Source organism: Sphaerodactylus townsendi, linkage group LG06, assembly GCF_021028975.2.
Source record: "Sphaerodactylus townsendi isolate TG3544 linkage group LG06, MPM_Stown_v2.3, whole genome shotgun sequence".
NCBI lineage: Eukaryota > Metazoa > Chordata > Lepidosauria > Squamata > Sphaerodactylidae > Sphaerodactylus > Sphaerodactylus townsendi.
Genome location: NC_059430.1, coordinates 43,737,900 through 43,882,078, shown reverse-complemented (window position 1 = coordinate 43,882,078; position 144,179 = coordinate 43,737,900). Strand labels below are relative to the sequence as shown.

General features: G+C 42.8%; 4 protein-coding genes across 7 annotated transcripts in view; 1 reads left to right on the top strand and 3 right to left on the bottom strand.

The window, feature by feature from the left end:
• LOC125435355 (retinoic acid-induced protein 3-like) overlaps positions 1-6,206 on the bottom strand; it is a 37,508-nt gene extending 31,302 nt beyond the window's left edge. Inside the window, exons 1-3 of the mRNA XM_048501544.1 lie at positions 5,294-6,206; positions 4,154-4,221; positions 2,925-3,077 (exon numbers count right to left, since the gene is read on the bottom strand). Of these exons, the coding sequence (XP_048357501.1) occupies positions 2,925-3,077; positions 4,154-4,221; positions 5,294-6,206 (1,134 nt within the window). The remainder of the gene's footprint in view (positions 1-2,924; positions 3,078-4,153; positions 4,222-5,293) is intronic.
• Positions 6,207-23,256: 17,050 nt separating this feature from the next.
• Positions 23,257-31,498, bottom strand: HEBP1 (heme binding protein 1). The gene is made up of 4 exons (XM_048499142.1): positions 31,344-31,498; positions 26,796-26,934; positions 26,384-26,564; positions 23,257-23,559 (listed from the first exon to the last, which is right to left on the bottom strand). The coding sequence occupies exons 1-4, from the start codon at positions 31,419-31,421 to the stop codon at positions 23,388-23,390; spliced, it is 570 nt and encodes a 189-aa protein (XP_048355099.1). The 5' UTR covers positions 31,422-31,498; the 3' UTR covers positions 23,257-23,387.
• A 46,008-nt stretch (positions 31,499-77,506) lies between these two features.
• FAM234B (family with sequence similarity 234 member B) lies at positions 77,507-109,821 on the top strand. Its single transcript, XM_048499400.1, has 13 exons — positions 77,507-77,630; positions 85,729-86,127; positions 89,460-89,558; positions 92,838-93,026; positions 95,494-95,624; positions 96,779-96,926; positions 98,550-98,691; positions 99,937-100,080; positions 101,757-101,841; positions 102,357-102,512; positions 103,603-103,705; positions 106,700-106,923; positions 109,502-109,821. The coding sequence occupies exons 1-13, from the start codon at positions 77,594-77,596 to the stop codon at positions 109,505-109,507; spliced, it is 1,863 nt and encodes a 620-aa protein (XP_048355357.1). The 5' UTR covers positions 77,507-77,593; the 3' UTR covers positions 109,508-109,821.
• Positions 109,783-133,822, bottom strand: GSG1 (germ cell associated 1). Of its 4 annotated transcripts, none has more exons than XM_048499402.1 (8): positions 133,661-133,822; positions 130,944-131,268; positions 127,968-128,015; positions 124,727-124,879; positions 123,088-123,199; positions 116,780-117,026; positions 113,435-113,469; positions 109,783-110,004 (listed from the first exon to the last, which is right to left on the bottom strand). In XM_048499402.1, exons 2-8 carry the CDS (start codon positions 131,266-131,268, stop codon positions 109,995-109,997), a joined length of 930 nt encoding a protein of 309 aa, XP_048355359.1. In that variant the 5' UTR covers positions 133,661-133,822; the 3' UTR covers positions 109,783-109,994. The 4 variants fall into 4 exon arrangements, with proteins under 4 accessions (XP_048355359.1, XP_048355360.1, XP_048355362.1 ...); XM_048499403.1 differs by having other exon boundaries at positions 113,435-113,465; XM_048499401.1 differs by lacking the exons at positions 109,783-110,004; positions 113,435-113,469 and having other exon boundaries at positions 115,718-117,026.
• Positions 133,823-144,179: the final 10,357 nt, after the last annotated feature.

The window sequence follows — 144,179 nt, the reverse complement described above, 5'->3', positions numbered from 1 at the left end:
ACATTGAGAATTCAGAATTTTATGATAAAAATTTGGATAGCAAAATGATTCAGACTCTCTGTATCTCTCTCTCACACACATACACACAAAGGTCTGTTATACTGAGTCAACCCATTGGTCTATCACGGCCAGTCTCGTGTAGTGGAAGCACCTGTCTATGACCTCAGGAAGAGGTTTTTCATGTCACCTTCTAGTATGATGAAGCCAGCAGCTAAATCTAGAACTGTCTAGGTAAAAACAGAAGCACTAAACAAGGCTCCATCCGAATGCAAATATTCACTTCACCTTTAACAGAAATGTAGCCATGTATTGCATAAACTTCTAAAATATCAAGGATATCAGAATAATTATTTTGAGAAACTGTACAAAAGTTTTAAGTCCAGACCAACAAGAAAGTCTGTTTATATATGTGTATATGGGCACAACTAAGAAACATCTTGACTGTTAGCTCTGCCAGCAAGACTCTCCATAATTACAAAGAAGTAGCTTCAAAGATTTTTTAGGGTCAAAATCACACAATCATGCCCAGAACACAGGAAAAGACCAAGGAAGGATCCTAGGATAGGTCTGGAAGGTGTTTATGAAGTTCTCATTTAGAAACCTCTGCGTGAACACAAACAAAATGGAGTCTTGTGGCACTTTGAATACTCACCAATTTATGGTGTCCTAACTGGGGTCCACTGCAACAGAGCCAAGTACATCTAATGAAGAAGCCACAAAAGTTTCTGCCCAAATAAATCCATGGATCTCTCATGTGCCACAAGACTCCTCTTTGTTTTTGCTGCACAGACTCACACTCTCTGCAATTTGCTGAGCAGCACGCCACAAAGATAAACTGGAGAAGAACAAAGGAACCATGATCATGCAACGTGAAATGGTGGCCATTTCTTTCTGCATATTTTTTATATCGAAGTATGAGTGCCTTTGGCCAGTCTCTTGGCTTCACAGTGCACCATCGTTCCCTGTTTGTATGTAGGGTGTAGCATTGCCCGGGGAATTGAGAAACATGGTTTGGTTTCAGGGTTCTGAAAAGGAAAAAGGATTTGCCTTCAGTAATTTTGAATCTGGAAAAAGGAATGAGGTACTTTAACTAAATCTTTCCTCGGTGGCAATCCACCTGTTATTTCTAGTGCATCAAATTCCAAACCAAATGCTTGACCACACTAAGGAAGCTGAGGTGGGTCTTGAAAATCAGAGCATCATGCTGAATGAACACACCACTTAATATTCACTAGAGAGAAAGATGCTCTAAGCACCAGTGATATATAAGCAGCAACCTAACCCATTCTGGATACATTGGAAGCATTCCCCATTGCATGCCATGTTGCAGCTAAAAGTCACAGGGAAGTTCCAGAAGCAACATTACTCAGGCAATACTTGCAGACCCCCATCAACTTCATCCTAGACCAGTGATGGCGAACCTTTTTGAGACCGAGTGCCCAAATTGCAACCCAAACCGCACTTGTTTATTGCAAAGTGCCAACCCAGCAATTTAACTGGAATGCTGAGGTTTTAGTTTAGAGAAAAACGGTTGGCTCCCTCTTCCTCCGCCCCACCTGCTTGAGAAGGGGCCAGCCTGCTCAAGCCTCCAGCAAGTCCCGTGCGCACTGCTCTGTGCCTCTCTAGCATCTCTGCCTCCTCTACACCCCCACCTCGGGCAGGAGCACAGGCACCAGGTCCGCCAGCCGAGTCCTCCCTGCTCACTGCAGTGCGCGCACGTTGTGCTCAGTGGCCCAGGCCAGCCTAGATGTGTGTGTATGTGTGTGTGTGTGGGGGTGATTTTATTTATTTTTATTGAGGGGAAGTATTCCAAAGCCTGGTGGCAATCACAGAAAAAGCCCTTCCATGCGCTTCAGTCCCCTGAATCTCAGTGGAGGGGTACCACAAGGACAGCCTCCCTCTGTGACCTTAGTGCCCAAGCAGGTATATATGGGCTCAGACATTATTTTAGGCAGGCAGGTGCCAAGCTGTTTAGGGCTTTGTATGTTAATGTCAATACCTTGAATTGGGGCTGGAAGCAAATTGGAAAATGTGCTTCTTTGAGGACCACTGTGATGTGTGTCTGGCCAGATGTACAAGATTTATCTTTTCCTTTTGTCCCCATGCTGTATATGCCTGAATCTGAATCTACGAGCAAGCAGCATAGCTGCAGTATGCTATACCAGCTCCAGCCTCAAAATCATCTTCAAGGGTAGTCCCACACAGAGCACATTACAGTAATCCAATTGGGAGGTTACCAGAGCATGTAACACTGTGGCCAGGTTCCCTTTGTCCAAAAACAGGAGGAGCTGGTAAACCAGATGGAGCTGCTAGAAGGCTCTTCCGGCCACTGCTGCCACCTGAGCTTCAAGGGACAGCAATGAATCCAGAAGCAGTTCCAGGTCTTGCACCCATCTTTCTGGGGCAATACAACCCCATCCAAAACTTTCTGGGGCTAAAACTGGGTGCCCCTGATCTCATGGACTTGGAACCAGGAACACAGACAACCTCCATCTGGATTCAGCTTCAGTTTATTGGTCCCATAAGTTTTATTGGTCCCAACCCATAACTGCTTCCAGGCAATGGTCCACACATGGAGTGCCTCTCCTGAGTCAGTTGAAATGGAGAGAGAGCTGAGTGTCATCCACATATTGATGACACCCAACTCCAAATCCTCTGTTGACCTCACCCAGTGACTTCACATGGATGTTAAACAGCATCGGAGACAGAACTGAGCCCTGGTGAATTCAAGGATTGTGAGCACCTGTCACCCAATGCTATCTTCTGGAACCCTGGAGATAGGAGGAGAACCACTGTAGTACAATATACTCCCCAACCATATTCCCCAGAGTTGGTCCAGCAAGATACCATGGTTTAGGTCAGATATCAAAAACCATTGAGAGACCCAGGAGAATCAACAGAGTGACATTCCCTCTGTTTCTCACCCAGTACAGGCCATCCAACAGAGCAATCAAGGCTGTTTTTGTGCCATGACAGAAACTGAATTGACTTGGGTCCGGTTTCTTTTTAATTGGTCCTGTACTCCTGCAGAGGGGGAGTTGTATCTGAAGCCCAAATTTCATTCGACAGTGATCTGTCTGGGACAAGGGACAAATATTAAGTCCCCCCAACTAATCATAGATCACCCTCCAACCTCGTCCCCCCATTGGGAGGTGCCCTTGTGTCTCCAACCCCCAAGTCAGCAAACTTCTTTTGGAGTTGAAGCCTGTAAAGCGCAACTGTTTCCCATCACAGGTGGGTGTGGTGAGGTGGTCCCGTGGGTGGCCAGGGGTCTTCCCAGCATGGGGCCATGGACAACTGCCTCTGTTGCTCATTAACTAAGACCACCCTTGCATTCAAACATCATAAAAAACCCTAGTGGCTTCAAATAGAGCTTCCCTGATATCCTTGCTTAATTATTTCCAGAGAGTCCCTGAAATACAGATGCCCTAACTTCCCAGAAAGGCTGAAAATGGCTATAAACTGTCTGCTCCCTTCCTTTTCTTCTAGTTCCCAGCACACTTCAGGGAGTCATAACAACTGCTGTTTTGCTGAAGAGTATTCTCACTTGCTGAATGGTGGTAAACTTGTGGATTTTTTTGTTGCAGATTATGTCCTCTCCCCTGAAAAGCAGGAAGCAAGGAAATGTAGGAACTGATAAACATTTCAAGATGTAGTGATGGTGATGTCAGGGAGGGTACAGGCTACTGTTTATTAGCTTTTCCCCCAAGGTTTGTCTCTGCCCCAAACCACAGCAACCAGCATGCCTTTCCTGCTCAGAATTCACAAACTGCACCATCTCCAGACTTGGGTTACCAACTTCCAGGTGGAGTCTGACAATCTCCCAGAATTACACCTAATCTCCAGATGACAGAGATCCATTCCACTGGAGAAAATGGCTGCATTGGAAGGTGGAGTCTATGTCATTATATCTTACTGAGATCCTACTCCTCCTCAAACCCTACTCTGCAGGCTCTACTTCCAGGAATTTCCCAACCTGAAGTTGGACACCCGACTTCAGACATAAATGGAATTATGGTAGTCTTACTTCATGACCTTGCCTTCCCTGCACAAGAATCCTCAGTTTTATTTAAACCTTCTTAATTTCAGCCAAAAGGCATACTTAATACTATGTCTAAATCATGCCTGCCCCAGTGAGATGCAAATGATTTACCTTTGGTTGGGAGCCAGTTCCATTTGGGGGGAACAAAACATCTTCTTCAGCTCCTTCTTTATCTGGAGCTAACAAATGGAGGAGAAATAACCAAAGAATTAGTGCCATAGAACTAATTAAAAATCTCATTTGCCCCAAATGTCCCTAGGGAGATTGAACTTATTACCTAGGACAGCAGTTCCTAAGTGGTAACTCAGAACTTGAAGATGAAACAGGAAAACAATTTTTGCAATACTTTTATAGTGAGTTACTGCCATAAAACTGCTCCCTCAACATGGCCGACTCCCCTGGTGCATCAGCAACATCAATGTTTTTAAAATGTAAATAACAGTGATCTGAAGAATATTGCCTATGACATTGGTCTTGGCCTCAGAAGGGTAGCAACACCGGTATAGATCTAAGAGGCTCAAAAGGAATCAAGAAGTCCTAGGTAGGGATGGAATCAACCTGGAGTTACACACCACGGACTTAGTTTGAAACATGCCTTTCCAACATTTTAGCCTTTACTGAATAATCCTGTAACTCCAAATCCCAAAGCTGTCAAGCAATAACTCAGTGCACATGTGATGAAGGACAGCTTTGCTGCAGGATTAGCTGTGGATGGTAGCCATGTCCATGCTGCTGATTCCCCTCCCCCCCCACTTAAGTAGTAGAATGAGGTGCATTTCACCATAAATGGCAAGAGTTCTCAGCCTGACAAGGGTGTGACAAAACACCTTAGACTATCTGTTAATTTTAAAAAATTGCCCATTAAGTTAGGTTTGTATGCAGGCATTCCTCAAAAAGGTTATTGAAGATAATTAACAATTTATTAGTGTTTTATTTTACTATATGCTCACTTATTTTAATTGTTTCCAAGAGAAAATGTTGATGTGTGCATTAAACAGAAACATACCAAACATGCAGACCTGTTAACTTTCCAATTTATAAATCAAAGCAACACGTTTCATTTTTATAATATAGTTTTCTTTCCTGGAAGGTGGAGTATAAATGTTTTAATAAAATTAATAAATAAAGCTGTAGCCTCTCACCTTTGCTCCCTGAATTTCTCATTTCTTCAATCTCTTGTTCACTTTAGCAAACTCTCTGTTGCTAACTGCATATGATCTTCTACTCTGTTACCCCAGAAAAGCCACATACCTTGAGTACTTGCTGCTTCAACACTCTGTTGTCTGCCTGTAGACTTCCAGGGAATCTCTTCTGAAGGGTAATCTTCAGGCTGGTGTGGGATAGCAAGGAAGCAGATCTCAGGTACTGTATACATCATGAGAAAGACCCATCCATTGACCACCAAAGCAACACTAAGAATGGGGTCATCCCACTGGCTTTGATTCCCATCAGAAGAGATGCCACTCAAGAGCAACATGCTGATCCATGAACTCCAAATGGCTATGGAGAAAAGGAGAGTGATACAGATGTGCATCCCATGTCTCTTCCAGCCCTTGTATGGTCCACAGGAAGTGAACATGGAGACAATGAAGGAGAAGACCATTAGCACAAACACATAGCTCAGGAGCATGACAAAGTCCTTGTTGCGCTGTTCTCTCCGCATTTTGGCCACATCTATGCCATCTCTTCCTACTGTGATAACGGTGTATTTCACAGCTATGATAATCTGAATGAATGTGAGGCCAATGGCATATATCAGCATTGATAGCTTGGAGAGGGGCGACCTTCCTCTCACCAGTTTGGTGAGGTTGGATGCATGGGTCAGAAGGCAGGAGAAGCAAAGGGCAAAGAGGACTCCATATGAGTTGAAACGTATGGGGCCAGTTTTCTCATTGAGTCGAATGATGAAAGCAAATGTGAGGCTAAAGATTCCCAGGGTGCCCAGGATGAAGAGAAACTGGATAGGAATCATGTTTTTCTTGTTTTCATCTTTGACCATCCAGCTAAGAACAAAGAATGCCATCAGAAGGACCAGGGAGGCCAGAATGCCTGCAGCAGCCAGAGTTTCCAAGCCGATGCCCCAGGCTGCACAAACATCACAGAGGAAATAGTAGTCAGGGTCAATGTTGCCACAGCCTGGAGGAGGTGCTATGGTGGAAGCCATCACAAGTCCTAATTGAAGGAAGCAACATCAAAGGGGGAGGGAAGAATTGTGATAAAATATCCTCACATAGGTACAAGTACAGTTCATTGTCTATGACCAAAGGCTGTTACAATTACATGGTCACAATCACTGACAATAAAATCAAATATTAACTTTAAAACAAATAAACTTAGATACAAAATGTTTAAAAATCAAATGCAGGTATTCCTGAGGTTAGATACAGTTCTTGCTTGAATTTTTTTAAGCTGCCAGGACAAAAAGTGACATTTTGTAAGAAACAAGAGGATTGTTATCAGAAAGAAGAACAAAGGAAAGCTCCAAATCTCTGAAAAAATTATTATTTGTTAAAAGGCAACAAATATTCTCACATGTTAATTAAGAGATACTAAGAACTCAGAATTGATGATGGTGTCTAGTGATGTTTTCAGGCTGATAAATGAATCTTAATTTTACTCAGAGGCGAAGCTACCAGGGGACCAGGGGGTGCGCATTGCCATGGGCGCCCCCTTGTGGGGGGCCCCACAAAAATCACAGGTTCATTTGTGGTTTTTTGGTATTTTTAGTGTTTTTTCAGTTTGTGGCCTGCAGGGGGTCCAATTTTTAGGCTAGCAGCAGCAAAATTTCAGAGATTTTTCGGGAGACTCTCTTGAAGATACCACCCAAGTTAGGTGAGATTTGGTTCAGGGGGTCCAAAGTTATGGACTCCCAAAGGAGGTGCCCTGTCCCCCATTGTTTCCAATGGGAGCTAATAGGAGATGTGGGCTATACATTTGAGGGTCCATAACTTTCGATTCCCTGAACTAAACTTCACCAAACCTGGTTGGTATCATCAGGAGAGTCTCCTAAAGATACCCTGAAATTTTGGTGCTGCTAGCTTAACAATTGCATGCCTGACAGCAGGCACCCTCCAAATTCCCCCAGATTCCCCTTTTAAATCCATCCCCTTCAGCATCTGAGGTCCCCAGTTTAAACATTGAAAGTGAGGTCCCCCATTTAAACATTGAAAGTGATGCTGGTTCAGGGTGGGGGAGAATCCACCCCAAAACAGCATCACTTTCAATGTTGTTTTAACTGGGGACCTCAGATTCTCTCTTTAAGGTGGATTTAAAAGGAGAATCTGAGCTCCCTAGCTTAAACACCATTGAAAGTGATGCTGTTTGGGGGTGGATTTCAGCATCACAGCGGCTGCCCATGGGGGGGGTGTGTGCAAAGATTTTGCACTGGGTTCCATTTTCCCTAGCTACGCCTCTGATTTTACTTGTAGGCTAATATTAAGGACATCAATGCCAAAATTCAACAGTGGAAAAAATTGTCAGATTTTCCCCCTCACTCTTCTGCTTTGCTTTTGTTATAGAAGATCTTTGGCGCAGTGAGTTTCTCTTTCTTCCCTCAGTGTAAAATCATCATGCCAGTCAAGGATGATCCCTGACCACTTGCTGCTTGAGGAAAAAACTTTAAAGATGACCCCTTCAATGATGCCTCAACCTGTTTCTTAAACGGGTAGTCCTAGGTTCACTTGTTAATTTTATTGTATTTACCTTTATTCTTACATTCTATTATGGAAAATTCCTTGTCACATTTATGCTTCATACCACTTCACCCAACCATTCATGGTTTCATATACTTGTAATAGCCCCCACCCTGAAATATCTGTTTGCAGTAACTGTTCTCATTGACAAATACAGAGACATAGCTCAGTGGTTGAACACAAAGCGGGATCCTGAAGAAATTAGCATTTTTTTGCTGATTCCCTCTTCCTGTTGCAGATCCCCCGCTCATGACACCCCTCAGGAGCAACTTTTTGTGGAGATCAAAGGGCTGCTGTGTGTAAAAGAAGGTGAGAAAGTTCCATTCTGCCATTGTCTGAATCCAACCCATTTCTAGGTTCAATCTCTGATATATCTCAGGGAAAGGATCTCAAATTGCCAGTGCTGGGAAAGATCCGAGAGCTTGAAGAACCACTGCCAGTCAGGGCAGACAATGGACCAGTGGGTTTATTTCATACATTTATAAAACAGTCCTTTTAACACCAGGGCTACCACATTTTAACCTTGCAAATTATGCATTTAATTAATTGTTTATTTGCTTTATTGAAAGCAGAATGTATGGCATCACAGGCCTTTTGATGAATGTATCAATAATACATTTATCATGTCACTAGTGCCGGATGAGGAAGCCTAGAGTTCAAATTCTTACTTAACTATGAAGCTTGAATGGGTAGCTCTGAGCAAGCTCCTTTCTCTTGGTCTTAACCTATTTCACAATGTTGTTAAATGGATTACAAAGGATGATGTATATGTGCTATCCTGAGTCCTTGAAGGAATGGAAATATTTGTTTAATAATGAAAAATAAATTAGAATCTATTATTTTCCTACATAACACATTTCAGTTATGAGCCAAAAAAGAAAAGAGTAATAAAAGAATAATACAAAATGTATTTCTACAAAATAGTGTGCCCTCATTTTAATGTATAGTTTCAGAAGCACATATTTTTGGAACTGAAGCTAGCATGAAGTGGTGGTGGTCCATTTGCATGGTTCTGTCCTCATGCCATCCAGAGTATACATACATTTTCCAATTATTCTGAACAGAATTTCCCAAACATGAATAGCCCATAAAGATTCTGAAAGGGGGTACCCATGTCCAACCCACTTCTACCACATTTAAGCAGAGAAACCCTCTGCCATTGGTTCCAATAATATTACTTACCTTTGCTGGATGGAAAACCAGGGTTTGTGACTTAAATTCTTGTAGCCCTCAAACAGGCAGGAAGAAACTAATCTCAGTACCACTTGATTATGTCCGTCCCAACAGATGCTATGAGTCTGCCTCAACGGCACTTGGAGTGGGAAAGTTCTGCAGAAGCACTAAAATTATGAGTATTTTTACTTTTTCCTTGAACAACTGGGTCTCCCAGGGCAGCTAAAATTTTTTAAAAAGTCACACCTATTCTGGTTTAACCACAAGCTTGTTCATTGATAGGTAATGTAATTTTTCTTAGCAGATCACCCAACCTTTTTGTTCTTATGTGATTTTTTAAATTTATCATTACAAAACTACCTTTCAACAATTTGCAGTTTGCCAAATGCATTTGGTTAACTATTTTAAAACAAGCTAGTGAGGCTATGAAAATCTTCCTCTTGTGAGTGCTACGCTCATGATCAACTGGATTGAACCTATTATAAAATATAATTGAAATCAATCCATCATATATTTCACCATTTGCAATGGAATTGTTCTGGTGAGTCCCCTTGGGAGAGCAAGAATGCCAGCATCAGTAAATTGGGATTTTTTTTTATTTCGGATGGGAAAAGTGGCATTTAGATCAATATCTCTACACTTGGATCTCATTTCATGGCTGGGGAACACATGTGAGAGGACACTTCCTAAAATACAAAATCATTTTGGGCTTAAAAGGCTGAAACCAGCAATTTAAGTTTAATGCAGAAACAAACAAGTAACTGGTGCAGAGCCAGGTAAAATGTCTTTTTCCTGGCGCACCAGGCCATGAAGCTGGCTGTGTTTAACTGTCACCCTTAGAATGTTTGTGCAGCCTGTCTGTGGCCTGAGGGCTTGGTATGAGGGCTTAGAATGTTTGTGCAGATGGGCAGAGATTAGCATTAGAGAAACTGAGTAAAATGCAGGTAACCACGAGTGGGGGGGTAAGGTAGAAACACATACCACACTTTGCCATGTGAAGGAGCGTCAGGTGGGGAGTTCCCCCCCCCTCACGCATTGCAGGTAGCGCTTCTCATCCTCTGTGCCTCACCCACTGCTACCACACAATACACATCCAGCTCATCCTCACACACCTCACTCTGCCCTCCCTCACATCCAACCACCACTTACCCACTTCTTCACCCCATATTTGCCTACAAGCTCTCTTTTACTAAAAGCAGAGGCTGGAGTTTTGCCTTTTCTTCTGAGGAAAATCCAGCGTGAGGTGGGGAGGTGAGACCAACACTACCCGCTCTGCTTCTTTTGCACATGGCCTTTGCCCAAGGAGACCCAGGGAGCTGGCCTCGATCTGAGCGCCTCACCACCCTGCCTCTGCTGCCTGACTGGGATAGCCTCCTTGCCCCAGTTCTGCCTTACCCAAACCAGGACTGTGCGTGTCAACCACCTTCATGGACAGTGGGATTCGCACTCTGGACAGTTCCGTTGTGGAATGGGAAGGGTTACCTTATATTTAAAAAACAAGACAGTACCATATAATGGAGCATCTCCATCAGGAAAAGACATCTTCCATATGTTCAGGTTCCACTGGTCTACCCATTATCAGCATCCCCACCTTATTGGGACTGCTTCAATGAATTTGCCCTCATCCAGCCTGATCTGTAATTGTCCATAATAAGAAGATCAAGATAAGGCAGATTTGTGCTGGTCTTGCAATTCTTTTTGAAGGTGGATGCCATGATTCCTGTTCTGTTAAGCAGGAGGTCTCTGTTCCTATAAGATCTGATCACTCTGATGGGTATGTGATGATCAGCAGAAAGACACAGACTCCAACATGTTACCGACAAAAAGTAAGTGGCTTTTTGGCACTATTGAACAATATGCTTCAAAAGCAAAATGTAAACTGAATCAGATGCACAATCAGTGGCATAGCACCAAGGGGGTGGGGACCTTGATGCACCAGGCGCACGCCAGTGCGGGTGTGTGATGGAGGCGTGGCATTCCGGGGGCATTCCAGGGGCGGGCGGGGGCATGGCAGGGGCACAGGGTGCATGCATGCCCCGGGTTCAGTTCCTCCTCACTACAGCTCTGTGCACAATACATGAATACATGGGAGAAGACATTGATATTACTCACATACAAAAGAAGTAGTGCCAATTTATTAACTAGTTAATCCCCCTTCATAAGTGGAATATATTAGGACCTTTAAGAATGAAGAATCATTGCTCATGCATACAGGCAGTGCAGTGGTGGGACCAGGGGTACTCCTTATGTGTGGAACCCAGACCTGTGCAGTCTATTTGTCTGTAGGATTTAATAACTTTCTCACAGCATCTCAACAGTGGAGAACCTCCACTCAGTTGTAAAAAATCCAGCAACCCCTGCTTCTTCATACCCATAACATCATGCAAAGTCAAACACAGTTTCTTTTGCTGTAAAATACCGACTTATACTACACTTTTTGGCAGCATATGTCAGCTGATGGCATGGGGGGTATTACCACCAGACTGAGAGTCCTTTGAGAACACTGGTGCAGTCTCATGAAGCGCAGGAATGATGGCGTTGAGGAAAAGTTCCTGATTCTTGTACTACAGCACCCTACCACTGGGGTAAATCTTTCTGTGCTATCACCTATGTATGGACGCCAGCGCAACCCTTCTGTTGTTCCAGTGTGGCTTTGGCTCCCCTTTAGACAAGCTGCCCTCACCTAAAAATATTTTCTCTTTATATCCACTCAGCTTTCCATAATATACATAGACTCATTTATCAAAGTAAAACAAAAAGGGGAAAGGGTATAGTTCATATATGCAGATCACTGTTACACAAGCATTGCTCTTGTTCCTTTTCACAACTACATTTGGTGATTTTTGTAACTGCAAAAAAAATAAATTATAATGTTGCAATTACCCTGGTAGTGTGAACTTTATTCACCATTTAATTATATATAAATAACTTTACACTGTGGAAAAACGATTTTGACTGTCCATTCCAGGTTGATTTAAAAAGAGCCTTCCTTACTAAGCTTGCCACAAAGAAGATTTTAGAACAGATAAAAGCAGTAGGTGCCAGGCTATAGGAAATCAGCCTTCAGACTAGCACATACCATGCCCCCTCCCCAGTTTTTATAATACTTCCTAGAACATGACCCATATCATGGCTTCCTTCAGCATGCACCATATTAGTATTGTCATTCTACAAAAAAGATGATTTAGTTCTTATTTAAATAAAAGAAGATATCCAGTGTATTGCTCAAACTAAAAATAAGGAATAGCTTCAGATTAGCAGAAGAAAGAGAATCTTTAAAATGCAATTAGGTTTTTGACAGTAAGTATATATGTGCAAATATGTGTGCGTGTGTGTGTACATCATCTAATCACATACACATACACACACATACACTGAAGAGAATTAGCAATTCCATAGTCACACAGGGCTAAATATTTAATAAAACTTCAGCACAGGCTCCCCTCCTCAAATGGAAGAGCTGCTGACGATTAGAAAACAAAAATTCAGCAGAGCCAGAACCCATTCAGCATGATGTATTTTATTTTGAGATAAACAGAAAGGTTATGAATGGGCTGACAAAAATGGTTTGTTGCTGGTATGAACACTTGGCAAAGATCGAGTGCCTAGACATGCAGCATTCCATCTATTTCTGTCAAGGACACCGTTGTTACCAATGATCCCAATACAATAAATTAGGTTTCTGAACAGCTTTATAGTAGGTGTTATACATCTCGGGCTACTTACAGTCCAGTTAGAACAGATGGGTTCTGAGATCGATGTACTTGAAACCCTCTTCCTGAAGAGCGAGCACTTGCACTTGATAATCCTATTACAAAAGAGGAATTGCTTTGACTACAGTTACAGTCCAGCAGCCCCCTGAGGCAGTCTTCCAAAGCTTCCATGAAAATTGATCAACCCAGGCACAAAATCTACTCAGCTGCCCTTTACCCCAGTGACTGATTGAGAATAAAAATGAATAAAGCATTCTGACTGGTTGGGTAGTCTATTCAATAAAGAACATTTGTGCACATAACTCTGATGGTAAGGCTTTTCCGAAGACTGGGAAAGATACACAGAGGAAAGATATATCATTAGTTCTGGGGTTCCCAAATACTTCCCTTATTCATTTATTATGAGACATTCAGCAAATCTAGGAATCAATACAGAGAATAACTGGACATGAAATTGCCACTGTCAGAAGCACACCAGTTGGGTTCAGACTGGATCCAATGCAAAATCTGCACTGACAAAAGGGTCTTCTATTTGCACCCTGGGATTTCTTTGCCTCCTCTTCCTGCAGTCCCCCAAAGGCTATTCCTCAGGAGGGGGAGGAGACAGAGGACCCCCCCCCCCAGCAACAACATGAGGGGGGAGTCGGTGGTTCGCCACAGAAGGAGAGAATCAGTGCAAATCATTACATTCTATAGGTTCCAGCATAGATTTCCATTGGGTCAAATTCCATGGGATTTATGTCATGGGAAACATATTTCAGACTCTTCAGCACTACTTGATTGATAGCTAAGTGTTCATTAGTTTCAGAATGGCAGCTTCTTGCAGCAGCAGATTCGGATGTGGAGGTCTCACCTTTGCTTCTCCATCCCTAGATAATGAGAGGACTTTCCTTTCGCAGGGTGTGGTGATCTTAAAAAAGGTGGGAGGTACAGGATAGGGTGGAAGACGTGATGGTCAGGCACTGTAGAGGTGCCTCCCTATTGCACAAGCCACACGCCACACAACAGTTCTAGCAAGCATATTTTTACAAGTTGTATCATGTAGGAACCAAGCCTCTGCCCCTCCTCTGTTCTGAGGTAATATTTAATATGAACACCCCTTTTTAAAGGGATCAAAATGGGAATGAATAGCAAACTCTTTTTTAAAAAAAATCTATGTACAGCTCACAGCAATTAGCAGATAGTAAAGGCAATGACTTCTTACGGTGGTGAACTGAAGTAAACCTGTGCCCTCCCATTGCAAACCTCTTCTGATCAACTCTGCAAGAAACCAAATATCCTTTGCCTCAATAGTTACTGAAGACTAAAAAACATTGAAAGAGTTTTGCTGGCTCAGACCCTGTTTCATTTTAGTTCAGCATTCTATTTCCACCTATGGCTGGCCAGATACTTTCAGGAAATCTAGAAGCACAGTACGAAGGAAAACCCCCTTGCCTATTGTTGCTCACCCCAAATACTGGTATTCATTGGAATAATATCTCTGCTTTGGAATACAAAGGTTCCAATTACTTATTATCCCTGTTAGTCATTGACAGACTTTTCCTCCATGAAACTGTGTATAACTCCTTTTAAAGCTTTCTGAGCTAGTGGCCAATGCCACCATATCCTGAGGCCATGAATTCTGCATGTTCATTATACACTTTGCTGTATGACCAAATACTCTGGCATTTGCAGGGATCCTTTAGGAAATATCCCAGCCTGCATGACTCCATGGGATTGTAGAAGGTGAATGTCAAGCAGGCTGGCTAGGTAGAGCATGACAGATGCAAAACATCTCCTTCCCCCAGGGCAACCTCTGCTTATTTGCAGTCCTACGTAACATTTTGGGTTGCTTGGCTGGCAAACAAGCTGTGGACACAAAGGCATTTAGCAGCAATCCTGTTTTGCTCACACATTCTTTGCTAGCAAGTTGGACAAGGCTGTTGCAGTGGGGTAGAAGGTTAAGAGCTTGTGTATCTAATCTGGAGGAACTGGGTTTGATTCCCTGCTCTGCCGCCTGAGCTGTGGAGGCTTATCTGGGGAATTCAGATTAGCCTGTACACTCCCACACACACCATCTGGGTGACCTTGGGCTAGTCACAGCTTCTTGGAGCTCTCTCAGTCCCACCTACCTCACAGGATGTTTGTTGTGAGGGGGGAAGGGCAAGGAGATTGTAAGCCCCTTTGAGTCTCCTACAGGAGAGAAAGTGGGGATATAAATCCAAACTCTTCTTCTTCTTGCATGACACAGGAACTGATTTATGCTAGTTCACATTCCAAAAAGATATGGGATGTTGACCAAAAGTTATATCTGGTAGACAGATATACATATCTATTCAGAACAAGTGCTTGTACAGTGGAGAAATCTATTCCTCTGCTAAGGAGGACAAATGTCAGATGCTGATTAAGACCAAATAACTCTTGAGAGCTCCATCAAGTGAAAATATTTTGTATACAAATGAAGCTAGACAAATTGTTCCTCATCAAGCAACATGCTAGAAATGGTGCAAGTTGGTAGGCTGCTAACAATCTGCATATTGTAATTGTGTGCAGGGGACATAATTTGCACTTCAATAACATGAACCTAGCAGGTGCTGCACTATGGCAGAAGGACATGTTGTTCATGTTGTGTGAGGTGCAAGAAAGAGACATGCGCACTAACTACTTCAAAGAAAGTACAGCAAATCCAAAGACTCCCAAGCCATTTGAAGGTCCTTCCTTCTTTCTGCGAGTAATGAGTTCAGTGCTACTCATGTGACTGCTGACGAGAAAATTCACTTGGCAGCTTCTTATATTTTCAGCCTGGCAATGCTGCACACCAGCATGGCACATCAAGCATACAGGAAGCACCCCGTTCATGTGCTGCACAGACAGGATGTATGTCCTGTGCCATAAATCAGAGCCACTTGAAGAAGAACGCAAGAAGTGTCTTGTTGGATCAGAGCATTTCATTTGCCACCATGGGCAGCCAGCTGCTCCTGGATTTTCACAGGCAAGGCAAGGAACCAGCAGCTCCCCCAGTTGTTTGTCCTCAGCATCTGGTGCTCAGAGGTCCTCCCATCTCTGAACATGGAAGTTCCATTTGGCCACCACCATCTAAAATAGGATGGCGCTGGAGAGCAGAATGGAGGTGGCTAAACTGCAAATGTGGCTTTTGGGACACTTTCGGTCCCCATAACATAGAATGAAGTCATAGGTACACTTGTGAAGGTAACTATAGCAGTTGTATGAAAAATTAAGCTGCAGTCCTAAGCACACTTATGTGGAAGCAAGTCCTGCTATGCACTGGATTTCTTTTGGGGAAAACATGCTTGGGATTGATGTACTAGAACAAATTATACATGCTAGTAACGAGAAACAGGAGAGCACTCAAGACTTCTGCATTCTGCTATATTTCTTAAAGTCTCCAAAGACACTATGTGCATCTTTTCCAGTGGCCAGTTGTCCATGAACCAGAGCTGTACCCATGCTGTCCTTTCAAATGTTCCTAAATTCAGGAGAAAGTCTGTCAATCAACAATCACCCTTGTAAAGAAATACAGGTGTGCACCGCCCTAGATATTAACTTGATTCTTTTGTTAATAATTTTGACACTTAAAGTATTAGTTTGATCAGCAAAATGATACTTAGTTCTGATGTATGTAGATACACCCATATAAATATAAAAAGCAGATTTTTCTTTTTTTAAAAGCATACTTAATAACAGTCCATCAAATCCATATTTAGATTCAAAATTGCATCGTAATTCAGGAGCTGCCATGGGCTTTAACAAATATGCTGAGTGTTCTGTTCTGCTGAAATTCAACCTATTATTTAGGCACTTTAATATATTTCAACATCTATTTGAAGAAATAGATTTATGGTACAAAATTATCCAGTGCTTAAACGTAACTGACAGTCCATCAGTCTCTGCTGATGCTTTCCATCTCTGTTAAAGAGTTTCTTCTCACAGGCAACGAGTACATGGAGAAGAAGAAGAATGTGCTGTCAAGTCACAACTGACTCATGGCAAACCCATCTATGGGGTGTCTCAGGCAAAAGATGACCAAAGGTGGCTTGTGGTCTTCTTGGGTGGTCTCCTATCCAATTGTGGCCAACCATGCATGGAAGCCAAAGCTTTTCGCGCTCAGCACTGGTGTTAGCATTATTGGAGGTTCAATTTAGCCATTGTGGCTAATAGCCATTGATAGACCTGTCTTCCATGAATATATGTAATCCCCTTTAAAGTCAGCTAAATTAGTGGGCATCCCACAGAAGTAAATTCTACAAGCCCATCACTCTAAAGCAGAGTGAACTCATGAAGCTATTTTGTCCCATTGTCCCACTGCTCTTCAGTCCTCTAACCGGCAGCTGCTCCCCAGTCCCTTTCCCAACCTTTCCTCGAGACAGGATCTAAGATTCGAGGCCTGTACTCTGCCACTGAGATTAGCACCCTCCCGCCCCCCCCCACACTGTTTGCCATCATGCAAGCAGAACCTTTTATTCAACAGCTTCCATACCTTCAGGATATGTTTCTTAGTTTTTAAAGAAAATACTATTTTCTTAGAATTGCTTTTAAACTGGGAAGTTTATTAAACAAACAAGCCAAAGGCAGATCAATTTAAAGTCATTTTATCCATTGAAAGGAAAGCAAATAAACATTTTATTCATTTTAGTCTTGGATTCATTGTACTGTTTTTTAAAATTGTTTTTATACTTCATTTTCTTTATTCTATTCTGTACTTGCTTCCACTGGTTTTAATGACAGAAATAATTCCACCCATGCAGCTGAGATTACATTCTCAAGCATTCTACTCCTCACACAGTGATCTTCCTTGATAAATTTCAGGCACATCAAAGAGAGCTTTATAGGCTAATTCATAGGCTATTGAATTTTTTCCTTGCCAAATAGGCACAGGCCGTTTCCGCACGGCCTCCCTGTAAACCTCAACGCCAGCGAATTCATGGCGTGGAAACCGACCATATGCAAGCATCTTGAGACTGGCCTCAGCAGAACGACAAGCGGCAGAGGCGGCTCCGCCGGGCCGCCTCTTCCCTACCCGTCCACTCACCTTGTCCCGTCGTGGCCTGCTGGCGTGGCCCATACGCTGCCCTCCGACCTCCAGGGGTGGGGAGGACAGCGATGGCGGAGCTTCAACGACCAGCAAGCTGTCGCAGGGCTAAATGTAATGAACGAACAAACTGCTTTTCAGCTGTTCCAGCGGTTACGCGCAGCGCCTCCGGAAGGCCTCCCCCAACAACAACCCTTTAAAGGGTTGTTGTTTAGGGCAGCCTGACACTGCCCTGGGGGAGGGGGAGGGCAGTCAGGTTGGCACTGCTGCGTTGCAGCAGCGCCGCCTGTGCGAACGGCAGCCTGGGAGCGGCGTTTTTACCGCCCCCAGGCCGTCGTTTTTGGCCCATGCGGAAAGGGCCACAGAGAGTTGTGACAACGCTAGCATGTTAGTTTCTCCTCATTTCCTACAATCCTCAGGGATCTTATTATTGTGCTTTTGATTAGTTAATTTCCAAACATGAATCACATGAAACACAAATGCACATAAAATGCTACTAGCATTCTCACGGTGCATTTTTAAAAAAACAACTTCCTGGGAGTAAGCCCATTCAGTAGACTTGAGTCGGATTGTGAGTATACCAGCTCAGGATTGCTGAACAAGTATCTTTGCCAGAAGCAAATCTTAACATCCAACTAGCAACACAAGACTGTTTATTGCCATATTTTAGTGCCTGCCCCTCCCAATTTCCCCTTCAGTCTGTGTCTCAGTATAGAGCTGTGATTTTTCTGGCATGACAGTTTCCTTTAGCACCATCCTTACATAGCTCAAATTTTCAGGAATTGAGGGCCCAGTTTCCAGTCAAGCAAATTCCAGGAGATTTCAGGACCACAGAGGCCTGGGTGTGTAAAGAGATCAAAGGCCAAGTACAGCAGGGGCTGAAGCTCAACATGAGTACTATTTACAAGACAAAGTTGGACCCTTCCTTGTTCTGGAGCCTCTGGGAATTGGTTTTATGCAAAGGGAAAAGACCTGGTTGATTATGTTTGTATAAAAAGTTGGTGGTAGTGGGGAGATGGAATGGAAGAAAAGTGACCCTTTTCTGGCTCCTACACCTGGGCCTATAACATCTGATGAGACCTGCCGTTCCTCCCTTGGGGGAAGGATTTAATATTAGGTTATCGGGCGCCACCTACGCTCATATTCATGCTTTTATTCTAAGTGTTAATGTTTAGTTAGTCTTCTCTGCTTTTATAAGTTTTAGCCAATTTATGATGGTTTTATGATTGTATTTATCGTATGCTGTACACCGCCCAGAGCCCTTCGGGGACGGGGCGGTATAGAAGCCCAAAGTATGTATAAACAAACAAACAAACAAACAAACAAACAAACAAACAAACAAACAAACAAACAAACAAACAAACAAGCAAGCAAGCAAGCAAGCAAGCAAGCAAGCAAGCAAGCAAGCAATGAGACAGGGGAAAGAAGGAAGTCAAAAGAGAGGGAGAAACTGTCAGGGACATGAGGAAGAGAATGTGAATGTACAGAAAAATAAAGACCATGAAGGCAGGAGAAAAATAGCACAGCTCATGAAAATCTCGGCCACTGAATTTTTCAAACAAGTGTCTGCTCACCAGTACTGCCCACTGAAAGAGGTTCAGCTGCACTTTGTGTTCTCTCATTTCACTGCTTACAAAATTATTATTTCTGATGTATTTGTGTATGTAACATGTGATGAATTCCAACACTTAGCCTTATTTATTGCAGGTAGACTGCAGCCCACAAGGAGTTAAGTTAGGCTCACTTATGATTGGCTGGCTGCGAAAAACATGGTTCGTCTAAAGGCTATGAGAGGAGATTTGAAGTGAGTTCTGATCAGAGTGCCAGCATGAAGAGGTGTGCGCCAAAGGGGCCCTGTTCTATGCTGGTTTTAAGCAGCTCTGATAGAGGGACTGAAGGGTCAGATTAAGGACTCTGTGCTAAGTAGCTGGTGTTAACAAAACAGTGACACTAATTAAACACATAGGTTGCTTAATGTTTTTCTGAGGAGACCCCACTAAACTCAGACACTAAGGAGGGAAGCTTATGAGAGGGGTGGAATCCTAATATAGAGATATATAGAGAGAAGAAATTGGCTTTCTGGGGGATAACTGGGATTCCTTCTCTGTTGAGCAATGTGTGGGCAGAACATCTCTAGTGGAGAGATTGTTTCAAGAGTCACTGTTTGAAGAATCTGTTTTGGAATACTTTCCTGAGGGTAAACTGGATGTCTTTCCAATAAGTAAAAGAACAAATTGATTATTTTGTCCTGTATATATATTGGTGTGTATATATTTGTAAATAATAAACTGAATGCAATATCTTGAAGGCACTAAGCTAGTGACCTGAGCCATCTTGTAACTACTGTGAAGAAAGATACAGAAACAACTTGTAAATAATAACATATCAACTTAACAGCTTCTTGTTTTATAATCTTAATTATTTTGCTAATTATTGTGCCATATTTAAACCATTTTTCATTGTTCTTGTTAATTAAAAAATTCATTTTTCATCTTTTAACATTATTAAGCCTTTGGTGCCTAAGTTATTATTTTCTAACAGAAGGTAAGGGATTTGCTTTGTGTTCCCTAACAGAAGACCTCTGCTGGACTGAGAGGTATCCAAACTGAGTAGCTGAAGAACATTTTTACTTGTTATTATAAGTATAAGGTGGGAAAGCACAAAGTGAGGAAAAATAAATTAAAATCATCACTTTCACGCTATTGCATCAATTTAACCAGAGACAAAAAGCTTTAAAGCTTTAAAGCTTTAACTGACAGAACTTTTGGAGGAAAAATCTCCTTAGGGCATGGGTGGCCAGAAGGAAGGAACTTGGGTATAACACATAACCAGTGGTGGGATTCAAATAATTTAACAACCGGTTCCGGTGGTGGGATTCAAATAATTTAACAACAGGCTGTTTACAAGCACCATTTTAACAACCAGTTTTGCCAAAGTGGTACGAACCTGCTGAATTCCACCACTGCACATAACACATTTCAAATCTCTGGACACCATGCCAGAACAAACAGAAGTCAAAGGTTGTGCAGTAGCAGCTGATCTCTTCATGCCTCTCATCCCCGCTCCCATCCCTATGCACCATCTTAGGGAGCCATGTGTGACTGCAGCGTTCATTTAGGCAAACAAATATGGAATGCCATACTGAACTAGGAGGGACATATACAAATAGTACACTGATATGTATACAAATACTTATCGTTGTGGAGAGACAGGGGAAAATTTGAATGCAGCTTTTGTCAATCTGGATTGTCTGGAGAAGAACAGGAGATGAGAAGGTTGAAGATGGCCGCAGCAGAGCAAGAATTCCATTCTTGGTCAAATTCCTTCTCATCTTTCTTTTTTTCTTCTTCTAGGGATGTACAAATTCTCCTAGTTCCACACCATCCATCTGTCTCTGATATTAGTGCAAAGGTACTCTGTTCCTGTGGCCTTTTCCTCAGGTCCATGGCCAGACTTTTTATTAGTGAGGGCAGTGGGTATAACAGGGAGGCCTCCTATTGTATCTATTGCCCTCCCTAATAAAAAATCTAGCTATGGTCCTGAGGAAAAGGCCACAGGAACAAAGAAAGTGAAGAGTAGGGAGAATCAGGAGAAGAATGAAGGTGTGCAGAGGAGGAGTGAATGAATGGAGACATGACTCCCTGACCCACAGAGATAAATGCTTTGATATTTTCTTTTTATTTAGTGATATAGAGGTTTTTTTGTACTTACATAGATTCAACAGAGTCATATGCTATGCTGCCTGCTAGTAAAAGTCAGACATATAACATTGCAGCCATTCAAGACACCGTTGGTTTCTCAGGTAGGCTGCAGAGACACCACTCATCTTCCCAGATGATGTTATTCCAGCACTTCTGCTTCCAAGAAACTCCCATTTCCCAGTGCTAAAACTGTTGGCCTAGTGCACAGCGGAAGGACTAGGTGCCAACTCACCCTTGCTAGAACAGGAGGTAACTGCTTGCAGTATAAGAAAAAGAAACACTCAGACAGTAGATTTAGTTCCAACAGGAATACTTTATCTCTTGTTTCTCAAAGGAACAAAAATAACAATAACTATCCACTCTCTACTCTGACAACAATCTGAGCCCGAACCTGAAGGTGAAGGAGAGGTACTGAATTGGGTATGCAGTCTTCTTATATAGTTTTGTCCAGCAAATCATTAGCTAGATGATCTAATCATCCTGGCCTGTGACCTTTTCACTTCTGCTGACTGTTACATGCCAATCACTGCAGACCCAGACAGAGAGGCTCCGACCTTTACAATTCTGCTGACTGTTACATGCCAATCACTGCAGACCCAGACAGAGAGGCTCCGACCTTTACAATTCTGCTGACTGTTACATTCCAGTCATTCTAGACCAGCATATGACCACCTTGCAATTTTCAATATCCTGACAAAAACTACCAGTGGTAATTGCTTGGAAAGTGCCCAATATGTGGGAAAGACATCTGCTGCCACCTCTACTTTCCCTTAAACATAGGGTAACTTCTCTCAGTTTTTGCCCCAGCAGGGAAAATAGCAACCAGGTGAGAGGGAAAAGGTGACTGAGATCAGGGACATTTTCTCTAAACTGCAGAGGGAAAACGTTAGCCTCCTCCCTCTTTTGGCATCTCAGCCTATATCATGGTGAAAAGGCACATCTGGGATTGAGAAAAATCAGAAATGCCAGACACTCCTTTCACCAATCTCCGGTACCTTTTCTGGTTTTGCCCAGAGATTCTTGTCCCAACAACCACAGCTATTTCATGGGTTTGGTTGTGCAGATGTTGATTGTTCTGGAATTATGGCGCTGAAGAACTAGTTTCCCTCTAGCATCACTGCCAGGTGCATCTCTTATGTCTGCATGTGTTCTTTGGCATAACCTGCAAATTTCCAGCTGCTTTTCCCTCCGCCTTACGTGCTCACCCTCTGTACCATCCCAGTTGTACAGCCTATAATTTGAAGATAGGTAGATCTCCAGAGTGAAGCTGTCCCACTGCCTCCTAGCAACCAAAGTGAAGTTATCGCTTCTTATGATTTGAACTGATAAAACAGCAAGAGGGACACATTTTATTCCCTGGACAAAAGACCAAAGGCAGCTGCACATCGACCACAATGTCTTTAGAAGTGTGAGTCTTCCTCAAATTTTGTGAAGCACAATTTCTCAGAGCAGTTCCCCATATGACAGCAAGTGGTGGTGGATGCTGCCAAAGTCACAGATGCCAATGCACGTTAATGCTGCCAGTCCTAAACATTTGTTTGTCCATGTTGCAACTAAAAAGAATGGGCTTCAAAACCTGATTTCAGTAATAAGCCATTCATTTAGGCAGCTTTGCGAATATGTTTTTGTGTAACATCAGCTGAGCTATTCTAGCACCATTTTGGAGAATGGCCCAAGAGGATGACTTGGACTAAAGACAGAAATTCTCTCCCATTCCAGGTAATTATAACAGGTTGGCAAAGCCTGCAGGAAATGCCTATCTGTTAACAGATGTCTGTTTTGCTGGCTTGTTGGTACAGCTGGCTTAGCATCCCCTTGGGCAGCCTTGGGAGAGATGGATCTGACACTGTGAGGCTAACATATAAAAGGGCAGTAAGAACGTGTTAAGGATTATGACTTTTTTGGATTACTGATGTGGCAGTTATTTTTATTTAGATTTGGGCATATGGGAGACTGGTGAAATGGGGACAGCCTTGATTCATCAGCATAGATGCTTTGTCCTCCCAACAGCGAGCCACAGTCACTCCATTCCTGCAGTCATTTTTTCAACAACCAAACCTCATTGCGTCGACCATAGGGCTTCATGGGGGGATCATAGCCATTGCAAAAATAGAAGTCTTTGTGAAACGTTGCCTCATTTCCTAAGGCAGAAGTCAGCTTGGCTGCATAATTCACATAATCCACTTCCTTGGCATAGCCTCCAAATTGCCTAGGAAACAAGAAAAAAAGGAGGCTCATGATAAGTGGATGAAACCCAGAGAGTAACATTAGGATACAAAGAAGGAATAGAGCAACACATTTTATTATGTCAGTTAATGGTAACAAGCACTTTACTGCAACACAGCTACTCTCTGCGTTTGGATGTGGAGTTGATTCAGGCACCAAATCTGGGTGCCACTAAGAATAATGGAGTGGGAGACAGATCTGTCTGGTCTATTGGTTGCAGTTCTGTCTTTCAGATCTACTCAATGCAGTCTCAGCAAGAAAGGTGTAAAATCAATAAAAGTGAATAAATAGAATTATAGAATTCCCAGGGAGAACTTGGGAAGGGGAATCATTCAGTGATTGGGGACCAATTTCCTACCTCAGGCACCAAAATAAGAACATAAGAACATAAGAACAAGCCAGCTGGATCAGACCAAAGTCCATCTAGTCCAGTTCTCTGCTACTCGCAGTGGCCCACCAGGTGCCTTTGGGAGCTCACATGTAGGATGTGAATGCAATGGCCTTCTGCGGCTGTTGCTCCCGATCACCTGGTCTGTTAAGGCATTTGCAATCTCAGATCTAAGAGGATCAAGATTGGTAGCCATAAATCAACTTCTCCTCCATAAATCTGTCCAAGCCCCTTTTAAAGCTATCCAGGTTAGTGGCCATCACCACCTCCTGTGGCAGCATATTCCAAACACCAATCACACGTTGCGTGAAGAAGTGTTTCCTTTTATTAGTCCTAATTCTTCCCCCCAGCATTTTCAATGAATGCCCCCTGGTTCTAGTATTGTGAGAAAGAGAGAAAAATTTCTCTCTGTCAACATTTTCTACCCCATGCATAATTTTGTAGACTTCAATCATATCCCCCCTCAGCCGCCTCCTCTCCAAACTAAAGAGTCCCAAACGCTGCAGCCTCTCCTCATAGGGAAGGTGCTCCAGTCCCTCAATACTTTGGTCCTGCCATGCCTCAGGTGCACTGTGCTCTGGATACTGAAGGAGAAAAGGGTGGCTGATAGAGGGACTAGATGTTGAGCAGAGGGCTGAATCACATAACATTTCATCCCTTCTAATTTTCTGTCACTGCAATAACATCTTGATAATATCATCAAAATCTTGACAATGACTCAAACAGGAGACCATATAAATCTGGTACCTTTGTTTCTTGGTGCACATTATTTGCAAAGGTATTTGTCCATTCTTTCCCACATATAGCTTAAGTCAAGGAAATGAATCTCCAAACATTTTTTTAATCTAAAGCTTTTCACAAACACTAGCCTCATCAGATCAAACAACAAGTCTAGCCCTCCTGGCTATGGGAACAGAAAAAATGGAGAGAGATCTGGGGACATGTGCAAAAAAAAAAGGATCCACTCCTATTTATTCAGATGTCAGTTAATCAGGGTTGGAATCAGCAGTTCCAGCAGCAATTTCAGAAAATGTCATTCAAGGAAACTTCACCTACCATTACATTATAAAGAGCTGTTATAGTTACAGTGATTAGCACCATGGGAACATTTGCTGGGAAAGGCTTAATGGGACATTTCATGTCAGAAATTCCAAATGATTCACAGAGGCTAGGCCTTCATATGCTTCTGCTGTGCTCGTATAATTAAATTTGAGTCCCAACCCTTCTGTCCACAAAAAGAGACACCTGAAATCTAGTGATTGACAATAGAACTCATCACAATAATTTCACTGAAGTTCAGCTTTTCCTTGATATGAGAGAGATTCCCCAAAGACTCTGCAGCATCATTCCCTGAGTATTCATAAACCTGTTCCTCAAAGGAACGTGGCAGACAGAATTCATTCAGATTCTCTCAGCTTGAGTTCAAAGGAACGGCCACATTGAAAGTGACAGGTTATCACTCTTCATACATTTGTTCATATTGCTAATGGATTTAGTATTCCACACAGTGATGGAAAGCAGTTGCTTAAGGCAGCAACTTTATGGCATCAAAGAATAGCTCAAGCAACCAAATCTCTGCTCTTCAGCCTTGGCCTCCTTGAGTGTCTTTAAATCATGGGCTTTCATGGCACAGGATAGATCTTCACACAGAAATCGACAAGGGAAAGAGGAGCTTAGCCCTGAAGCTGATACTGAGAGCTAAAATAAACAATATATTTGTCAAGAGTCAACTTGGGAAAACAGTTGTGATGGAGGGATAGTTTGTTCTACTGGGGGCTGCGCATATACTGACTATAGTACGTGGAGCGCCACAATGTGGTGAACAGGCTGTTTTTGCTTGGGAAAATGATGTGGGACAGAAGGCAGTTTCATGTTCCTGAGCCAAACTGTGTCCCAGAATGCTTAAACATGTTAGTTTCCTTATGGCAAAGCTTCTAAAAAATAAAGAACACATATCAACATGGGAGCTGCATTATGTAGATACATGATGTGTGTGCCATGTAATTAGGAATGGCATGATATGTGTGCCATGGAATCAAGAGAGATAAGTGCTTCACATGTTCCAGTGCTGAACCCTGGTGAATACTGCTACTAACGCTGAGTACCAAGTCCCTACCCAAGGAATTTACAGTCTAAATTTCAGCAGTGTAAACACAATAATCATGAAGTCATATATTAATGATTACCACAACATTTGCCCTGCTGTGTGGAAATATTTGATCTATTCAAGGTTACTTTAGTTTTTGTGAAATAAGAATATCCCATTTGATTTGTAGTGTGATACATTCTTTTTTGGGCCAATTAGGAACTCTGTTGATTGCCCCACAGTCAACCATCTCATAGCTAGTTCAGCAGTGGTATTCAAGCTGCATTATGGCATATAACCCACTGGTACCAAACCCTGGTTTGGGAAACCTACGTGGAATAAACAGTCATTCCTTCTCTGTCTTCAATCTGGATGCTGTCATCACTGGGCAAGGGAGGATTGGCCTGGAACTGGCTTGGAATGCGTAGCAAAACTTTCACCTTCTGTTGCAATGACCCATCATCCCCAGGAAACACAGTGGTGCACACAGGAACCATCATTCCCATCTCAGCTCCTAAAACAGAAATAGATTGCAAAGCCACTTTTCATCAAAGAACAGCAATGATCATGATCTCTCTCTCTCTCTCTCTCTCACACACACACACACACACACGCGCACACACACACACACACACACATGCACACACACGTACACATGCCCCCCCCCCGTCACCGTGGGCTATAAATGAACCATTCAGCTTCATGAGTTAAGAGGAGAATAAAGCAGGCCTGAAAAGTATCTTACCCTGATCGTTGCTTCCGCCAATGTACTTGAGAAGTTTCAGAACTGCTTCCTTTAAGGCCTTATCAAAAGGCTTTCCAGTGAGCTCAACAGCAGCAAATTTGCCACCATCATACTCCCTTTCTTCATACGCCACATCATCCTGATAACACAATAAACAGTTGGAAAAACCTTTGTTAGATTTGTATACTGTCCTTTCTGAAGGATCCAGCCCAACAAGGGCCATTAAAAAGCTCCCTACATTACAAAAATGTTCATTAAAAGCCAAAGCCACATCCTATGCAGGGGAAAAGTTAAGATCTATTTCTGAGGAAGAGGCTTCAGTTTAAGGTCGAATCCCTACTAGCGTCTTAGCCAGGTTTCAGAACACAAACTAACCAGGTTTGAGGGACGACCTCCCCATTGCTTGCGTGGCAGATTCTGTTTCTGGCACTCGTTCTCCCTGTTAATCCACGTTCCGGCAGGACCTGGTTGAAAGTGGCATAGACCCCATTAACACGGTTCAGAGCTGATCCGAGGGGAGGGATGAGGGTTGAAACCCTGACTCGTTTCCTGCCCTGGAGTGTGACGCGGAATTCGGGCAACCAATCAGCGCAGCCTTTCCTTGGTTTCATTTCCGCTTTTGCGATCGGCCAGCAGAAGGGGACGCAAACATTAAACAATCAAACGTGTAACTTTGAATCGTTAATGGTTTACACAGGTAATGATTAACTGTTTGCACAGTAAAACAGTTAAACGTTAAACTTTTACACGCTGGTTTTTGATTGTGCCCCTACAATGTACGTTTCCGCAGTGGGAAAAGGTCCTGCCCCATCAAGGCACGCCAGCCAATCAGGGGAGACCGGTGAAGTGAGCTCGCCTGGTAGCGGGGATTGCTAAGAGTTCTGCAACAGGGTGTGTCTGCTGTGTGCTCGCTGCGGTGGGGAGGGAGAAACTCCGATGAAGAGGACGCATTGAACTCCGATGAAGAGGACAATACATTGAAGAGGACGCAGTTTCACAACGAACAGGTTTGGATCTGTGCGCAAATTTCAAGTGGGGATTCATCCTAAGTCCACTGAAATGAATGGGCACAGATTGGAATAATTTTTCTTAGGATTGTGGTGCAAGTAATAAAAAGATAAAAATTACCTCACATAACTCCAGCTATGAAGTATATGTCCAAACAAGCGTGCCTTATAAGGCTTTCAGATAAAGATCATGATGAAACTGTTTCCACTTTGTTAAAAAAATCCAAGATATCTCACACACCCTTGGGGGAAAAATTAAGATCTATTTCTGAGGAAGAGGCTACAGCAAGCCATCACACTTAATGCCAAGCCAGGCTATGATTTTTAAATTGCTGTGTATCTTATTAGTTGCATCTATAATATATCAAGAATAATTTGTTGCTTGTAAATTTATATTTGCTTTCATTATTTAAATGTAATGTGGAAAGCAATAAAATATTGATCTGCCTGAAGCTCTAAACCCTGTTGTCATCTTTCCAATAAATATGGTCTGGTGGTAAGACATGATAAACAACTTCTTTGAGCTGGGCTTCTTGAGACCTGTGTCTGTGGAGAACGGTAGATTTGATAAGCAGCTGAGGAGATTCTGATGAGGAAAAACACGCAGTGCATAATCCATGCTGCTTTGAGCTATTGATTATCCTGGAATGTCACAAAATTTATGGCCACAAATATGCTTTCTCTCACTATTTGAGCAGGCCAATATGTTAAAACTGAAGTTTGAAAAGTTGTTGGCAAAATTAGAGCATATCAGGAAACCTGGAAGTCAAACAGTCTGACATTCCATCTTCAGAGACAAACTCTTTTAAGTATGAAATGTCTAATAAATTCCTGACGTCTTTGTCAAAATTACATCATTCAGAAGGTGGAGGAAGAAACAAAGGGATTAGCTTGCCTTGACTTAATGCTAACCAATAGGGAATACTTTGTTGATGGAATGAAAGAAGCAAGAACCTCGGAGGAAAGTGACCATATTATTGGTTGCGGTGGGTTTTCCAGTCTGTACATTGACAATACATTCACCATACTATATTATGTTTTGTTTCTATGGAAAGTGAAAGGTGGATGGAGTCATTAACTTCAAGCAACCTTTTTATAAAAATACAGAAATGCTAGGTAGAATTCCCTGGCTAGATAATCTATGAGGTAAAAGAGTCCAACAGAGCTGGACTTCCTAAAAATGGAATTACTGAAGGCAAAATTGTAACGAGTACTAATGTTGAAGAAAAATGGAGCTGTCTAAAGAATCCAAAGAAGAAAAGTGACCGGGTGGAAATCAGAAGGGACATGCATAAGAAATGTGGGGAGGGACAGGTAGTAGGTGTGTCTAGTGTTAAGTTAGTCAGACTCAAGGCCAAACTACTGTATCCCTGAGTCCACCACAGGGCTCGATTCTTCTGATAATTGCAGCATGTAGAGATGAGGAACTTCTATCCCCTCCTCGCTCTGTGCAATTTTCAAGAGCCACAGTTTCAGATCTTGAAAATGGCACTGGAGGGAAGAGGAACCTCTTAGTCTTCCTCACTACAGTCCCCAACAGGAAGATCTTTCTTCTCAACATTTTTAAAAGTTAAAAAAGTACCACAGACATAGTATCATCTAATTTGGCCCTCGTAGGGATAGTGTTGGCAAGCTAAAACTAAAGTTGGCAAGCAAATCTGAGAACAGCATAAAAAAAGGCCTTTCATGTTTGAAAGAAGATGTTCGACTCACTGTTAAGCGAAGATGGCGAAATGTTATTTGGTTACAGAAAAGGATGGAAGGACTCAATTATTTTGCCTTTATCATCTCCCACAGGGCAAATTGTATGCAACTCTGCAAAAGTAGCATTTGTGGTAAGGACTGAAGTGCCAAATTGCCAATAAGTGGTCAGGAATAGCTAGCTTTTTTGAATGAGTTTCAGTCTTCAGGGCCAATTAAACTGCATATTGAAACAGTACCACTGAAACAGTAAAAGAATTTGCTGCTGTACTCTCAGAACCTCTAGCTGTCATCTTTGAGAAATTCTGTAAGACAGATGAGATGCCACAAGGCCACAGATGTGTATATATTATCCCTGTCTTGCAAAATGCCTAAAAAACAGGATTCAAGAAACTCACACCTCTCATTCTGCCTGATACCAGGGAAGATACCAGAACAGATTATACAGCACTCAGTTCATAAGCATCTTGAAAAGAATGCCATGTTTAGTAAGAAACCAGCTTGGATTTGTCAAAAAATAAATCCTATCAGAGTGTTTTTATCTCTTTTTAAAAAAATCAAGTTACTAGCTTAGAGGTTCAAGTGAATGGTGTGGATATAATACATCTTGATATTAGCAAAACATTTGACAGAGTTCCCCATAGTATGTTCGTGATGTGAGCTACTTGTCAGATAGAGTTACAGCTTGTTGTAGAACTGTATTCATAGTGCTCATCAGGATTATTTCATTGGTCTGGAGGGAGATTTTGAATGGGATGCTGAAGGACTCTGTCCTGGTGGCATGTTACTTTCTAATATTTCTTATCCATGACCTCAATGAAGAAGTGCAGGAAATTCTTCTCAGATGTTTAAAAGACAAAAAGCGGAGAGAAACAGCTAATGCCTTGTATGCTTAGATTGTGTGTGGGTGCATACAGGAGAGGGGATGTTAATATGGTGCATTTTTGCTGATCTTATTGTTCCTTTAATGTATAGTTCAATCTAGCCAGCATAGTGTAGTGGTTAAGAGCAGGTGCACTCCATTCTGCCATTTGAGCTGTGGAGGCTTATCTGGTGAGGTGAACTAGATTAGCAAGTACACTCCAACACATGCCAGCTGGGTGACCTTGGGCTAGTCACATTTCTTTGGAGCTCTCTCAACCCCACCCACCTGATAGGGTGTTTGTGGTGAGGGAGGAAGGGAAAGGAGACTGTAAGCCCCTTTGAGTCTCCTTACAGGAGAGAAAGGGGCGATATAAATCCAAACTCCTCCTCCTCCTCCTCCTCCTCCTCTAAATCCCTACAAGAAGAACGTTAGCATAAAACAGGTTGGCCTAGGACATTTCCCTGATGCATTACATTTTTTTCTTTAAATGGGATTTTTTTTTAAATGTAGGGAAGGATTAAAACAGGCAACCCCATCACTGGGCTGTTCATTTCTGCCATTAGAAGGACACGAACACAAGATCCAAAACTATCATCTCAAATGGGAAAAAGTGTATGGAGACTTTGAACTCGCTGCTGAAGAGTGTAACATAGGCATGCCGATTCTGACAGGAAACGAAAGTGCTGTACAAATGCGCCTGCCCACTATGTTGCTAGGGCAAGGTCCCTCGCCGCTAACGCGCATGCTTTGAGAGGCGCACCCCGGGATCTCCAGCCGACCTTCCCTGTTGCTCACCAACTTCTTCCAAGCAACTTTCACCAGACTTTGCAACGCTATTCCTCCAGCAAACCCAGCGCTCCTGGTCTGCTCTTAGCGCCGCTCGCGATCCTTCCTTCTTTCCTCCTTGCCCATAATAAGAGAGCGAGCAAAACGATTCTTTCCCTCCTTCCCTGCCCCTAGGCAGCCCCTGCCTACCTGCACCCCTGTCCTCAGCACTCGGTTGGGCCAAACCTCCGTTGTGCCAAGGAGGGAGTTTCTGATCATTCCAAACATATTCGACGATTCGAGTTGGGACTCTCGCCCGCAGCAGCCTCCGCCCTCCTTTCCCGGAGAGTAAAGACTGAAGCTCGTCCGGGGAGGGGAGGCTGCTGCGGGTGAGAATCCCAACTCGAGTCGTTGAACACATGCCCAAAATGAGATGGGAGGGCTTTGGCAGTGGCTCTGCAGCTGGATCTACTAACTAGTCTCTCCCGGTGGCTTAGGCTGGGCTGTCCTCAGCTGCAGTGAAGAAGGAAAAATTCCACCCAGAAGCATTTTAACAAGCAGAAATAAAACTGGTGAGGCTTTTCTATTTTAAAATATTTTTAACTGATTTTCACAATATATTTAACAGAGTGGAATTAGAAAAGCCACAATAAGAATAGACAAGAACTAAACAGAGAAGACATCTACCCAAAACTGTCTTAATTAAACATTATGTGATGGATCCCAATGTAACATTCTGATATTATTAGAGAAACCGTCATGGAATCTTTCAATCCCTGTCATTGATCCACCAGCTCCGAAACATCTTTACTGGTTAGACTGTTACATCTTAATCATTATACAGTGGAACCTCAGTTTTCATTGCCTTCAGTTTTCATCGGTTTCGGTTTTCATTGATTTTTTCAGTGAAAAATTTGTCTTGGTTTTCATCGATTTCCCTCGGTTTTCATCAATTTGCAGTAAGGTGCAGGGGTTTGTGGAGAAAAATCACCCGGACAAAGCTATTGCAGGCCATGTCTGCAACTTGTTTAATGACAATGTCTTGCCCCATTTCAGACAAATCTTAAAGAGGCGTCAGAAACAGACCTCTTGGGATAGCTTTCTGGTGCAACATTGGTCCACTGGCTCTGAAGCTGGTCCTAGTGTTATTGTTTGTTACTATTTTCAGCATTAAACACTATGTTTATTCACCAAAAATGTGGTTTTGGTATGTTTTTTGGTGTGCCTAGAATGGATTAATTGATTTACATTGATTCCTATGGAAAAGTTTGCCTCAGTTTTGATCGGTTTCGGTTTTCATCGATTCTTTTAGGACAGATTGCCAATGAAAACCGAGGTTCCACTGTAGATTTATTAATCCTCAAGTTATTTTTGTTTTTACATGATTGATTCAGCTTCATATGAAAAGTAAAGCTGCCATCTCTCATCAAATTCATGTTTTGCCCGCCTTGGCAAGGCTTTTCTTGACTGGGTGGGAAAATGTTTATAGATGCTAGGTTTCTTGAATGGCTGCCCATCAGGCGGCTATCAAAGGCACAGGAGTAGGATCCGTTTATTGTTTAACTTTGCATCTCAAAATGTTATATTGCGCACATTGCAAATACCTACCGATTTGCCCTGTTTTCACTATTGTGCATGGCCCCTAATTCGTATTTTGAATGGTGCTTTTCGTAAGGTTCAAGGATGGAAAATGATGGTAAAGGAAAGGGGAGTGAAACTATGCAGCTCAGCTCCAAACTGGAAAAAGGGGATGATCCAGGACAAAGCTAGGACTGCCAACCTCCATGTGGTTCTGGAGATTATGACTGATCCCCAGATTGCATAGATTGCTTATGTATTTATTTGTATTTATTTAGAAGGAAAAGAAGAAGAGTTTGGATTTATATCCCCCCTTTCTCTCCTGTAGGAGACTCAAAGGGGCTGACAATCTCCTTGCCCTTCTCCCCTCACAACAAACACCCTGTGAGGTGGGTGGGGCTGAGAGAGCTCCAAGAAGCTGTGACTAGCTCAAGGTCACCCAGCTGGCATGTGTGGGAGTGTACAGGCTAATCTGAATTCCTCAGATAAGCCTCCACAACTCGAGCAGCAGAGCTGGGAATCAAACCTGGTTCCTCCAGATCAGAGTGCACCTGCTCTTAGCCACTGCTCTTAGCCACTACGCCACTGCTGCTCTCATTTAAAACATTTATTTCACATCTCCTGGAGAAAATAGCTGTTTTAGAAAGTGGGCTGCATGGCCTTTTACCCTACCAGGGGCCCCCTCCAACATTAAACCCTACTCTGTCAGGCTCCACCCACCAATCTCCAGGTATTTTCAAAACCAGAGTTGGCTTCCCTCAGTCCCTCTAAAGAGAACTGCCATGATGCATTCTGTGTTAGGTGTGTATGTTTGCATGGAGTATGTAGATACTGCCTTCGTAAGGTCTTGGTAGCATGAGCCAAAATGTGTACTCTGTGGGTTTTTATAGAGCTTTTTGTGTGGCAAGAATTTCTCCAAATTGCATACTTTTCTGAATACTGCACACTTTTAATGCCCCAGAAAAAATAATGTGAAGTGCCTGAAAGTGTTAATTTGGCAGGAGCCATTAGTAACCATTTCCTAGCAACAACAATTAGATGTAAATAAATCCAGAACACATGGCAAAAACTGGTATGTGATCAGTTGAGAATTTTCCTGGAATTTGCGTGACTGGAATAAGGAGTCTCATTCTTATAAATATAAATCAAGTGACTCATGATAAGGTGTAATGCTTTGCCCTCTTCCTTTAGCCAGGGACGTCATCTTGGTATTCCACACAAAGAAAGGAAATGCCCCTGTGGCATGGGTTCTGTGGAAACAGTATCTCATATGCTGTTGAATTGTTCCCTTTATGAGAAAGATAGGAAGAAGCATATAATCCCCTCCCTGTACGGAAGTGAAGGCATAACAGATGATCAGAAGGTTATATATCTTTTAAATAGCCACAACCTTGATCTGTTGGAAGCGGTGGCTAAATTTTTAAACGGTGTTATTTCAATGCGCTTGAAATTGTAAAACTTGTTTTAAATTTGTGATGTATATGCGGTTCATATGCCATTAAAGGTATTCGAAATCGAAATCGACTCATGATAATCATGAAAGGCAACAAAATGAGGCCACCCACAGACTAGGTGAGCATTGGTACGTAGTTGAGGGACTCACCATATGTGTAGAAAAATTTGACTGTAAATAGAATTGAGAGGTATGGGACACTGTGAATATTTGACAGTGAGTTGGTGGGGGGGGGGGGGACCAAACCAATTGACCCATTCTGCATAAAACAAATAAAATGTTTTGAGGCAGGAAATAAAAACATTTCCACCATAGAGTTCTACATGGTTGTTAGCCCAAAACATTTTATTTCCTGCATGAAAACATTTTATTTGCATGCTGTTCCCTAGCGATTCTTTTTTGAAAATATTTTGAAACTGTTTCACTTGCTGTGTGATCTCTTTAAAACATTTCTCATGCCTCTTTGCCGTCCCTGGACTTCCTCGTAGGCACCATTTTTTGAGCTCACCCTGGCTGTCTCACACTGTATTTCCATCTGTTTTTTTAAAATTATGAGGCAGGGGGGCTTGCATCTATGTAGCTACATAGACACGACCCCTACAGAATCACAACATGAGGCTTTGAAGTGATATGTCTCAAAATACTAGAACCAGGGGGCATTCATAGAAAATGCTGGGGGGAAGAATTAGGACTAATAAAAGGAAACACTTCTTCACGCAATGTGTGATTGGTGTTTGGAATATCCTGCCACAGGAGGTGGTGGTGGCCACTAACCTGGATAGCTTTAAAAAGGGTTTGGACAGATTTATGGAGGAGAAGTCGATCTATGGCTACCAATCTTGATCCTCTTTGATCTGAGATTGCAAATGCCTTAGCATACCAGGTGCTCGGGAGCAGCAGCAACAGAAGGCCATTGCTTTCACATCCTGCATGTGAGCTCCCAAAGGCACCTGGTGGGCCACTGCGAGTAGCAGAGTGCTGGACTAGATGGACTCTGGTCTGATCCAGCAAGCTAGTTCTTATGTTCTTATGTAAAGAAGCAGATTAAAAGATGGAACAACCACAAAACTGTCAGGAAGCATTTTTGAGGGGGTGAATGCGGACAAACAGGGTTTTGTGAAATCATTTGCAAAACGTTTTTAGGGGCTTGTGCAGAATGGGCCAGAGGTGGGTTAATTGGCCTGTTGAAGTCCTTGAGTGCTTACAAAGTCATGGAAGATGAGAGTTGGGTGATTGTGTGTGGAGGGACTTTCAAAAACATTAATACATGTTTTGGTTTATCTTATAATCAGTTAATCATCACCCCTGCTAGGCATTTGCCACACCACTGTTATAAAAACATTTTCTAAGAAGAGAAAAAGAACAAATGGATAAAATCCACTAAAATTACCTAAAAAGCCAAACTATACACAAAAGCATTAAAAGTTATCAATAACGTTGTCAAAAAGTACATATGAACTGTTCCTTATTGTGGATAACAGATATCTGGCCACTTGATGGGTAATAGAACAATTTCTGTCAGACAGAAGATATACCACTAGCTGCTGAGTTGAAAAACTCTATTACATATAATCCCTCGGGAAGAGGAGGCTAGTTGGCTGCAGCCCATCCTACGACCAACAGGCATGGGAACTGGGGTCTTGGGAACTTATCCTGGTGACGACCCACTGTGAGGCTCTGTAAAAGGCCCTCAGGGCCAGGGAGACTGTGGTGGCAGGGGTATCTGACAGTGTAGGGCTTGGCAGCTAGAACTTTAGATTGTCCAATATGTATGGATAGCAGGTTAAAATCACAGTTGCACAGAAACATAGACACTTCTGTGTTAGTGATAGTACTGTACCTTCATCAGCATAAAGTAATAAAGGAATGGGGAGAGGAACTTAATTTTAGGAAATGACCCGATGTTGTTAACACAATATCATTTGTAAAAAGATGAAAAAGATAAGGGGCCAATGTACATTCTTGTTTCATGCCTCGGTTTATGGCATCTTATATTCTAATAGGAAAGTTGGTCAAATCTGTGGATACTTAAATCTGGTGACTGGAACTGTGAGTAGGCAAGACCAATCTTTCTACTAACCTGAAAAGGGCCCTGGGTTTGCAGAAAAAATGTATTTTTAAAAATTTAAAAACTCCAAAATGATTAAAGGAGTACCTGTAGCTTTAAGCAACGGATTCCCTCAGTAGCTCTTGCTATACAACCACAGCATTCCAGGCTTTGGCTCATGAAGGTAACCAGAGGGGGAGGGCATGGGGGATCAAACCCCAGATTGTTACCAGACTGACCCATGGTGGATGAGCCCTCTGTTTTAAGTGTCTCTACACATCCTGCCAGCCCTTGGGGTGTCTGGCAGTGCCTTGCCAAAATGGGAAGCCCACTCTCTGCACTGGCTAGTAAACCCACAAGGACACAAAAAAATCTTGTCTGAACTTGCTCTTGCCAATATCTACCTTGCAAATAGATGCTACATCCTTCCTTTGCCTTGGAAGCTACTGCTTCCCATATCTAGTCCTGGACTATCCACCCTATGAAGACAAATGTATTTGCCCAAAGTGTTCCTGCCAATGTTGTATTAACCCAATACTCCTTCGACTGATTAATCCCTCTCTAATGGCCATATTTACATTGTCACTGTTATAGAAACTGTAATTTCATCAGTTTCTTCCCACGTTCAGATATTCCCAAACTTGGCCCATCAAGCTAATGCCTCAACCATTAGATTAATGACTCAACACTTAAGGGTGATTTCTATCTCTTGTCTTTCCCTGGAAATGTAGGACTTTTCTTTGTTCTGGCAGATTAAGGGCTACTGTGCAAAACCCTGAGAGTTCCCTTTTTCCTATAAGAAACCCTCTCTCCCAGTAGCCATTGTTCAATATCTCTGGACACCTCTCTGTCTGTTGATATTGTTCCACAATGTATTCTTTCTTCCAAACCTATCCACTCAACACTGCCTGTATCCTAGGGCTGTGTGTGTGTTCTGCTGCTTTGATTACTGAGTACTCGTGTACCCCTATTATCCCTAAATAAAATTGTTAAACATTCTTTTTGATAAACTTTTCTCCTGTGGATTTCTTGCAAAAGCTGACTTCTTATGTACATAGGAAGCAAAAATCTTGCCTGACATTTTGCCAAGCCAAGAGTCTACTCTCAATACTTTCCCCACTCTAAAAGGGACAGACTCCCACCATTTCGGGTAACAGGATGCTCTTGGAGAGCACAGGCAGAGTCCCCGATTATATAGTAACTTTATTCAGAGACTGATAACTGAATTTTTAGAGAATCAGAACTCTTTCATAGCACATATGCATGCTATAGAAAAGTTATGCACAAATGAAGGGTCCTAGGGATATATGGGTTGAGGAACATTCCCCAAAGTAATAACTGAAGGGTAAAGTAGGAATCACATTTTTCACACTTCCCTCTTTTGTGAACATTGGGTATGTTGGGATCTAAGGATTAATGTGTGCATACCAAACTCTGAATCATCTGAGGGGGAATCTTCATTTACAAATACTATTGTCAAACCTGTGTGTATATGTGTGTCCAATCTCCCATAGATCTGCCAGCTGTACAGTTCTATGTGCTAAATACATATTAACCCACCCCCCGCTCTGCTCACCCCCATAACACCTTTTGCATTTTGCCCCTCTTATCTACAACAGGATCTACAACAGGAGCAGCAGTGGCGTAGGAGGTTAAGAGCTTGTGTATCTAATCTGGAGGAACCGGGTTTGATTCCCAGCTCTGCCGCCTGAGCTGTGGAGGCTTATATGGGGAATTCAGATTAGCCTGTACACTCCCACACACGCCAGCTGGGTGACCTTGGGCTAGTCACAGCTTCTCAGAGCTCTCTCAGCCCCACCTACCTCACAGGGTGTTTGTTGTGAGGGGGGAAGGGCAAGGAGATTGTAAACCCCTTTGAGTCTCCTGCAGGAGAGAAAGGGGGGATATAAATCCAAACTCTTCTTCTTCTTCTCTTCTACTGATTGGGGCAAAGGCCTACACAGCTTTAGATAGAAAGACTAGGCATGGGGATATTGGTTTTTTATGAAATACACAGTTGACTCATAAGAGAGCACAAATAGAGCTTGCCTGTATATATCTACTGCTCATGCAGAAGATAAACCAGTAATATTGTACAGATTATTCAGTATATTATTGTGCTATGCTGTAATGAGCTCAGGAGAAGCAGGGAAGAAGCTAATTCCTCTGAGTTCGTCTCTGTAAGTACATCCTTGTTCTCATCTGGGGTAGCCTCCTCAGCTGGATTCTGCTAAGCCTCTGGCTCCTCAGGGCCTTGTATCGAATGGGGAAAAGGGTCCTGCTCATGATGTCCAATCGCGCATTCAGAGATGCCAGCCTCTTCTTAATGGAATGCACTTGCTTCAGGAGGTTGTCAATTGCCTCAGAGATAGGCCTTAGGCTGCAGGTAGAAAGATACAATGCTGATAATAAGTATCCAGGTCAGGGACTGTTATTTAAGGACAGGTAAACTACAGCAGCTCATTGAAATGTGATTCCATCAGTCTCCTGAGTCACATTATGTGCCAAAGCTCTTACATTGACATATATAATCAGTGTAGGAGGAGTGGCTGAGAGGATGATCCAAGTTTTTCTGTAGGACTCTTGGTTATCAACGGTTCTTCCCTAATGGCTCATCAGATCTCACCTGCACCCTATTCATTTGATCTCCTTGCCCCTCAGAGGATCAGTGTTGACTTTGGACATTTTCAATACTGAATTTAAACATTCGGATCCACATTATGTATGAAATACATGTTGCACTTAAATTGCCCAACATTGCAGTATGTGATAAAAACATCATATGCACATATATTTGAGTTGTGCCAATATAAACCTCAAATTTGTCTACATAGACATTGGACGCTGGAACATGAAATGTATCATATGAAAGAGGGTAAAAATCCATAAACACCAAATAATATTTACTAAGGCAACTCATAATTTTATGCATAAAATAATGTAAATAGTAACTAAGAAGCTGAATCTCATAAAATGCAAAAAAAGATGCGGTCCTGGTACTACGCAGAGTCTCATGAACACTAATGATGATCACATTCAATCCCGACTCTTAGAAATTTTGCCTGAGTTATAGCCAGAGATTTATTCCACTGTTGGGCACAGTCATATTCCAGTACAGTGGTAAACACACTATCAAGAACTGTTTTGGTAGACGGTTAAAGTATTTATTGCTTGGATCTCCAGAATAATTTGCCAGTGCAACAGTATTTATGGAAGAGTAAAGATGGCAGTTTGAATTACTTTTTTCAGTCACATGTATAAAGACAAGGAAGTTATCCATATGCATAGTATAAATGCCAATAAAGGCTATCATGACTCATATGCATAGTATCACTCTTTTTCAGTAGTGTTTCATTGGTTCAGTGTTGCATTTAATCAGTGACTTGTTTTTGTCTGTCCCCTTTTTTGGTCACTTTGTTTTTAAAAAGTCATTCAGATGGCTATTAGAAAGAGGAAAATGGCACATGTCCTTGGAATTCAATGCCTGAAATGACTGGCTTATTGTCGCTTCATAGTAAGGGTGGACTTGGCATTCAGGCAAGAACTGTACATGTCTATGTGTTAAACTGAACATAAAAGGGGCTGTCAGCCAACATTTAGTCCTGCTGAAACTGTGAGATTGTGGTTCCTAGTTTTTTTTTTTATAGTTTGGTGGAATGTAACATTTGAATAAATAAATAGAAGCAGGCTGCAGTAAAAAAACCCAAAATGATCACATACCACAGAGGTTTTTATTGTCCTCCGCAACTAGTTGGTAAGTAACTGTTCATGCTGCTACTGGTAGCAGATGTTAATCAATAGATAAATTCTGTGGTTATATGAATGTCTCCTTCTGTTATCTCATGATAAAGTCCTTAGGAGAACATACCAATATGAAAATTACAGTGTGTGTGTAGGCCAACAATAAGATAAAGAGTCAGTAAGAGTCTTCCAACATAACACTGTATATGCCATAGATGAGAAAAACCCTCAGAGATGTGTGAGGAAGACATTTTCTCCACACCCCCCCCAAAAAATAGGTCACTAGTTGCATTCATTTCTAATTAGGTAAAGCTATAGTGATGTGATTTTTCATCCCACACTTTCTCTTGACAAGTACTTATTCCAGCGATACTCCCTGATAGTGAGTTCTGGATTTACTGCAACTTATACAATTGTACTATTTACTTTCAGAGTAAGCATGATGTAGTGGTTTAAAAAGCGGTGGACTCTAATCTGGAGAGCCAGGTTTGGTTCTGCACACTTCCACATGAACAATGGACTCTAATCTGGACTGGTGAATCGGGTTTGTTTCCCTACTCCTACTCATGAAACCTGCTAGGTGACCTTGGCCTAGTCACAGTTTTTTCAGAACTCTATCAGCCTCACCTAGCTCCCAAAGTATATGTTGTGGGAAGGGGGAGGGAAGAAGTTTGTATGCTGCTTTGAAACCCCTTAATGTTGAGAAAAGTGGGGTATAAATCCAAACTCTTCTTCCAAACTCTTCTCTTTATGTCAGCCAGAAGGTGGACTGAGGAGACAGCTGCCCTTGAATCTGCAAGCTGGAGAAGGAGGGCACTTTGCCACAGACTGGAAAGGGAAGCCAAATAGCGGATGCTGCTTTCTTTGTGACGGAGTTGTGTGTGTGTGTTGGGGGGTGGAAAATATGAGGTAGGAGTAGTCTGGAGTCCCACTCCTTTCTCTTTCCTGACTATCAGCAAGGGAGACGCAAGACAGCAACAAGGAGAAGATAAAGGCCCATGTGCAGGATACGTAGAAAAATAACTGTTCCCCTCCATTCTTTTACTGCACTTCTCAGTGCAGGTTTGTGTGGGAGGGAATCTAAACCCTTTTTCCCACATGAAGGCATTTGGAAGGGGAGAAAATCATGTGAACTAAGGTAATTTCAGCTCATTCAGTAGGTGTCTGCCCAAACACTCTGTGCTCCAGTAAGAGGCTATTCACCTGCTGGAGCTCCGCAGCAACATTCCAGATCAGATCAAAATCCCATGCTGTGCCTCACGCTTCTAACTGCATAATAAACAGTTGGCTATGGCCAAAATATTTACCCCAGCCAGGAGTATAGTGTGGTTATTTGGTCAAAGGGCTCTGGCCAAGGGTGGTCCTGCCCGAGGGTGGCAACAGTAATTGCCATGGGGTGGCTGACCTGCTGTGGAACAAAGAGGAAATTAAGTTGGGGGAATGGGAGATCAATCCTCTAACTGCTGTCTATGTCTGTTTTCAAGATTGATTTGCAATACTGTGAATGTACCCAGTTTATCCTAGTGCTCAGTTGTCAATTTCCCATTTTTTCAATGCACCAGTTAAATCTCGGTCCCTTATAGTTAAAACAATACTAGCTAGGCAAGTAAACAGAACATATTCCAATCTAGTCAGGGTCTAGGAACCCATCTACATGAATCTAGTAGTATTCCCTGGTATCAGAAAGAGCTATTACTTTACTAAATATACATTAAAATAAAGGATTATTGCTATTCTATGGTCTATCTTGACATACACAGCTGGAAATCACCTGACCAATTGTCCCAATTACCTAATCACAATACAGTATTCATGAACAGAAACAGTCTAGATAATAAACTTGCCCTTTTCCTACTACTTTAGAAGACAAGATATAAGCATATTGGGAGAGTAGATGCACCATCCCCAAGTTTCTATGGGCTCCTAAGCCTATTTGCTAGGAGCATATCTGGTGGCTGAATCTCCCTCAAGGCAAAATTCATGGACAGTGGTACTGAGCATTTGAATTATGGAACTGGGTACAGCTCTAGAATTCACTGCAGACTCCATATATGAACTCGGAAGTGTTAAGGTGGGATTGCTTCTTAAACAGATCACTAGAGTGAGATACATGGCTGACTGAACCCCTGGCTCTAGTTCGATGAGGGTAGTATTAGTGATCCAATTATAATTAACATATAAGGAGCTACTATGAGATAGGTATTCTGCCATGGGCATAGTGTATACACAGCTGGTTATGCTGTTGCCTTGCACTCTTACTGCCCTCAACTCCACAAATTAGAACGCAGAATACTGCAGTGCTTCTTCTCCCCCACCCCTCTCTGGGCACTTCCGCACATGCAGAATAATGCACTTTCAATCCACTTTCAATGTACTTTGCAGCTGGATTTTACCGTGCGAAATAGCAAAATCCACTAGCAAACAATTGTGAAAGTGTATTGAAAGTGCATTATTCTGTACTATGTGGCTAAGTGCCCCCCTCCCCCGTCCTGGATATAGTTTGAGAGGCATTGAGGGTTGTTTCCTAAGTGCTGTGATACTTGGCTGGGGTTACAAGGCCCCTAGAAGTGAAATAATGTTAATAATAATACAATCAACAATTTTTCCATATATTGAGCCAATGAGAAGGAAATGAGGCTGTCCGTGAGCCTGTATTTTTATAAATGGTCTGGATGAGGAGGTGGAGGGACACATTAAACTTACAGATTACAGCACATTGGGAGTAGCAGCGAACACACCAGAAGAACACACTGGAAAAGTTGATGAGTGTGAACAAGTGCAAAGTTCTACATCTGGGTGTGAAACGTGCATTCTGGATGGGGGATATACTGCTGTGTAGCAGTGCCTGTGCAGAAGATCATGGGGGACAGGTGGGCTGTAAACTAAACAAGAACAATCAGTGTGTTGCAATGAAAAAAAAGGCTAATGCTATCTTGGGGTACTATATCAAACATCCAAATTGCAAGACATCATAGTCTTGCTGTACACCACATTGGTCAGGCCGCATTTGGTGTATTGTGTGCAGTTTTGGCTTCACTTCGAAAAGAAAGTAGACAAAATGGAGCAGGTGCAGGGAGGAGTGACAAGGATGATCAGGGGCCTAGAGACGAAGCCCTATGAGGAAAGGCTGAGGACGGGTTCACCGCTCTTGAGTCCATCACACTTAACCACTACACCATGCTAGTTCAAAACCCTAGAGATTTACAGACTTTTATGCTCAGTCCTGCACTAGTTTTATAATAATCTTTTTCACATGTGAGTATTTCATGTACATCACAAGCACTATAAATGTTGCAAAGCACAAGCACACGAAAACGAACCATTCTGATATCTTTCCCTAGTCAAATCCCCTTTTCCTTGTTTATGTCAACTACAGAAAGAATCACTTCCTCTCATTTATTTGTTGCAAATAAGAGGGATTATCAAAGCCATTTTGTTCTTTCTTCTCCATACTCCCTCCACCTCCCTGCTCAAATTGCTTTTTCCTTTCCCAGTATTTCTGGGCAGCTGCTTCTGTTTAGAGAGGAGTCTGAATTATGAATGAGAATTTCTTGGTCTCCAAGGGGAGGAACTTTTTAAAATAGATCTTTATGCTCTGATTTTTTAAGCAGTTAAACTGAAATAGTTGAATACAAGCCAACATAAACCATTGTGCAGGAGACACAGCCAAGGTTACTCAGAAGTAAAGCACACTGAGTTTACATGGATTTGCTTCCTAGTAAATACAACAGCCCAAATCTATGCTCATTGCCCCAGAGATAAATTTCATTCCATTCAGTGAGCCTTTTCTACACATAGATACATGTAGCATTGCAACCGAATTATATTTAAATCTAAATTGTCTAGATCGGTGGGATGGCTCTTTTTCATATGGCTACATGTTCCCTCACTTTTTTGATTAGTAGATACAAAGCTACTGCATTTTAATAACATCGGACATTGGGAAAAACATATGAAAATACCTGAATGGAGGTAAAAAGTGTCACCATTTAGCAAAATAATAACAATGCCTATTGGAGTAAGGTGTCCTTTAAGTATGTTTAGCAGAGAAAGCCACATAGAATGTATAATGTTTTGACTTAAAATATAGGGATACACAGATAGAGACTTGAAGAGTTTTGAACAGGCAGTGTAGCAAGTACTCAGCCAAAACAGCCAGGTGCTTTCCAAGCAGGGTGGATTCTAGAAATTCTGATAAGAAGGGCAAACCAGACATAGCATGAACAGATATGTAATGTTACGCAGATGGCCACTTTTAAACAGAAAGTCACTTCCAGAAGGGTGATTGAGATATGACAAGTGGCAGAGCAGGGGTACTTATCTGTTTTCTGAACGTGAGCCTGACCCACTCCAAACCATGCCACCCACTGTTCTTTTTTTTCACAGAATTGCACATGTTACCATGTTTCCCCGAAAATAAGACAGGGTCTTATATTAATTTTTGCTCCAAAAGATGCATTAGGGTTCATTTTCAGGGGATGTCTTATTTTTTTTCCATGATTTTGCACCCCCCACATGACCAGATCAGCTGCGCCAGGGAATCTATAACTAGGGCTCATTTTTGGAGTAGGGCTTATATTTCAAGCATCCTCCAGAAATCCCAAAAAAATCATGCTAGGGCTTATTTTCGGGGTAGGTCTTATTTTCGGGGAAACAGGGTAGCAAGGCATCATGTGACTAATTCTTCAGTCGGAAATGTATGGTTACTTCAGATGTAGGCTTTGAATGACCCCCTAGAATATGAAAATTCCATACTGTAGCCCACTCCTGAAAAATTCCTGAAAATTTGGGGGTACAGCCTGGGATCCGAGGCATTTCAGCTGGATATAATACCATAGTGTCCACCTCTCATAGCAGCCATTTTCTCCAGGGGAGCTGATGTCTGTAGTTGGGAGATCAGTTGTAATTCTGAGAGGTCTCCAGGCCCCACCTGAGGTTGATAACCTTAGGTAGATAGTGATAGAGTATTTGGCAATATGTGTTAAGTTTTGTGGGAGCAATGCCAGTTTGCAAGTGTAGGTTTAATTATAAGTTAATGCTGGGCAGCTGGTTAATGAGGATGACCTTTACCAGCTGCTTATCAGTGGTGTAGCTTCTACACACTCTCTCTCTCCTCTATTTACATGCATGTTACTGTGTGTGTTTCTTTCTCCACGATATTGTTGCTGTGTGCTCTCTGCCAGTGCTTGTGCTCTTATGTTTTGACTTCTTTCTTTAGTAAATATGTTTTTATGTAGCCTGCATTATTTTAAAACTCTATAAAGAAGTAACTTTCTTAAGCAACTCTGATTACAGCAGCACTGGATGAGGGGCAGAGAGGTACTATTAATGGCTTGAAAAATGACCTTCGGCCTGCCCCTGCTCTGGTAGAACAAAGCAAGGCCTACGTATCTTTTTGGTCCTGGCCTAATTTTTTTTGCCAGCAATCCTATTCTTAGTAAAAATGAAAATAAAAATAAAATCATTGCCTGCAAGAAGAGATGCCAGCCTCCAGGTGGGACTTGGGGAACTCCCAGAATAACAGCTCATCATCTCTAGAGTACAGAAATCAGTTAGCCTGAAGAAAATGGATGCTTTGGAGGATGAACTCTATGGCATTTTACCCCACTGAGGTTCCTGCCATTTTCCCCAAGCTCCATTCCCAAATTTCCAGAAGCTTCCCAATCTGCATCTGGCAACTCTAATCTCACATTCCCTGTGGCGGTTTCCGCACATTCAGGCTTGCGGGCTTGCAACGGCATGATTGATGTCGATGCAAGCCCTGGGGCTGTTCGCACAAACAGCCCCACAGGCTGCGTGGCTGGCAGAGCATGCTCCGCACAGCCGCGCAGCCCCCCGAACAGCTGCCTACTTTTTCCCTGCCTTTCGTCGCTTCGACGAAGGAAGGGGACAAGCCCCCTGGCCAGAGCGACGGCTAAAGCAACGGAGGCAAGGAGGCATGTCCCCTTCCCTCCTTGGAGTGACAAAAGGCAGGGAAAAGGTAGGCAGCTGCTCGGGAGCGCCACGGAAATACGCCGGCTGCCACCCGCTGCTGTTTGCTCGGCAACGGGTGGCAACCGGCGTATTCCAACAAACTCACCCCCCCCCCGAGTGAGTTTCAGAAGCAGCGTCTTCGCGCCACTTCAGGGGAGCCAGGACGGCGCTGCTGCGATGTAACAGCGCCTCCTGTGCGAAAAGTGCCCCAGGGAACGGGTTTTTCCCGTCCCTGGAGCGCTGTTGTTTCCCCGTGCGGAAACCGCCTGCCAGTGGCCAGGACAGTGGGAACCTAGCAACCCTATCTGTAAGAAAGAAGGCTGATGCATCTTACATTGATATGCAAGTACCTGGATAGTTCTGGCAGTAGAGTATTAGGGTGACTCAACAAAGAATACTTCATTTGCCAGAAGATGCCATTCCCCCACTTCTCCAGCATACGTGTGATGCTCTTGAGGCCTTCAATGTTCACCCTGTCTGCTGTAATAACAAAAATTCAGCGGGAATGAAAAAAACAAACAGCCAGAAAGTTACTAAGTTCATTAGCTTGATGTCTTAATTGTATCTGCTACCCAAATACTTAGATCTTCCAGGATTAAAGCACAAATGTGTGTTGTTGTTGTTGTTGTTGTTATATTATTTATATTTATATGCCGCCCCTTCCCTTTTGGGCTTGGGGTGGCTTATATCATAGTAATATGATACAACAGCTAAAACGCTATAAACTTTCATGGTAAAAATGACAATAAGTACATTTAATAACAATCACAAGATGACAAGAATCACAAGGGCCCTCCAAACTGCATATATGGCACCTCTTACCTCCATCTCTGTAATTCCACCCCTGAATTTCATGTGGAAACTCCTTCTGACAGATAGTGGTGGGCAGAAGATGGAAAAAGAGAAGTGGGAGAGCACATTTGATGGACAGTAGCACAGCTTTCATCTTAAGGCTGCAAGAAAAAATAATAAAACTCATCCTTTTGATTTTTTCCATGCTTCCGTGCCTAATTTGAATATACAGAAATAAAATGTGGCATAGCCTTGCAAGCACTTACAGCACTTTATGCAGCAGAAGAGGACTGCGTGTTTGAATACGGACCTGTAGATAAAAATTTCCACCTATAGAACCCAACATTGTATGTTGTTAATGTTGTTTGTATGGGGCATTGTGGGTTGTCTGGGCTGTGGTCTGGTAGTTTTTGTTCCTAACTTTCCCTCACAAGGTAACATCAATATCTTCTGGGCCTCCTTCACCATCACTTATGCCTGCTGAAGCATGCTAAAATTTGTTAGATGGCGAGTAAGAAGATTTAGCCATGACATGGGTTCATAGACATTTGTCAGACAAGAGGTGAAATGAAATTTCCCTTAGGAGACTATGCAACAGCAAATGTCACAGAATCTTGTCTCTGCCACGCTGAAGATGCATAGCATTCTTCTGCCCTGAGGGGCACCCTATATGAAGGCAAAGGGTGTTCCTTTGAGCACTGTCAGAACTTGAAAGGTGATTGTAGAAGGATTATACACTATCCCTTGTTTTGAAATGAAAGCCCAGTGGTAGCAATTCTAGCAGTTCTAACAATGGCAGGGGAAAGTTTTTTATAAAAATGTCTCAGGCAATGCTCAGAGCATTCTTTCTTTTATGCCTAGAAATCTTTTATCATGCTACTATTTTGGTGCCTTTTGTGAAAATAACTGTTATGTAAATATCCCTTTGTCAAGTCTCTCTAGAGCTTATCTCAAACCTTTAATGATTATCCCTGCCCTGTTTTGCAGGATTTCCATGAATGAGGACAATCTTCCAGGATAAGCTTGTAATACTAATATTTTTTTGCAATCATCATTCTATAAAATGCATTTTAATTGAGTTTAAATCTAATCACCATCTGCACCTGCTTATCTTCTTTCTGGAGGATGGTTTTGGGGTAAACTAAAGAAAGAGAGACAGCACAGTTTCTAAACTCACAAGAGCCAGTTTACTGAGAGACACAGTTATTACACCTGCATCAAGATGCATCGGCCTGAACCTGCTGAAATAGACTTGGGATTCTCTGGACACATGCTACTTGTTTTACAAGCTCTAGTATCATTTGATCATGTCTTATCAGAGTATCTTTTTAAAATCTGCTCCAAAGGTCCTTCTCTATTGCAATGATAAAGATAAAACACAGTCAGTTGTGCGATAGGAGCTTTTGGTGGGTTGGGTTGACATAAGGTCTGCATTGCTTAAAACATCATGACAACTTTGGAGGAAGTCCAGTTGAGTAAAAAAAATCTTGGTAATTGTTGTCTAACAGGTGTAGGGTAATCGATGTCCTGGAGGAAGGTTGTAAAGGTGCCCATTGACGATAGAACTTGCAGGTCTTTGGATCAGTTCCTTTTGGGGAACTAGTCACAGGAATGCTTTGAACACTCATCAGTTCTGCTTATGTCTTGTTCACCAGTCACAATCAGGCAGCCAGTTTTTCAATTGACATAGCCTGACAAAGTTCTTCCTTCTTGTCCTCACTGTAGTTGCTCCTCTCAGTAGGCAATTGTTTAAATAGTCAAATCAGCCACCAGCTTATAAATCAATCACTGAAAAAATCCTATATTCCATTTTCACAGTCCCCAATAATGTTCATAGCTTCTGAACTGCTTGGATCACCAGCATTTTTGTGCATGCACTGCTTTCCAGAAACCCAACACAAACCTGTTTGGCAAGCATTTGATTTGTTTCGTGCTGAGGTGCTGAGCTAAACACTTTTGATGATCAGCTAATGTCTGATTACCATAGTGAAACATGGTAAGTTTGACCCTTGAACATGTTTGCCGTTAAATTTGTGGTATTAATAACCACAAGTTAACACTCCAGAGGACATTTTTGGGATGTAAGGGTTTGTGGATAACATATCTATCAACTGTATACTGCCAATGTCAAATAGCGCAGTGCTTTTGTCAAAAAACACCTTCCCTTTGTGAATCATTTAAAGAAAATACATTTTATGCCAAGGAAAGGCAAAGCAGAGCTAAGTCAGTTCCAATAAAAGTATTTTGTTCTAACAGTGTGAGACCAGCATGGCAAATGCTAAGGGATTTTAATTCTTTTGTGATCTATAACATCTTAGCTGTGGGAGGTCAGGTTTTAAACAGGACATTCTGAAAGGGTGGAGAGGCTTTCTTAGGCAGCTTTTTACATTATGTTACACTGTGGTCAAATTATTACAATTAATCCATAGTAACCAGATGTAATTCAGTAGTTCAATTTTAGGACCATTATCTCTTGTCCTTAACTACTCTCCTATTAAAATTAATCCAAACTCTCTGCTCTTACTCTAAACATCCAACATCTAATTGACAAATATAAAACTAATTTTTTGTTTTATACTCATTCTAGTTCCCTCTTTCCCAGCACTGTATCTAGTTCTAGAGATACCTGAATACTCACTGGTTTGGCTTGCATCCTGTTCTCCAGTAGCCAACAGGAAACTTAATTTTCAGTTATTGGTTCAATTGTTCATTGACTTGTTTGTGGCTGTTTGGCAGTTTGCTTCATTGTACTCCTTCCTAACCATGCAGTACTGTGCATTTGACTTTTTAAGCATGTACAGTGTCATGCATCCCAATTTAATTCTACCCTGCCCCTGCCCTGACACATGACTGCTCCACTCAGCACCCACTCAGCAGGAAATTGTTTAAGAACACAGTTAAATCAGTTATAAATAGTATATGTCACTTGTAAATAAATGCTATGTTTTAATAAACTCCTACCCTTTGGTATTTGTCTAAGTGGTTCCTAGCAAAAGTAATAGATGCTGATTAATTTCAATCAACCACATATTTGCACATGCACAGTGGTTTCCTGTGACATATACGCACAAATGTTATTGTCCTTTTGAGAACCCAGTAGACAATACTGACCTTGAAGGACTGAGGGTTTGGTTCAGTATAAGGCAGCTTCGTGTGATCAAGTGCATTCTGGCCCTGGGTAGCCCCACTGTACACTGCTTTTGATCTGCACCATGGGTTTGTACTTGAGTAATACATATATGATATTATTTTATGTGTGTAAAATGCTATCAAGTTGCAGCTGACTTATGGCAACCTGGTAGGGTTTTCAATGCAGGAAACTAATAGAGGTGGTTTGCCATTGCCTTATTCTACAAAGTACCCTGGTATTGCTTGGTAATGTCCCATCCCCTTTCTAACCAGGACCAACCCTGCTTAGCTTCTGTGATCTGACAAGAGTAAGCTAATCTGGGCCATCGAAGTTGGGGTTATGATACATTTTTTTGCTTAAGGTTAACAAAGATTTTTGCAATGGCACGTGTCTTAAATTATAAAATGAAGTTCAGAATTCCACAGCCAGATGCATGCACTGATTGTATATTTACTTTTGAATTTTTCAAATACATTACATTTTTGACTAAAATAATTAAAATAATTGACATAATACTGACAATGCCATACTTGGTTATTTTTTTCTAGTGCGAGCAAAGACTTTGTAAGATGGCTGGTAAGGTTTTTATTACCAAAACAATTAGTATAGTCCAAAGTGAAATAATAAATATCCCTGCTATTTCAAGCCTAGCTAAATAAATGCGTGCTCACAACAGAAATGAATAGGTTGGACTGGTTTTGTTTGTTTGCAAATGGGAAGGAAAACAGAATGCTTGATATTTATTTTTTATAAGATACAGCTACAATTAATTGTATTCTGGAACAAATTAAATCCCAACTGTCAGACAGAAAGTCATGTTTTATTGAAATTATGCATGTTTTCAGATTAATCTGTCAGCTCATCACAGAAGAATTGTTTGTCTTTTAACTAAAATGTTTTATACTGGATTAATGACTGTCTACTGGATAAGAAAGCAACCACATTTTCTTTGTATCTATTTTTATGTTGTATTCTTTGTAAAAAAGAAATCTCTTCAGTGAAAAATGAAAAGTTCTGACAGGTACAAACACTGGGCCTTCTCTCACCAGCAAAAACTGATAAGCTAAAAAAAAAACCCCACAAAATCATATGTATACTCTCTTTTTCTCTCTTGGACCAATGCAGCAAACACACTTTATTACAAAAATAGAAAGAAAACTATTGGTTTTCTGATCCACCGCTACTGGAGCATAATTTTATACCACTGAGGTTCTATGCTGCACTCTTGGCTTGTTTGTGCCAAAAAGATTAAGAAGAAAGCAATGCACAAACAAGGCAGAAATGCATCTTCCCAAAATATCCAAAATACCTCATGCTACTGAATTCCACTCCTTTCCTGTCCATATATCTGTGTCTCGATTTTTCAACACACTCTAAAACAGGCGTTCCCAAACTGGGTGGTGGGATTACCTAGGCAGCGCTAAGAGGCAATGGGGTCTGGGAGGTTATTTCTCTGGGGGCTCAGTTTTGCAGAAAATGGATACAATAGGAGTTTCTAAGAATTGGATAGCAATTCCGTTAATTTTTCCTCTTGTTAAATAAGGAAGGATTGTTTTCTTGCCTTAACCATTATTAAATCAGTATTATTGGCAGAGGTTCATAAGATTTAAAATCAAGTTATTAATCAAAATTATGAAGTTTCTCTTCTGAAAGAACAGAATGCATGAATTCCAAATTGTTATGCCAGAGATTCATGTGTCAACTGTTTGGCTTTGTTGTAAACCTGGAGAAAATTAAATTACTTATCCAGTGAAGTATGACCCTCATCTCTTAATAGCCTGGGAAGAGTTCTAGCCCATGTCCTTCATATCCCTGAAACTTACTGGGAGTTGGCCAACATATGAATAAATATGAATACATTTACATATTTTATTACATATTGTTATCACCTTGTTCACGATTTGATTATTATTCCAAGTCAAGTTAACCACACTGCAGAATATTAAAACTAGGCAAGCATTTACAGAAAAAAGTCTCATCTAATAATTGTTTAAGGGTTCTATGAACATTTTAGCCTGAGTGTTTTAAATTTTACATTTTCAAATGAGCAATACCTTTCTCTGCTACTTTCATAGGGCACTCCCACACACATATACTGGCATCAGTTATCCTATATGCCATCCCTCTCATCTATTATATCCATATCATATGGGGGCTGAAGATTTGGAATTACAACTGACCTTCAGGCAACAGAAATCAGTTTCCCTGGAGAAAATGGCTGCTTTGGGGGGTGGCATACATACCCTTCTTAAACCTCACTCTTCCCAGGCTCCTCCTCCAAAATTTCCAGCAGTTTTCCAAAAAAGGTGGCAACCCTACCCTATTCCCAGACAATAAATACGGAAGAAGATGATGATGATAAGGGGGGGGGGGAGTAAATAAAGTTATCTACTAAGAATTCACCAAGTCAGACCATTTCAGCTGCTCATGCTTGCCATGGTCTTTTCTGCACAGCACAGTTTTAATGTCTTGCCAACATTATAAATGAAATTATTTTTCTTTTTTGTTCTCATGGTGCCTTTCATAACGTTCTAGAAGCGTTTTAAGCTCATGAAAATAATTCAGGTTGGTCTGACTCCTTTGCACAGGAAACTGTCAGGATGTGGTTAGTGTGTGATCTGTCCTTGGAAGGTGGCCGCTGGCTGCTTCTGGCTTTCTGCCTAGGATAGGGATTTTTGCTTGTAGGTTATCTCTACTTGCCTGTGTGAAACTATGTTTTGTTTATTCTGTATTGCTTTGAGTATTTGCTTTGTTTATTCTGTATTGGCGGGAACATGAAATGCCACTGTGTACAATCTACTATCAGAGGTCTGAGGCTCTCAGACCTCGCATTGCCTGTATCTGACTATGACTGCCAGCACAATAAAGAACTGAGAACAGTTACTTTGGCCTGGACTTTGCTAGTTCATTACAGAAACACTTTTATACTTTAATTTTTTTTACCATGCATGCATAGCTTTGAAGCTACGAAAACACACACTTGCTTGAAAGTAAGTTCCATTGGAACTAGCATCTTGTATCTGACCATGAGGGTAAGATGGATTGTAAATAAACAGACATTTAGAGCTATATTGTAAACATTTTTCAATGCAGCTACATCCCAAATTTACATTGCTCATTATTTGTATATCTTTCTTTAGGATGTAAACTGAAACAAAGTGAGCTGGCATCCTGCTAATTTCCACTTCTGAAGGCTCAGGATTCAGTGGGGCTTAAGGGCCAAATTACATGTTTGGGTTTTTAACAAGTTGGGTCCTGATTATCCAGATCCAGCTTGGATTCCCTGCTGCCACTCAGCAGCCACAGAGGATGGCATTTGGAAAAATGAACAAGAGCCCACATTGACTTAGAGTACCACAGTGGGGAGTTATCTATCTTCTCAACCCCCCCCCCCCCCCGAGACATTTTTCTATGCTGAAATGAGGGTGTTTTTGTTGTTACCCTTGTGCAGAATGCTTGATGTGGAGTAACGAAAATGAGCAAATAACTCCCCCCACCCAGTGCTGTCTGGACATGGGGAAACAGCATTGGAGGGACAGGTCCTCCTCCCAGTGGCATGGGAGCACATTTGGATTCACCTTAAATGTTCAGTCTCTGGAACCAGCAGAGAGGAGTAACAGTGGGGAAGACTGTGCCAGGAAGAGCAGAGAGAAGAGCAGAGTGAGCTCTGGAGTTTATTTTTGAGGGCTTTTCTCAAAGCCACAGCTTTTAAAACAGTGTATTTTAACAGGGGTTATCTCTTTTTCTCCTTGTAAGGCTCCTGAGAGCTGAGACTGCTGGAAGGTGGGGCTTAACAGGGGTTAACAGAGTTCATCTCTTGTTCCTCTTTGTTGAGGGGTGGGGCTTTAGTTCAGTCTCTGGAACCAGAGGTGGGGCTTTAGTTCAGTCTCTGGAACCAGCAGAGAGGAGTAACAGTGGGGAAGCTGAAAGGGAAAATCAAGAGAGTCAAAACTGTCCAAGATGCTTGGAGGTTATTTAAAAACACAGTCTTAAAAGCTCAGCTGGAATGTGTTCCGCAGGTTAGGAAAGGCAGCACCCAGTCCAAAAGAAAGCCACCATGGTTAACAAGAGAGGTTGAGGAAATTATCAGAAAAAAGAAAATGTCTTTTAGAAAATGGAAGTCCAGTTTGACTGATGAAGAATATGAGAGGGAACACAAATGGTGGCAAAAGAGAAGCAAGTTAGCTGTAAGGGAGGCAAAAAAGGATTATGAGGAAACAGTTCTTCAAGTACATCAAAAGTAGGAAGCCAGCTAGGGAAGCGGTAGGCCCGTTAGATGACAAAGGAACAAAGGGTGTGCTAAATGATGACAGGGAGATTGCAGAGAAGCTGAATGAATTCTTTGCATCTGTCTTCACCCAAGAGGAGGTGAGGAAAATTCCTGCACCTGAACCATGCTTCTTGGGAGGCGAATCTGAGGAACTAGCGAAGATAGTGGTAGACAAGGAAGAAGTTCTGGCAGCCATTGATAAACTAAATGCTACCAAATCCCCTGGCCCAGATTGCATTCATCCAAGAGTTCTTAAAGAGCTCAAGCATGAAATTGCTGATCTTCTCACTTTAATTTGCAACTTATCCCTGAAATCAGGCTCTATCCCTGAAGACTGGAAGATGGCCAATGTCACACCAATCTTTAAGAAAGGATCTAGGGGGACCCAGGAAATTACAGGCCAGTCAGTTTGACATCTGTTCCTGGGAAATTAGTAGAATCTATCATTAAAGATAAAATTATAAAACATGTAGAAAAGCAAGACCTGCTGAGAAAGAGTCAGCATGGCTTTTGCAGAGGCAAATCCTGTCTTACAAACTTACACTAGAAAGTTCTTTGAGGGGAGTAAACAGGCATGTGGATAAGGGGGAACCAGTGGACATTGGTTCTACTTGGATTTCCAAAGGCTTTTTGACAAAGTTCCTCACCTCAGAGACTATTGAGAAAAGGAAAACTCCAGCAATCAAGGAATAAGAGGGGAAGTCCTCCCATGGGATTTCAAAAACTGGTTGAGAAACAGGAAGCAAAAGAGTGGGTGTAAATGGGAAGTTCTCACAAATTGGAGAGATGTAGGGAGTGGTGTCCCCCAAGGATCCGCTTTTGGGACCAGTGCTCTTTAACCTATTCATAAAATGACCTGGAAGTAGGGGTGGAGTGAAAGCGTGGTGGCCAAGTTTGCAGGATGATACCAAATTATGGTAGGGTGGTGAGAACCACAAAGGGATTGGCGAAGAGCTCCAAAGCGGATTCCTTTGATAAATTCAGGGTGAGTGGGCTAAGAAATGGCAAATGCAGTTCAATGTAGCAAAATGCAAAAGTGATGCACATAGGGCAAAAAAATCCAAACTTCAGCGCATTACAAGCTTCAAGGGTCGAGTGCTACTCGGGGTCAGTCTGGTGACCAGGAAAGGGATTTGGCCGCCTTAGTTGAGTAGTTCCATATTGGGAATGTCAACTCAATGCACAATGGCAGCTGTGCAAAAGGCAGAAGCGCTCTATGCTGGGGATAATTAGGAAAGGGGAAATTGATAAATAAACTGCAAAAAATTGTCATGCCCTTATATAAAGCCGCGGAATTGTGACCGCAAGACTTCTGGGAGTAACTGTGTCCTAGTTCTGGTCACGCTGATCTCAAAAAAGGATATTGAGGAGATAGAAAAAGGGCAGAAGGAAGGGCAACAAGGATGATTGAGGGACTGGAGCACCTTCCCTATGCGAGGAGAGGCTGCAGCGCTTTGGGGACTCCCTTTAGTTTGGAGAGGAGATGGCTGAGGGGGGATATGATTGGAAGTCTATAAAAAAATTATGCATGGGTGTAGAAAATGTTGACAGGGAGAAATTTTTCTCTCTTTCTCACAATACTAGAACCAGGGGGCATTCATTGAAAATGCTGGGGGGAAGAATTAGGACTAATAAAAGGAAACACTTCTTCACGCAACGTGTGATTTAATTAACAGTGTTTGGAATATGCTGCCACAGGAGGTGGTGATGGCCACTAACCTGGATAGCTTTAAAAGGGGCTTGGACAGATTTATGGAGGAGAAGTCGATTTATGGCTACCAATCTTGATCCTCTTTGATTTGAGATTGCAAATGCCTTAACAGACCAGGTGCTCGGGAGCAACAGCCGCAGAAGGCCATTGCTTTCACCTCCTGCATGTGAGCTCCCAAAGGCACCTGGTGGGCCACTGCGAGTAGCAGAGAGCTGGACTAGATGGACTCTGGTCTGATCCAGCTGGCTTGTTCTTATGTTCTTATGTTCTTAATGACATTCTTTACAACTGCCATGTGGTTGGGGTGAATTTGAGTTCACATGGATAGTGTTTTTAACTTGTGAATTGTTTTATTGATATAATTTGATTTGTTAGCCACTTTGAGTGTGACTGCTCGGCTGGGTAGAGCAGGGTACTACCTTTAATAAAAATAAATAAATAGTGCTTTCAGCGCAAAAACTGCAGCTTGTGAAGCAAGATCCAATGAGAGAGTCTCTCTGAGTGAGTGAGCACTTGCACTGTCTCTCTGGGACTGGATAAAGACACGCACTGCAGAAACTGTGATATTCAAGTGTCAGTGCCCTTCCTTTGGAGGGTGTCCCACAAACATATGGTTTTACTCTAGCACTTCAAAGTACAGAAGAAATTCCCATAGAGTTGCTTCTTAGTTACAGATGAACTATTGAAAATGATATACTTTTATATTTTGCATTTGTAACCCCTACATTCACTTAACATATAAGGATAGTATTAATAATGTTATTAGACAGTAATGTTATTCCTGCCAAAGAATCTCAATGCATATTACTTCTTAAAGGGCAAAGCAGAAAGGCAAACTGTTTAAAACGGAACACAAGAATACTTTCATTCGTAAATAGCTGTGGACACAAGAACCTATTCTTTGTGACCATGGGCCTTTCCCCACTTACCGTTTGCAGCGCTACTCTCAGCGCGAGTGATTTCTGCAACAGGGTCGTGTTCCCCACTGCCCCACGCTCTGTGCAGGGCAGTCAGAAGGTGCCGTTTCTTCAGCGCCAGAAATGACGCGCGCTGAGGGGACGTGAGAGCAGCAGAGTCGGGGTGGCTGCGTTGTCACCGCCCGGACTCGTGGGGAGCGCCACTGGACCACGCGCTATTTGGGGAGAGTAGCGCGCAGCAAACGGTAAGTGGGGAAAGGGCCCACGGCACCTTGGCTGATTTTTCATGGTCAAATTGCTCTGTTGTTAGCACTGAAAATACTCCTATGCAGCTGGAAGTTCTTCATGGCTCCCGGTGTTGCAGCGTGTCTGCTACGTTGTTGCCCTGGTGCTGCCCCACAGTATTGGCTTTGTTCCGTGACTTTCAAAAACTGCCAAATTTGAGATTCTTTTGAAATGCTCCTTTGTTACTCCGGTGGCTTCCACTGCCATGAAAAACTCCACGGCAGCAGAACCAGGGCCATTTTTCCCGCCTGGGCACTCAGGCCCGCCCCACCAATCAACAGGCACTGGATGTTTTTGGCAGAATCGGCACCCTGCCATCTGCGGCGCCCCACAGCCTCCTTCCATGAGTAAAATCTATGTGTGTGTAAGGGAAGTTGTGCCCTGCCATCTGTGGCACCCCACACCCCTCTTTCATGAGCAAAATATGACAGAGGGGAATGCGGGGTTGGGGGGAGAGCCGTTTCCCTCTCTACTTTGGAGCCAGCAAATGTGTGGATGGTGGAGAAGAATGGGGGGGGGGAGCCATTTCCCTCTGTCTTTTGTCAAGTGCATTTCTTCTGTTTAAATCTACAGTTTCTCCCTCTGTATTTTTTTCCACTGCTATCAAAGCCATGTCTCTTATCAACACGGAAGGAATTTTGGGTTCACAGTCATTTAAAACTACACTAGTGAAAGTGAATGGGGGAATGGGGGGGGGGAGAATCAGCCAATCAGAATGTGGGAAATGGTGGTTGTCCGCACATGTGTGGAAGAGATTGCAGAAGAGCTCACAGTGCAAATGGAAAGGCACCAGGCTTGTGAAGAAACAGTTGGGGTATAATGTGCCAGCCCTGCCTCGAATCCCAGGAAGAACCAGGGAGCAGTGAAGAGTCAGAAGCAGGGTAAAAAGCACCGCAACAGGTAAGCTCCTGGATCTACCATGGGGCATTTTGACCGTGAAAAATCAGCCCTTGTTTATATTCAGCTGAGTAAAACAGAAAAAAAAGACCCATATGGCATAGTGGTTAAAGTGACAGGGCCAAACTAGATGTGCTATTTTTTAAAAGAATTGGGTCTGGAGCACCAACTGAATTTCCCAATGAGGAATGTCTGCTAAAAAATAAAGAAGAGCCTATTCAAACTTGGGACACTGCTTGGAAGGAAGCAAGTTGACCCTGGGGGGAGATTATTTCCACATTTTCACTGCTCCACATGCACAATATTCCTGAGGTCCCTGAAGGAAAAGAATGGTAGTTTCAAAATTTAATAAATTCTATTTTGCTCAGGGTAAGTTGCAAAATGTCAGTCTTCTCCAAATATCAGTGGTACCATATTTCAATAGTAATTATATCCTCACTTCCTCTATGATTCCTTTTAATAATGAGTATTATTACATCTCTTCCTTTGGAATTAACTTGGCACTGAAAATATCTGATTAACCATTCCCAATAGAGAAGGACTAATGTCCTTCAAGATGCTGAAACTGTAGCACAAATTTCAGAGTTCAAATATGCACAAAAGCCAGCTTCACTGCTTTCCAAGTCCTGTGAGACAAGGGAACTTTTATCTTTCTTCATTTATGATGTAAAAGGATGCAGTAAATTACCACACATCTGGGAATGAAGATCTAACCTTCTGATCATAAGCTCTATAAAACATTAACTGGAAAATATAATCTAGACAATTCAAACGCAAGACCACAGATGTTGCCTTTACTGCCCCCACTTCTCCCTCTCCCTCTCTCTCTCTCTCTCAAACACGCATGCGCACACACACACACACACACACACACACACACACACACACACACACACAGAGAGACTTTATCATATTTTGAATTCCTTTTTATTTTGACATGCAACTTTTAAAATCTCTGTTTCAGCAGTAGCATTGTTTATAACAAGCTAGTAAATTTCTGGGCTGTACCTCATAATTTGGAGGTGGAGATAGAGGTTTTAATTAATTGTAACAGGTTTGGATCTTCTCCCTCCCCCTGCAACTGCCATGTTCCATGACCCCAACCCTCTCCCAGGAATCATGGACCCTAGGAGGGTTAAGAAAGAAGGTCTGTAGTGGAAGGGTACATTGATAAAAATGTTTCCTCTCATGCACCAGTTGAGAGGGGGGAGGGGGAGGGGTGGCATGCAGGGGAAGGAGGGGAGGGGGACCGGCATCTGGACATGGTCCACCCACCCGAGTGGAGGAAGGGGGAAGGAGGGCGGTGGCATGCAAGGAAGGGGAGGGAGGGGTGACATGGAGGGGAGGGGGCCTGGCATTTGGACATGACCCACCCACCCTAGCAAGGGAGGGGGAGGGGAGGGAGGAGGAGATGTGGCATGCAAGGGAAGGAGAGGAATGGGAGGGAGGGTGCGGCATGCAAGGAAGTGGAGGGAGGGGGATCTCCCCACCATATGCCTGATGTTTCTGCCTGAGGTCCATTCAAGCTGCCACTCAAAAACAACAACCAATCAGAATGCTGGATACCAGGCATGCTCAGATACGCTTGCAATGTAAATACAAATAAGACCCAGCCTGGTGCGAAACAAACTGGAGTATTTCCTCCCGATCTTCACTGGATGGATTCCTTCACAAAATGAGCAGCCATGTGAACAGAGAAACTGGGATAAAACAGTCCAGGATTGTAAGAAACCGGTGGTACACAGGTATAATTCGGCTGTACAGAAACAACCTTAATTGTTTTTATATGCTATGATTTTTTTTCCCGCTGGTTGACTTTATTGTTGATTCTATCATTCTATAAGCCGCCTTAAAAGCCAGTGTTTATGGGTAGACATTTTAAAATAAATACACATTATATTTATTTATATTTATATCAACTATATGTTTAGCTGGTATAAAACTGTGAACCACTAAGTAGCATTAAACTCTCACTGGCAGAAGTTATTACTTCAAGCAATTCCATGGAAGCCACTGGATCAACACTAAGGTTGATTGCACAAGAAATTCTATGAGATCATATCCTTTTGGGAAACATTTTGAGCCAAATCTTGGTGGGAAGATTCTCATTAGCTTTGCTGCAGTTTGAATCAGACTTTGCATTGATTTTTTTATAAAATACTGCCACTGTGCTAATGCACTCTCAACAATAAGAATTCATCATTTTCTGACACAAGGCACTGAGCACAATGTCTACCCAAGCTCTGCAGAAGTGAAAATGGACTACAACTGTACACCACAGATTTGTCATCAGGGCTGAATCTGGGGGGGGGGGGAGAGGTGGTGGTGAGGAGGGAAGTGCCCTGGGCAGCAGCTGGGTCGCCAGTGGCAGGAGGTAAAGAAGGCTCAGTTATGAAGCAGAGATGGCTTGTTCTGCAGTGTGTGTGCCCTGTTCCTTTAATTAAGCTGCTGCTGGGTGGTGGGGGAGGCTCAATTGTCCAGCAGAGATGACACTTTCTGCAGCGCATGTGCTCCACTTCACCAATTAGGCTGCAGCTAGTTTATTTATTTATTTATTTATTTATTATTTGATTTAGTATACCGCCCTATCCCCAAAGGGCTCAGGGCGGTGAACAATATAAAAGCATATATAAACATAAACATATAAAAGTTTAAAATCTACAATCTAAAACAGAGTCCCACGAACCCATATGCAACCCTCCCAAGAAGAATGATGGGTCCCGATAATGTTAGGGACCCTATATAATAAGCAGGGGGGGGGGGAGAATAAAAAGCAGAGGCACCCCTCAGCTGCTGGTCTCTCTCAAGGTCTGTGGAACAATTCGGCTCCCTTGCAGGCCCTGCCCACTGAACTCTCCAAGGTCCCATGGCGAGGAGCCCTCGGATAGCTGGTGGTAGAGTGTTCCACCAGGCAGGGGCCAGACCCATAAAGGCCCTGGCCCGTGTGGAGGCCAGCCGCATCATTGAGGGGCCAGGGATCTCCAGTAGATTGGCCTCTGCTGAACGCAGAGGTCGATTCGGGACATATGGGGTAATGCGGGACATATGGGGTAGTTGCTGGGAGAGGTTAAATTGCTGAGCAGAATAGTTTCTTTTTAGTATGTGCACCCCATTTCCCTCATTAGGCTGCTGCTAGGAGGTGGGGAGGAAGGGAGAGGGATACACCAGGCCTCAGAGGGGAGCCACAGTCTTTGGTAAGGCAGAAGCTAGGAATGTTCATTGGGTGAAACCATGGTGAGTGAAGAGGAAAGTAGGCTAAGTTCCTAAGAAGATGCATATTGTATATGGGGGGCATCATTTTGTACCTTTGTCCCCCTTCAAAAAAATGTGTAGATCTGGCCCTGTGTGTCAGTGGAAAATCTTTCTTTAAATACGAATGTGCCACCATCTTATAGAAAGGGGAAGGTGGGTAAAAATCTGTGAGAGAATAGCAGGACTGAATACGGAATCCTCTCCCCTGCTGCAGCTAAATTCAGTTTGTCCTCCAGGTACTTTCCTTCTTAAGACCAAACTACATCTTTGGATTTTTAACAAGTTGATTCCAGCAGTCATAGAGCAGCTCTGGGGAATGGTCTTTTAAAAAGAAAGGTGATCCCAAAAGGGCTCAGGACACTGCTGTTGGTGGAGAAAGTGCTCCTGTCTCCTCTTAGCAGTTTTCCTGTGCAGAAACTGTGCTGGGAGGAGTTCCCCATTTTTGCTGCTCCCCATGGAGTATTGGGTGCATGTGGAACAGCAAAAACAGATTCTGCCCAGCTGTGGCACCCACTGACACCTAGAAAGTGGGGGAGGCTGTGTAGGGGTTTTGCCCAGCAGGGCTTCTGACTGGCTGGGCAGTTTTAAATGTTATGCATACTCTCACTCCCTAAAATTTTTGTGGGTTGCATCTCCACCGTGATAGCCATTTTCTGGCTGACTCTACCTCCTGCAGCAGCCAATTTGTGATTGTGCCTACTCACCTGTGTCAGCATCCCAAAGGTACTCACAGAAACTAAAGGATTGTGGATCCCTAGTGCAGATGATTGATCCCATCTCCCTTTTCTGCATGATTGTGATGGATCCATGTTTAAACCTATAATCTGTCTCTATTAATGTTTCATGTCACTCTCTGAAAGAACGGTTTTGGTGGATACTGCCTGTGATCAATGTGTTTTTAAGTTATTGTCAGAGCCTTGAATGGCCTTTGTAGTTATGACAACTAGCCATTACTTTATTCACTGGATAGCACAACTAAGTCTTGGCAGGTAATCAGTACTGAGATCTGAAAAGCTCATAAATTTCCAAATCAACCCCATGTGCTTTATTTTTTTTACTTTGGACTCTCTGGATCACCAGGCGCTGTCTGTGACTTGGCAGGTTTTCCTAGCTCTATCCCTGGTAGGCTTTGCATGGCCTACCATGTTTCCATATAGTTCCATCTACCAATGACTTCAGTCTTCTGCCAGCCTTCACCAGAAGGATATTTATCAAAATACTTGGCACCAAAATCGACTTCTGGTACAGAATATGGTGCTGGGTGGCTGTTCTTGGCTTTGATCTAGCTTTGCCAGGCACAGAAGCTCAAGTGTACAGTTCTGAAAAGAGCTGCATAAGCCTCTCCAGATGAAGGAGAGAGCAAGAGAAGCCACATGTACTCCTGAAGTGATCACCTCTAGGCAGGATCACACAGTAACACCGTAGTGGTTCACTGGAGTTGAGAAGTGGCAGGTAACAGGCTTACCACCTCCTCCTGATATAAAGTTTGCAGTTTTGATATGTAGTTTCATAAGAACTCCTCAGTCTTAAAACAGAATTATTTTTAAAACTTCTGTAATAGTTTGACTCAACATTATGCAATATGTCTGGGCCTTTTCACATGTCCAACACATATGAAAAAAGTCAGCTTCTTCACAAAGGCAATACCAAAACTTCCCAGATAAACTGTGATAAATATTTGACAGTCTCCATGGGGATAAATACCACTGATGTAATATCTTAAAGCAATTCTCTCTTGTTTGCAAGTCTACCAAAAACAAAGATTCCTTGCTGCATACATACTGCTATAGATTTGATGTTAGATTAAATCCAAGGGTTCTGTTCATGACATTTAGGCCTACTCCTTCCTAACTTTAGCAGCAGTTTTGGAAATTCTGGTACACTCCAGGGAAAGATGATTTGCTAACCAAAGTATGGGGGATAATTGGAATGGTCAGGCTCAGAGAATGAACTGGGAGATATGCTGACGCCTGTGTTACAATATATTGAGTGTAGATTGATTGCCTAATAGTAGGATGTTGAATCATGTATAGTTGTTAAAGCATATATATGTGTGTTTCTAATTGGTATCTGTAATTTACCCTCCCTATTTGTTTCTAATAAAAATGTTTTTTTTTTAAAAAAATAAAGAATGCCAGGCACTTGAACGAAAGGTCTACTGACGATAGAAGACATCACTTACAGAAGCCATTCTAAAGACTGAAGTTATGTGGAAAATGAGAGGCCTAATAGCCAATTGTAAGCCTGAATAGCAGAATTAGATATGGGTGGTGCCTAACCCCTCCTTCCATTTTAGTAAGGACGCAATGAATTTGAGCTTCCTAGAAAAACAAATAAGGGGAAGTTATATAGTTATCACCTCAGTCTCTTGTGCTCCCGTCCTAACACACACCACTCTATTTTCTCCTGTGATAAAACAGCAATAGGACTGTATCTTCAAGCATGTGCTTTCATGCTGTCAAGGATTCTAGGCACTCCCAGCAAAAAAATGTGCCAAAATATCTGTTTCCAGCCTCACATTTAACTCTATTCTTTCTGTTTGTTTCAACATTTCTCCCCAGCTGTATACCTTTTATTCATATACATGACAGATAAGCAGAAGTGTACCTAGAGTAATTTTATACACATCTGTCCATAATCTGCATGCAAAGGAAAAGCATTCCCCTCCCACGCAGTTTCAAAACTGGACAGAACGCTTATATTTTCTTAGAACAGCTGCACATGTCATTAAGTTCTGCTGGCAAATATGGACTTCATTTCCAAAAGGTCACCACCTCCTTCAGCCTAAGGACATGCTGTATTTAGGAAAATAATGCGAGGAAGTCAGTTCTAGGCTATCTTTTGATGTTGTAATGTTTATTGGAAAAAAATTGGATTCTACAAGAGTGTTGATAAGGAAGAACATAGTCAGTCAACCTTTTACTTGCTTTGATTCCATTTATGAATGAAATGGGGGAAACTCAGAACAATCTCTTTCCTGGGAGCAAGCCCTGTTGAATAAAATGGGAGTTACTTCAGAGTAGACCTGCCTAGGTTTGCTGTGTTAAACATTTGTCTGATACCAACTTGATAGCAAAACTCAAAGCAGACAGGTTCAAGAGGATGTCTTCAAATCAGTCTGACTGCAGCAAATGAATTTTCATGTAGGTAAGTGCAAAGTGATACAGGTTGGACCAAAAAAATTCCTGACTTTAAGTATTCACTGATAGACTCTGAACTGGCAGTGAATGAGAGGGAAAGAGATCTTGGAGTTGTAGTGGATAGCTAACTGGAAAAAAATGACTCAGTGCGAGCAGTAGTGAAAAAGGCAAATTCCATGCCTTTATTATTAGGATCAGGATGGAAAATATAACAACCAGTACTGTAATGCCATTGTGCAGAGGTATGATGCAGCCTCATTTGGAATACTGTGTGCAATTTTGGTTTGCCATGTCTCAAAAAATGCAGAATTGGGAAAAAGGTACAGAAGAACTAAGATGGTTATGGGGTTGGAGTGCCTTTCCTATGACAAGAGGCTGGCAAGCTGGGGACTAAAGGGACATGACATAGGTTTATAACATTATGCACAGGCTGTCAAAATGGCAGGGAGAACATTTTTTCTCTCTCCCATAATAGAACCTGGGGCATCTGATGCAATTGATGGGTAATAAAATTCAGGATGGACAAAAAGGAAATACTACTCAACAAGGAATTAAGAGTGGAAATCACCACTGAAGGTAGTGATGGCCACGAGCATACATGGGTTTAAAAGAGAGCTCGGGAGACCCATGGAGGATAGGTCCATCAATGGCCACTAAGCCTGGTGACTAAAAGGGACCTCCAAATTTGGAGGCAGCCAGCATTTCAATTTCAGTGCTAGGAGGCAACATCGGGGGAAGCCTTGGCCTCTATGTCCTGTTTGTTCTTCTGAGGTTACTGGTTTGCTGCTGTGTGAAATAGGCTGTTGCATTAAACGGATCATTGGTCTGATTCAGAAGGGTACTTTTTGTATTCCAACATCCATGTGTTATTTGAATACAATCTAAAAAGTCAGTGAAAGACATTCCATCAGTTTTAAAAGGACTGGAATTAAGGACTTAGTAATGAGAATTTCAATGATTACAAGGAGGATTCTGCATTGTTTTATGCTTTCAGAGCTTCTTAAATCTTGGTGCAAAAGCACATTAATGCTTCCATCTAGATTTAATTGCACAGTATCAAGGAACTGATCCTTCAGCTTCTACCGGAAAATCCTTCCTCTCAGTTGTGTACTAGATCTACAAATACATGGCACTTTGATTTAAACTATTTTCATATTGATCATAAACATGTACTGTGCAGATCTGGGGTAATGCCCTCAGCCCTTCCAACATTGGCATAAGATCTTGCCTTATGTTGTGCTGCTCTAATAGTCAGTATGCACAATCCTAACAATGTACATGCTGGTGCAGAAATCTTAAGGATCAGGTTATATATATTTAGTAGATAGACCAAGAAGGCATTAGGGCCAAGCATTTGCCTTTTTATGTGCAATGTTCAGCTGAAGAGTGAGGGGAGAGAATGCTTCCCATCCAAGTGAGAATGCTTTGTGTCCCTTCCAACATTGCAAAAGTGTATCAGGATTAATTAATTAATGCATCAGAGTTAACTTTATCAATAGACATATACAGTATCTGAAATATAAAATTAAGTGCATATGCATCATGCAAGGCAAACTGTGTGGTGTCACATGGTTTTTAATAACTGCCACAAAGCCAGAGACAACTATTTATACCTTTTGACCTTTAATGTTTTTGCCCAGTTTTCCTTCTGTATGATTCCTTCTGTATGTTCCTCTCTCTGCATGTGTCTTTCTCTCTCTGCTTACAGAGCATTGTATAGAGTTAGTTTACTTTCAGTGATCAGGGGGATAGAAATGAGGCTGCTTGTTGCAATGTTGGTTTCCCTTAATTAGAAGTTTTAAACTTCTACTTTTAAACTTCTCAGAGGAGAGGGGTGGTCTATAAATTTAATAAACTATTATTAATAATAAAACATTTGGCAGTGAGTTGTGTTGTGCAAACACAAAGATGGAGAATTCTGGCAAAACAAAGTGCAGATAGATTTGTCTGTTGTAAAATGATATGTAACTGAATCCATATACAAAAAGTAGATTCACACTTATGGAGAGATGGGATAAATGAAGGAGTTGTTTCTGGGAGAACATATTATGGCCTTAGTCCTAGGGATGTGTCTCAACACATGAATAACAAGCTCAGACCACAAGTACTTTCTTTCAATCAGAGGTACTTTCATGCACAGAAAATTCATACAGAGATTATCCTTCCTTCCTTCCTTCCTTCTGCAGTAATATTGATCTTTCCCACTTACCACATTTATAAAAATACTACATAACATTCATGTTCAAAAACTTGAGCTATTTCCAGTAGCCTGTTCTTCACATACTCTTTACCAGCCTTTTAAGATGCTTGAATCTGTCATGTATCCATCCCATAAGGAAGGCACAAATGATTATTTGCTAAGGCAGATATGACACTGAATGAAAACATTACCTGGAATCTGCAGGACAGACCTCCTGAGATGAGGTTTCCAAGTCTCTGTTGCCTTTTCTTCTCTCTCACTGCTATCCCCCTGGACCTCTGCTTATAATGAGTGACGTGGCCTCCTTCTTCTCCCCATTCCACAAGTTTCCCCAGCCTTTCTTTGGAGCCTCTTCCTGCTGCTGCTTTCTCACCCTCCCTTTCCACCCATTCAAGCTGAACATCTCCCCAACACATGGAAGCTGTATGCAAGTGTGAACATTCGTCCTTAGCACTAGAGTGAGTGACTTTTCAAAGCGGATGCTCCAATTCAGCAGCACCTTCTGAGTCACAGCTCCCTCCGGTATCACCATAGTTCTTTGGCAGCCAAAATCATTAGATAACCCTTCTCTTGGTTTCCATGCATTCTATGTTGTTTTCTTCGTGGAAGACAGATCTCCAGCTTGCTGGCCATGAGTTTGTTCCCCAAGTTGGGTCTGCTGATTGCCAGTTAATTCTCAGCTGATTACTTCATCCATGATCTATTATGCCAGAACTATTTCTGTCAGGATAAACAAGGAGAATGAACTCCCCCTCCCTTTTGGCATGCATTCTTCTACTCCCTAGTTCCTGACCTGCCAAACTAAACACAGACCTATGTTGTGGTTGTGTAAAAAATTCCCAAAGAAGCACGAGGTGTTACAATAAACCATGTCAGCAACTGAACTGGTCATGATCTTGCTTCTGATGAAAACATGAATCGGCACATCCACCATGTGGATTTCAGCAAATGATGCAAGACTGAGCTTTTTGGGGGGAGGATTTGAGGCCAGTTGAAGAGATAGGGTTGCCAGCTGTGGTTTGGGAGATCCCTGGAGATTTGAGGGCAGGGCCAGGGAAGGATGGAGCTTGAGAAGTGGAGAGAGCTCCATGGGGAAGTAATGCTATAGTGTCAACCCTCCAAAGCTGCCATTTCTCCCAGACCAACTGTTCTCTCTAGTCTGAAGATACCTTTTGATCCTGAGAGAACTCAAGGCCCCAAAGATGATAACCCTAACAATAAAGCTAGTTTTATTTCATGTTTCTCTGAATGTTATTGTGTCTTGGAATGCCATTCTAAGCAGTTATAGCCTTGAGAGTCAGCAAGGTGGATAAGAGCAGGTGGACTGTAATCTCAAGAATTGGGTTTGATTCCCCACTCCTCCACAGATCTGTTTTCCTTCTCCTACATTCCAGCTGGGTGACCTTGGGCTAATCACAGTTCTTTAGAACTCTCTCAGCCCCACCTACCTCACAAGGTATCTGTGGTAGAGAGAGGAAGGGACAGGAAACTGTAACCTCCTTTGAGTCTCCTTACAGGAGAGAAAGAAGTGGGGTATACATCCAAACTCTTCTTCATCATCCATGGATTTAAACTTTGTTTAGAACAGTACTGTTCATGTATTGTTTGATATATTGAATTTTTAAATGGCTGCTAGTTGCTTCTTCATGAGCTGCTTCGAGCTTTCCCAAAAGAGAAGAAAAGTAGTCAGAAGTATTTTAAATAAATTAAACAAAACGGCCCCTTGTAAGTAAAGCCTCCAGGTTTATAAACATGTCATGAACATGTCTGTGCATGATTGATTGCATGGCTTATATCTACCAGTAGTTTAGTTATATTAACTTCCTGGCTATAATGCTGTTGGTGTTCACTTGGATCTGGGATTTGTTCATTTGGATTTGGGATTTATTTTAATAGTTTGTTGATTTTTTAAAATCTTTGAACAGGATTTTTTTTTAAAAAAATTGTAAACTACTGCATGTACCTGTAGGGCATAGCTGGTGGGATGTAAATATTAGCAATCACAGTCTGTGGTCTGTCTTTATAGATGCAAAGTTTGCAAAGTGTCCCTCAATCCGGATTATGCAGATTAACTGCACCCTATCTGGACCCCTTCCCTTGTGCAGACTTGCCTTCCATCAGGCTCCACCTATTTTAAAAATGAGCATTTTGCTCACACAATACTGTTCCAATGTCTTATGTAAATTACTGGATACACCGAAATGTCTGTATTCAGTCACTCTGAATTTAATCTTACAGAAGTAATTTGCATTTCACTGAGCAGTAAACTTATTTGTTCAACTGAAAGAAGACAATTTAGGGACGCCCATGATTAAATTTAAAAATAATAATTCAAACCAAGTGGTAGATGTGTTATATTATTGTATAGATCTAGGACTCATGAAAAGGAACTGAGCACCAATCACTTTATTGGAACGATGGTCATTCATGCCAGATGGGGCTACGATCCATCATTTGTCAGTCTGCAGATTCTTCTGGGCAAAATAATGTCTCTGTAAATGTCAGTTATTCTTAACAAAGTTCAGATGAAGCTTCATCGACCTAAGGAATATTTAATCTCTCACAAGAGGGAGTGTCCAGCTAGGAAAAAGCACACACTTACTGGTAATGGTGGTTGGATCTTCACAGCTAAAGAACACCACTGGGACACATCCTTACAATCAAAGTGCTTTCTAAGGATTTCAACATAGCAGAAGAGGCCAAAGTTCCCCTACCAAAGATCAAACTGTAGCTGTTTTCTTTATAAGGTTTAGCACCTCAGGGTGACTGCATACGTTGCACAGCTATGAACAAGCCCATGTTTTCCACTCTGAGTCACAGCTGATGTATGATAAGTATGAGAACTGTGTTTCAAATATCTCTTTGTCATATTTATATCTTAATTTTGTTTACCTAAGGAATGTGCCTGAAATGTACTTGTGATCGTATCCTGTTAAAAGGTATTCTGCAGATTCCACGGCAGACACAATTTGTTAGTCAAAGTTGTATTTTTCAACAGCCACAATCACCTGTTGATAAAACATCCCATCAGGTCACCCATTTGTTGACCAACTCAGATCAAAGAGCTTTGCAGTTGTGCAAAAGTTGAGATGGTAGAATTTTATGTTCTTGCCTTGTGAGAAACCTTGCAGCTGCACATTAGGTGAAATGAATTTTATCCAGAGTCATGGGTGGTCAGATAAGGTCATTAAATGATATGTGTGTGTGGGGGGGGAGGGGGCTGAAGTACACTCAGCACAAGCCTGTGTACAAATGCATATGTGTTAAATAACAGTGGAAACACTGACTTAAATTACACGAAATAGTAAGGATTTTTTTTAAAAAAGAACAGATTTATAATTGCTCTATGATTGATTGTTCTCACTATTTATATCCTTAATTATTGAGCAGCATGCAGTGATAACAGCATGCAGTGTCCCTCAGGTTCACATTTCCCCATCTAGTTCTTAGTAGAGGTTATCTGCAGTGGTGGGATCCAAAAATTTTAATAAGAGGTTCCGATGGTGGTGAGATTCAAACAGTGGCACTGCCGCACACACACACCTCCAGTCCCTATTGGGCAGGCCGGTTGCTGTAGTAACCCCTTCTCGGCACTCAGAAAAAATTAGTAACCACTTCTAGAGAAGTGGTGAGAACTGGTTGGATCCCACCTCTGGTTATCTGCCAAGGTGACCAAAGCAGTATCTGTTCCAAATCCTGATCTGAAGCGAGGTTGAAATGGATCCAGAAAATCAGTCTCTTTTAAGAGCCACTGAAGCTGAGAAGCAATCACCTGCTCCAGCACCTGTCCTTGAACAGTTTCCTCTTCCTATCTGATAGCTACCTAACATGGCACTTTGTAACTATGTCACTGTTGCCTCCTTTTTCAAATGAGATCCCTCGCTCCCAGTGTTTTACTGCAAGAAGGGAAAAGACAGAGGAAGTCATTTCATTTCATTTTAACCTTTAATGGCATATAGACAGAGGAAGTCCTTTTCCTGCATTGTCTGTTGGCCACACTTGAACTCCTTGCAAGCCTCAAGGACAATAGCTTTGTTATTATAGTACTGAACTTGCCTGGCACAGAGTGACTTAGCAGACTATCCTGAGGATTTGTTGTGGTTGTTAGAATAATATAGTGGAATATACCACAGTAGAATCTGATAGCTTAGCATAATAGACTTCATAATATAGTGCAAAATGGTGTGGGCTAGCATAATAACATAAGATCCAAATTATATAAAACCAGTGTTATTAAGAAGCACTCTTCCTGTCCCAGATATGTTAGCAATTTAGGATTGCCAAAACAAATACAAGAATAAAAGCATGCATGAATTATTTTAAAGTAAACCCAAACAACAATCCGGATCAAATGGATTTTGCACAGCTGCTTTCATTTCTAATAGAGTACAGCTCCTTGATCATCATTCAATGAAAAAAAAGAAGAAACAAATTTCTGGAAGCATCTAAACTCATGAGAACAGGATGAAAGTCTTTGTTGAAGGAGCAGAGATGAAAACTCCGGTCCGCTTGATCAGCAATTTGCTTGCTTTTAAGACTCACTTATATGGTGCATTCATGTATACCAGAAAGGGTGAACTCATCAGCTAAGAAACATCAGCTCAAAGTTTCTAAACGTACCCTATAATAGTAGTCAGGACTGCATTTCATTACCCTGTACAGATTATTTACTTCAGTGGATGAATGTGTGTACACATAAGAGAGTCTGCAATCATAACTCAATCATTTTGATGTTAGCTAATGGATCATGGTTACAGCACTAAAACCACACAGCCTGCCACAAATTAAACAACCTCAGAATGAGCCCTTAGAACATCATCCCACCATCATTAACTAGCTGGCAAAAGTCCCAGTGTTGCAAGGTTTTAACTCTTATTGTGCCACTTCTACCAATTAGCGATACAGTTGGTAGAATATAATCCATCCCCACCCCCCTCCCATGCTGTTGGTCTAACACAGACTCCCAGATTATGGCATGTAGCTTTGTTTTGTTGCTAATCAAATTGGATATTATATTTTAAAGGCAAGAAGGTTCTTTCAGAACCCAAGTTAATGCCCTTTAAAGTGCTAACCATAGCACGGGGAGTCCAGTTTTGATTAACAAAGCTGACTGGTGGTGGAGTTGCAAAGTGAAATAATTTTTCCTCTTCTCTTATGGGCTTGGTCCAAATTGGGGCTGGATACACGGGCAGTTTAACTATTACAGTGTGATGGAGATCTGTGACTTTTCTCGTGTCTTTTTTTGTCTGTAGAGTCACCAAATTGGAGTTCTTGCAATAAAGAGAACAAACTCAAAATCTCTTCAAGGCTGCAGTCAAACAGACGATCTATTCATCGACAACGGTTACATTAAAAAACTTCTTTGGTATATCTTGGAGTTGAAACACATAATTGATGGGAACATGCATTAGTGATGTGCACAGACATTATATTCAGACTAGCAATAAAGCCTGTTGTGAGAAAAAAAATACAACAGGCTCTAGAAAACTGTTGTTGGCAATGGTTCACTTTTAAAAGAACCATGCAGCCATGCAAGTGAAGGAGGAAGGCCATCAAGTCAAAGCTGACTTATGACAACCCCAACTTATTCTGTTTATTTGAAATTTTGTTCAGATTTTCTAACATAGTTAACAATATGTCCCCAGTTGTTGTTATATTCATATCATGTTCTACTGAATTCAGTCCAGAACACATTTCTCTGTGTTGCTTTTTTCTCCTTTTTTGTGTCCCAATAAATAGGACGAAATTCTCAGGGAGGGGTGGGCTTCCATCCTTTCCCTGCAAAGCTCCCCTATACTAATGCCTGTACTGAACTTATGCAGCCCCAGATAACATGACAGCTCATGCAAATATGCTGCACCGATAAAGCCCTCCTAAGCTCCTCCTGAGTTTATTCACTAAAATGCTTGCTGTGCATAGGGATGACAATTGGGGAAATCTTGTTTGCTGTAAACATGGGATAAGTGTTCTGGTCAGACAAGGTCCTTCTCAGGCATTTATCTGCTGAGCCATTCTCTCCAAGTGCTGGCCTTTCCTCCTGTTGTTGATGCCTCATGGAAATGAAAAATTAAAGATGAGAGGGGAAATAGAATTCCAAGGCTGACGCTGCTGATGTCACATTGCTACAAAATAAACTGGATGTAGTCTACTTGGTTCTTTTAGGAAATACAGAAGTGTTTGGATTAGTTACCTTTCTGAGGTTATTGAACAGGGTGTGTTTGAATTGGATTTTGATTAACTATGTTCTAAATGCACCTCCCTGATAGGCAGTTCCATTCATGTAGTACATGCACCCATAGCAAGATCACAGTCTTGATACACAGCCACATCTGATCAATACGTGTTTCCTGGTCATGCAAAAGCAACTTTGGGAGCAACAGCCGCAGAAGGCCATTGCTTTCACATCCTGCATGTGAGCTCCCAAAGGCACCTGGTGGGCCACTGCGAGTAGCAGAGAGCTGGACTAGATGGACTCTGGTCTGATCCAGCTGGCTTGTTCTTATGTTCTTATGTTCTTATGTTCTTAACAAGTGGATGGGCCTTGCTGGATCAAGGCAACATTAAGTATCTCTATAAAATCTCCCAGAATTTGTAGAATTTATAAACACTGTTCTGCTGGGTTGTGTTTATACATCATCATCTTATATTATATAGCACCATTTGATTTCTGCTATCAACATTAGAGGTAATGTAGTGGCTAGGAGGAATGTGAGCTGCAAATCCCCAGTTCAAATTACTCCTTTCTGACATGAACAAGTCCCTCAACTGCAGCCCCACCCCACACAGAGATCATCATGCTTTTCTACCTTACATTATTGCTGTCAGAGTTATTATGTATGAAGTGTTTTGAATTCTGTAGGTATTCTGCACAAATGATAAGTACTAGTTATTAAATATTAACACTTTCTTTAGAAGCTACAAACTGTCATTCAGTTACATTATCTTCAGCCATATACAATGTATTTCTTAAAGACCAGGAAAGCTATCAGTACATTTCTCAGCAGAGTTACATCCTTCTCAGTCCCTTGAAGTCCCTTAGTTTAGGATTGCTCTGCAAAAGACAAACAGGTGTTAACAATATCTTTAAAACTATTGGTCCACCAGGGGTTCTTTTATAGAACTTTGGGGGATCACAACAATTCCTTTGTAGTTTACAGCCTCTAAGATGAAAATGTCCCATGAACTTTCCAAAAGTTTACAGCTTTCACAAGCATATTGATCCCATATATTTTTCTACTTCAGAGAGAACCAGTCTGGTGTAGTGGTTAAGCGCGGCAGACACTAAATCTGGAGAACCAGATTTGATTCCCCAGTCCTCCACAGAAAGCCTGCTATTCTCTCAGAACTCTCTCAGCCTCACCTACCTCACAAGGTGCCTTTTGGAGGGAAGGCAAGGGAAGGTGATTGTAAGCCACTTTGAGGCTTTGAGAGAAAAGTGGAGCATAAAAACCCTCTCTTCTACTTTAAACCATAATCATTCTGTGGACTTCAGTGTACATTTAAAATATTCTACTAGGCTCCATCATCAACCAAAACGGACATTGCAAACAAGAAATCAGAAGGATAGAGACTAGCAAGGGCAGCCATGAAGTAGCTATAAAAGATTCTTAAGTGTAAGGATGTGTCATTGGCAACAAAGGTCAACAAGTTAATTCATGTCACAGTATTTCCCATTACTGTGTATGGGTGTGAAAGATGAACAATGAAGAAAGCTGACAAGAAGAAAGTAGATTCATTTGAAATGTGGTGTTGGAAAACAGTGTTACAGATACCTTGACCACACACACACACACAAATAACCAAGTGGGTTCTAGATCAAATTAAGCCTGAACTGCTCCTAGAACTAAAATGACTAAACTGAAGCTAATGTATTTTGAAGAAAAAAAGTTTGAATTTATACCCCACCGTTCTCTTCTGTGAGGAGACTCAAGGTGGCTTACATGCTACTTTCCCTTCCTCTCCCCACAACAGACACCTTGTGAGGTAGGTGGGGCTGAGAGAGTTCCAAAGAACTGTGACTAGCCCAAGGTCACCCAGCAGGAATATAGGAGTGCGGAAACACATCTGGTTCACCAGATAAGCCTCTGCCACTCAGGTAGAGGAGTAGGGAACCCAACCTGGTTCTCCAGATTAGAATCCACCTGCTCTTAACCACTATGCCACACTGGTAACATAAGGAGAAGACGAGTCACTGGAAAAGACAGTAATGCGAGGAAAGGTTGAAAGCAGCAGGAAAAGAGGAAGACTCAACATGAGACGGATTGACTCTGTAAAGAAAGTCATGGCCCTCAGTGTGTAAGACCTGAGCATGGCTGTTAATGATATGATGTTCTGGAGGACATTGGTTCATGGGGTTACAATGAGTTGGAAGTGACTTGACCACTTAACATACACTCACTCCACAAGGAACCAGAGACGCTCCCTTTTCTCCTGCAGAAAAAATTGTGCAACCTGACTGCGTACATGTCTTTTTTAATGTCCCCTTGAGTTCAAGAGTTGTAGCCTCAATTTTTGTGAATATATGTTAATAGTATGTGTGAACACTGTACTATGTGTGAACTATATGTGAACGCTGAGGAGAGAAAGGCATTTTGTATGTGCTTGAAGGTATTCTCTTTGTTGTTGTTGCAGAAATGGCCCTGAGAGTCAAATAAAATCTTTGACTTTGCACATATAGTGACATAAATCCAGACTAGGAATATTTATGTTCTTTTCCCTGTCCCAATTGGTGCCAGTACTCATATTTAAGGTTTGAATTTCCACCAATTCTCCCTCAGGACTTGGAACATCCCCCCTGACAAGGTACTCAGCACTCTTTTTACTGGGTGGAAAGTAAACAACACAAAAAAGTCTAGAATTCCATTTTGTTATATTCTGATGCCTACTTCATTATAACAGAGATATAAAAGAGTTCCTGAGGAGTTCTGAAGTTTCATTTTTTAAAAGGAAGTCTCTACCCCTTTCCATTATGAAGATACAAGATGAAAGGCATATCTCCACAATGGAAGAGAGACTTGCGATATTTTAAAATGAAAGCTGGGAATTCACAGAAAATTATTGCTATAACAGTATGTCAGTTAATGATATGGAATTGGCTTAGGGCCCCTGCAGAGAAAGGCTGGGGCAAAATAGCTGCCAAACGGGCAGGAAATCCAAACTTTCTCATCAACATAGCTGCCATCTTTCCCAAAACCTCAAATGAAAGCTGTTTGGAGAAAGATTGTAGAAAAGTTGGAAGAAACACAGCAGGGGCACAAATGTTATGGGGAAATGTTATGGGGAAACAGTTCACCGGCAGCATTGAGCCTGGGGCAGAAGAGGAAGTCTCACTATGTTAATTCCAGTTGGTCCTCTTAGGGAAACAGATCTCTTCAAACCAAGGATGTAGGTAAGGGGTTTTTTCTCGGGTTCAAACACTCCCATTACATGTCCGAAGCTCTGCCCCTCGTTTGTGGGGTTTTTGTATTTTTTAGTGTTTTTTCAATTTTTGGCCTGCAGGGGGCGCTGGTTTTAGGCTAGCAGCACCAATTTTTCAGAATTTGTTGGGAGACTCTCCTTATGATATCACCCAGGTTTGGTGAGGTTTGGTTCAGGGGGTCCAAAGTTATGGACTCCCAAAGGAGTGCCCCCATCCTCATTGTTTCCAATGGGAGCTAATATGAGATGGGGGCTACACATTTGAGGGTCCATAACTTTGACTCCCATTAACCAAACTTCTCCAAACCTGGGTGGTATCATCAGGAGAGTCTCCTACTGATACCAACAGGTTTTGTGAAGTTTGGTCAAGGGGGCCCAAAGCTATGGACTCCCAAAGGGGGTGCCCTCATTCCCCATTGTTTCCAATGGGAGCTAATAGGAGATGAAGGCTACACATTTGAGTGTCCGTAACTTTGGCTCCCTTGAACCAAACTTCACCAAATCTGGATGTTGTAAGCAGGAGGGTCTCCTAAAGATACCCTGAAATTTTGGTGCTGCTAGCTTAACAATTGCACCTCTGACAGCAGGCACCCCCCAGATTTCCCCAGATTCTCCTTTTAAATCCACCCCCTCCTTTTAAATCCATCCCCTTCAGCAGGGAGAATCTGAGGTCCCCAGTTTAAGCATTGAAAGTGATGCTGTTTAAGGGCGGGCGGGCGGGGGGGTGGGGTAATCCACCCCAAAACAGCATCACTTTCAATGTTGTTTTAACTGAGGACCCCAGATTCTCCCTTTAAGGTGGATTTAAAAGGAGAATCTGGGCTCCCTAGTTTAAACACCATTGAAAGTGATGCTGTTTGGGGGTGGATGCCAGCATCACAGCGGTTGCCCATTGGGGAGAGCAGGGGCGCAACACTCAAATTTTGCACAGGACTCCATTTTCCCTAGCTACGCCTCTGTCCAGAGTGGAGGGCAGAAGGGACTGCTGGCTGGTAGCCCAGGCAGTGAGGAGGGGGGCAGGGGAGGGGAGTCTGCCACCGCTGGCCTTGGAGAGCTGCTTATATAAGCACTGAGGCTAGGGGGTGGGGTTTGAGGAGGTGTGGCCCTGTCCCCCCCACGCCCCCACAAAAAATCTATGCCTACGTCCCTGCTTTGAACGTTTTTCAAACCTGAATGAGGTTTTAAATTTTCTGGGAAGGGTAGCATTTGTGGCTGGGTTCGGAGCGTGGGAGTGAATGTGGTGTTTGTTTGAAATAGTCAATCAACTTGCATCATTATAAGCAATTGAAGACGTTGCTTTGGCCAGCTGCCGAGCGGCGCGCGACATCCCTGCAAGTCTGCGAAGGACATCACAACATACTGCATGCTCCAGAGCCAACTCTCACATTGCAGGGGGCATTCTGGGCCTTAGCTCTTGGACCATGCCAGTTGCGAAAGCAAAAATATTCGGGGCTTGCTGTTTATAAAGCTACAAAGCCAAATATTTTTTTAAAACCCTTTGCCTTTACTGTGAGTCCTGCGATCTCCTCCTCGTCCCGGATCCTGTATCGCGATCCTTCTCACTGTGCAAAGTGAGCTCTACAAGGTAGGCTCTCTGCAGAACTACGTTTCCCAGGAAGCTAAAGAGTGGAGCGCATGCGCGCCTTTAATCTCCAGCATGGCCACGGTGCTGTCACGGGCGCTGAAGCTGCCAGGTAAGGATCTTGGTTCGTAGAGCCTCGCACGCGGGGATGAAGCGCGCGGAGCGGTAGGGAGCTGGGTGGCAATTCCGAGCGCCCGAAGAGCTGCAGCGTTGTGTCTCCGCACCTTCTCATGGGGAGTGCATCCGGGTCCCAGCCTGGGAGCGGATTCAGACACTCCCCATCTCCTTTCCTTGCATCCAGGCCCCAGCAGGTGCCCCTTCCATAACTGACTATGAAGAGGTGCTTGATCGTTACACCTTTTGGGGGAGGGGGGCGGCGGCTGTGTTTTGGGAGCCGTCTCTTGTAACGCCAGGAGGAAGATAAGAGGTTGCCATGGTAATAAATATTTTATCTAGAGGCTGCCGTGGGGGAAGGAGAAACTCACCTGGATGGAGGGGAAAGGGGGCTGATTGGTTTCCAGGAAATGATGGAGGGGATGAAGTGTGAGATTGTAAGGGAAATGGTTATTCCAAGAGGGAAATGAGAAAGGGAGATACTGAAGAGGAAAATAGGGTATTGGAACTGTGTTCTTCAAGACTCACCGCTGAGGTTAAAAGTCTCACCCTCCTAAAATGTCGCCGACAGTGGTATTTCAAACTGGAAGAAGAGAATTGGCCTGGTCAGCTGAGAACATGGGAGTGAAAGACCCAGTACACCAAATTTGTATGGTGACTGAGCTGGGTCACCCCCAGTTTAAGTTTTTTCAACCTGTTCATAAGTGATGATAGTTTTCTCTGTATTTAAAGGATGGATTTAATGCCTGCCTTGGTTGTGTCAAATAGTTTATGTTGCATACAAAGGTTAATGAGGAATGCAATTCTAGGCTGCTTGAGTCACACCTCATATTGTAATTGTGGCTTAAAAATAAGTGTTGCATTTTAGCTTTCAACTCCACAGACTAGTACTTTCAGTTTACCATATTGTGAGTTTATGTTTTGTTTTCAAGTAAATGAAGACTAGAGGATTCTCACTGTGTTTCAGAAGCATGTCCTACTCACCTGAAACATGCCATATTAAAAATGCAGTGTATGTTTAACATTTACAGGTACATATTTGTATGGATAAGTAAGGAAATCCTTTCCTAGCTTTAATGCATGCATTTTCCAGGTTCCACTCTTTTTACTGGCACATTGTTCTTTGTAGATCAGTCTTTTCAAAATGAAGTAAAGCTGTGTGAAAAGGAGAGACTTGCAGATCAATGATTTCTGAAGAAGCCAGAATTTCAATACGTAGGCTCAACAAACTGAACAGTTATGCCTTTTGTTGCAACCAGATTTGGGGTACTTACTGGGCTAGAAAAATCCCAAATGGTAGGGTTTGATACTAGACATTTTATAGGAGTGCCTACATATTTGCTGTTTTTCTTTTAGCTCTAAGTAGGTTTCAACTTTGGTGATGGTTAAGTGATGAGAACAGATCTTTAGTCCTCATTGGTAAACTGAAAGAAGTTGAATCAGAAGGAAGACAGAGCATGTGACAACATTAATCCAGTTGTACTGGTTAAGCCATCTCTGTTGTACTAGTAAAGTTCAGCTAGCTCAGAATGCTGCCTTTTCCTCCTCAGGTTTGTCCTGTCAGGGTTCTTAAAAATACTTGGTAAAGCAAGAACCTAGGAGAGAGAAGATGTGGCATTCTTCCACTGGCTTCATGTGTCATTATACCACCCACAAGGCCTCACTGCAGCTATTTAAGCCATCTACCTTGAACCCTGGCAAATTAGTTAAACAATTATATGCTTTTTAAATTTAGTTTAAACAACAGTGTGTTCTCAGTTGTATTCCACAGAAGCCTCTCCTAGCTGTTACTTTTCTTCTGTGAGCTTAGTTACTTAATCTACAATGTATGCTGCAAATGCATTTTCCATTGATGTACAGTACACTCCCTGAACGTTTATCCAACCAGCGTGGCAGTGATTACAGTCTTGGGCTGATGAAACCTGGGTTCAAAGAGCTGTTTGGTCCAGTCATTCTTTGGACTCACATGGTTGTATTGGGTGTGGGAAATAGGATCCCCCATCCATGACTGCCTCCCTGAGTTCATTAGAGTTTTAAAAAATTGCAATTTGAAAACATAAAAAATGGCATAGGCAGCAATTGGGGTTATGTCTCTTGTTATTCGTGAATTCAAGGGCACTAACCAAAAAGCATAAGCTGAAGCTATTGTACTTTGGTCACATTATGAGAAGACAAGAGTCACCAAAAAGACAATAACGCTAGGAAAAGTTGAAGGCAGCAGGAAAAGAGGAAGACCCAACGTGAGATGGATTAACTCTATAAAGGAAGCCACGCCCCTCCGTTTGCAAGACCTGAGCAAGACTGTTCCCAATAGGACATTTTAGAGGTCATTAATTCATAGGGTTGCCACGAGTTGGAAGCAACTTGAGGGCACTTGACACATTCATGGTAGAGTGGCAGCCAAGGATGATGTGGCAGCACCATCTCCTAGGAAACAATTGGTGGCACGGGTGCCAGGGGAGAAGGAGAAAATCCTTTTCTGGTGAAGCCCATTTTGGGGGATGCACTGCAAAAAGTTGGTTCTGCCCCCAGGAACACCCTTTTCATACTGGTGCAGGCCCCAACAGCCCAGAAATGACAAAATGGGGGGGGGGGACTTCCATACTCAGGCACCACAGAGCTGCATGGTGCCCTGCTGAGGTTAGTGCCTCTGCGCCAGTGTCTGCATCACTTTACATCGTGCAGGGTCATGCTGTTTCCAGTGTAACTTCACTCCCCCTCCCCCGGATTTAGATTGCACAGTTAGTATTTATTTTGTTTACTAAATTATTATACCACCATTCATTATCAGTTTTCAACTGTCCATGGTATGCAATGGTAGCCCATTCATAATCATAGCCCTAGCCATGGGGAAAAGTGATTCTCTTGCAACAGAAGTACTACCTTAAGCAAAGACAACTACCTCCCTAGAAGCAACTAACAACTGTAATATCTGTTCGTGTCATGAATAATGTTGCATTTTGAGTGGTGCTGACTATACAATGGATGACTACATATATGAAATGAGATAGACTGTCCTTAAATCTGTCCTGTATTGCTTTTACTGCCTTTATAGGCTCTGCTACTTTTGCTTGAGAAAATGCAGTAATAACAGAATTTCTACCAGCACAATTGATTGTAAATCTTCAGTTATGAAGATCCACTGGTTCTCCATCTGCCTTTTAAAATTTCCTTTCTAGTCCTTGGTATTTTAAATAGTTACTAGAAAGAAGCTTGAATAGTGCAGCCATTGTTGGGTTCTCACATCGGTTGATTAGTTGATTCATTCTTCTGTATAATCTGCTCTGTCTTTTAGCTACAAAGCAATTATACTTTAGCATTTCCTTATACTTGGCTTATCCAACCCCTTTTTATAACTCTTCCAGCAAAACTTTTCCTTTTTAAGTAGAGAAAGGAAACCCACAATCAAATGTTTCTTTCCCATTCTCTTTTATTTATACTAAAATGAAGAATTTCACACGCGCCCCTCCATCTACAGGCAACCAAAACAACCGAAAAAGGACTTTATGCAACAGCGAGAGACTCAGCAACAGACCTCAGTCTGACTGGATGTTGATATTCGTCTCTGGGACATTTTGAAACATCTGTATTTGGATGAGAGAACATTGCATATACCTGAGCCTTTGAAGTGCCCACGAGATCAGATTTTTATCTGGATGCCTGGCTAGCTGAGCTCAGTGTTTCCTTTTGATTTATTTAAAATTGAATTTGAACTCCTTTTGGATTCCCTGTAGCACTTCCAGTGCAATATTGATACCTTGAAAGGATAATGTTATCACTGTACATAGAGTGAATAAATTCATATTAGAGAAACTACTGTATTTTGTTTTTCGGATGATTTACTGGGTATTTGATGCCCTTAAGTGAAATAAGTGAAGTAAGTGATACAGCTTTTGGTGTGAGCTGTCTTCGGTATAAATTCTTTTTCCTTTGCACTCACTAAAATAGACTTCTAGTGCCACATTGGGCTGCCTTGAAAGAATGCCCAGAAACTTCCAACTAGTTTAGAACATGTCAGCTAGGATTCTAACCTGGGCCTGAAGAAAGGAACACAAACAATTAGTGATATGCTAGTTTTGCAGGGGTGAGTTTGTTGTATTCCCCTGGTCTGTCCAATAACGAGATTCTGGTGAACAGGAAATCTTTTATTGAGTGATAGCAATCAGGATAGGAAGCACGATCAATGATCCATTGACAAGTCTAAAGTCTGGTACGCAAAACCCCCACATATAGTCTCCTTGTCCTCCCCTCACCCATCCATAACAGGCATTCTGTAAGCGTTGCCCAGCATCCAGGTTTGATGACCTTGGCACTATCTCCATCTGGGGTCTCGTTCCATTTGTGGCTCGCGAAGCAATACAAAACAATCTCCAAAGCAAAACATGGGAATGGAAAGTGGGGTGGGAGCAGAAGTAACCATAAGTGTCACAGGAATTCCAGATGCGATATCCAGGACTGGAGACATGTGAAGACCTGCAGTCTATAAATATGGTTCACAAACATCTTTGCCATCTTCTGCACTGTGGGAATCTGCTTGCAAGGCACAAAGTGAGCTTGTTTGGAAAAAGTGTCCACCCCCCACCCCCCAAATGACTGTACATCCTTGGCTAAGTTGCAAGTCAGTTATAAAATCCATGGCAATCACTGACCAGGGCGCCATGGGAGTCTCTAGGGCCTTCAGCCCTGGGCTTTTCCTGGAGCTTGCTTACCCATCACACAGATAGGACAATCCCTCATGTATGTTCTACATACATGAAGTAACTTCCATCAAAACTGACACCTGGTCGGGTGCAATGTCTTAACAAACCCAAAACGCCCAGCGGCCTTTGAAGCATGGCATTCAGAAAGGACTTGTTTGCGCAGTCTTGCCAACACATAAATACAAGACCCCCCTCCACCATAGTCCATCCTTTTCAGTCAGACTCCATGTCCCCAGGCAGCATGGCTTGGATTAGCTGCCAAAGACACCCGCCCCCACACACACACTGTTCTCCAGCTCATTCTCACTTCTTTTGGAGGAGCCTTTTGCTGAGCTCCTTGACTGCGAATAACTATGCTGAGCCCCTGCTGATATGGAGTGAACATGGTGTCAACTACTTCCTCTTGTTTGCTGCCATGTTGAGGGAGGCAGGACAAGGTATCGGCCAGGAAGTTACTCTTTCCCAGCAAATAGTGTAGCTGGAAGTTGAACTTTGAAAAGATTCCACTCACCACAGCAGCTTAGCACTCAGCTTATGAGGGGTTTTGAATGCTTCCAAGTTCTTGTGGTCAGTCCACACTTTGAATGGGTGGTAGGGCTCCCTCTAGCTCCCTCCAGGTTGTCAAAGCAAATTTGATAGCCCTAGCCTCCTTCTCTCACACAGCCCAATTATGTTCATCTTCTGAAAACATCCAGAAGAGGTGAGCAAAGGGTACAATCGCCCATCAGTTCCCTTTTGAAGTAGGACCCTGTCCATTACCATATCATTGATATTTGGGGCTCCACTCCAGTGGCGTAGCACCTTGGAGGCTGGGGGGGGCATGACACCCCGGGCGCGCATCTTGCAGGGGAGTAGCTATGACAAGGTGGGGGCGTTCTGGGGCAGGGCAGGGCGAGCGGGGGCGTTCCGGGGGTGCAGGACGAACGCACCCCACAGGCGCAGTTCCCCCTCACTCCGCCTCTGCTCTACTCCATGTTTCGCCAACCACATGAAGTCCAACACCTGTGAGTATTTGGCCACTGGGACAACAATGAGTTGTATCAACTGGTGGTGCCCCACCCTCATAAGCTTGGTGGCAGGCAGCAGGCAGCCCTGCCATTTGCTCAAACTGGACAGGGTTCTTCAACTCACACAAATTTAATCCTAGACCTATTGCTACAGCTAAGAATAAGGCAGCAATGGCACCCTGAGTCCACTATGGTTCTTAAAGTGCCACCAGTCTCTCTTGGCTCATTTCATAAGCTCACCCAGAGGAAGAATGGTCCTGTCGCCCTACTCAACCATGAAGTTGCACCTCTCCTTCCAACCTTGCCTTCAGTGCCATCTAGGCGAGGTCAACCCCATTTCCCACCAGCTGTGGGGGTTGATTTGCCTTGTCTGTCCAGTCTCCTCCCAACCCCTTGCTCTTGTTGTGTGAGCCTGAGCTCCTGGCTATCAGCCCAGGCTGGGAAGTGGTCCTCCCACTTCCCCAAACCGCTTTTGACAGTGCTTTCTTCTTTGGGGCTCCCCCTTTCTGGGTCTGGGGTTGGGGTCCTCCTTGAGGGCATGATGCAATCATATGCTCCTCCACACCTCAGGCACACGCCCAGCTGTCTCCATCGCTCTTGCTCCATCTCACCTCCAGTCTTTGGGCTCCATTGACTCTTAGCTCTGCTGCCCTCGCTGCCACACACCTGCCAGCTAGGGGCCCCCTGCCATTGCCTGGACTGCTTCCCAGCTTGAATAGGTCACTAAATAATACAAATTATTGTCATATTATTGGCTGCCTTGGTAGTGAGTCAGACAGTGGCTCTGGATTGCTGATTTGATTTGACCTTTAGAGTGCGTCATAATTCCTAGAATCCCTGAAATTTACAGATCACTATTTTGGTGCTTATGGTATTAAGAAGAAACATATATAGGTATATAGGAAACTAATCCTGCATTTGTATGAACTTTGGTGACTACATCTAGATCATTTGAAATGTATTCCTTCATGGCAAGGGGTTTGACTTGATGGCTCTTGTGGGCTCTTCCAACTCTACGGTTCTATGATTCCGTTTGCATGACCAGATCAAGGTATAGAGTTGAGCATTTTTACTGGAAAAGTGTTGAGCAATTAAGATGTTTAGAGATAAAATCTATGCCCTACATAGTGCAAAGTGCAAATATTGCAATATGTATAAATGTAGGCCTTCCCAGTACAAACGATCTCTTTTTTGGTGATATACTGATATTTCAATGCACTTGGTGATATGTAGCCCATCAAGACGGCCAGCTCCTGGATGCCTTAACATTCCTTCAGAATAGAACTGCATTGTTTGTTTACGTGCAGTCTAGTTATTCTGGAACAAAGACAAAATCTATAAAGAATGTACAACTATTGTCCAACTATTGAATATTGAATGTACTTGTCCAACTATTGAATATCTTTACATAAGGTGATAAACTTGTGGATTAAAAACATTAAATTGAGAGACTGAGTTGCTGAATTACTAGGATATTGTTAATCATGTTCAAAAATTAGGCATAAGTCCATAGAATTTGCTTTTCTTGGGAGTAGCATGGTAACTTCAGATTTACTTGCTACACTGTCCAAACGAGAATCCCTGTTCAAGTAACTGAAGGTTACAACATGAAGGTTATGATTAGAGATTATGATTAGAAAAAGGATATAGTGAGGTAGTTAAATATAATGAAAGTGATGAAATATTGCTTTGTGATTCTGTCAAAATAGATAAGGGTTGAGTTGGTTTATTGAACAGAAAAATGGACAAAAGGAGAGGACAACACTACTTGCATGTATGGCAAAGTAGCTCTGTAGGGCGTTTTCTTATTACAGGTCCTGAAGGCATTAGAAGGAACTAGGTAAATGCTGTCATGACCTGTTGCTCTGCTTGTCCCTCATCTAGCACTGAATCCTTGGAAACATATGTGGTTTCTGCACAGCACACTAATATTGTGTGCAACACATTATTAACGAACCTGGTTTCTGCTGTTTCCCTTCGCACTGAAGATTTCACCCCTCCAGGAAGCAGTTGCAAACATGCTGGGTTGCTGTGGCTCCTTTGGTTTCTCCAAAAAGATCACTAGTTTAACAATTTTTGTGAAATCTGGGTTGAAGGAAATATAACAGGCTGAACCTGCTTTGGGGAAGAGCCCTGTGTGAAGTTCTTCCCCAAAGTGGGATAAATAGCTTCCTCAGCCCATTATATTTGGGCTGTGAGGAAGCCACCATAGAGGAGCCTTGCCTTCTGCTTTATCTCATGTCCATCATGTGAGGATTCCCATCCCCTGAGAAATCAATTCCTTTATATAAGGACCATTTTTAGGGGTCCTGAACCATCCAATGATTCCATAATCCTCCCTCCCACCATCAGCTATGACTGATCACGTCTTTCTGTCTTTTCTTTTCAGGCAAAAAGAGCCCAGATCTTGGGGAGTATGACCCCCTCACTCAGGCTGACAGTGATGAAAGTGAAGATGACTTGGTGCTTAACTTGCAGAAGAATGGTGGGATCAAAAATGGGAATAGTTCTCTGGGAGACATGCAGGATATAGACTCTGACATTGAAGTTGGGATGACAAAACAGCACCTGTCCAAGGATGCAGCAGAGGAGTACGCAAGTGATGCTGCTGGTCATCTGGAGCAGAAGACGGCCAGCTCCTGGATGCCATTCTTTCGCACAGCAGTCTTTTTGCTCACTGTGGTGGTCTCCATGATCCTTGTGCTGGTGTGTGCTTTCCTTATTCCCTGTCCTTCTAGAGATTCTCACTTTCATAATACCTGGACTCGCAGCTTGGGTCAGGAGGCAGGTAAGAAACTTCCACAAGGGTAATATGTGCTCCAAGTCAAAGAATGTGTGTCTTAATGGAAATTGTTCTGTTTGACTGGGTGGCGAATAACAAACCTAGCTGTCATTACATAAAATAATTAATTTTATTTATTAATTAAAATAACATTAAATATTTATTTAATTTATTTTAATTTTATTTCATTTATAACCCCACCTTTCTCCCCAATGGGGACCCAAAGAAGCTTATATTGTTCTCCTCCATTTTATCCAGACGACAACCCTATGAGTTAGGTAAGCAGAGAGTGACTGGCCAAGATCACCCAGCTAGCTTCCATGGCAGAATGGGGAACTGAATCTGAGTTTCTCGGACTATAGTCTGACACTAAATGCTGTACCACACTGGCTGTCCATGGTGCAAATGTATGGAAATGTCATAAATTGAGTTTTTGACATGATTTTGAATAAACGTAAAGAAGAAAACTCTTTAGTGTAGTTGAACTGCAAAATCAAATGTTGATTAAATTTGATTATTTGGTTACAGGCTTTTCCAGCTCAACCTATCCTACTAAGATATGAATCAAGTATCCAGATTTATTTCTTACTTGCTTTTACTATGAGAAATCTTGCACAGCAAAAGAAAGAAGGTGACTCACTCTGTTTTTGTAACTGAGGCCAGCAATCTCTATTTAATCTTGTGTGGTGAAGAAGTTCTTCCATTCCCTGACAAGGGAAGAAGGGTAGGAAGCCACTAATTCTGTCCAGAGGGCCAATGAAGTGCCTGTCATATAATAGCCTGTAACAGCCACTGGTGGCCATTGGAAAAGCATGTCAGGATAATGGTAGAAGGCTTCAACTGTTCAACAAAGACTGGTGAGGGACCGAACCTTTTGATTCCTGCCAGACTTTCTTCTGGTATCAAGATTAATAAATGAGAAGACAAACCATGAGAAGACAAAATAAGAAGTTTATGGGACCCAAGGGGCAGTTAAACTCTGATACTTGGAAGACTGAGAGTTCATTTTCAAATGAACTATAATTAGATGTGATAGAGAACATCTGAGACAAAAGGGGTCTGAAAACGCAATTTATAGGAAATGTTGTGTCTGTAACTTTTAGTTACTGTTTTCAAAAGGGAAAAGTGCAGCATTCATTTAGATTGTATCCACATTTTCTTGTTGCCTTTAAAAAGGAAATGAATTGTATTTGCTGAAATTATGTTTGTGACTACTTCTTACTGCCTTTAAATGGTAAAGGTGTGATGCTCACTGAGATTGTGTTTGTCACTGTTGGTTACTTTTTTAAAAAGAGAAATGTGTTTCACTCAGTAAGACTGTGTCTGTGACTGTCAGCCTCAAAAGGGAAAGGTAATATTTGTTGAGAATATATTTGCAATTGTCAACTGTCATCTTAGGAAGGAAAAGTGTAATGCCCTTTGAAATTGTGTTCGTGGTTTGTAGCTGCCGTTTCAGAAGAAAACTGCAAGATTCATTGAGAATGTATGGTGGTTAACAGGAGGTGTAAATAAACAAAAGAGGGTAATAGTGTTGTCATGATGGGAGACATCCTGCCATCAACCCTTTCTTGTTGCCAATGGTGTGGGGGAGGTGGTGGCATCAGGAGAAAAGGGTCAGTAGCATGATGTCCCTTCCAGGTTTTCTGGGCATGATATCAGTCATCTCTAGAAATCAGCAGAAAGTCTGTTGTTTTAGAAATCACCAGAAAGTCTGTTGCTTCCTAGAGAGGCTTGACATAGCATCCATGGTTTCCCCAGAAATGATGTCTTGCCCTCAGTGCTGGCAGCACAGTGGTGATGTCCCCAGCCACCTCTCTACCACCCACCCCTTTTGGAATGGGCTGTTCATAAAAGAGACAACTGGCCAACTGAATTTATTAAATTCTGATAGATTACAGGAAAAGCATGAAATTTGATTATATAATTTAACACCAAGATGCATATCTGAAAATATATTAAAATTTTTTCCTTTGCAAGCTATTTATAGTGCAGTCCTATGAATAGTACTCTGTTTATTTTGTGGAGTAACTTTGCTCTGGATTGCACTGTTGGCAAATCATTTTATTAATTATTTTGTATTGCAAAAGGACTGGGTGGTGGGAACTGAAGCTGGGTAGGGTAAATGTGACAGTGGCAAGAAACGGAAGAAAACTGTTTAAGGCTCAATTTCAGTGGAGAAAAATTTATATTAGCAGGACAAGATACCCTGTTTTTGGCCAGCATTCAACCTTTGATACCTCTGAAGAGAAAGCATCTGAAATTTTTCATAAATAGTCTACAACATGCGAATGTTAGATAAAATTCCCTTTTAATATAAAATCTTCTTAGAAACCAGGAATGTGACATGCTGTTGATTCAGAAAACATTTATAAACAGATGATTAGAGTATTTACAGATCTAAATCTGGTGGACATTAATGCTGCATGGGCAGAATGGAAGAACTGAGGAGCAGCAGCATTTGTTAAATGAAGACTAGAGTTTGATTGCACAGATCATTGAATAGATCTTGAAGGAAAGTACATTCTAATTAAAAGAACATGATTCAGTCCAAAATGTCCATGTTTATGTTCTGAACCAAAATCAAAAGGGATGATTTATTATGTTAATTAAATCAATGGAGGTTCGGGTTGGAGTTGATTTTTAATCGTCTCAAAAGCAGACAAACATCTAACCCTGACATGTACAGTATATCACTCTGGGGAACTTACTTCACTCCCCCTATGCCCACACCCAGAGGTAATTGTGTCGCTCCCTCTTGTCCAGCTGTATTCCAGCTCTTAGCAGGGCACCTTTTGAAATCTCCGCCAGGCAAGTGTGGCAGTTCTTCTGCATGTGTCTTCTCTGTAACAACATCCCTCCCCCACTCCACCTTTTGGCTGAGGAAACATCCTAGCATCTCTGGAGATATCCGCTTCCCAGGCTAGCCATTCCTATCCTGGGAGTCCAGTGAATGGCCAGACTTGTGCAACTGAGGTTCCCTTCTTTTTCCCCTGTCCTCTGCTGAGCTGGACTTGCACTTGGAGGGCCTCCACTGTTCCTGCTCTCTAGTCCCCTGGGGTTTCTGGCCAGGTTGTGAGCTTATCCTGCCACTTGTTTCCTGGGAGAATTCACTTGAACTTGAAGCATAATAGAAGTGCAGTTGAATGAGGATAGTCATGGAAAGTGGTGAAAACACAGCTGATTCCACAAAGTGTTAATAATGTCTGTAGTGCTTGGTTACTCCAGTCCTAATTTGGATGGCAAATTCTGTGAAGTCTATTCAATGAGGCTTACCCTTAGGAAAAGGGTCTTAGTGTTGCACTGTCAAAAAAAGTAACTTGTTTCATTTTATTCTGCAGGTGGAATGCTTTTTCAACCAGAGCTTTTTGATGTAAATGGTGATGGTCTGCCTGACATTCTGCTCTCCTTCACAGCTTTGAAAAATGCCAGTGTGTTGGGTAAGCAAAGTCTCACTGTGTAGAATAGAGTTGCTTTGGCCATTCAGACGTTACATTCTATGACCATTTATGCACTTGCATTCTGCCTTGCCGCAAGCTTACCTTTCCTTCGACATAGATTTTCCTTTATGCATTGTTTTTGCCTTTTCTGAAACCCCTGAGGGGCAGAGCAGAGAAGCTGTGCTGTTTCCAAATGCTGGCAAAATGTGACCTTTCTTGTTGCTTAGCTTTTTCCCATGAAGCAAAACAGCTAAACAGGAAGTATAATTCTTTAACCTGGTTTTTTTGCTCCTTCCTGCCTTCCCCAAATCATCCAGTAGCAGTTTTTCCCGCTCTTCTGGCTACCATTTCCGAACAATCAGAAGGGTGTTTTGTGTGTGTGTGTGTGCATTTTTAAATTCTGTAGTGTGGTACAGTTATTGTGTATTTATATATAGTATAGAAGACTCTGCTCCTCCCCAGTTATATGTGTGATTTAGTTTGGTCCTTCCCGCTGGAACTCTTGGTTCCAGTTTCTAGTTCTTGTGGCTATTACTGATGGTTGTAAGATAAATGCTGTTATTTCTGACCAGTTAGACTCTGCTGAATGGACTGAATATTAACTCCTCGAGAGATTACTGGAACTGATTTTGCAGTTTTTTGATCATATGCTTCTTTCCAAAGGGTCCTTATTATTGAAAAAACTAAAATCAGTGCACGCTTCATTCCTGTTTATAACATTTTTTGTCAGGTGCATTGGCCAAACACCATTTTACTGGATATCTTGTTTTTTAAGCAGAGTTCTGTATTGTATTTGGCAAATATTATATACTAGCAGTAAAGCCTGCTGTAGGGTAAAACAACAGGGTTAGATAGGGTGGGTGAGGGGGGGTGAGGGCAGGTAGCATTTGCTGGGGATGGTGGGGAGGGTTTGCTGGGGGTGGAGGAAGGCAGGGAGGGCTTGGTGGCAGCCTGCAAAGTCCTGCTCTGTCATTCGTTGGAGTTTGTCACCCCGACATTAGATTTCCCACCCGCAGAGCAGCGGCGCCTTGCTCCACTGCTCTGCAGGCTGCCACCAAGCCCTCCCTGCCTTCCCCCACCCCCAGCAAACCCTCCCCACCATCCCCAGCAAATGCTACCTGCCCTCACCCCCCCTCACCCCCCCATCTAACCCTGTTGTTTTTGTGAGTCCTGCTTCCTCATTTTGTGAGTCCTGCTTCCTCATTGGTCGAGGGGTCATCATCGCGATATTCAATTCATTAGAGCTTTACTGTTTAGGATATTTCAGATAATGCATGCACAGTCTATGTAATACCTTTGGTGATTGTGCCAATGTTACCTAGAACTTTATCAGAGAACACTATAATGTGTGTTTTGTCTCCTTCTGTTACTTTACTCATATACTTCTTGTAAGAAAAATATTCATACTCACTTATTCTCATAGTCAGCTTCCTTTTGGTTTAATGCTTATTCTTTTTATCACACAACCACAACACTTACTTTGTTGAGCACTGTCCTCAGTCTGCCCACTGTCTAACTTTGTTTGAATATAATTCAGCTGTCTCATGATTCAATCTGTATTTTCAAATCCCTCCAGTCCTATATTCCTATCTGGATTCTTTGTTAGACAGCATAGCTGCAGGTCTCTTATGCATACCACCTCATGATGGGGAAGACCCACTAAGGGGGTTGGTAGGAGAGAGAGAGCAGCAAGCCCAATGCCTTTGCTAGGCAGCAACTCCTGATCACGTTTATGTAGGGAGGACAGAGGTGGTCTGGCCATTTAACTTACAGGGATATTTCTCAGAGAGCTGTTGGTGGCCAGGGGAAGCAGAGTAAACTCTAGCAACTCTGCACCAGCCTGAGGGGCTGCTTGGCTCAGACCCCCTCATCAGCAATGGCAACTAGCATCAGCTGTACAATTGTATTTTGTGCACTGCTTCCAGTTTGGAGGATGATGCAGTGTGTGAGCTAATACCTACTCTTGTTCCCTGTGAGATGGGTGTCTCTGCAGGGCTGCTTGTAGTACTGCAGGCCCCACTTCACTTGTCTTGCTCTGGAGCGGTTTTCACTTCCTAGTATGTGTAATAATACCAAGGCAGGGAAACCCCTATCAGACCTGACTTGTCAAGTTTTTCCTGCTTTTTTCCTGTCAGGGACTGAGCTGCTTTAGAAATGGTAGCATTTAGTGACAAGAACTCCAAAATCCTAAAAGCCTCTCAGCTAGTTCAGTCAGGGAGTTAACTTCCTCCCCACTCTGCATCATCCAGCCATTAGGCCAATCAGAGTACAGGATGCCCCAGCCAGTCAGGTGGCTTCTCCTGTTCCTTGGCCTCTGTGCCTCTCTCTGAATGTCAACAATAATAGTTCCTGACAGATCTGCACTTATAAAATACACTTTTCTCTGCAGTCCGTTACAAGTTGTCACAGTGAAGCTGAACAACGGGCTTCAAACTGTGATGATGGAAAGTACTGTCAAGTTGCAGCCAAGTTATAGCAACCCTGTAGGGTTTTCAAGTCAATTAACATTCAGAGGTGGTTTGCCATTACCTGTGTCTGCATTGTGACCCTGGACTTTCCTGGTGGTCTTAGCTTTGCATATCTAACTAGATTGGGCTAGCCTAGCCCATTTAGGTCAAGGTGTTTAAATGTAGTCATGAGCAATTAGGAAATGCAGTCTTGTGGGGTAAAAAAACAGGGCTGGCTGCAGGGCAAACTGGCAGGCAACTGTGATATGATTGCCTTTAGAAGATTATGCCTTTAGAAGAATATGTACTTTGTTAAATAGCCCCCAATCCCTGTCAGAGATGGTAAAATTCTGTTTTATTTATGTGATTATTCAACGTAATAAATATTTAAACATTTATAAGCTGTGCTCCTCATCTAAGGAAAATTCAAATAAGAAACAGAAGGGAGAAAGCTGGAACAAATCTCATTTCTGTTGATGTGGGAAAGAGCTTTTCAGCATGGCCTATTCCCTTGGGCCTTGGCTGGCAGCCTGAGGATGAATAAGCTTGTTTTCTTAATTACTCTGTAATTGACACAGGAGTTACCAGCTGTCAAGAAAACTTAACTAAAGTCTTGCAATGGGACTGCAAGCAGAGAAATTTGAAACAGCTCAGAATTATCTGACATACATATACCTGAACCATTCCTGAATTCCTGCATGGCTGCCCTCTGCTTTAGTTCACGGATGTTCAAGACTGCAGTATGCATTTTTGAAGCTAAAGTTCCAAGGCTCAGCAGCTGATTTCCTTCACATCACAAAAGCATGTGGCTGTCTCTTTTCCGTTTCCTCAGGCGTCTCCAAACCATGGGTAACTTTGATGGCCCTTTCTGGCATGAATGGAAGCACCCTTTGGTCCACTCATGTTCCAGAGGATGTTCAGAGTGTGCAGTGTAAGGGCCTGAACCTTGGATCCTTGACAGAACCTGTCTGTCTCATTACTGGAGTCTCTAAATTCCTCAGCCTTCTGCGTGCCTCTTCAGGTAGGTCCAAATGTAGACTGATAATAAGCTTAGAAATAAATTGGTCAATGGAGGTAGCGCAAAGACAGTGCTTGGCAGAAATAGCTAGTTTTTCAGTGGTTTAAACTTAGTTTAGAAGGGACAGGGAAAACAATCTGTATAGCTGTTGTAAAGTACATAGGTCAAATGTTTTAAATGTATTTATTGTAATGTGGCTGGTGGTATTTTAGTGCATTGCTGAGATTTTAAATGGTTTTTAGCTTTGCGTTTTTATTGCTATGGAATTATTTTATACTAGCAATAAAGCACCTTGTATGAATAAATACAACGGGCTCTGGGAAACTGTTGATGGCTTAAAGGTGCCCAACCCCTCCTGCCTTTTCCCCATTCCTTATTCCCCTGTTCCTTGTTCACAGTTCCTAGTTCCTTATTTGAGAATCCATCTGGAAATACTGAGGATAATTGAACTAACTGGAAACCAACTTCAGCCTCCTCAGTTTGTTATTCTTGTTAACTACTATCCTTTCCCAAGCTTCACCCTTTGTTCTCCATTTTGTGCAGGCCTCCTTTGGGCTGTCCCCACTGAACCTTATCCTGGCTGGCCCTTTCAGGCTGCCCTGTTTCCTTGGCAACAGGAGAAGGCTGCAGGCCGCTCCTGCAATTGCCGCCTCCTTTGGAAGGGGTAAAGAGGGCAGGGATGGGGAAAGGCGGTCACCATGGCAGTAGGGAAAAGAGACTGCTGGGGCTGCCAGGCTCTTCCCCACTGCAGTAAGCAGAAGCCCAGCTGGAGAAAGAAGAGTCAAGAGGTCTCAACAGGTAATCATCCCCCCTCTCCCTTTCTTTCACTTACCGTGCTTAGTTCCTGAATGGAGACGTTCCAGGGTTTATGGCTTCATGGAAGTTACATCTGGTGCTCTGCTGTATAGAGCTGGTTGTGATTCTTCAGCAGCAACAGACTGTTGAGAAAACTCCACCTTCAAGGCTTGCTCAGTTATATGTAGAGATTGTTTATTGTATATAATATATTGTGGTTTATAAGCTGTTTCTAGAGCCTGTGTTTTAAAATAAACAAAGAAATGATGATAGCATGCTACTTTAGAGAATTTTAGATCCTAAATTACAGAAGTATATTATCTGAGGCCCTTTCCGCATGGGCGCTGCGCAGGGGTGCGTCGGTATAAACAATGCCAATGCACCCTCCCCCCCCCCCAACCGGGACTGTTTGCACGGATGGCCCCAGTAGGACTGCAGGTGGCGGCACAGCCTTCGCACAGGCTGCGCCGTTGCTGAACGCTGTACCTCGTCTCCTGGCTTCTGGCATGTCGCAGAGGCCAGGGGACCCCCCCCCCCCACAGGCTGGAGCGGCGGCTCTGGAGTCACAGGCCAGGGGGACGTGTCCCCTGGTCTCTGCGACATGCCGGAAGCCAGGAGACGAGGTACGGCGTTCAGGGACGATGGGGGGGAAATGGTGCCTTCCAGCCACTTCTGCTGCCGTTTGAACGGCAGCGGTTGGAAGACGCTGCTTCTGAAAAACCTCGCTCAGGGATCGAGGTTTGAAAACAGCATCTTCGCGCCGCTTGGGGGTGGCAAGGCCGGCCGTGTGAACCCCTCCCCAGGACACAGTTTTTAGCGTCCCTGGGGCGCTCTATTCCGCCCGTGCGGAAACAGCCTGAGTTTCCCATCACTTCCATTCCATAAAGTAAGGAGTTTGAGGCAGGAATGTCACACCAGCATTGATTGAAACTCAAAGTCCAGATTTGGCTTTCTTGTCGGTGACACCTCCAAGGAATTTGCTTCCTGGTAGTTTGCCTGGTACTGACTACTAGGAGTTTCAGACCTTGGGTGAAGCCATTTGGTGAAGAGAGTAGTTTCAGGGGAGGGTTAATTTATAAAAACCTATTTTTATTTGTATTAGCCTGTTGCTTAGTTGATTTTGGGCTTAATATTTCTGCTTTATTACCAATATTTTTTTTGGTTTTATTTCTTCTACTCGGCTTCTATAGCCATTTGTGTTTTATTGGTGCTTTATAGGGTTTTATGATAATTTGTAACTGTGTTGTAAACTGCCTCAAGAGTCTTGTGCTATGAAGCAGCTTGAGCATGTTTTAAATAAATAAATATGTAGACTCTCTGGGAAACTTGTGTCAGTGAAATACTCACACTTGTGGTGTAGTCTCTTGTTCCACTCCAGACTGGTGTGTCCTGCCTTGCCTTGCCTTGCAGTGTGAGAATTTTGGCCAGTCTGAGACGTTGTTTTCACTTCAAGGACACCCTTTAACTCTGACAAGGATTATTTCATATATTACTTTTAAAAGAAATGGACATTTGCAGCAATGAGTGAAAAGATTCCTCATCTTCCCTCAGTTTATCAGTGTACAGTGATTTTGTTTTTGCATTTTATTTCTTTATGAGGATCTCTTTAACCTTCCAGTACACTTGTTAATTTGGCCTCCTTCTAACCTTGAAGTCCTTGTCTGTCATCCTGTAGGGGAACAAATTTGGACACTCAACCGATCCCAGCTGCCCAGTGAAACATTGGCTGCTCCAGCTGTCACTGTACCAGATTTGGATGGAGATAGGACCAGTGATTTAGTGGTCCTCGCTTTGGGGAAAGCAAAGGTATGATACCTATGGCTTGTGGCAATGTGGGGAACCTGATCAGAATTACACAGAAGGTGTAGAAGGCAAATAGTCTTCCACACAAATGCTTTCCAGGCCAAGTATGAGCAAGACTTTTTTTATCTGATTTTGGAATGCTTAGATAAAGAAAGGTATGTTTAACCAGCTATTGTAATTTTTCAGTTGATTTTCTTCTGTTTCGTGAAGGATGATAGTCCCCCTCATTTTAGTTTTAAAGCCTACGCCAGTCATAGTTGCTCCATGGCTTGCAGAGAGCCACATATGTAATTACCATCAACTAAATGTGTCACATGACTACTATGCGCTTTTTATGCTATATACGAAATACCTACCTACAATAATACAACATGTAACTAGAAATATTAAATATAAAACTATAACCTTTTTTTGTACCAGAATACCCTTCTTTATGTAGGGTTGCCTCACAGTTGAACCTGTATGTGCATGACTTCCCTTGGTGCTTTCTCTCACTGTCCCGGACTTGGGGCTCACAGTTCAAGTTACAGCAAGACTTCCAACTACAGAAGCCTGCTTTGAGTCAGCCAGCAGCATTGAGAAATCTCACTGTGCAAAAAGCCTGTGTGCCCTTTACTTTCCTCTCTGCTTTCCTACTGTCTCCTCCATTCGATCAGGAGAGAGAGAGTGAGATTACCAGGCTCCCAGAGGAGGGCAAGCTGGCCATGCAGAAGAGGGATTAAAGCCACCAGCTTGCACTTCTCCTGGATGGTGCTGGTTTTACTCTTCTCTCCATCAAGATTGTTCTCCTCCAGGCTGCTGCCTCACTGTTTGGATGGAAGTGCAGAGGTAACCCCTGCCAACAATAATCCCCACCCAGAATGGCCTTGCTCACTTTCTTGAACAATTGGGTATGTGCCACATTGGGCATCAGTGCTCAAAAGGACCAACGTGGCATGTCATAGAGCCACTGTGAGTGAGTATCACTGGCCTTGACATTATTTACAGTGAGTACTGTGTGAACCGTTAACTGGAGGTTTGAACAAAAATGTTGTAGAATGCTGGGTCACTTGACTTTGTGGGTAGGATGTGGTTTCCAATTTCATTGTCGGGCAAAGAGGCTTTTATGGGTGAAAATCCGTGCCTGTAGTTTAGTGTACCTTTCCTGTTCTGTGTAGACAGACCTGTATTTCTTCCTAATATCCGGTAAAACTGGCATCCCTCTGGGAGGATCTGTGAAGTACAATATCAATGGAAATGGAAAACTGATCAGGCCTCAGGTTCACATCACCAGCCGTGGAGCAATCTACATCTTGTTTGGCTTTGGTAAGATTCCCTCTCCTCTTTAGTTGATCTTATTTCTAACCCATGTTGAAATTAGAAAAAGCTTGAGCTTAAACCAGGATCCAGAAGTATAAAAATACATAAATTATTAACAGAGCCCAAGTCCAGTGATCCAATGTCCCTTTCCCCGGAGTCTCTACTCGGTGTTGTGCCAGATGTGCAGTGTCACTAGTTTAGTGGTTTGTCTGAAAAATGGGGAAGAGCCAGAGATGTATGGAGATATAGAGGGTATAATGGGGTTCTTCAATCTATAATGAGGTGGTGGACATTCTGATTTAGAAGTTCAGGACTCCAGGTTTAAATTGACCTTCCAGTTATCACCTGGTAGAATCTTGCTATTCAGGGAGAGTCAGTTGGCAAAGGCTATAAAATTCTACCCTGTACTTAGGAATTGCCTCATTCTTGTAGCCAGTCTGGAATTTAAAAAAAATAAGACCCTCTGGCATCCATTTAGAATGTAAACATAAAGCTTGCATGGAAGAAGACTAGCACATAAAGAAGCTCAGTACCTTTTGCTATACTATTTGTCTCAAGACCTTCCTGTACAACCTCTTGTTTGTGCAATGCATCTACATTTTTTTTGTACTGGGGAAAATGTGATTCCTACAACAATTGCACATTCTTTTCTATTGTACAGGATATAATTGCATGAGGCTACAGATAATTACAGATAAATAGTATCTCTCACACATGCACCCTTTCATGGAACTTTGTGAACCTTGTTTATTTTATCTTCTTTTAATTGTTACTTAGGAAGGTTATGAATTCCGTAGCTGTATCAACCCAGCACAGTAATACTTATGCGATTACATTCTTTCCTTTTTTCAAAGTGTGTCTCTTTGATGGGAATGCACATTAGGTAGGGTTATTTTTTTAAGGGAAAAGTCAAAAATGGCCATCTCTGCGCAACAAGGTAAATCTCACCACTCACATTCTGGATTAGATATCACACCATTCTCTTGGGAACAGACATGCAAGAGTAAGCTCCAAAAGGTGGGGTGTTGTTGGATTTTGCTTTGACATTTTGTTGTGTAAGACCTTGGATGTGAGGGCGATCTGGTTGCGACATGTGTCACCCCATTGATCTCCAGGGTTGATTCGGCTGATCTGGCTGGCTAGGCGGGTGTCCCCTACCTCCCTCACTGCTCCATGTGCGTCCCTCCTGAAGCTGCACACTTGGTGGAAGAGGACAACCATCCTAGATAGAAGGAGTGTACCGTTCTTCGGTCAAGGGTATACGATAGCTTCACTCCTCTCAAGTTAGGAACCCTCCAAACAATCTCAAGGTCCATTTGTGTAAGGCTTTGTGCCCTCTTTTTGAGCAGTCTTGAAGACCAAATGGAAGGGACTGTATGGCCAGCAAGACAACCAAATTCTCTCAAAAGGTACTCAAGTGGAATGAGCTGCAAACGTCCCAAATGTGGTTACGAAAGGAAGCATTTTAACTGATTAGGTAGAAAGGCAGTCTTAGAATCAGAGTAACTGCTGCAACTCTTTCATCTTCACCATATCAAAGCCTATTTCTACTTTACCTGATTTTTGCTCCTAAGATTCAAGGTTTCAACACACTAGCACTTGAGTCTTTTGCTCCTCCCTTTTGTCTAGGTAACGTACAAGCAGTTGCCTTGCGTGATATCTTTGCTCAATCCAAAAAGCATGACGGCTTCCCACCTGTGCTGCAGCAAGAAGACCCAGAATGGGAGAAGCTCAGATCCTTCAATGTGTCAGAGCTCATTGGTGTTTACAGGTGGGAGTTTGTCTTCTCTCTACTGTGAGGAATGTTGATTGCTTGACTTTTTGCACTATGGGCAGTTGTATGGTGGAATTTCCAACTGGCTGTACATCTATCAGGAATGTTTTGTATAAATAATTCTGAGCCTCAAGACAGAGGAGGACTATTTCTTGAGCAGTAACTGTAGACTAGAAAATTGTAAGCCGTTATATGCAGAAATAAACATTCAAGACATTTAACAGAAGTAAGAAATTATAATAGGCAATATAGTAATGTAAATAGAACTAACTGAAAAGTAACAGGACAGACAGGTTTTCTGAGGAAGTCTTGAACAGAGTTCAAAGATTAATTATTCCTGGAGAAGGCTGTACAAAATGCCATTGACAAATATTGCAAGTGTGTTTAGGCTTGGAACTCACAACCATTTTGCCTGAGGAGGAACAAAAAAGTTGGCACTGAATCTTACTTTAGCCAAAATTATAATGGCCATTCTAATCTAAAGAGCTTTTAAAGAAAGCCACCAACCCAACCTGTTGATTTGATGTGTTAGACTTGTGATGTATATTGTTTTAATCAGGGTGTAACTAACATTTTATTGTTCTGTACTTGTATTGCGAAGGCCTATGGTCGTATATACTAATCTTTTCTAATGGAGGGAAATAAGCAAAAATTCCTGAGAGTGGCTTTTTCTTATGCTGCCTGTCTGAGTTAGACATGAGTCTTGTTTGAGACTTTGGGCATGTGACAGGAGTCCCCAACATGGTATCCATGGGTGCCATGGCGCACGCCAGCATCTTTCCTAGTGCCCACCAAGTATTTTTTTTAAAAAAGAGAGGGCATGTGGAGTTCTTGGCCAGAAAGACTTCTCATAGGCAATCACAATGTTGGCTAAAGCAAGATCTGATTGGTTTTATAGATTAAAATAATATTGCTTCAGTTGTGGCTGTATTTTCTCTCCTACTTTTTTCCAGTGTATTTCTTTAATCCTCTTCTCTCCTACACTGGGGCTTTCTATGTGCCCCACACCCTGCAACAGCCACCACGTGTCAGAATTCTAAAGGTGCCTACAGGCTGAAAAAAGTTAGGGACCCCTTTTATACAGTATAACACAAAAGCATTCTTGGGGGACTCCATAGAAATTGCAGTTCAGCACTTGTCCTATGTGGCTTCACATGAGCTGAAGACCTGCTGCATTGACGAGACCTTTTTTGAAATAATTTTTATTCTCAGTCACCTCAATTAATGTTCTGCATCCTCCAGGGAAGGTGTTGCGTTTCTGCAGACAGTAAAGTCTCCAGATGGCAACTGCAGTGACCTCCTCATCACTACTGAACATGGTCTGACCTTACTGCGGGGACAGGATTTGAGGCCTCATTGGACTCTGGAGCAGCAGGACGTTGACAGGTTCCTTTTCTTTCTTCTTCCTTTTGTGCTCAGATGAACTGAATCTCCTTCCTCTCCACACTGTTTTAGCACTTCTCACATACTTCAAAAGGAAGATTAATCAAGGGCATCTTCTGTGGTCAGCCAATTCAGCCATGACAATAAACCACAGATTATAAATAACGGTCTGTTGAGACATCTGAATGCAGGCTGTCCATCACTCTATAATTTGTTTCTGGGTATTAAACATGAGTTCTAAATCACAGTTTGTTCCTGACTTCTAAACTGCAGTTAGTGCTAACTATGGCTTACTGCTTTGTGGTCTTTGTTCATCACACTGATGAGCTTTGAACATGTGCAGAGAGTTCTAGAGCTAGAACTGAGCTCCCCAAAACCTTCCTCAGAAGTGCAGCTCTTGAACTGTGGAGATGTCACATCTTTGCTGCTTAGTTCTTTGTTATCTGCCACAGCAGCAACAGTGATTTGGGACTTTTCTGAATTGCTTTTCTCTCCAGAGAGCTGGTTCGTAATTTTTCTTGTGGTAAAAAAAGTTTGTTGGTGTATAATTCATACTTAGAATAGTTGTTAGGGATTTTTTTGTAGATAGTTATGAGTCTCACCTTTGGATACCTTTTTGAAAAAGGGCCCTTCTCTATGCTGAACCTTTATGGAAAAAGTAGGCTGACTTCTTAGTATGACTGTTCTTTGTCACTGTTTGAGGAAAATGGTCAATCTGTCTGTTGATATCAAGATAATAAATTATATGAGACAATGTCTTGGTACCATGAATATGAAGAAATCCTTAGTTCATTTCATAAGTTTCCCTTTGACACCCTTGTCAATGCTGTGAGGGTGAATGGGCTCTCTGTTAGAGAACAGCATTCATCCATGTATGTCTACAAGTCCGTCTCAGATTATCATTGGGACCATCTGTGGTCCTCATGTACAACACACAAAGGGCCATTTAGAATTCAGCAAGCAATTGGACTCTTAGTGCCAACACTGCGAATGCCAAGGTGTTGTGAGCTTCCATGCCAACATCGATACCAATGTGAATTCTGCTAAAAGGCATTCCCACATCTTTGACACTGACTGCTACTGTTTCTAGGCTGTCAGAGGATTGACCAGCTTCTGGCGAGGCTATGCCGCTGTCCCTTTTTCTAGTGTAAATAAGACATCTGCCTATTCAGTGCATTTTTATTCTGCCCTTCCTTTAAGGAGCTCAGGGTGACACATGTTTCTCCCTTCCTGACTGTATCCCCACAACACCCCTGTGAGGTCGGTGAGTCTGAGAGAGTGTAGCTGGCCTAAGGACATCCAGTGAACTCCTAGAAAAGGATGGGATTTGAACCTGCTTCTCTTAGTTCCTAGTTTGACACTATAACGGTTAGACCACTGGCTGTAAGCAGTGCAAAGGGTAATAAAACATAACAATGAACATAATATTTACACCAGCACAGAATTTTCTCTCATTATGTATAGTTGGGTTTTGAAGTATTACTGTCTATATTTTTCCTTCTGGTGGACCAACAAGTGGTCCTTGATCCTGCCATTATATATATTTGTTGAATGAGCCGCTTGATCTATTTTGGAAGAGCCTGGATTTAGTTCCAGGAAAAAGCAAGGGCACTTTGTTCCTTTAGAATGACTGCCCTATCTCTCCTTGGTTCTGACTATTGCTTTCTGAATGTTTGCAGCCAACCTTCCCCAGGCTACTTCAATGATGATCTAACACTGGACTTCATACTTCAGGCACAGAGTGAAAACAGCATAATGAAAAAGGTTGGTTTACAGATTCTGTTTGCACATTATGTGTCACCTGTTGGTTACTATATCAGAAAGTAACAGCTGTATCTGCAGGTAGTTGTAAGCATATTTCTGAGCAATAGCCAAAAGAAATCAACTGGTGTTTTGCAATTTGATAGAGTGCTCAATACATATTTTGCAAAATTCTGTTTTGTGGAAAAAACGCCCCGTATTTGATAAACCAGTACACCAGAGAGATGGACTGGTTCAATGGAGCCTTCTATCTGCTAGTTAACCACCTGAATAAAGGCATTTGGAGTTCTGCTGTCTTATTCTATGTAATGCATTTAATGACTCTGTGTGAAGAAGAATGTACCATCCTGATGTTCCAGGGAAGATTGCTAACAGGGCAACAGTGGGATCTGTATCCCTTCATATACTACCCCAACACTTACTAATCGGAGGCCACTGAATACGGACGGTGCCTTTTTTTCTCTCTCTGTCCACTGTCTTTCTCATTAGTATGCTTACTTTAGGTTCTCTTCTTTCAGGTGCTGGTGGTAGATGGTAAATCAGGCCTTCCTGTGTGGAACTATGAACTGCCTTGTCACATGAAAAAATCAGATGTGCTGTCGGTTATGACTCTAGATAGAAAATCCATCTTTCTCTTCTGGGCTAACGAGAAGCAGCCTCTCCTAAAGAGCTTGGTACGTAAGATTCCAGTTCCTATGTAAGGAGAAGGGTTTGTTTGATATCTGCATAACAAAAGAGCTGTGGCTCAAAGTTGCCTGAGTTCCATGTTATTTGCCTTGGAAGCCAGGGAAAGAAAGGTATTTTTCATTGTCTCAAATACACCCCCCCCCCCCATTTCACATATTTTCAGTCCTGATACCTGATGTGGAAACAAATTTCTGGCATGGATCAAACCTTGCCATTGTCTATTTTTGCCTGTGTCTTATGAGGTTTTTACAGTCTGTTTGTTTCGCTGATCTTTATTGGAATTTGCTACATGATACTTATCTGGATTTCATTTATATTCTGCTTGATTCATTGTGTATATAAATTTAAAATAATAACAATCAAGCCTGCTAGCTGATTAATCTTTTTGAAGCATTGGTCCTCTAGAAGGAGAGGCAACTCCACCCATTTTCTTGAAAGTGCTCTGCACTTTGATACTGTGCAAAAGCTACATTTAAAATAATGAGGACATTAGGGTTTTTAAAGGAGTTTTGCTGTGACATGGGGCTCAAGTGGGGAGAATCAGTTACAATCCCTTCTTTTGTCTCCTCAATGCTTCTTAACATTTACCTAGGTGTAAACTGGATGATGACCTAGTGGCAACATGTTTTTTGTCCATGGTTTTTATGAGACTGAAAGAGAACTGAGAAATCTCTAGAAGAATTTCCCCTGACTCTATTTTTATTTCATTTTCATCTTAAAAATTCAGCACATGATGAAAATGAATAAAATGATCGCAGTGTTGTGGGGTTTCCGGGCCGTATGGCCGTGTTCCAGTAGCATTTTCTCCGGATGTTTTGCCTGCATCTGTGGCTGGCATCTTCAGAGGATCATTCAGAGGATCAGAAACGTCAGGAGAAAATGCTACTGGAACATGGTCATACAGCCCGGAAACCCCACAACACTGCAGTAATTCCGGCTGTGAAAGCCTTCGACAATACAATAAAAGGATCATTTTCAGGTCAGATTTAGGAAATCCCCATAGGACAAGATCCATGTTGTATCAAATCCCAAGAACTCTGTAGCAAATTGACAATTTATGACTTTTTTAAAACATAGGAACCCAGCCCAAGAGTTCACCATCTTTATCTCCTTCATCCTGCTTTCCCTACAGTCCTCTTGGACCTTAGCAATACAACAGGCACAGTGACAGCTTCATCTAGTGAGTATATATGTGTGTGTGTGTCTGTGAAAGCAATACCAAGGAACCTAAATGCTCAAACTCTTCCATATCTGTACTGTGCAATCTTTTCACTTGCTCTCCTTTTTTTCCTGGCTTGTTGAGAGGGTTTAAGTCTTTTGGTGAAAAAAATAATTGTTTGGGTCAGCAAAACAAAACAAACAAAAAACCTTGAACCAGCCCTGAATGGATCTGACCTTGCCTATGAAATCAGGAGAAGAGACACTAGTAACAGGGCCTTGGCAGTACTGGAGCCTCAGTTTTTGAACTAAGTTCGCACAACTGGCTTGCATAGTGCTGAACTTATGGAGCTTTAGTGTAGCCAGCAGGGATTATCTCATCACCCAAATGCTTGGCTGGGGCTCCTCCTCCTCATTTTAGATACTGGGTAGATGGCTTTAAGGTTCCCTGGGTTAATTATTGCTGGGTTTTGATGATATTGTTGGGCTGCTGCAGCTGTTTTTAATATGGAAGTTTTATTATGCTGTGAATGCTGTTTGAACAACGTCAGGGGTTATTTGGCTGCTGCTTCTGACTTTTAATTGTATTATTGTTATTGTTGTGTTCCTTTGTGTTATAAACTACCCGGGCAGTAGTATGTTGCTGCTTTCAAACTTTTTAAATCAATTGATCAGTCTAATGGGCATGGGAATAAGACAAGCTGCTGATGGATCTGGGTTTCAAAAGTTCAAGCTGCTCCTGATGGTGGCAGATTAGACCTCCTTTAAAAATGAGTAGCAGCCTAGCCCCTCTATGTTTTCCTTCTAGGCCAAACAGCAGCTCTGGGAAGGGCCAATTGAACAAGGAACTGGCAGGGGAGAAATTATCCTGTTCCAGTGATGTGACTTCAGTATGATTCAGGAACACCCCCACCCACTGGCTGCTATTAACTTTTTAAAAAGAGAGAGGGAGAAATCTGAATAATGACTCTTTGCCTGACCAAAGGCTACTAGTTCAACACACAAAACCCTTTTTGGATCCCCGGAACCTCCATGTGCAGGAGCAGTGAAACCAAAACAAATTTTAAGCTAGTGACACCAAACTTTCAGAGCGTCTTCAGAACACTCTCCTGATGATGGTCCCCAAGTTTGGTAAAGTTTGGTTCAGGGGTGCCAAGGTTATGGACCCCCAAAGGGGGTGCCCCATCCCCACTGTTTCCAATGGGAGCTAATGGAAGATAGGGTGTACCCTTTTGAGGGCCCATAACTTTGGACCCCCTGAACCAAATTGCACCACACTTGGGGTGTATGGTTAGGACAGTGTCCTGAAGATATCCTGAAATTGTGGTGCGGATAGGCCCACAAATGCGCCCCCTGCAGGCACCCCCATAAATTCCCCCATTGACAACAATGCTGACAATCAATGCAAAACAAGGAATCCCCTGTTAATTTCTGGGGGTGCCTTCAGGGGGTGCATTTTTGAAGGTATCAGCACCAAACTTTCCGGGTATCTTCAGGAGACTGTCCTGATGATGCCCCCTAAGTTTGGTGCAGTTTGGTTCAGGGGGTGCCAAGTTAAGGATCCTCAAAGGATAGCCCCTATCTTATATTACCTCCCATTGGAAACAATGGGGGTGGGGCACCCCCTTTGGGGGTCCATGACTTTGGTACCCCTGAACCAAACTTCACCAAACTTGGGGGGCATGATCAGGACAGTGTCCTGAAGACACCCTGAAAGTTTGGTGTCACTAGCTGAAAAAAAGTTTTGTTCCACTGCTCCTGCACATGGAGGTTCAACCAAAAAAATTACAAAAAAACCTTTTTTTTCAGCTAGTGACACCAAATGTTCAGGGTGTCTTCAGGAAACTGTCCTGATCATGCCCCCAAAGTTTGGTGCAGTTTGGTTCAGTGGGGGCCAAGTTATGGACCACCAAAGGGGTAGCCACTATCCCCCATTGTTTCCAATGGGAGCTAATATAAGATAGGGGCTATCCTTTGAGGGTCCATAACTTGGCACCCCCTGAACCAAGCTGCACCAAACCTGGGGGTCAGCATCAGGACAGTCTTCAGAAGATACCCTGAAATATTCATGCCGATACCTTTAAAAATGCACCCCCTGCAGGCACCCCCAGAAATTGGCCCAAGATTCTGTGTTTTGCATTGAATTTTTTCCGTTGCTGTCAATGGGGGAATTTCTGTTATTTACAGCACTGTCAGAATTGTTGTTATTGTTGAGGTTAAGGCTTCAGAATCACATACTTTAAATCTTTATAATTTCTAGTCTCTGCTTGTGTGTTACAGCAGTTACCAGAGTCAGAAATGCCAGTGGTGATTGCAACTTTCACATCAGTTCTGCAGAGACATTTGTGTTCATTACAGAGTTTTAGACTCACTGGACACTAAGTAGATTTTCAGTCCCATCCAAAAGGGAGTGGGGTTGAAAGTGCTTCTGGAAATAGTGCGACCTCACGCTGGTGCATTTGCCCTCCCTGGGGCACTTACCCTTGCCAAGGGGGCAGATGGCTGGCGGCCACGTGTTCTGCAGCCTCACCACTGCAAAACCTGAAAGTCTGGGGTGCGGCAGGGCTGTGCTGGTGTCCTGCTCACATGCCAGTGTGGTTGTGGGTGGGGAGAGTCTGGGGTGTTCTTGGTTGCAAAGCTGATATTAGTCGGCTCCCTCCCAGTGTTTAACGCTAGTTGCACACTACACCAGCCCTCAGACTTACAGCACACTTTTGGTGGCATATGTCCTTTAAATCCTATGGGGCTTTCCAGTGGTAGGGGAGTTTCAGGGCTTTTCTGAGCTCCCCAAGTCACTGGAAAGCCCTATTGGAGGTGGCATAGTGGCACCATACTGGCACCATGTCCTCCCACCTCCAGATTTAGATGGGGCTGCCCATCTCTAACTAGATGAAATGGTGAAAGTCTGCACACTGAAACACAGCCAATAGAAGTTAACCTGACTATCATATTTTATTAGGATGTGATGAATTATTGAGCTTTCACTTGTGTCTTCTTTTCCCTTGGGATCTGTCAGTTGGAATCAATGATCTCCAAAAAGATGCATTTTATATTACCGTGACAACAAGCCCCACCTCTGAACACCAGCCAGGGTTGCTGTCTGTCAGCAAACTCCGTCTGAAGTGGGCCATGATGTCTCAAAGTCGAGTAGTGTCCCTGCAGGAGACCAAGCTCAGAGTCAGCCATGGGGAATTAAGGCGCTTGCTTTCCAGGATCAAGTTTACTGATTTTACTCACAAGGTAAGATAATTTAAAAAGCTCTAGTAACACTGTGCAGACCAAGAGAACTGGCATCCCCATCCTTTTGTAGTGAAAGCAGTCAAATTTATGGGCTTTGAGATCTGATAAATTACAGAATCTAGTGCTGAGTGAAGTTTCAGAAGCATGGAGGTGGTAGACAAATGGACCCTTTGTTTTGACTCTGGAAAGGTGATGGTTCAGGTTTTCTCTGGCTGTTTTATAGTTCGGTTGCATTCCGCAGATGTTTCTTAGGCAAGAATTTGTACAAGGCATTATGGCTTAAAGCTGTTTGGGGTGCTTTTTTTTAAAAGAGTCTCATATGGGGGGTGGGGGGATGTCCATGCACTGTAGATCATATTCCAGAGTGATGCTGTACACAAAGTAATTGAAGGAAAATATTGAGTTTGGGCCATTATTTACAGATCATTTCTATGTGTATTAAAGCTGGAATGAGTCACTGGAGATACTTTGGTTCTGAAAAAGGGATAATGTACAAGTAAGCTCTACCAAATGGGAATATGCCTTCTCTACCTTTGTCTCATGTCTTGGGGGTCCCTCAATAGCCAATCCAGAGAGATGTTCGTTAGGGTTTGTGTCAGCATGGTTGGCCTCAGATGAGAAGGACAATTCAGAGATTCTTTCTTACTCGGCCTTCCTGACTGCTAGATCCCCCAGTGTTTCAGGAGTCTGGTCAGTCGCAGTCTTCCTTAGCCCTGTCCTCCTTGGACTTTTTAACAGTGTTGCTCGGCTCCTCCCAGATCCTGTACCAACCAGGTCCCGCTGGCTGCCCCAAGCCTTCCCCCCAGTATCCCTGTGATCCAGTCCCTTGCCTATCTTTCCCAACCTCCCTCCTTTCCCTCATGTTGCTCCATCCCCGTACACCACCTGTCACTCATTGCTCTGGCTGTCTCAGCAAGCCTCACAGCAGTTGGCTCCCTCAGACCTCTTGTGATGGGTCTTGGCTTGGGCCAGTCATGATGACAGGGCAGGATTCCCTCCCACCCCTTTCCCAAGCCCTCCTCCGGATTTCTGGTTACCACCAGGCCCAATGCCACCCCGGCAGAATCACTGCAGAGGAGTTGTGTGGGAGAGGCCTTTCCACCCCCAGGAAACTGCAGGAGAGGCAGCAGGTGCAGCCCATGGGCTGCTGGAGGCCTGGGTGAAAGAGCTGAGTGGGAGAGGCCCCCCCCCCCCTCCAGAACCACAGCAGAGGTGGCAGGCACACTTCGTGGGGTGCTGGAGACCCAGGCAGAGGGAGCTGTCCCAAGACAACCTTAATGTAAATTGCAGATGGATTCAAGTTTTCAGACATAACCAATGCCAGCACAATCACCCCAGCCAGGCACATGCTGAAGCCCAAACTGTTTTTTTCTCCACCCGTTGTGGCCCCATACTGCTTCTGTTTATCTCCTGATTTCTGCACTGATTTTTGTACCTCTAGTTTTCTCTTCTGTTTTTTCCTAGTTCTTTTGGCATCACTTTTACCCCCATGTTTTTGTGGAAGCTGATTTTGAGTCACCTTTTCTTCATGTATTATGTTTCTTTTGGTTTTTGTTGTCCCACCCGATCCCACCCACCTCAGCATACTTTTCAACGATTAGACGGTTATAATCACACCATTCCATCCCCACTCCCAGCCTGAAGACAAATGGCTTCATTTTCTTTTCTTTTTAAAAAGGGCTATAAAATATCAACATATTGCTAGAATGTTGTAATATTGGGTTTAGCAGCTGTTTCCTTCTATGCCTTTTTCCTTATACCTCCAGGAAGGAAAAGGCTAGAGATGTCCTTTTTAAAAATGAAAGCTGAGAATTCAAAGGACCTGGTAAGCCTTCCATTTAGAAAATACAGCTCTATCCCCTTTCCCCATGGAGCACCCAGAAAAAGGCACATTAAAAAAGCTGCTGAGTCTATTGTTACAAGGCTCTAGAAATATAGTGATATTTTAGTGCAGTTTGTAATAAAAGAGAGGTGCTGTGGTGCCGCTGATGACACCATCAATGATGACTCGAAAATCCTCATTATTGAAAGCAAACGCAGAAGAAAATAAACTGATTCCACATCTGTGGAAACATAGAGGGAAGACAGGTGTGTGGAAAAACTGTGCCCAAAACCAATTCCCATGCTTGTATAAGGAGTAAGTGGAGTGTATGGAGAAGCCTTGGGTTTAGGGGCTTCCTGTTTGGTACTCTGGGCATTGGTCAGCTTGCACGAGGACCAGCCACTGCTTCTGACCAGCTTGACCTTGTCCTTTTCAATTTATATTCCTGTGGAGACTTTAAAATAATTCACCCTCCCCCATTTTCTCAGAACAACAATCCTGTGAGATAGGTTAAGCAAGTGACTGTGATGCGCCCAAGGTCTTCCAGTGAACGCAGTGTAAAGTGAGAGCTCCTCCAGGATTCCCTGAAGTGGCACCTTGAATGCAGTTTCTAATCTGAGTGGACCTGGGACAAAGTACCTGGTCATGCTTCATAGGACATGAGATTGTGTATCCTTCTTGCCTGAAGACTTGCAAGCACCTGTAGCCGGCCTTGGGGTGCCTGACTGAATCTCTTTCTCCCCTCCCCGATCCCAGTTCTAGGCCTTTGACTCTTCAGGTTTTCTGTGCAACGGGATAAAAACGTGGTCCTCCACATATCAGCAGGCTAAGTTGATTAGCCAGACTCCATGATAACATTCTGCGAGTGAAGAATGAGGACTGAAAAAATCCAGCTGCTAATCACCCTTCTGGATTGCTAGAGAGGCTGCATTGGTGATCCTTAGGCATCCATATCTGAAGGAACAGTGTTGGACCCCTTCATTGGTATGCCCTGCCTGCATGCTTCCCTCAAGGTAGATAAGACATGTAAATTTATGCAGAGGCACAAGTATGTACATTATATACATATATATATTTATGAAGTGTTTCAAGAAGCTCCTGTTTGTATGAGATGCATTATGATGTCTTCTGTTTTTCTGGTCCACATACAGTTGTATTCACTCAGAGGATTCCTTCAGCTTTTCTACCTTCTTTGTTTTAGGAACACTAATTTATCTCATTTGGTTCTTCCTGTCTTCCACCCCTTCATCTATTCTGACCTGTTGACCAAAGTTGAAATGCTTTATGTTGAACAAACTGTATATTCTCCTACATACATTTGGTGACTGGTTACATTTGGTGCTGTCTCCCATTCCCAAATCCGCCTCTCCTTTCATCATGCCAGTCACAAGCATTTACTGCAGTTTTCTATAAATGCAAAATTGTCAGTGCAATGCAATGTTTATTGTCTTGAACAACTTCTACATGAGAAAGTCCAGTGTCTGATAACTTTTGGAGTAGCAGCTGCTGGAGGAGAAGAGGAGGAGGAGTTTGGATTTATACCCCGCCTTTCTATTCTGTAAGGAGACTCAAGACAGCTTACAAACTCCTTTCTCCTCCTTTCCTCACAACAGACACCTTGTGAGGAAGGTGGGGGTGAGAGAATTCTGAGTGAACTGTGACAAGGCCAAGTTCACCCAGCAGGCTTCATGTGTAGGAGCAGGGAAACAAACCCAGTTCACCAGATAATAGTCCGCCGCTCATGTGGAGGAGTGGAGAATCGAACCTGGTTCTCCAAATTAGAATCCACTGCTGTTAACCACTACAACATGCTGGGCTTTGAGGCTGGGCGTTTTTCCTGGTGTGCCCAGTTACAATATGATCATTAGAAACAAAAGTCGGCTAGATGATACAGAGCATCCATTACTGGCATGGCTCGTCTCTCAGAGGAGTGTTATCTACACAGCCTGCTTCTCAGTGGAGGAAGGGATTAGGGTCCTCACTTCCATTGAGTCTGGGGGACTTTTGGGATTTTGAGATTTTGAAAGTGGAAGCCACCCCCAAATGGTTGTGATGGAGACCAGGACCAGTTATAAAATGGCTGCCATGAGGTCCCATCACAAGATCTTTTGGGAGGCTGCCAGTCAAGCATTCTTTTATTGTCAAGGCAGCTGTTTTCTAATGAGTTCTCCTTGCAGACACAAAGCTGACACCTGCTGGGTGGTTTTGAAACCCCTCTTGATCCAGTGAGGCAGAGGAAAATCAGGACTGGCTGTTGGCTTTGGGGAAGAAGGAAAGCTGCCTGCTGCTGGGTCCTGTGGAGCCCAAGTATGTAATTTTGGGAACTGCTGTTTTAGGTTGTTTGGTCTCATACATACAACCATTTTTCGCAAAAGTCATAGCCTTGTTGTTAGCTTCCGCCTTCAGCATGTACATGGCCAAGTCCCTTGATAATTATTAGGAGCTATTAGAAGGTACAAGTTGGGACTTGAAAGAAACTTGCAGAGAGGGTGCTTCCCTTCCCTGCACTTTGCTTTGTCCCCCTTTTTCCACCTTTGGCGCTTCATTGTGAGCCGCCTCAAGCCCTTCGGGGGTGAGGCGGCCTATAAATCTAATAAATAATAAAATAATAATAATTCACCCCCTCCCTCACTGCTCTCCCCACTTGTCGCCACCCACTTTTGCACTCCACTCACACATACCCCTCCCCGCTGCTTTTACAACATCCCTCCCTCCACTGTTGGCACTTCAGTTGCACCCACTACCTCTGCTTTCCCTACCTACCCCCACCCTGGCACTCCACTCGCCCACCATCCTCGCTGCTGTCCCCACTATCCCCCATTCTTGAAGCTCTCTCCACCTCCCCGTTTACAACTGCTGGCATCCTCCTCTGGCATAGCTGGTTCAGAGCAGCTGCTTCTGTCGCTCCCTAGTATGGTAGCTGTGTACCCAGGGCCTGCCTTTACAGCTGCTCTGGGTCCAGCAGGGCTTCTGGGCTGTACCACTTCCACAGGGCCCAGTTTGCTTGCAACTGTTACATTCTCTGTGCATGCACAGAGAACACTCATTTATTATGGAGGGAATTTAACTCTCCCCCCATTTTTTTTAAAATGTCAGATTTTCTGCAAATGTAGGATATCCCACAAGTTTGTTTGGGGAAAATGTGGCCCTGATCTGCAGATGTAGGTATTTGGAGATAAGTGGACACACTTGGAAATTAGGAATATAGATTATTGTGATCCAGAAGAGAGTGGAATAATGGCCAAAGGTACTCAAGGGAATGGCACAATATAGCCTTTTGCCATTTAATGCAATATCATCCTCTTGTACTGACTATATATGACTAACAGCTGCATTACACCCTTTTAAGCCATTGAATCCAATGGATTTAGGAGAAACTCTTTTTAGGACTTTGGCTGATAAACCCATGCTGTTTCCTTCTCAATAGTGGTATGTCTGTGGGTCCGAAGGCTGTGCATAGCTGATAGTGTTGAAAAGAGCTGCTCTCTAAATTTAACCTAATAAAGGATCTGCTCATTTCTTGTTTGTATCTCTTCTGTGGGATATCTGTTTAAAAAAACCCTGTGGTTGATCCACAGATCTCTGCCTCTCTTTAAGAGTAACCTCTCCTCTTTCAACAGGGCCCAAATAGCCAGTGCTGCCCTCCCCCTTTCCTGTTAGGAGTGAAAGTTACTTGATCAGAAAGGATCTGCAGTGTAATGTTGTACATATCATCCCTCCATGGCAGTAAGAAAGTTTCCTGCAATCAGAAAAATAAAATGAACAAATTCTCCCGCTTCCCACTGCTGTAGCAATGCTTTCCTGTCTTGTTCTCTTCCAAGCTCTGATGCTGGATCAGGCTAATAACCATGGTAACAGTAAAAGGAACAGTCATTCCTCTTGCTCCATAGAAATAATCATCTGTACGCAGCCGTTATCTTGTAAATGTCTCTCCATCATTATATTTTATCATTAATCTGACAGGAGGGACATCAGCCTTTCCCTGTTTTTTTCTGAGCCTTTGAAGGGTGTGTATATGTAGGATGTGAGTTTATGTAAATAGGTTTGTTAATATGAGCACAGCTCATAGCAAAATTGCTGGGGCCTTTCCCTAAACCTGTGTTTATAATTACTGGCAAAAGCTAAAGACATGAGAACTTATTCCAAAATTTCCCTTCTATATGGCAAAATGGATAACCTTCTGAGGCAGTCCATAGGGTAACCTTCTGAGCCTTTAACTTCTAGACTTGATTTGTGTTGCTTGGTGATGCTGGGCCTCCATACTAGTGTGAATTCCTTATCCACATTCTGTCTGTTCCTTAACTAAAGATCTTGTCTGTATATTATTTGAACTGTAAGCTGTAATGGAACAAATAAACATCATGTCTAGCATATCTAAAGTGTATGACTTGTGTTTGTCCCAACTGGTCTGAGCAAAGGAGAATCTGTAAGGCTGCCAACCTCTAGGTGGGGCCAGGAGATCCCACAGTATTACAGCTGATCTTCAGATTACAGAGATTAGCTCCACTGGAGACTTATATAATTATATAATTTGCATATTCAGCAAAGGCTCATGGGTATGCTGTAAAAAAATTTAAAATTCATATTTCACTTTAGTTTTATACCTTGCCCATCCCAAAAGGGCTCAGGGCAAGAACAACATGTTAAACCTACATTACAGGTAAAAATTATAATTTTAAAAATACTCACCATAACTTCAAAGATAGCCCAAATGCAGGACCTGTCTGCAAAAAACCCACATTTATTAACATATAGAGCTAGTATGGCTTTGTATATCTAGGACTTCTGGAGCACTTGCATTTGTGCTCAGCCTGGCAGGGGTATGTGGCCTCAATGGGGGGGGGGGACTGCTGCACCTGCTGCAGACAGGCCAGGGCCCTGGTTCCCCTTCCCACGCCTCTGCCTTGCTTCCTCCTGCCATGGTGGGAAGCGAGGGGGCTGTCAAAGCCTTGCAGAAGCCTTTCTCTAGCTGCCATGGCAGGGGGAGGGAGGAGCAGGGTGTAGAGATCACCTGCCCACTTCCATTGGAGACCCTGTTGGGCCTTGGATGGAGGTGGGGAAGGGGAAGCAGGCTAGGCTGCACCCTGTGCTGGGCTCAGATCTAGCCTGGATCCAAGTCTGGTGCAGAGATCCCCTGCCCCCCTCCATTGGAGACTCTGTGGGGCCTCGCATGGAAGTGGGCAGGGGAAGTTGGCTGCTGCATTTCCCACCCTAGACTTATACTCAAATCAATAAGTTTTCCCAATTCTTCAAGGTAAAATTAGGTGCCTCGACTTATATTCGGGTCGACTTTTACTCAAGCATATACGGTAATAGTTTGTTACATATGCCCATGCATATACATTCAGAAGATTCAGGATTTGTTATTTTTCATCCCACCATTCCTGAAAAGAGATTCAGACAGTATACATGCCCTTCCCACAAGAACTCTATGAAGTAGGTTAGGCAGAGAGAGAGAGAGAGACAGAGAGAGAGAGAGAGACAGAGAGACAGAGACAGAGAGACAGAGACAGAGAGACAGAGACAGACTTGTCCAGGGTCACCCAATGAACTGTTCCCTGGCCAAACAGTTGTTAAACCAGAAATTGGTTTATTATGATCCAAATATTGGCCAACATTGTATCCTTCATACTGATGAAACCAGTCAGAGAATACCATTCTGAATCTAAGGCAATAGTGCCTATATGAACACCTTTTTCACATAGCTAAATTTGAGATCAGTATTTACCCCCCCCCCCCCACACACACACACACACAGAGAGAGAGAGAATATTCCTCTGAAGAACAGCTACACAGTCCCAAACAGGTCAGCACTCAGATTACTCTGCTGGATTAATGTATTTTTCTGTGCCCAGCAGAGTCCCCTTTGCCTCAGTTTTGGCTGGATAAACCTATTTTGTAATTCATTGATTCAAGTAATGATTTTTACAGTGGGTGTTGTGGGTTTTTCTGGGTTGTATGGCAGTGTTTCAGTAGCATTTTCTCCTGACATTTTGCCTGCATCTGTGGCTGGCATCTTCAGAGGATCTGGTGATAATAAAGCAAGTGGAGTATATATATATATATGCTTGTGGAATGTCCAGGGTGGGAGAAAGAACCATTTGCATTGGTTAACAAGTGTAAAGGGTGCAATTAGCAAGTGTGATTCGCATGTGTTGAGTGAAATCCATCCCATTTTAGCGTATATAAGTAACAATGAAGTCGCATAAACAATTCGTGAGGGCAGATGCATAGTAGTTGCCTGGTATTTTAATTTGATTACTTCCTGCAAAGAGACATCCTGTGTCTGGGTGATGTTCACTAACCATTGTCTTGATTCTAGTGTTTTTAAGTACTGGAAGCCAAATTTTATTTATTTTCATGGTTTCTTCCTTTCTGTTGAACAAGTATACATAGGGACCACGAAACGCAGCACCCAGACACGAATCAAAGAACATGAAAGGCACTGCAGACTAATTCAGCCAGAAAAATCCACAGTAGCAGAACACGTGATAAACCAAGCTGGACACAGAATGTTATTTGAAAACAAAGAAATTCTGGACCACTCTTACAACCACTACGTCAGACTACACAGAGAAGCACATGGACAATTTCAACAGAAAGCACATGGATCCACCATCACATGGACAATTTCAACAGAAAGGAAGAAACCATGGAGATGAACAAAATTTGGCTACCAGTACTTAAAAACACTAGAATCAAGACAATGGTTAGTAAACACCACCCAGACACAGGATGTCTCTCTGCAGGATACAATCAAAGGAATTAAAATGCCAGGCAATTGCTATGCAGATGCCCTCACTAATTGATTATGTAACTTCATTGTTACTTACATATGCTAAAGTGGATGGATTCCACTCAACACATGTGAATCACATTTGATAATTGCATCCTTTACACTTGTTAACCGACGCAAATGGTTCTCCCACCCTGGACATTCCACAAGCATATATACATATATATACATATATATATGTATATGTATATGTACCATTCTGAATCTAAGGCAATAGTGCCTATATATATATATATATACAGCCTGGAAACCCCACAACACCCCAGTGATTCCGGCTGTGAAAAGCCTTTGACAATTTTTACAGTATTGCCCAAATAACAGGAACTACAGGCAGTCCTCCTTCACCCCACCCCCAAATTTCACTAGTAGAATGAATGAATGAAAAAAGCCAGAATCCCAGAGGAAGCAAATGTTTTGGTCAAAGTGTTGTGGGTTTTTTGGGTTGTATGGCAGTGTTCCAGTAGCATTTTCTCCTGACAATTCGCCTGCATCTGTGGCTGGCATCTTCAGAGGATCAGAGTTCTCTTACACTCCCACTGAACTCTCTCTAGGCTAAGGTGCTTTATGCTCTCAGTGTTTGCCCCAGGGCTGTCAGTTTCTCAGTGGTGTTTTCCCACTTTTTTTTGTTTAAATTGGATTCGCCTGCTACAAAATGCCCTCAGTTCACCCAAGCCACCATTTTACCCACCTGTTCTCTTTGGGCAACTTCCAGCAGAGGAAGTTGCTTCCTGCTGCCTTTGTGTGTATGTGTGTGCACGCACACGCATGCAATCTTGGATCTAGCATTATTTTGCTAGACCATATAAATTTCATGTAGATTTGCTGGTCTACTGCTCCAGCGACAGACTGGTGGCGTTAATTTTTTTTTTAAGACAGCTCTTCTGATTGCTCTGATTTGCTGCTCCAAAGAGTGAGAGGAACTGCTGTTGGTTAGCGGAGTGGGGAAGGAGCAAGAAAACCTAATGCAAGCCAAATGCATGCATATCCCTTTGTTTCCCCTGTGAAGGGAGAGGGAAAGTCATGCCTTCAGAAGTTTTGGAAACCCTGGAGATTCTCTGTTCTGAGGCGCAGTGAGTTTGGGATGGGAAAAAGGTGTGCCTTATGGAGAATCCAACCCAAAGGGAATGTACATTCAATTCAAAGGAGACCACACATCTGTAAATGGCCTAACAGTGATCTTCCCCTACTGACTTTCCCATAACCACTTTCAGCTCTACATCAGGCTCTCTCTGTAGCACCTTCTGCTGCAGTTCTGAGTAGAAATCAACTCCTTCGGAGACTGAGGGTAGAGGTTTTTCCAGGAACTGTTCTCTGTGGTGGAACTGTGGCTGCATCAAGCATTGGTGGTGTTGAGACTGATCTGGAGTGAAGCTCCCGTCACAGCATTTCTGATGGTTTCGTTTGAACTCCAGCACTGTCTTGGTGTATGTGTTGAGAGTTGTAACTGCAGAAGCCATGCAGCAAGTGAAGGAGGCCCAGGCCATGCTAAAGGACAGAAAGATGGAGAAGAGTTGGTTCAGTACCCTGCTCTCTACCTTTAAGGGATCTCAAAGTTGCTTATAATCACATTCCATTTTTCTCCCCACAACAGGCGCTTTGTGAGGTAGGTGGGGCTGAGGAAGTTATGAGAGAACTGACTAGCCCATGATCACCCATTAGGCTTCATGTGCAGGAGTGGGAAATCGAACTCAGTTTTCCAGATTGGAGTCCACCACTCTTAACCACTACCCCCACACCAGTTAAGCAGAAAGGGGAGCAAGGAATGGTGTTCATGCATACAAACAGAGGACACAATCTCATGCCATGGCAACAGGTATCACCCTAGGCAGGCAAAGCCATCCTCCTGCTCACTGCGCGTGCCTTCTTTCCTTTCTCCCATTAAAAGCTTCTTATCTGAACAGCTGCAGAGGAAGTTAGACTTGAGGAACATGAGAATGCAGAAAAACCCATTAAGAGTGTGGAGAGAAGGCAGAAGAATGCTCAAAAGTTGAGGGGGATTTTTTGTCCAGAACTCAGCTGCCGGGTTAAAAACAAACTTGACTAAGGCCTGGTGAAATCTTGACACAAATTAATGGTGGAGGTCAATTACAGAGGGATAGCTATGTTAACCTGCTGTGGAAAACTCAAGAAGATACTTTGTGCTACCATTAAAGGTTAGCAGTTTTTATTATAGCATTCATGGCTAAAGCCCATTTCATCAGGGGTTGTTTGTTCAGCAGATAGAACTGTACAAATGACTTCAGAAGGAGTAAAACTGTGAACAGTGGAGCTAAAGGACCATGGAATACTCGAGGTACATCTTGTGATGTTTCTATACATAACTCAATAATACAAGCTACCTGCATTGGACATTAACAACAGTCAGAATGGTGTCTAAGTCCTGTTGAATACAGTTACATATACTGTAAAATTCTAATGAAGCAATTATTTATGCTGCAATAAATCTGCTAGTCTTTGAGGTGCTGCAAAACTCCTTTTTGTTGAGAAGAAAGGAGGGCAATTGCCTGTTTAAATGTTTTCTGTCAGTTCAGTTCAGTTTTATTACGGCCATTAGGCCAGCAAAAAAGAGCAGAGAAGAACAAGAAAAAGGAGGAACAACAAACAAAAGAACAATCGAATTTGCACTGAAATCCACGAAACAGAAATCCACACAAAAAATATCATCAGCTTGTAGCATTCTTACGGTCACCCTCATGTGGTCTGGCTCTTGGTCCCAACATGGTTCTTCTCTTACTATATGCCAGCATACAAAATTTAGCTACCTGCTGAGATATAAGAGAAACTCGGTCTTCCAGCAAAATTCTCACAAGAACTGAGTCGGAATTAACTCTAGTTAAATTTCTGTACTGGATAAACAATGGATGAATTAACGCCTCCCTTTCCCCTTTATGGAGTTCACAATGCAATAAAATATGTAATACAGAGTCCACTTCCCCTGAGTTACAAACACATAGTCTCCTATGTCGTGGGATTTTTTGAAATCTGCCCATTAGATTGGCTGATGGAAAAGCGTCAAAACGGGCCCTTGAAAAGGCCCAGCGGCATTTCGTAGATGTTATATTGGACAGGTAAGGGGCAGCCGAGATACCTGTCCAAGATTTTAATGGTTTATATAACGCCGGTAACAAGGAGAAATCTGTTTGCATTTCAATATCATTGAGCCGTTGATAGACCAAGGCTGTTGCTCTGCAATGATCCAGTTCCAATAATTGTACAGGATCCAAACCACACTGTGTAAGTTTAAGTGTTATTTTTTCATGTTTTCTGTCATGGATTTATGATCTCTTGCTATGAATTAATATATAACATTTTGCCAAATTAAAAGTAAAAGCAAATTATATCCCAGGAAACTCTAGGTTATTGCCCACGTTATTTTAATGTGCTGTTCAGGAAGGAACAGTGGAGAAGAGAGGCTGTTTCCCCACTCGCCTTTTGTTGCGCGCTACTCACTCCAAGTAACGCGGGGTCCAGTGGCACTCCCCACTACCGGAGCGGCGACAATGCAGCCGCCCCGATTCTGCCGCCCTCGCAACCCCTCAGCGCGCGTCATTTCTGCCCCTGTTCAGAATGGCGCCTTTTGCAAAACCCCGCGCAGAGCGCGGGCAGTGGGGAGCATGACTGCGCGCTCAGAAACACCCGCGGTTAACGAAGCCCGGTAAGCCTCGCTTTTCTTTTCAAAGTGGGGAAACAGCTAGTGACAACAAAAATGTGTGTTGCTTCTGGTCAGCAATATCCTGGAGGCAGCCCTCCCAGCAGGGATTCTAAGTGTACTTCAACCAGAAATATTAGGAAGAGATACCAGATAGAGCAGGGACTTGTCACTTAACATACACTGAGATCCTAAGCAGAATTACACCTTCCTAAACCCATTGACTAAACTGACTTAGAAGCCTGTAACTCTCCCTAGAATTGCAGTGTTAATTATTGCAGATTGTTCCATCTAGATTAGCATTTCCTATCCTGTGGGACCTGACCCAAAAGTGGGTTGCAAAGCCTGTAAAAGTGGATCCCAGGCTTTTGTAGTTTTACTGATTTGTCCATGGGGTCACCATACTGAGTAAACTTGGAATTGTGAGCCATTATACAAAAAATGTTGCGAACCATGTGTACAGGAGAATTGTTTTCAATAGCAGCAAGCAAATATCCATGGACGTTCACCAGCAGAGCGTGAAGTGCATCATGCCTCCCTGTTTGTCCCCAGCACAAAGGTTCCATTCAGCAATCATGGCTATTAGCCATCAATAGACTATTGTGCATATATTTGTCTCATCCTTGTTAAAGCTATCTAAACTAATGCCTGTCATCCCATATTATTAAGTACAAATTTTGTGCAGAAGTCTGTCCTTTTCTCATCTCCAATTGTGCCTCTCATCTCTAGCTTTGCTGGCTGATTATAAATTATAGTACACTAGTATTAGGAAAGGAAGGAAAGCTCTCTCTCTTTTTCTAAACACCATTAATTTTTTATCAGTCTATACCACCACCACCGCCCCCAGTAGATATCATTTGGGGGGAGATAAAAAAACATTGCAAAGGTAAGCCTGTACTTCAAAATGAGAGTGGGATTGACTGGCATCTCCACCACTTAAGAACATTCCAGCAGTTCCCATTTCTACCATTATATTCTCTGTATTTGTCATACACAAGATGACAGTAATAGAGTGTAATTACAGCCAGAGCAAAGCCCATATTGGGATTGCAACCCCCGCCCCCCGAAAAAGCGCTATACACAAAGACATCTAGTGCTTGAATAATGTCACAAGCAGAAACTGCAGTGGCAAAAAGGGGAACTTGCAACATTGGAGAGGAAGGAAGGAAGGAAGGAAGGAAGGAAGGAAGGAAGGAAGGAAGGACGGAAGGACGGACGGACGGACGGACGGACGGACGGACAACAAACAGAGTCCAGGGGGCACTTCAAGCAGAGCAACTTCCTGACAGAGAATCCCCTGCTTGAATTCTGCCACACCAGCATGGCCTCTGCAGTGGAAACCACACTGTGGTGGCAAGTGGAGTCCAGTAAGGGCACACAGCCCCCCGCTGTCCCACTAAGGAAGGGCTGTAGAGACCAGACTGGGGCGCTGCATTCTGAGCAGGGGAATCTTCAGGATTCCTCTACCCAGACTCCACTGATTCAGTGCAGCTTTCATAAGTGCTGTGGAGGCCGTACTGAGGTGGTGGAGTCCAGAGGGGTGGCAGATTTCAGGTGGGGGAATCCTCAGCCTGAGGATTCCAACGCTCAAACTCTGCTGCCCCCAGTGCAGTCTCCACAGCCCTTCCTCAGTGAGCACCAAGGAATGCCTGCGGCTCAAGCCCCTCCCACCCCCTGGCTACGCTCCTGGCAAGATGTCTATTGCAACAGCCCCCAGCAGTCAACTAAAGTGAAAGACTTTCAGGCCTTTGTCTTCCATCACAAGACAAAGATATGAGTCATCAGTACAATGGCAGTAAATCGAGAAGCATCACAAGAATGGGCATTCTACAGCTGAGTATTGGAAGCAACAGATGATTCCCTAGAGTGGATTTAACAACAGTTGATTTTATACTTAGGTTGTTGATGTCTGAACTGATGTCTTGAACAGGTGATACATATAAATGAAAATTGGACCTGGCTGAATTCATGTTCAATTTTGTTGTACATTTTGTATACTGCCAGGACAAGGAGCCAATTTCTCTATTGCAGAACCACATCAGGGTATCAAAGGAGGTTACCATCTCTGCGTTAGGAAATTCCTTGAGATTTGGTAGTTGAGTTTAAGGAGGGCAGGGTTTGGATAGGGGAAGGATCTCATAATGTATACTGCATGGAGTCCATCCTTCAAAGCACTGGCGTAATGCCCATTGGGCAAGGTGGGCAGCTGCCCAGGGCATCACCTTGTGGGGGGCATCAAAATGCTGGGTTCATTTTTGGGTATTTTTAGTGGTTTCCCATTTTTGGCCTGCAGGGGAGCAGTTTTTAGGCTAGCGGCACCAAATTTTCAGCGTATCATCAGGAGACTGTCCTTATGCTACCCCCCAAGTTTGGTGAGGTTTGGTTCAGGGAGTCCAAAGTTATGGACTCCCAAAGGGGGTGCCCCTATTCCCCATTGTTTCCAATGGGAGCTAATAGGAGATGGGGGCTACAGTTTTGAGGGTCCATAACTTTGGCCCCCCTGAACCAAACTGCACCAAACTTGAGGGGTATCATTAGGGCAGTCTCCTGATGAGACCCTGAAAGTTTTGAGACTGTGCCTTCAGAAATGTGCCCCCCTCCCAGCCTGCAACCCCCATTGACAGCAATGCAGAAAACTCAATGCAGAACAAAGATTCTTGGGCAAATTTCGGGATGTTCTTGCAGGGAGGGCATTCTTGGATGTATCATCACCAAAATTTAGGGTATCATCTGGAGACTGTCATGATGGCACCCCCAAGGTTTGGTGCAGTTTGGTTCAGGGGGTCCAAAGTTATGGACCCTCAAAAGGGTAGCCCCATCTCCTTAGCAAAGAATGTGGGATGGGGTACCCCCTTTGAGGGTCCATAACTTTGGACCCCCTAAACCAAACTGCACCAAAATTGGGGGGTCCCATCAGGACAGTTTCCAGATGATACCCTGAAATTTTGGTGCCGATACATCAAGAAATGCGCCCCCTGCAGGAACATCCCAGAAATTTGCCCAAGAATCTTTGTTCTGCATTGAGTTTTCTGTATTGCTGTCCATGGGGTTTGCAGGCCGAGGGGGGGGGGGCATTTCTGAAGGACAGTCTCCTGATGATATGCTGACATTTTGGTGCTGATATGTCTAAAAATGCACCCCCTGCAGGCACCAATGTCCTGGTGCAAAAAAAATTTGGTCGCGGTGGAGTGGCCGCCCATGGGGGGGGGGGGCATCCAACTCAGGTTTTGCCCAGGGCTACAGTTTGCCCAGGGCTGCCTCGTTATGCCCCTGCTTCAAAGAAGCCATTTTCTCCAGGGGCCTGATTTTTGCAGTTTGGAGATCAGCTGTAATTCTTGGAAACTTCCAAGTCTCCACAGGAGATTGGTAACCCTATTTAGGAAGGAGCCACAGCTTAGGGGTAGAACATATATTCAGCGTCCCAGGTTCAATCTGAGCAGTCTTCAGTGAAGTGCTCTTGGCGAGAGGGCTGGGAAAGATATCTGCCCAAGAACACTGGAGAGCCATCAAGATAGATAAGGACCTAAACTAACAGGAATGCCTCAACATAAGGCAGCACCATACGTTGAATGTATTAAGAGTATGTGATTGTTGTAGGCTTTCTGGGCTGTGTGGCCGTGGTCTGGTAGATTTTGTTCCTAACGTTTCGTCTGCATCTGTGGCTGGCATCTTCAGAGGTGTATCACAGAGAGAAATGTGTTATGCTGTAACACACTTCTCTCTGTGATATACCTCTGAGGATGCCAACCACAGATGCAGGCGAAACGTTAGGAACAAGATCTAAACGAACACGGCCACACAGCCCAGAAAACCTACAACAATCAGTTGAATCCGGCCATGAAAGCTTTCGAAAATACAGTGGTAGAGCATATTTCAGTTAGTAATAAAGGCACATACTAGAAGGCCCAACCATAGTCCCATGAATGTGGTCTCCAGTCCTCTGGCCCCAGGTTAACAGTTGCCTGGAAAACTTGAGTGTACATCATGTGTGCCACCATCCCAAGCAGGCCTAAGTGGAAGCAAAGAAAAGAAGGTTATCCAACCTGGGCCAGAACGAAATATCAGAGCTATCATTCATAAACACTGCTTCTCTTACATACTACGGAGCTATTAAAATCATACAGTATTAGAATATGGAGTTTTAGGAAATGTTTCTGTAATTCATGTCATCATCTGCTAATGTTTGCTCCTGTTGGGTCCTAGTGCCCTTCTTTCTATTTCCTCTCTCATTCTGATTTATTGTGGGTATTTCTTCATTCTCCTAAACACAACTGCATCATTCCCTTGGCCTTTAAATTCCCAGTTGCTCAGATGGACATGATAATTCTGTGTCTGGCCTATGTAGTCATTTTAGGCTTTGTTAGTTTCCATCATGGAGTACCTTCCTTATCTATCAATGAAACAAGGATTTAAGTATGGATGTGGCTATGTTGAAGATCAATATATATATAATTCTCAATGAGGTCTCATCTGTGGATACTTAAATCCAGAGACTGGTGCCATTCGTCAGACAAGACAAATCTTTCTATAAACTTGAGAAAAGCCCCACTTTACAGCACAATCTGGAAATCTAACAGAAATACATTTGGACACTATACCCACTCCAATGATGGGAGTGCCTGTAGCTTTAAGAAATTAATGTCCTCAGTGACTTTTATTTAGCAACCTTAATGGCATAGACATTAAGCCCTGGTTTCAGTAATTAAAAGGACCCTTTCCAGATCTGTTTCTGTCTTTGAGAGAACTTTCATGGTTCCTAGCCTGGCAGCAGTCACTGGTGACTTCATACCATATGAGTTTCAGGGCTCGCCCAAACCTGGCTTCTTGCTACTGTTGAACAGCAGCCATCCCATGAAAGCAAGTGTGGTGTAGTGGTTAGAGCTTAAGACTAGGATTTGGGAGACCCAAGATCAAATCCCCACTGTTGCAAAACCTCACAGGGTGATTTTTGGGTCAGTCACATACTCTTAACCTACCTCACAGGGTTATTGTGAGGTTACAGTGGAGGAGAGGAGAATGATATATGCTCCCCTTTCAGGAGAATAGTTGAGTATGCATGAAGTAAATAAATAATTTATATAGATGAGGATAGGGGACAGATAAAGGTTGGTTGGTGTACTGGAAGGCAAAAGGAAGCAGGGAAAGTTGAGGATATGGGAATTGCCAGGAGAAAATAGTGAAGGGGCTACAGAGGAAAGTGAGGTGCCCCCTGCAAATCCTTGCAGGCTTCCCTCCATGCAGCGAGGCCTAGGCTGGTCTGGGTAGCACAGTGCTCCTAGGTTCGATCTGGTGACAGGCACTGTGCAAATCAGCCTGAGTTTTCCTTGAGAGAGGCTGCCAAATGGAGAGAAGAAGGGAAAACTTAAGGTACAGGAGTAGGCTGGCTGGTGGGTGGGAAGGAGAAAAGAAAGTATGAAAAGGAGGTTTCAGTGAAGAGAAAGAAAAATAGTGGGGGAGGGGGAAATGAGACCCCTCCCAGCTAATCCTTGTAGGTTCCCCACTTGTACTATACATTTGAAAGCAGACATGAATGTACCTGACAATACTGAGAAGACGGCAGCAAAGGCATTCAGCTTGAGTCCACAAACTGGGTTTCCTGTGTACATCATCTCCACCAAGAGGAGGATGAAACTAATGAACAGCAAACTTATGTAAACCATCTCTGATCCAAGTGAGAGCCAAAGGATTCCTATTGTGGACATGGTCAGATGAAAGAAATTGCTCAGCATTACAATGTAGCACAGGAAGTTTTCTTCCTTCTATCCTCTTTAAAATAGTGTCAGGAAGGAAGATTTTTGAAACAGGCCTGCACAACTAGGATTAATGAAGCCCACTAGCCATAAATAGTAGTCTGCCAAATGTTTCATACAACATCCTATTTGTACTTCAGAGCACGCAGCGAAACCAGGCATGTAATGATGTTAGTATGTGTGTGTGACTTTAAACTAAGAGTTGAGTTGTGGAGAGAAAGGGGGGTGAGAGGGGGATGAGAGAGCGATATGATTGGTTGATTCTAGAGTGTGCACCTGGGAAGACTGTGCTGGACTGGCAGAAGGTGTCAGAGAGGGCAGAAGGTGAAAGGATTTCAGAGTGAAAGGACTGGGAGTGTCAAAAATCTCGTCAGAGAGACTTAAAGCTCTGTGTGAGCTTGGCAGAACGTGTTAGGGTTTCTGAGTGAATTAGTTAAGGGAATTAGTGTGTCAGAGGATATACAGAGAAAGTCAGAGCCTCAATAAATTGTTATACAAAATAACAGAGGCCGTTTCCGCACGGCCAAAAGCAGCGACGCGATGACGTCGCAAATTGCGACGCATCCCAAAAAAAGCGTTCACACAGACAGGCGGAGCTGCGGGCGTCCGCAGCCCCGCAGAAATGTGACGGTTCGCACGGAAGCGCTGCGGAAGCGGCGTCTCGCGACGTTGCGCCTGCGCACTTGCGAAGCCGTGCAGGCCCGACGCCATTTGTGACGACAGCTCCGTGGCGGCTGTTCGCACGAGTGCGGCGTCGATGCGTCACATGGGGAAAAAGAGTGGTTTTAAGCGTTTTCTGAATACACCGTCTTCGCGCCGGTTTAGCGTTTTCGCGGCGGCGCGACTGCGCACCTCCGCCGCTGCGCGTGCGAACGCTCTCGCTCTGACGCTTCTTTTTCCGTTGCGACGACGTCATATTTTGCCCGTGCGGAAACGGCCAGAGAGTCTGAGAGAACTACTGAGAGAGAAGCTGTCAGAAAGTGTCAGTGAATTTATGCTAAGGGAAGTCCTCAAAGTATTTGTTGCCTCAGATTTTATTTTGTAAATATTTTGCTTGAAACCTTGATGTTACCTGTTATTTACGAATAAAATCTCACTTTGTTTGAAGAAACATTGTAATCCCACCCTATTTTGGACTACGTAAGCCATCCATTTTGCTTTATGCCCTCAAACACACTACCACAATACAATACAATACAACACAAAACCTTTATTGGCATGACAAGATAAAATATAGATGGACAAAAATTGCAGTTGGTTTACATAAGCAGTTCAGCAGCACAGCATAAGCCTTGTCACAAAGACAATACTTTGGGTGTTGGTTCAATTATGACATGGGGAGAGTTATGTTTAGAGGAATAGACCAATGAACACCAGATCTAGGCTTTACATATCCCATGGGGGCTCCTTCACTGGGCAGCATATTTACTCAGAGGAGTTCAACCATCCCCACAATCTGGGAATGTCTCTATCTATTCCTACTGAAACTTGGAGAGCACAACAACAGACTCCCAAGAACCATATTCCCAAGATCCATACATGGAAAAAAAAAAACAAGAGCACCAAAAATAGAAATACACAGTTAACCACATTAGATCCACTTGACATATTTATCTAACAGAACCACTTAAGAACTATATCAAATTCAGTGACCTTTACTACAGATAAATATTGATAAATATCAATGTAACAAGGAGAGAGTATTGCCTGTGGTGTTAATTTCTCTTAGTGTCATGGCCTGGAACATGACAGGATCATTCCCATTCAGTAATTTGACAATGCAGACTTTGGGAGGGACTTTGCTCATAATTGGTGTTAATAGGGCTTCCCTCAGTATTTTATATTTAGGACAGTGGCATATGATATGTTCCAACATTTCTACCAGAGTAGGACAATATGGGCATACTCTATCTGATAGAGGGAGCTTCTGGAAGCGACCATGTATAAGGGCAACACACTACCAAAAGGAGATAAAGGGTTTTTTTGGTGGTGTACAAAGGGGGGTTTTTTTGGTGGCCGCGGGTGGAAGGGTCACCACAAGGTGGTTTAGCAAAACCCTGATAAAACACTGTATGTGGCTGGTGGGCTGTGTTTTTATGTGTACATGATGAGCAGTCCTTTTGGCTAAGATTCCAACACATTTCTGATGATAGGTGGCTGAATGAAGAAAAACACTTGACTATTTGAGGATCTCTGGGCACTTGTAAACCTCTAATAATGGACCAGTGAGCTGTAGATAAGCATCCAGGGAAAATACTCTGCATATCTTGTAGGGTTACCAGCTCTGATTTAGGAAATACCTGGAGAATTGGGTGGGTGGGGGGAGCCTGGGGAATGCAGGGTTTGGAGAGGGGAAAAACCTCAGCAGGATATAATGCCACAGAATCCATCCTCCAAAGCAACCATTTGCTCCAGAGGACCTTGGCTGTCTCGAGATCAATTGTAATAGCAGGGGATCTCCAAATGTCCAGTTGGCTACTGCCTGAAATGAAAGCAACTGGAAAGAACAGAAGTTGGAGGACATAACTAGGAGGACTGAAAGCTGACTAGTAAGCAGATGCTAGGAGTACAGAAACTTGAGGGGAAAGAGAGGCAAGTGAAGCTTAACCTTGACCAAATAAGAGGTGGGGAGGCAGAATACTTAAAAGAGTTTTTTTTTTTTTGCAGGTTTCCACGTGCAGTTAATAAATGCAATCCTCTTTCTGGACCTCTGGATCTTTTCTTCAGAGTCTACATATGGTTTCTCTGAAGTTTAAAAATGATTGGTCAGCCACATTTTCAGTGCTGTTTTATGTACCAAAACTAGGTCATTTGGATGAAATTGGAAACAGGAGAAGCCAGGAATCTTTATATCAAAAATCCCAAGACAGACATATTACAATATTGCTGCAGACTTCAAAGCACTGGCTGAAGATGAAAAACAGCAAATACCCCAATGCACCATTTATATTTGGCTGCAAGACTGGGCCTGTTCCTAAAGCGTCTATGGTCAAACCAGCCTGACCAAAAAAAAAAAATTGTTCCTACCTCTCTCAGCTGGCGGTGAAAGTTCAATGAAGCTGCGACATTTCTCATCTATAGAATAAATAATAACAACAACAATTTCTGCCAGGAAATGCAAGAAGGAAATGTCAGTTCACCTAAATTACTTCTATAATCTAAACTATATTCATACACAGTATTTCTAGGTTATATTCTTCTAGAGTCTATGGCGATGTTACCTAAAATGCAGGAAGGGACAATATCTGCCTTTACTGCAGACTGTATTTCTACTGGGAAATTCCCAGCTCTGTTTTAAGAACTGTTCAATATTAATTCAGTTAAATGCATCTGAAATGTGAAAGTAATTACAGGAATTATCTTAACAGATTTTTAATGGTCTGCTTCTGTTTTATGGATACCTTTTTATGCAGCTTGTGTTTTAATATTGTAATTTCTAATTATAGGCTACTTTGAACAGGACTCTGAAGAAGCTGCGTAGACATATTCTAAACTAAACAGATAAATAAATGTTATCTTGAATGTCAAACAAAATAAGAGTTCAAATAGATATTCATGAGCAAAACTCATGAAAGAGAAAAAAATTCTAAAAAGAAGTGTGTAAGAGCAAGGGAATGCAATGTCTTCATGGAAATACAGAAATCATTGAAAAACAGAGCCCAAGAATTTATTCATCTCTGCCTACATGGATGAGCATTGAATCATGGGAGCCCCCTACTGTCCAAACAGCCTGGATGCAGCTTAAGTCTTTTACCACCTCCAAGAATTTTTCTCCACAGTCAGAAAATGAGAAGCCCAGTATAGATGGAAGAGACGAAAAACATGCCCTAGTGATTCTCCTGGAGAATACTTGGTTTACTGAAATCTCCTGGTCTACAGGAGTACTTGGGCTACACAAGCATATGGTAGCATGGTGGATGCATGAGATACTTCCTGCCCTCAATCCAATTTTATCTACACAGGAGTAAGTCCCACTGAATTCAACAGGGCTTATTCCAAAATGTAGGTATGTGTTGAAGTGCAATCCTAAAAAGAAGCACACATTTCAGTGGGCTTAAAAGGGTGCAATGCTGCTTAAGATGGCACTATTAATTCCTTAAGATATGGCCCAGCTGTCATCTGCTTCCCTGAACATTGGGAAGTATTCAGAGAAGAGGGTATAGAGGCACATTGCACGTTAGTTCATTTAAATGTGTGTACAATGATAATTTTCCATACTCTTGTTTTGAAAATGAGTTAAAACAAAGTTCAAAGGGCTTTAAAAAAAAAGATCAAGACAGTTCAAAACTAGCCAGATGGCAATCCTAACCTACGCAGTTTAAAAGATTGCCAAGTCTTTCTTTGATTTCATATTGGATTATAAACAAGTGTTCACAGACTGTACCTATATGCCTTTCCAGCTTCTGGCTCTGCTGATTACATCCCTCCTTCCTGAGATGCAAGATAGCTTTTTAAAAAATAATGTTGTCCTCTCCTGTCCTTCATGGTGACATTTTCTTCCACCAGCAAGACCAATCTTTCTAAGTCCCTTTGGCTCATTTCAGCTGCCTCGTTGGTGTTCACACTCCTCCGCAGTAATACGCAGCATATTTCACTGAGGCTGTTTACTACTTGAGGAAGGGTTGAATGAAAACTGCTTAATACAAACTGACCCCACCAATTTACCCCTTGATCCTAAAACCTTTAGGTGAAGTTAAAGTATGTAGGTTTCATGGGAACTTCCTTGGCAGGATACTGTTTAACACCACAGTTTTACAGGCTCAGCAGAAAAAGGCAGGGCAGAGAGTGACTGTGCCATCCTCCACAGAGCTACCCACTTCTAACCTTACTGGCGCTCCTTAGGGTGGCTTCTCCCCACCTATATACATTGTTCTTCCTCTCAAAACAGCAACCCCACTGAGGCTGCATTTGTAAAAGGAAAAAAGGTACCATAAACACATCCTTGTTTCCTCTTTACCCCTAACCAGGCAGCCTTATACATCAGTGGGTCCTCCCAAACCTGCCAGCAGACAAGGAGAGAGATCTGGTTCTTCTTTCATCTTACCGTAGCCCTGTAAGAGTACATGTTCTTTTCTTTTTTTTAATGTTAGAAGGTAGAGGTTCTTTAGCTTCCACTCTGCCAAGTAGAGGGCTGCTTATCACAAGGGGGAGGTACAAGGGGGCACAGCCAAACAGGCCTCTGGATCTTTGATTCCCCCTCCCACAAGTGGCAAAGCAGTCTGTCCTGCAGAAAAGATGGATTTTATACCATCTTTTCTCTACCTCAAAGTGACTTGCAATCACTGTCCCTTCCCCTCCCCACAAGAGACACCTTGTAAGGTAAATGGGGCTGAGACAGTTCTGCGAGAACTGTGACTAGCCCAAGGCCATCCAGCAGACTTCAGTGTGGAGGAGTGAGAAATTAACTGCAGTTCTCCAGATTAGAGTCTGCCGCTCTTAACCACTACATCATATTGGCTCTCAGGCTATACAGATGATATAAGCAAAGGCTTTGCTGTACTGTCGAAGGCTTTCACAGCTGGATTCAACTGGTTGTGTTGGGTTTTCTGGGCTGTGTGGCCATAGTCTGTTAGATCTTGTTTCTAATGTTTTGCCTGCATCTGTGGCTGGCATCTTCAGAGGTTTATCACAGAGAAAAGTCTGTTTCACGCTGTGTCTAGTGAGAAGGGAAAGTTTAGTGAACAAGATCTATCAGACAAAGGCTTTGCTGCTTTTCCTAAACAAGCCAGGACTATGATGAGCTTTTTGAGAATTAGGCCTAGTCCAAGGCCCCGCTTTGCCTGTCTCCCCCATCATGTTCCAATATGGCTAGTCATATCTACTGAATTGGCCTTATTTTCTAACCCACTCGGTCAGATAAGGCTAGGGTGGTTTGGACAGGCAACCCTCAATGCTAATGCCCCACCTTCTATTTCCCAGAGAAGAAGTCCACATCCTCAACTTCCCCACACACTGATACTAAACCCCATTGAGCTTAGATAATTTCCCCTTTGGAGTCATTACCTGCTCCTTCGATGTTCTCCTCACAGGAAACCCACATGCCTGTATGGAAATAACGGAAGGCAAAGCGATCATCCCCAGTCTCCCAGCTGTAGTGCACCACATCCTGGCCTGGAAAGGAGGAATTACCAGTCCCTCCATCCGGAGGCATGGGGACACCAATGCACTTGGTTGTCTGGCTCTTCCCACACAAAGGCTTGGGAACTTTCTGAGTCCCGACACACCAGTAGCTGCCAAGCAGGGCTGTGGTGGACAGGCTGAGGGCCAGCAGGTTCAGCACCACAGCGAGGGCAGCACGATGCCAAGGAAGGATCCTGAAAAGTTCCATCTGCAACAAACAAACAAGCATAAGAGACTCCCATATTGCCCTGGACTACTTGGGTTTTCCTGCCAAAAAACCAAGGTGTTACCAATAATAAGGACAACAAAACATATTTGTGAGGAATGTCTCAGCGATGAGTTAAAGAAGCTCTATTACTTCAGCCTTTTCAAACTACATTGAACAAAATGTAATGGGGAGAACACAAGATAAAGAGTTTCCTTGAAAAAAAAATGTGAATGTGTGGTGTTTGTGGGAGTTGAATTCTCCATCCTAAGGTCCCTGAAACACAGCTGAGAGTCAGTGTGGTGTAGTGTTTAAGAGTAATGGAGTGGAGTCTAATCCGGAGAACTGGATTTGATTCCCCACTCCCCCACATGAGCAGCAGACACTTATCTGGGGAACTAGATTTATTTCTCCAGTCCTCCAGATCAGTGGTTCTCAACCTTCCTAATGCCGTGACCCTTTAATACAGTTCCTCATGTTGTGGTGACCTCCAACCATAAAATTATTTGTGTCTCAGTTCCTAAGACCATTGGAAATATGTGTTTTCCAATGGTCTTAGGTGACCCGTGTGAAAGGGTCGTTCAACCCCCAAGGGGTCGCAACCCACAGGTTGAGAACCACTGTTCCAGATGAAGCCTGCTGGGTGACCTTGGGTTAGTCACAGTTCTTCAGAACTCTCTCAGCCCCATCTACCTCACAAGGTGTCTGTTGTGGGGAGAAGAAAGGAAAGGAGTTTGTATGTCGCCTTGAGTCTCCTAATAGAAAAGGTGGGGTATAAACACAAACTCTTCTTCAAAGTAAAGTGAAAGTTCAAACTACAAAACCAGCATTTTAACAACAATGTGGTGTAGTAGCGGAACTAGATCTGAGACCCAGGTTCAAACCTTTACTCAGTAACGAAACTCATGGATGATGATAGGTTGGTCACTCTCTTTCAGCCTAACCTACTTTACCAGCTTGTAGTAATGGGGAAAGGAAAACTATGTATACTGCCACAAGCACTTGGAGAAAGGTAGGATAGAAAGGTACTAGATACATATACAAGTTCATTCTGTCTGACTTAACAGAGAATATCTACTGTCTCCTGAACCTGTACTTACCAGGACTAGTACAGATGATAATTATGAAATGCTGAGAAGCTGGGAACCACCTAGATTGTGAGTATGGCAAGGTGGTTAAGTCATGATTAATTCATAGCAAATGATGTTGAGCAAGCAGCCCCGGGTCAGATACATGAAATCCCATTAATTAATTAATCAATCAAGAGTAACAAACAGCCTCTCATTTCATACTCATAATGATCACTAATCTAGATTGGAATCTCCATTCCATGACCATGCACTGAAATTCTAGGTTGAATTTTTTATTTATTCTCTTATGATTGTGAAAACAGAGTGGTTACAAAATGTCGCAGACTAGAACATTTGCATAAAGAATCCCTGGACTTGGTAAAGATTGGGTCAGGAGGTCCAATTTTATTACTGGCCAATAAATTTGCACCTCCTGATCTAATCTTTACCAGAAATATTCCCTGTAACTTTTAATGAAGATAAAAGGGGAGGGTGTTACAGTTTAAATTCCCACAGAGCTCAGTGCAGAATGAAGCACTTTTTCTTTTAACAGAGAATATCTTCCCTGTGCTGTAACTGGGGATCCCAAAATGATTCTGAAAAAGCCAATTTTTCACCTTCTTCGGGATCAGGATTTTTGGCTACAATTAAAAGTAGTCTTTTTGGATTCGGCTTTGCCGAATGCACACCTCTCTCACTATCCTTGCAGAGATTCCAGATAAATAACTGAACAAAAAGGAAAAATGGGACAGAAATAATGGAAGAGAAAGAGGCGAGGGGCCAAGTCTCAATGGGAACATTTTTTTCTATGCAAAATGAGTTTTCTAATGCATCATCCAGTGATGATTTCTAATGCAGCATCCAGTGATGCAGTGTGGAGTAATGGTTAGTGTGCTGAGCTAGGATCCGTTAGACCCAGGTTCAGATCCCTGTGGAAGCTTTCTGAATAGTCACAGGACAGTCACATTCTGCAGCCTAAGCTACATCACAGGGTTGCTGTGAGGATAAAATAGAAAACATGTGAATGATGGAAGCCACTTTGGGTGGCCACCGGGAGAAAAGGTGGGAAATAAATGAAGTCTGCAAATAAATATTCCAATACAAAGTTTGCTGTGCATTTCTGCTTAGCTATAGTGCATAGAAAGAATAATGTCATTTCAGAATCAGTCCAGAAGTAACAGAAGGCAGAGTTGGAGACAATAAAGATGGCTGCAGAGAAAATTCCAATTCTTCCTTTTGAAAAATCTGAATTCCATTACAACGGCCTGATAGTACACAATTAAACAGCCACATTCTCTTCCAGTAACACCAAGAATATCATTTACCTTTCTGGATGCTTTCCCAGCTCCTGCAGCTTAATGCACAAACAGCACTGAAAGGGGGATTCAGGAACAGCCTTTATTTTCCCCCATCTTCCCACTAGGAATGGATGGAAATGAACAAATTCATCCTAGCCCCCATATAGTTTTTCCCCTCTTCCTCCCACCCCAGTTCCTCTCTGATTATTAAATGCCATCCAGCCAGTCAGCAGCTGTTTGTGGGAAATGGACATTTTATAATCCACAATGCAATCACAGCACAGCTGTTCTGACAGATTAGGGAAGGAGCGATTGGTGTTGCAGGCTAGTATTAAACGTAAAAGGTGACCTCTATTCACTGGGGGATAACATTTCTGGAGAAAACATAGAGAAGGAGACTTCGTTCATTCATGTCCAGTGGTGAATAAACTGGCAACTGGTTCAGAATCAGGATTAATTGGTGGGTCTCAATCAAAAGGCAACCCATCTAATTTACAAAAACCCCGATGGTCACATCTGGTGTAAATGTCTGTATCTATACCCTCAGCAAAGAGGCAGGGAAGTCAAGGGGCCAGTAAATCTAAGTTGATTTCTCACATAGAGTTACTTTTCCTTCTGATCGGACCTGAGACTCATTTGCCACGAATATGCACACCTCTGCATGCTAATGAATGTATTCTGTGAGGTAGGTCTGAATTTAAAACTTATTGAAAGCTCTTTGTTTTAATCCAAAATAACTAAGGTGAAGAGCAGGAAGAGTTTCTAAATCAGTGGCCAGAGAGCACAGAATTGCACTAATTGCCAGCCAGGAATTTATTTTATGTTAGATTACACAAGATCAAAGACTCCTTAAAGTATACATCATCCATTATATAACTACCTACCCAGAGCTGGGAGTGATTTTGTAATTTGATTTGCTCAGCAGAAGGTGGATTAATCTACTGTTCTCTTGGAGAATCAGAGCAGCTTATTGGTTTCCCTGAAATTCTACCACCCTCAAATGTATTTTTTATAAAATGATTTGGGGCTCAGTAACCCTGATATGAAGGAAACAAATAATTTTTTTAAAGTTAAATTAAATGTCTGGCAATTTATAAAAAATACAGAACATGTTAGCCAAATGAAGCACTATTAACCCATTAATTTCAATGAGAGATATTTAAGCACATGTACCTCTCTTATAAAAATCTGTGCAAGTTAACTCCAGCTGGCTCCTCAAACAGTTCTGAGCACCCATGTTAAGGGATTAATCATAAGCATAGGCTTAAAAGCCCAGTTTCTCGAATAATTTGGTTATATAAAAGATGGATGTTTTGCATAAAGAAAATATGAACACTGCCTGCTATTGTGTAGTTAGGGCTGCCGACATCTGAATCAGCCCCTGTATCTTCCTCTGCAACAGTCCACACTTGAGAATGCTTCCCTCTATGCCAAGAAAAGCCTTACCCACTAATACCTGCACATCAATTCAGGAGCACGCCAGGCCAGGGTTTTTTGTAGCCAGTTAGAAAAGATACCAAGATTAAAAAGATCACAGAAGCTAAATCTTGGCATGGATGGGAGATCTCCAAGGAACATCACGATCATGATAGGGAGGCAGGCAATGGCAAACCACCTCTGAAGATCTCTTGCCTTGAATATCCTAGCAGGGGACACCATAAGTTGGATGTGACTTGATAGTAACCCTCTCTTTTTTTGAAGTCAAGTCACATCTGACTTATGGCGACCCCTGCTGGGGTTTTCAAGGCAAGGGACTTTAGAGGTGGTTTGCCATTGCCTGCCTCCATATCATTACCCTGGTATTCCTTGGAGGGCTCTTGCCCAAATACTTGCCAGGGTTTACCCTGGTTCTCTCCTGAGATTTGATCATCTGACAAAATCAGATTGACTTGGGCTATCTACCGATAGATTAGGTCATGAAATCATAGACAATATGAAATCATGAAGCTCTCAGTGAAAACATTGTGAATTGTTACAGATATCTGCCAAATGAGTGTTAATATTATTGGCAACAGCCTTACAGCCAACTGCTGAAATGTGGGGGTATTATTTGGTCTAATTTTCCTCTCTTTTTTTGGTGAGCACGAGAAGGTGTTTCCTAAAGCTTAGTGCCCTACCAGGTCTTATGGAGCAGAAGGTACCTGTTGGGCACTACAAATGAGTCACCCAGTTTGGCATTCCATCTGTGACTTTCACCAACCAGTAGTAAAGTAGATGGCCCAGAGGAAAGTCTCCGACATTAAGTCAAAAGACTGATCACACCATAACAGAAGCATATCCATATTTTCATGATCATGGTGTCTCCCCTGCCAGGTAAGTATTACAAATCCATATTTTCAATGTAGTAATAATGAAATAACTTTGAGACAAACTTACACAGTTATTAAGAACAGTAAACCCACAGTGCTTTTGTATGTATGCTGGAGGTTAGCAATCCTACTTATGGACATCCATAAAGTAGCTCAGCAGAATCCTGACTAGCACAACACCTCTATATTTGCACATTTGATGCATACCCTGAACATAGTTGCTTTTGCTTCCATACCATTGACTTCACACTACTGTATTGTTTGTCTTTGGCATGTTTACTTCAAAGTAAACTCCACAGAGCTCTTCAGTAAAGATGCAGTGATAATGTCCAATGATTTGGTTGTGAATTACAAGGCTTGTAAGACCCATAGCTGAAAAGAAATAGCTGTGGGTAGGAAGTCTAAGGATAATAGTGGTGTTGTCCCAACTGTTGGTGGCAGCACTATGGTGCCAGGTGGGGAAAAATGCATCGTTGCCGTGTCAATAAATCTCTCACCTTGTGAAAAGCAAATATTTTCGCCTCAGTTTTAGCTCATAAGTTTGAGTCCCAGGTTTGAGAAAAAGCAGCTTACAAACACTATAACTCAGTTTTCTATTTTTAAAATATTTATCCTGTAATGCTCTCTTACTTTGTGAATAAATTCCTTCTCCTCGCCCCTTTCTCATCCTGGTCTCTACAGCTTGTTTATCCTAGTGTTTTTATAAAAGCAAACTAATGAATTAGAATGTATTTGTTACATCATGTGATACAGTCTAGACAGCACAGAATTGCTCAAGCCCTTTTGAGCATAGTCACGTAATGGAGTCTTCTCTGTTTTCTTTATAGAATGTGTGTGTTAAGAGCCATCTGACTCATGGCCACCCTATGAATTAATGACCTCCAAAATATCTTAACATTAACAGCCTTCCTAAGGTCTTGCAAACTAAGGGCCACGGCTTCCTTTATAGAGTCAATCCATTTCATGTTAGATCTTCTTTTCCTGCCTTCTATTGTTGGTCCATTCACACAGCACAAAAAAGATGCCTGTGGAATGTCTTAAAAAGAGGCGACTACTTCTTTTCACTCCACACACCCAAAATAAGACATCCAAGGGATGTCTTAAGGAGAGACAGCTTCTGGTGTGCGTTCCGGACGTGTGTTCCGGCATGCCACCCCTCCCTCCCCTCCCCCCCCCCTGCTAGGGTGGGTGGGCCATGTCCAGATGCCGGGGCCCCTCCCTTCCCTTGCATGCCATCCCTCCCTCCCCTCTCCCTCCCTCCCTCTGCTAGGGTGGGTGGGCCATGTCCAGATGCCGGGGCCCCTCCCCTCCCTTGCATGCCATCCCTCCCTCCCCTCCCCCTCCATCCCTCTGCTAGGGTGGGTGGGCCATGTCCAGATGCCGGGCCCCCATGTCCAGATGCTGAGGGGAAAAGAGGCTTTTCTCCACATGGCTGTTTTGCTCTCTGGGCAGTTTCACCCTCAGCTTGCACCCAACATTTTGTGCACAGCTGAAGAGACTGTCCCTGCCACCATTTGCTGAAGGTTGCCCCAGGATGTTTGCTCTGCAGACTCCGATCCTTTGCTACTTTTTATCCTCAAAAGTTCACAGTTGTATTCAGCTAGTCCTGCTGTTTCCGGAAATATATAGTATTCCTATTTTAAATTTTTTCGATGAGCTACTATCTCCATGGCTACGCAGACATGGATATGAGACTCATAGCTGCTCAGAAGATGGGTCTACCGCACATTGAAAAGCACTGGGTGGTTACCCTTCAATGGATGACAGACCTATCCTCTGAGTGGCTAAGATCCTCGTATCCTTGACTGCGTGGCTACAGAGATAGCTCATCACAATTTTTTAAAAAGGAATACTATATATTATCGGAATTGGCAGGACCAGCTGAGAAGAACTATGTACTTTTGGGGCTGAAAAGGTGCCCAGGATGGGAACCTGCAGTGCAAACATCCTGGGGGAGCTTTCAGCAGATGGTGGCAGAGAGATTCCCTTCAGCTGCACATAAAATGTCAGGTGCAAGCTGAGGGTGAAATTGACCAGGGAGCAACACGGTGGGGCGGGACAAATAAACCACCTCCTGAACTCTGCATTCTGAATAGGCAAGCAGGAGACATCTTGCTGGAAGCTTCTGGGGAAAACAATGCACTTTAAGGTGTTCTTTTAAAAAAAGACACTTTGAGCAGAAATAAGGTGTCCTGAGGACATCTTGGGGAAAAAACTATGTGGAATTCCTCCCCAAGACACCTTTTTTAGGTCCTCAAGATGCCTTATTTGTGCTGTGCAGAATGGGCCATTGTCTTCTCAAGTGATTGCTTTTCACAATGGGACCAAAGTAGAGAGGCAGCTGAAATTCACCATGACCCCATCTTGGTTCTCCCATTTCATCTGAGTTTATCTGCTGCTTTGTACAGCCTTTGGGCTCCTTTGCCTTCCCAAAGTAATCCCTTGTGGTATGAAGAAGTGATTGCAAATGTGAGCTGTTTATCCCTTTTTATGGCTAGAAATATACACAAGGGATTTTAACTTAGTATCTCCCTTGTCATAGGAAAGAAAAGGAGGCGATAGCAATTTTTTCCAAGCATTTGGAAAGTCATTCTTAAACGAAGTCCAACACATCTCTGCATTATGAGTACACCACTTTATTCCTAAGTTTGTTGTTGTTTGTTCCTTGCATTCAGTGTCTAAAAGAGCTTAACCTTTCTCCACTGGAAATAATTTGGCAAGTCAGTTGTATACAAGAGATTAATAGCAAAAATATGTTCAACCCCAAATATTTGCACCACCATATCTACCTGCAACACCATTACATTCATTACAGAGATGCAGCAGGTAGTGAACACCATCCTAATAGCATGCTCAGGCCAGTGGCAGTTTCCTGGGTTCATTTGACCTTGAATTTACCACTGGGAACTGATATTCTAGTGGCAAAGATGATACCAAGAGTACCGAATTACTCAAAGTGGATGCCACATTGTAAATGACAGGGTTTTTTGCTTGAGCGATCAGATTGTCACCTTTGTTTAGTTCTTTAACTCTTCCTTGGCTGTAGTGAATATGTCCATTTCTAATGCAACTATTTTTATGGGCAAATGTTTTTTTGGGTTTTACCCCTGGGACTACTAAAATATATTGCGGTTTTTACAATAAAGAAACAATAACAACAAAAACAGAAAGAAAAGATAGGTTTTTTTTCCTGAGCTTTGGTTAATAAAACCTAAATCTTATACATTGAGGAGCAGTTCTAACATTCACGTGATGGCCTTGCTGCTTCATTCTCAGCACTATGAGAAAGTGTATGCTTCAAAGTGAAAAATGAGAACAGTCAGCCATTTCTCCCTGTTACAAAACCTGACTGGGGAGGACTGGCCAGATGTCTCAAATTCTCCAAATGTGTCACTTCTTTCGTGACTTAATTCTTTCCAAAGTTCATTCATCCTGAATTATGTCACAGGTGCAGCAGGATTTGCACTGTTGCAAAATCTTGTGTCTCTCAATTTAGAAGCAGTTCTAAAATAAACTCTTGTACCTCTTCTGAGATATTAATGGCATTACAAACAAGGCACAGAGAGGGCTGTCATCTTTCTACTGATTAAAATATCAGTCATTGGAGCTGCATACCAAAACTTGCAAATACCCTCAAACTAAGCTTTGTTATCAGACAAGAGTTCAAATGATAATTTTTCCTAGCTAAATATCGCCAGTGGGAGCCATATGCTTCCTTCAACAGCCTGCCCATTTTGACAAGTTCTCTGTTTTTCATTTGGAAATGACTCATGTTGATCCAATGTCCAAGTATATTTGACACAGTATACTTCCTAGGCAAAAAAGTCTGTCAACACAGAACTCAAAGCATTATCAGCCACTTGATCATTTTGCCTCTTGTTAAGTTCCAAAATTGTGTCCGGTGGCCAGTATTCATATGTGTGCACTGAAAGTGATAAAAGGGGAAGAGACGTGTATTAGTGTATGACGATTTTGCCTGCCATTGCATTTCTCTTGGTTAATACCAACAAGAGATTTTAGAATGGCTGCTATGCTGGCTATCATTTTTTAACAGCTGATAATTAGTGAAGAGTATGGATGTTCCATTCAGTCATACTTCCTCTACAGCAGTAGAATAGCTGCAGTACATTAATGCAACTCTCTTCCTTCAGAGGTTCATCTGAGTATTTGCCTGAGTAGATTTTAGTAGCTTTCTGTTATGACAGATTTTTTGCCTGGGATTAAGTGTATAAGCAATAAAATGGGAAAAAAATATAATAAATGAATAAACCTTCCATATAATCATGCCCCTCATAATTACAAGTCTTCTATATGCCATCCTCCTTGATCATTTGCCAGCAAAGGCCAGAGAGATAGGGTTGACTACCTTGAGGTTAAAGATGGAGATCTCCACGCAACAGAGATCAGTTCATCTGGTGAAAATGACTGAAGTCCCCCCTCCACAAACTTTGCTGTCCTCAGGCTGTACCCCCAAAATCTCCATTTAATGCCTGGAGCTGGATCAGTATGGAGAGATGGCATCTGAAAGCTGGGAGGATGGGGGAATAGAATGATAACAGACTTTAGACATTGTGTCTTGGATTCCGCAACATGGCAAGACCTTAAAACTAGGCTTCTATCAAAAAAACCCTTTTAAAATAATTAAGATATCTAACTGAGGCTGTAATCCTAAGAACTCTTTCCTGGGACACTTCTGAGTAGACCTGTTTTGATGGCTATGTAAACCTGACTGCTCTGTAAACATGCTTTTTGCCCTAAGCACAGTTTAGTGACCCACCAATCCTTTGCTGATGCCAGCAGCCACTCCTCCAACTCCTGCCTTCAACTTTGACCTATTTGCAGTTAACACATTTGATACCAAGGAAAAGGGAAAGACTTCCATGCCTAATTACCCTGAAAAAGGAATGGTCAAGATTCAAGAATAAACATGGGCGAAGAACAGTGAGTAGCAATCAGCATATACTCACTCACTTGGCTACAGCCCAACTTCATAGCCACATTTCGTGAGTCCCAGTAATAAACTGCAAGTCATACAAAATCACTGTATCCATTAACACTCCAAAGAGTGGAAGACAAGAAGCCACAGATGGCTGCTGAAACCCTGCAGACCACTAGTCAACTGTGCAGCACATGAATGAATGGCTAGATGGCTTGTTGAGTATGCAGTAATGTCCAGACACAAATGTCTAACAAGTGGTACATTTTTAACAGCCAAAATTTCCATTGTATTCAGAAAATTCTATCTTGCATTTGTATGGTAAATTAAAAGACTTTGGCCCTTTCCGCACAGGCCATTTACAGCGCCCTAGGGATGGCAAAAACACCGTCCCGTTCGCATGGGGGGCGCAGCTGCATTGCAGCCGTGCTGCCCTCGCTCCCCCCCAGTGGCGCGAAGCCGCTGTTTCTAAACAGTTTTCTGGAAACAGCGGCTTCCAGCTGCTGCCGTGCAAATGGCAGTGGCTGGAAGGCCCCATCCCCCCCTTTCCCGATTGACGAACCTTCCCTGCGACCTTCCAGAGCATCGCCCAGGCCTGGGGACATGCCCCCCCTGCCCTGCGACTCCAGAACTGTCCCTGGCCTGGGTGATGCGCCGGAAGGTCACAGGGAAGGTACGTCGATTGGGCAATGGCGCAGCGCTGTGCCGTCTTCCCTGCCCCTACCGGGACCGTTTGTACGAACGGTCCTGGGGGGGTGTGCGTCGGCATTGTATACGCCGATGTACCCCCCAGCATGGCAGTGCGGAAACGGCCTTGTACATTATCTTTGTAACCCTTACAATAAACCTGTAAAATATTACTATTATCAATCTTACACTGTGAATGGAGGTGAAGTGGAGAAACAGGGGCTTGCCTCATACCTCCCCCCTGAGATTATGATGGATATCAGATCCAAACCAGTGACTTCCTAACTTTCTCTCTTAGTTTCCATTTATAAGGTCCTTTTTGATAGCATTTTCAGTATACCTAATAACCTCTATTGAAACAGCTCAACAGAGACTTTTATCCTTGTGGACGATTAACAGAAATTGTAAAAGAAGCAGCAAATCAGAGATATTGCTTTTCCCTCACTTGATGGATGTAAGCAAAAAGGCATTCTTTTTCCCCCTGTATATAGAGGCATACCTTTGTATGTGTGGTCACTCTACAACTTTTGATGGGATTGATTTTGAAAAAGAAAACAAGATCATACTGGTTAAACACTGACATTTCTTACATGGGTCCGGCCAGCATGTTGCTTCCTTAACAAAGAATCACTTTAAACTGTTTTGATACTCATGGACAAATAATCCGGGCAGTCTTGGTCAAATTCCTTCATCCTCATTACTATCTTCTAAAATAGAGTGCAACTCTTTGACTAATCCATGGTGTATTTATGTCCCAGGAACAAAAGGGGAAATCTATTCCTACCTCATCAACATTTAGAAATTTTTGAGAAGGTTAACAAGCATATAAATAATGGTGGTCCAATAAACACTATATACTTGGACTTCCAAGAGGCTTTTGACAAGGTAATTCACCAAAGATTCCTGAGTAAGCTTAGCAGTCTTAGGTTGAGAGGACATGTCCTATTGTGGATTAAAAGTTCAGGAAATGATAGAAAGCAGAACTAGGAATAAATTGACAGTTCTCTCAACAGAGGGAAATAAGCAGTTGGGGTCCCACAAGCGTTGTTATTGGTGCCAAAGGTATTTAATTTGTTTATAAATTATTTGGAACCAAGGCTGAGCTACTTAGTGACCAAGTTTGTGAAAAGCACAAATTATTCAGGATGATGAAAAACAAGGCTGAGTCTGTGGAGCTCCAGGAGGACCTCTCTAAATTGGGTAATTGGGCAACAATGTGGCAAATGAAGTTCAATGTAGATAAATGTAAAGCAATACACATTGGAACAACCCCCCCCCCCAACTTTAAGTACATGTTAATAGGGGCTGAACTTGTTGAGACTGATAGTAAAAGATACCTTGGAGTTTTAGTGAATTGGTCAAAGATAGGGCTGTCGACCTCCAGGTGATAGTTGGAGATCTCCCACTATTATGACTAATCTCCAGGTGACAGATGTCACTTCACCTGTAGAAAATGGCATCTTTGCAAGATGGATTCTTTGGCATACCCTACTGAAGCTTGAGCTCATCAGATCTTGAAAGCTAAGTAGAGTCACTCCTGGTTAGAAAGTGAATAAGAGACCACCAACTAAGTCCAGAATTGTTATGCAGTCAGGCTATGGCAATACACCTCTGTTCATTTCTTGCCTTGAAAACCCCATGGGGTCACTGTAAATTGATTGCAACTTGATAGCACTTTCCACCACCAAATTACAATGATAAATACCGGTATATAATCATACATACATAAACACACAATGTACATTTCATTAGAGACTATAACAACCCTTTCCCCTATTTGGGTAAACAGAGGAAAGACAGAAACACAATCAAGTGGCTCCATACTGCATGTAAAAGCATAGAGGATTAGTCCCCACTTCTAAACCCCATTGTCAGGAGGACCAGGATGCCATCTGGTTAATGCCAACAGCTTCTCAATGACTTCATGATGTAAATCAAAGTCTGCATTGACATATTCAGTGTTTAAGTACATAATGCATGGGGATTTGGGGGGAGGGGGAGGCATAGGGTATTCCAAATAGGAGTGGATGTAAATAGATTAAGAATGGTTACAATGGGTGTTCCTTCCCTCCCAATGCATTCATCCAATGATAGCTGTGTAGCCTGTAGTTCTGTTAATGGGCTGCCACCAGTATCATGTTGTTCTTCTGCTGGAAAAACCATCCCAGTGGTTTGGAACAAGTCTTCAGTTTTCTTTCCAGTTCCAAAACAGCCACGTGAAGCAGAAGCTTTTCCTGGCCTTCCATTTCTTTCTGCATCCAGCAAGATTAATGCACTGGCACAATGTCCAGAATGTATATAAAGAATGAATGAGGTCTAAAAGCAGAGCTGGAGACAATTTTTTGTTTTATGTGATGAAATGTGTCATGGGGAGTTTTGGGGAGCCACTTTGGTCGCTCCTACAGATACAACATGCTCTAGGGCTGCTCCACACACAACCCTGACCCAACTGAAATATCATATGAAAAACTGAAATATCATATGAAAAATGTGTATGCCATAAGTAACGTAAAGGCGCTTATTATATTGCGCTGCCACCAATGTAACGTAAAGGGGGGACACCACCCTGACTGGGGAACACAGACACAGACAGAAAGAAACACTGGAACAGATT

Excerpts from the sequence above, each read along its gene's own strand:
- HEBP1 (XM_048499142.1), bottom strand. The coding sequence starts at position 31,421 with ATGTTTGGAATGATCAGAAACTCCCTCCTTGGCACAACGGAGGTTTGG. Across the intron at positions 26,935-31,343 it reads TGCTGAGGACAGGGGTGCAG|GATGATGTGGCGTATGAAGA; the intron begins GTAGGCAGGGGC and ends TTGTGTTATCAG. Across the intron at positions 26,565-26,795 it reads TGGCGGAAGCAACGATCAGG|GAGCTGAGATGGGAATGATG; the intron begins GTAAGATACTTT and ends TTTCTGTTTTAG.
- FAM234B (XM_048499400.1), top strand. The coding sequence starts at position 77,594 with ATGGCCACGGTGCTGTCACGGGCGCTGAAGCTGCCAG. Across the intron at positions 98,692-99,936 it reads GAGCTCATTGGTGTTTACAG|GGAAGGTGTTGCGTTTCTGC; the intron begins GTGGGAGTTTGT and ends TGCATCCTCCAG. Across the intron at positions 101,842-102,356 it reads AAAACAGCATAATGAAAAAG|GTGCTGGTGGTAGATGGTAA; the intron begins GTTGGTTTACAG and ends CTCTTCTTTCAG.
- GSG1 (XM_048499401.1), bottom strand. The coding sequence starts at position 131,268 with ATGGAACTTTTCAGGATCCTTCCTTGGCATCGTGCTGCCCTCGCTGTG. Across the intron at positions 124,880-127,967 it reads TTCACCGCCAGCTGAGAGAG|GAATCCTTTGGCTCTCACTT; the intron begins GTAGGAACAATT and ends TGTCCACAATAG. Across the intron at positions 123,200-124,726 it reads CGTCTTCTCAGTATTGTCAG|GCCTGCTTGGGATGGTGGCA; the intron begins GTACATTCATGT and ends GCTTCCACTTAG.